The sequence below is a fragment of the Zingiber officinale genome, chromosome 8B (genome assembly GCF_018446385.1).
Source record: "Zingiber officinale cultivar Zhangliang chromosome 8B, Zo_v1.1, whole genome shotgun sequence".
Lineage (NCBI taxonomy): Eukaryota > Viridiplantae > Streptophyta > Magnoliopsida > Zingiberales > Zingiberaceae > Zingiber > Zingiber officinale.
In genome coordinates, this window is record NC_056001.1 from 27,378,969 (window position 1) to 27,523,147 (window position 144,179).

General features: G+C 37.0%; 8 protein-coding genes and 1 non-coding gene across 25 annotated transcripts; 4 read left to right on the top strand and 5 right to left on the bottom strand.

Moving 5' to 3' along the window:
* Positions 1–13,225: 13,225 nt before the first annotated feature.
* Positions 13,226–26,797, bottom strand: LOC122014937 (pentatricopeptide repeat-containing protein At4g31850, chloroplastic-like). Of its 9 annotated transcripts, none has more exons than XM_042571481.1 (7): positions 23,254–26,797; positions 16,293–16,372; positions 16,063–16,155; positions 15,916–15,991; positions 15,718–15,770; positions 14,593–14,781; positions 13,226–13,694 (listed from the first exon to the last, which is right to left on the bottom strand). In XM_042571481.1, exon 1 carries the CDS (start codon positions 26,544–26,546, stop codon positions 23,262–23,264), a length of 3,285 nt encoding a protein of 1,094 aa, XP_042427415.1. In that variant the 5' UTR covers positions 26,547–26,797; the 3' UTR covers positions 13,226–13,694; positions 14,593–14,781; positions 15,718–15,770; positions 15,916–15,991; positions 16,063–16,155; positions 16,293–16,372; positions 23,254–23,261. The 9 variants fall into 9 exon arrangements, with proteins under 9 accessions (XP_042427415.1, XP_042427413.1, XP_042427417.1 ...); XM_042571479.1 differs by having other exon boundaries at positions 16,063–16,186; XM_042571483.1 differs by having other exon boundaries at positions 14,593–14,772; positions 16,293–16,415.
* A 485-nt stretch (positions 26,798–27,282) lies between these two features.
* On the bottom strand, positions 27,283–39,247 carry LOC122014508 (probable protein phosphatase 2C 11). Of its 4 annotated transcripts, none has more exons than XM_042570745.1 (13): positions 39,097–39,247; positions 37,821–37,996; positions 37,656–37,691; positions 37,449–37,566; positions 36,786–36,849; positions 30,298–30,403; positions 30,015–30,168; positions 28,626–28,751; positions 28,396–28,519; positions 28,244–28,320; positions 28,094–28,146; positions 27,717–27,771; positions 27,283–27,612 (listed from the first exon to the last, which is right to left on the bottom strand). In XM_042570745.1, the coding sequence occupies exons 4-13, from the start codon at positions 37,563–37,565 to the stop codon at positions 27,469–27,471; spliced, it is 1,020 nt and encodes a 339-aa protein (XP_042426679.1). In that variant the 5' UTR covers position 37,566; positions 37,656–37,691; positions 37,821–37,996; positions 39,097–39,247; the 3' UTR covers positions 27,283–27,468. The 4 variants fall into 4 exon arrangements, with proteins under 4 accessions (XP_042426679.1, XP_042426677.1, XP_042426680.1 ...); XM_042570743.1 differs by having other exon boundaries at positions 39,024–39,215; XM_042570746.1 differs by lacking the exon at positions 37,821–37,996 and having other exon boundaries at positions 39,097–39,226.
* A 205-nt stretch (positions 39,248–39,452) lies between these two features.
* TRNAD-GUC lies at positions 39,453–39,524 on the bottom strand. Its single transcript has one exon. It is a non-coding gene; the product is annotated as a tRNA-Asp (tRNA).
* Positions 39,525–39,991: 467 nt separating this feature from the next.
* LOC122017729 (AUGMIN subunit 8-like) lies at positions 39,992–46,338 on the bottom strand. Of its 4 annotated transcripts, none has more exons than XM_042575407.1 (8): positions 46,117–46,338; positions 45,823–45,870; positions 43,910–45,315; positions 43,135–43,254; positions 42,429–42,545; positions 42,168–42,257; positions 41,419–41,526; positions 39,992–40,485 (listed from the first exon to the last, which is right to left on the bottom strand). In XM_042575407.1, exons 3-8 carry the CDS (start codon positions 45,254–45,256, stop codon positions 40,420–40,422), a joined length of 1,848 nt encoding a protein of 615 aa, XP_042431341.1. In that variant the 5' UTR covers positions 45,257–45,315; positions 45,823–45,870; positions 46,117–46,338; the 3' UTR covers positions 39,992–40,419. The 4 variants fall into 4 exon arrangements, with proteins under 4 accessions (XP_042431341.1, XP_042431338.1, XP_042431340.1 ...); XM_042575404.1 differs by having other exon boundaries at positions 45,823–45,894; XM_042575406.1 differs by lacking the exon at positions 45,823–45,870.
* Positions 46,339–47,669: 1,331 nt separating this feature from the next.
* LOC122013620 lies at positions 47,670–48,752 on the top strand. Its single transcript, XM_042569870.1, has 2 exons — positions 47,670–48,665; positions 48,729–48,752. Exons 1-2 carry the CDS (start codon positions 47,670–47,672, stop codon positions 48,750–48,752), a joined length of 1,020 nt encoding a protein of 339 aa, XP_042425804.1.
* A 555-nt stretch (positions 48,753–49,307) lies between these two features.
* Positions 49,308–50,355, top strand: LOC122017731 (UDP-glucuronate 4-epimerase 1-like). Its single transcript, XM_042575412.1, has one exon. It carries the CDS (start codon positions 49,615–49,617, stop codon positions 50,353–50,355), a length of 741 nt encoding a protein of 246 aa, XP_042431346.1. The 5' UTR covers positions 49,308–49,614.
* Positions 50,356–56,446: 6,091 nt separating this feature from the next.
* On the top strand, positions 56,447–77,759 carry LOC122017730 (diacylglycerol kinase 4-like). Of its 3 annotated transcripts, none has more exons than XM_042575409.1 (11): positions 56,447–56,617; positions 56,851–56,988; positions 57,071–57,156; positions 59,292–59,379; positions 60,845–60,920; positions 72,156–72,238; positions 74,135–74,205; positions 74,402–74,479; positions 75,472–75,559; positions 75,850–75,966; positions 77,193–77,759. In XM_042575409.1, exons 1-11 carry the CDS (start codon positions 56,462–56,464, stop codon positions 77,349–77,351), a joined length of 1,140 nt encoding a protein of 379 aa, XP_042431343.1. In that variant the 5' UTR covers positions 56,447–56,461; the 3' UTR covers positions 77,352–77,759. The 3 variants fall into 3 exon arrangements, with proteins under 3 accessions (XP_042431343.1, XP_042431344.1, XP_042431345.1); XM_042575410.1 differs by lacking the exons at positions 56,447–56,617; positions 56,851–56,988; positions 57,071–57,156 and adding exons at positions 57,172–58,923; positions 59,019–59,069; positions 59,175–59,192; XM_042575411.1 differs by lacking the exons at positions 56,447–56,617; positions 56,851–56,988; positions 57,071–57,156 and adding exons at positions 57,172–59,069; positions 59,175–59,192.
* Positions 77,760–83,656: 5,897 nt separating this feature from the next.
* Positions 83,657–86,393, bottom strand: LOC122017712 (ran-binding protein 1 homolog a-like). Its single transcript, XM_042575391.1, has 4 exons — positions 86,182–86,393; positions 85,942–86,093; positions 85,736–85,861; positions 83,657–84,028 (listed from the first exon to the last, which is right to left on the bottom strand). Exons 1-4 carry the CDS (start codon positions 86,328–86,330, stop codon positions 83,817–83,819), a joined length of 639 nt encoding a protein of 212 aa, XP_042431325.1. The 5' UTR covers positions 86,331–86,393; the 3' UTR covers positions 83,657–83,816.
* A 51,988-nt stretch (positions 86,394–138,381) lies between these two features.
* On the top strand, positions 138,382–140,073 carry LOC122013621 (3-ketoacyl-CoA synthase 11-like). Its single transcript, XM_042569871.1, has 2 exons — positions 138,382–139,109; positions 139,299–140,073. Exons 1-2 carry the CDS (start codon positions 138,382–138,384, stop codon positions 140,071–140,073), a joined length of 1,503 nt encoding a protein of 500 aa, XP_042425805.1.
* Positions 140,074–144,179: the final 4,106 nt, after the last annotated feature.

Here is a 144,179-nt window from a genome sequence, read left to right on the forward strand (position 1 = left end):
TCTTCACACTTTCCCAAGACGAGATCAGTCGACTCTGATTAACATTTTGAAGTAATTTGAAGAAGCAAAATCCAATTCAAACTACAAAATAATGATGGCAAAAATTCCTAAATACTTAAAAGATTTCCACAAGATTCTTCCTAAGGAAATAAGATAGACTTTGTTATCTTTCCTCTGTGCGATTGAAAGTAATGAAATTGCTTGTGTAACATACACATCATGATACATTAACTAAAGAACCAAACAGACTAATTAAAACCAAACTTTAATCTTGTTTGACATACTGTAGAATCTATTTTCTCAAAACAAGAAAAAAAGATTTACAAGCATGAGATCACAATCCAAACAATCTTTCTCACTTAGCAATTAATGACAGCAGTAGAAATACAATTTACTGGAGTAAAATTCTAACATTCTTTTTTTCATAGATTGTTCGCCGAGATTTTTCAACTTTTTAGTTCTACAATTTACAGTGAAGATACAAATTTACTGGACTTTTCAATTTTCTTTTTCTCAGATAATAAAATCAACTTTTTAAACACCAGCCACAAGTTGATCTTAACTGGAACAGTTTACGAAGTTATATTCCATAGTGAAAACATGCTTTACAAGCATCAAACTCATAATTCCTAATTCAGATATTGAACCCTTTTATTTTAAAAAAACAATATTTAACTTGATTAACTTTTTCAATCCCTACCTTAATCTCTTCATATGGAGCTGTAAATCCCTCTACATACTCTATTATTAATATTAACTATCTTTTGTAAATGTCCACTCTCTTCTTAACTTCTTGTTTGCATGTCTATTCAAAGAAATTTCATATTCTTGCTTATATCAAAGTTACAAGATTATAAATGCAAATGGTTCTTACCTTAAAACTTTGACTTATGTCATTTGTAACAAAAACTATCTAAAAAAGCCTCCATTTGTATCCATAAATAAGACTCAATATTTTATGTAGTGAAACTAAACGCAGTAAGTAATCCAAATATGGGCACAAACATTGTTTGTTACCCTTTCAAAGTGACTAAAACATAGAAAATTTTGTATTAATCATTGAAATCGATAGATCTAAGGATTCATGTGGGATCTGCATATGAAACAACAAGCATCTCAGTAAATATTCCATTTTTTTTAGTCAATAACTAGCTCTCTCAACAACAACAACAAGGCAAGATCCAGCCAGGACTCCTATATAGATAGATAGTGCAAAGAATGGATGAAAGACACATACACAATAGGAATACGACTGTAAATATGTGGAGCAAGCACCAAATTCATGAATAGAAACTGAACACTAAAAGAACATATATATTTTTTTCTCTTTTGAGAAAGAAAGAGAGATCATACCTTGACATGCTTTACAAGAACGTGAATCTTACAACTCAAGATCCAGCTTTATCAAAACCAACACAAGATCATAGAAAATGCATCTGTATGACAAATATAAGTAACTAGTTAATATAGGCTGGCTAGAAGAAAGACGAAGAAGAGAAGATAAATAAGGAAACGAAGGAGATGATCCAGAGTTAAAGAAAGAGGAGCAGTCAAACAGTGATTGCCGTTAAACATAAATTCATTGCCCCAAAAAATACATGCATCTCAAAAGTCACGCACCATCTCGATTCAATGGTCCTTCACCAGGCCAGACCAGACCCACCATGAGTGCCCTAGGAGATAATTACCCACGAAGAATACACTCACCTCGGAAAGCACCCTCTACATTTCTATCCATGGGCATTCGAGCCACGATGAGACGTCTCTCCTCTCCCTGACAGATGTAAGATGAACGCAGAAAGGCAGAAACAGATAAGTGTTAACAAAATAAAAAATAAAAATAAAGAGGGAAGCAAATGTACAGAGAAGAGATAAGAAAGAGAGCTGACAGAGAGAGAAGTGAGCACGCAACAGGTAAAGCATCCGCCATGATGCAATTGCCGCTGTGTGCTCACTCTCTTCTGTCAGCTCCTCGTTAACCATCGATGATGATGCAGCATGTCTTGATATTCAAATCTAAGAAAGAAGGGAAAAAATGGAAAAGAAAAAAAAAGGAAAGGAGATTATATATTGGGAGCTAGGAGGGTTTCAGATCTATTCTACCACTCCTCTCTTTGCTCGTCTTGATCTATTCTACTCCTTGCTGGTGTTTATATAATCCACAGCCCTTCTAGGGTTTCAACAGATCCAGCTCCAGCCTGACCATGCGGGCAGCACGTGTCGCATCGCGGCAATAATGAGCTAAAAAATTCAACACGTTAGAATGGCTGTTGTTCTATCCCTTCCAAAATATATAATTTTTAAAAGAAAAATCAATAGGTTTAATCGGATTTAGTTGTTTAGATAAAGGATATGTTATGAATTATTACAGATATTACATTTTTAAATATTTCTTACAGCCACATTAAACTCATATTCTCGAACTAATTCTCATTAACTAAAAACAAAAAAGACATATATACAAAGGGGAAAAATAATAATAATGGGAGTTTTTAAGTTCGAGAAAGCAATCGATGTGTGTGGGATTTTGGTCTTAATCATGCTGAATATTTGTTGCTACAATATCTAAAACATTTTTAATTTGGTAAAGCAAAATATCATTATTTTTTTTTCCCTTTTTCCTATTTTTTTTACGTACGTATTAAACTAATTGTTGGAGTGTAACAATTATAGTTTTTAAACCAATAGTGATCAAGAGATGCGTAGAAACCATTCATCACTCAATTATAGTTTTTAAACGTTGATTTCCTTCTATATATATATATATCCTTATTTAATTTATTGATTAGTAGATATCAACTTAAAAAATATAAAGTAACACTTCTGAAAATTTTAATTGTAAATATTGAAATGCATTAAATTGAAAAAGAAATTAACTGATATATTCAATCAGTTTTAACCATGCAAACTCACATATTTATGAAAATTAAATATCGGGAAACTCGGAGAAGCAGACACGTCATCATTATTGTTAATTTTTATTATTTTGGAAATTCTGCCTTTTACTAAAAGAAGGCCACAGTACACAAGTGGACTGTTCGTTGTCGTGCGTTGATTGGCTGGATTTGGTGGGCTACAGCGAAAACAGCGGTGCATTTATTATGGGCAGGAGGATATTATAACCCGCCGCTTGGATCGGCGGCCTCACTCAATATGGTCGTGTCCCACCAGATCCTCCACGAAGTCTTACTCCGGGGCGAAAGACACGGCACGCGGAGGACACGTCGGATGGGATTTTGTTGGGGGAGATCGGGAGGGTTTCTCGGGAGGCGGTGTAATCATTTATTGTACCAGCCAGGCAGGCAGCCAATCATGGACCACAATTCCAGGTGGGCAACACAGATCAAGGTTGCCTTCTTTAGGCAAAGAAATTAATGCTGGAATAAGTCCCATTAGGGTTTCCCGAATCCCATGTCATCACATGAATTCCATTCCATAATTGGAAATTTCACACAGATTTTCGTTATAGACCTCTTTTTCCTTTATTTTACTCTATGCAAGATTTTTGAAGGATAAACCCTTTTTGAAAGTTTTTTTTTTTGGTACAAAAAATAAAAGAGGATCTTCTTGCATTCTTTTATTTATTTTAATTAAAAATGACACCCCCACTTCGTTAACTCATGTAAAATGATACATTTATCTTCAAGTATTTAATAAGATAAATCCATATTGTGTAGTTGTATTGTAATAATTACGAAATTGTATGATTAATTTGTTCATCATTGTTAATTTGTTTATTATTATTATTATTATTATTATTATTATTATATTTTGCCCATGTGGCAGCGTCTCACATGTAGAGGTAAGTAAATGTTCGGTTAAACTGATCAAATCGATCGAATTTAAAAATTTGATTCGATTTATTAGGAATTTCATTATTTTTCTAAAAAATCGATTAATTCGGTTCGGGTTTGATTTTGAATTTTTTTTATTCAGTTAAACCGAATTGACCAAATAGATCGAATTTTTAACCAAATCGATTTTTTACACCATAAATTTTAGACTAAACCAAATTTTTATTAAGTCAAATCAAATTTTTAGAAAAAAAAATAGTTTATTCGGTTTGTTCAATTCGGTTTGTTCGGTTTTATTGAAAATTCGGTTCGGTTCGGTTCGGTTCGGTTTTTATCAAAAACCGGTTCGGTTTGTTTGAAAAATAATCGGTTCGGTTCGGTGCGGTTAATTCGGTTCCATTCGATTTTAACCAAATACTCACCCCTACTCACATGGGCAACTTATCTCAATCACTCACAGTATATTTCCTTGCATGACACACTTAAAAGTCCGAGCACCCAAATCATTTCCGGGTGTCACACACTCATTGAGCACCCGCGTCGAGTATAAGAGATGGGCACAGAGATTAGGAAGTGCATGTGTATATGTTGTTATGACCAAAAAAAAAAAGATATCTCCTAATGTATGATATTGTCCACTTTGGGTCTAAACCCTCATTATTTTATTTTTAGACTCATACTCAAAAAATCTCATGCCAATAAATAGATCTTTCCATTATAAGTTCATGATTCTTTTCCTGTATTTTCAATGTGAACTTTGTTTGCAACCATTATAATCCAACAATCCCCCGTTCAAATGAAGGACCACCCCCTCAAGTCTATCCGCTTGATGTCATTTAATCTTTGTCTGACCAAGATTTTCCTGTCCCTCGATCCAACTGACCTATTAGGACTTCCTCGTCTAGTCGCAACTAAAGCTTCTCTACTTGGTATCTGGTCGTAATGACCAGATTTTAAGAAAAAAAACTATCGATAGGCTTATACTTCTCCAGTTTCCGAGACAATTCATTTAATTAAATTAGTAGAATAAGAAATCTGTCATTTGTTGTTGATCAGGCGACACCCAAATTTAAACGGGAGATAAAGAATTTGTAGTCTCCTACCTTACCACTTGGCCATGTCACCAAATCTGATCCAAATCTCAATATATATATATATATATATATATATATATATATATATATATATATATATATATATATATATATATATACATATATAATAGGTTTAAAAAAAAAGAGTCGTCTTAATCTAGACATGGGAGCCTTCACTTTCTTTTCAATATTCCACCCATAAGAATTTGCCGTCTCTTGTGCGATTAATCCTTTTAGCAGTTCAAGTTCTGATACCAATTGTTATGACCAAAAGAATTAAGATATCTTCACAATGATATGATATTGTCTGCTTTAAGGCTAACTTTCATAGTGTTATTTTTAGACTCTACCCCAAAAGGCTCATACTAATGAAGATTTTTTTTCCTTGTATGTTCATGATTTTTTCTTATAGGTTTTCAATGTGGAATTTTATTTACAACCATTAAAACCTAACATATATATATATATATATATATATATATATATATATATATATATATATATATATATATATATATATATATATATATATATAACTCTGCACGTAACCGTGAGTGATTGAGTGTGATTTCAGGCGTTTGGATCACTTTGGGACATCTCGAGTCCTCGAAATTGATTCGAAGCATTCAGAATCACACTCAGTCACACATGTATCGTGCATAGATCTGGTGCGCAAGCTAACGTGTATATATATAACAAAAGCATTATTGTCAAAACGAAAATTGTGATTCTTTGAAGGGAAAAAAAATGGAGAAGTCGTACGGTCGTTCCACTTCATATGATCCGCATGAAAGAAATTTTCATTCATCATCAATCTAATTCTCATGTGCACCACGCAATTATTAGAGATTCCATTGCTAGGGACAATTAGACAACAACTATACAACATTGTCATTATATATACAATTAAGTATTTATGGTCAGACATATTTCATATTTTTGTCATTTGCTACTAATTGTGATTCTTAGAGAACATGTAACTTCATGTTTATTTTTTTTAATAATTTGGATATCCAGCTGTTCGAGTAAATTAATCTAGGAGATAACTAACATAGCCCCATAAAAATTTTCTATCAGAAATAACATGTCACTTTCACACGATTCCATAAAGGGAGGTTGCACTTAGCATCGAACATGAGAAGAGATTCCGCATTTCCACTCACGAAGCCAGCTAAACATTATATTCTTTGATGATTACTAGCACTACCCGTCGTTGAGACCTCTTACTACTTCCCCCTTCCACTCATGACGACGAAGGATTTTACATTCGATCCATAATCTTTTTTTTTTTGGACATCGAATACTCCATGAAAGACAAGAAGCAAAGAATTGCTTCTGTGTAGCGTTAAATTGATGCACCTTTAGCATCCACTTTTGCTTTCCAAATGTGGAGATAATCCATCAAGAGATGCAATGAAACATTACAATGATTTTCTTTTTTTTTCAAAAAAAAAAATATTACATGCACACTAACTTTCATAGTTGGGAATAAGAATTGATTGCATCGACAGAAAAGGTACACTGGTTTTGACTGTTTGTTGGATAAAATTCGCTCGTGGGACCGTTTACTTTGGTACACTTGTCGCCTTCTCATTGTTGCCTTTTTATTTACTTTTTTTCTCCATTGTCGTTAAAGTATGCTGCTACATATCAGATATCCTACTACACATTTTTTATTTCCTTGAAACAAACTTTTTTCACAACTTTTTTTAGTTGAAAATTATGTGAAATGATCCTTTGAACCAATGCAACCGCAAGTAAAAAAGGTTTTTGAGATTTACAAAAAAAAAATATTTTTTTTTAATCTTGATATTATTATCTAGATTATAGGATAGATCATGTTCATCCTAACCGATAAAAAAAATTTACATATATCTATAATAATATGACATTATCTATTTTAACCTAAGTTTTTATAGTTTTATTCTTGGATTCTAATAAAAAAAGTACTATATCAATGAAATGAAGATATTTTCTTCTTATAAACATATGATCTTTTCTATTTATTTTCAATAGAGAACTTTATTTGCAACCTTACAACCCAATAATCTCCCCCTCAAACGAAGGACCACAGACTTCCCATGTTCGATTCTCAACCCACCAGGTCTTCCTGCCCCTCGGTCCACTCAACCTACTAGGACTTTCTTGCCTAGCTGCAACTAGGACTTCCTGCCTAGTGTATGGTCCTCTTTATCCAGACACAGAAGCCCCAACTTCCTTTGTTCAAAGTCAATATTCTACTCACATGGATCAAGGAGACCATAGCTCTTATGCACAATTGACGGTTAGACCTTCTGGCAGTCTGGACTCTGATACTAATTGTTAGATCGGAAGAACGCTAGAGGGGGTGAATAGCGATCATTGCTTCTTAGAAATCGAAAGTATGCAGCGGAAAAGAAACATGAAAATTCAAACTTTAAGGCAAGTAATTTTTTACTTGGTTTGGAGCCGACGACTCTTACTCCAAGGCCCCACGTGAGAGTGCTTTCAATGGGCAATCACTATTAGTTCAAAAATGGTTTACAAATATTTAGTACAAGAACTGAAACATAAGAGTTACCGATAAATAGAAAGGAAATTTAAACTTCGGAGCAGTCTTTCGGTACCGTTGGAACCTTTTCAGAGCAGCGCCAAAGAATGAAAGTCGTAGTACTTGTTGTTCTAAAGATGCTAGTCGAAGACCTTTATATAAGCCCATTTCAGGTGCCTGGAACTCCTCTTAATGCTTGGACAGTTGATGATATAGTGATTTCTCGTTGAAACTTGATCCATCAAGTTTATCCATCTCTGGGCGCTTCGACCGTTATTAGCGTGAGTTCAGCCAGTCATCATGCTCCAACTCAGTTATGGATAACTTTTGTAGTCTGAGTGCTTGGACCAGGTCTGGGTGCCCGGACCGCCCAAGTGCCTGGCTAGGCCACCCGGGCGAAGTTGGTCCGAGCACCTGAACTTGCTTTGTGCGCCCAAAGTCCAGAGGCCTGGATCCCTTCCGGGTGTCAGACACTCTTTTTTCAATCTTTTCTTTTCTACAAAAAAGAGCTAGTCCAAACAATAAAAATATATTTATCCTGCAAAATAAAGATAGCACAACACAATAAGGTATGAGTAGTAATTAGATCTTGCCTCCTCAAGACCAACATCTAGTCAAGGTCTCAGTTTAGGCTTTCCAAATGGACTTAAGTTGAACCGATGCCTATTGTTCCCTCAATCGGGAACGCATTCTCACTGGATCTCTCCTCCAGTTGCTAACCTCCACTTACCAACTGTAGTCGCTTAACTTGTCTTTGACCCACCAAGTTTTCCCACCAATTGTTAGGTCCCGAGGACCCAATTGGACTTTCCGCCAGATATCGGACCCCATAGAACTATCTGGACTTCGCACCAGCTATCGGATCCTGCGAACCTAGCTAGATTTTGGCCTGATGTTAGGTCCTTCTGACCCATCAACTCCTGCACATTTGATAAAATAATTAGATCACAAATACGTTAATTTTAACTTCTTGTCATTCATCAAACCTGAGTTTGATCATTAGTACAAATTACACTGATAATCTCCTTCTTTTTTATGCAATGACAACCTGAATTAAAGTTAGAAAAAAATAGTACTGAAAGACAATATGCAAACTGCAAACAAATGATTTAAGTTAGTTTTCAATTTGATTTACTTGATTATGTTTGTTTGTTCTTTTTCTATATTAACTCTTACCCTCCCAATTTGACATTTATAAAAAAAATTAAGGTAAAAGAAATATAAACATAAATAGTGTCAGACATTACACAAAATATGACTAAAAATAAATACTTTATATTTAAGTACACTTTCTGAGTAATCTGTTTCTAAAATTTTTAAGTACACTTTTTAAAGATTTTTTGAGTGATCTTTTTTCAAATTTCTAAGTAAACGTTTCAAAATAAGACTTTTTATAGTAAGTAAAAATTTTCTAAATAAATATTTTTATAGTAATTTTAATGAAAATTTCTAAGAAAGATTTTCATATTAAAAAAAATTCAAAGTAATGAAAAATTTTCTAAGAAAGTTATGTTAAAAAAAATTAAAAAGAAGCTTTCAAAAAAAATTTAGGTAAGAAATTTTTTCAGGTTTTACAAAGGATCTGATTTTTTAAAAACTTTCAAAATTATGTATTTGTCAAAGCAAATTTTGAAAACATTTTAAAGTTGTCCAAGTAAATTCTCCCCCTTAACCTGATATCTTTATTAACAAATAATCATTCAATTATCAATATCCTTAATACATGTCTAACCGTTAGTTACTAACTATCTACCAGAAAATAGCAGTGTTCACTTTTTAGTCAAGTTAAGTAAAATTTAATCCAACTTATTGTTTATTAAGAAGGATTGCTTAACTTGATCATCGTATTTTGGTATTTTTCATCCAGACTTATGTTGATGCACTGATATAAGCATCTGAAGTCCAGACAAAAAGTCCACACATCTCACATAATTTTATATATATTTTTGAATATACAACTAAGGTAAACCTAGTGTGTTTGTGAGATGCTCATTCCCTAGATATATAGGATCATACTTTTTAAGGGTTTGATCTAGACTAAGGACAAAATAATTTTGTAACACTAGAGAAATGAAAATTTTAAAAAAATATAAGGAAAGAATTTTCCTAGAATTTTTAAATTATTTTATAAGAAGAATCCTAGTCTATCATTCCTATTTTTTCACATTAAGTTTAGGTTCAAGTAAGTATATTAAATAAGTTTATGTTTGGATTGATAATATTTAATTGAGATTTAAATTAAGTGATTGATAATTTGATTGATTTGAAATAGATTAGTTTAAAGTTTTAATTCGGTTGAATTAAGGTATTAACTTGAGTTTTCACTCAAGGTTATTCTAAATTACCAATTAAGATTAGATTAATTAAATTTAAGTTTATGTTAAGTTAACTTAATTTAAAAGCTTAAGTGGATTAATATTTAGGGTTTAATTTAAAAAGTTTTTTTAAATTTAATTTAATTTAATTTTAATCTAATTTTAATTTTAATTTGATGTAATGTAATGTAATTTAAATTTTAATTTTAATTTTAATTTTAATTTAATTTTAATTAATTTATTCTTATTTATCTCACCCAATCTAAGTTTTCAAACAGCGAGATCCTATGGTTTGTGAGATGAGTTAAGTTAAATTTCAGGGTTTGATTTAACTTGTGTTAGATTGAAGTTTAGCTTTGGGTTCAACAAAAAAGGTATTCTTTGGATAAACTTCTAAGCTGTGGTGAGTCACCTGAACATCATTAGAGTAACCACACATTCGAAATTTTTTAAATAGTCCTATCCATTGAATTTACTATAAAACTTTGGTCTAACCAACTAGGATTAATAAGAAGTAGCTTCAGTTAGTTTCACTAAGCTAAATGTACCAGATCGAAGTCATATCTTCCTAGACATGCATAGACAGAGTTTCCCTAACCTACTGTCATCCAAAACTTCTCTGGTTCTGTTTGTCTAGTTAAACTTTTATCCCTTTTTAACCTAGTCCTAATTACCCAACTAGGTGAACTATTATTTTTGGAGGTGCTAACTAATTTAGTATCTCCCCCTGAATTATTAAATTTGGATTTAAGTTTTAGGTTTATGTCGATTATTTTTATAGTTATAATAAACTTGATTGTAACTTGAATTTAAATTAACTTTATAGTTGTTTGATTTAAATTTAGTTTTTCAATTTAAGTTTGATTTCATTTTACATTAGATTTGGATTTGAATTAATCAGTTTGGTTGAATTTGGTTTTAGACAATGAACTTCAGTTTTAGATACATAGAATTGATTGAGCCCTACTTAATTAAACAAGCTTTAGTTTGTTTCTTGTTTTAGCTTATAAGTGATATAAAAGTTTTATTTATAGAGCTCGACTTATATCCGAGTCCAGACTTATTATATATAGTTTTTTGTATTTTAAGAATTAGATCTAGATTTTTTGATCTTGTGGTGAAAGTTTCTAATAATCCTTTGAGTTTATTAATTTCATCTTTTAAAATTACATTTTCCTCCTCAAGTTTTACAGCTTAATTTAGATTCTCATTGTCAATTTGATCCTTGAGGTATTGATTTTCCTTAAGAAGTGTTTTAGTTTGTTTTTCAGATCTAATTAATTTTTTATTCAAACATGCAATTATTTTTTAAAAAATAGTAGTTAAGATAGACGATACCTCGTTTGAACCTTCGAAAACAAGTGCAGACTCATGGCTTGATTCGTATTCAGACTCATCGTCTTGTTCCATCTCGCTTTCTGATTTCGATCCGGATGTTATCAATGCGAGGTAGTTGTGATGCTTCTCATCTTTGACGTCTGATTCTTCAGAAGATGCCTCATCCCAAGTCACCTTTACTTCTTCCTGCATTTTGATGTTACATAATTTATTCAAAAATGAATCATTTTTAGTTACCTTTGCTTGGTTTGTTCCTTCGTGTAACTCAATGAGTTTATCCCAAAGTTCCTTTGCAATTTCATGTAGGCATACGCAATTCAGTTCCTCCTTCGTGAGTCCGCACTAGATCGTATTCAATGCCTTAAAGTTGGTTTGTGCCTTCTTTTTCATTTTGGGATTCCAATTTTCTGGGTCCATTGGAATTCTGATATTGTTGTCGATCGGAGGCTTGTATGCTTTGCGGATGCTGAACCATTGGTCGAAGTCTGTCTTTAGGTACACCTCCATCTTAGCTTCTTCCAATATGGAAAGTCATCCTTTTTAAAGAGAGAGAGAGAGAGAGAGAGAGAGGGGGGGTGGAACCTTGTATACAAAAAAAAAAAAAAAAAAGAGGAAGAGGAAGAAAGAAATCCAAGACTATGTTTTGGATTAGAAGTGTGGGAGATAATAAAAGTATTAAAACTCGATTGGTATTATACCAATTCAGAGTATTTTGCAACGGTAAAAAATTGACCAAAGAGGTAATTATACTAATTTGAATTATATCAAAAAACTCAAAATCAAAAAAGAAAAATTAAGAAAAAGTTTAAAAGTCATCTCCTTATATGATTGGTTGTACCAATTGAAAGCCAACCTGACTCTAAATTCCTTTTGGTTTTAACACATCCTACCTCTTTTATAGTAAAAGATGATTAAGCTCCTCCTAAGTATTCTTCACAATCCATCGTCATAAGTTATATACAAGGAGTGAAATAAGGAGATCAGTTTATAGCTCAAGTGATTAAGAGTTGGAAAGAATTTTTTTTTTCAAAAATACATGTCAGTCAAAAATTGATCGCCCCATTATGTTTATCCTACATCTAGGAGCATATCTAAGCAAAACGAGTCAATTCTCAAGAAACATTTATCAAAGACAATATTTTCACTAAAAGGATTGTGTTCATCGAAAAGCAAACTTCTAAATAGGTTATTTTGGTATATTGGACATTTTTTAGAAAAAAAAATATTTTTATTAAATAACCTTATATTTAATTCACTTCTGTATGGAGGAGCATTAACTTTAAATCTAATAAAACTAAAATTTGAATGATATATTATAGAATATTTTTCTTTAATAGAATAATAAATCTAAGAACATTGATGATTTGGATGGACAATTATAAATACTTTCTAATTTCTAATTTATCCTAATGATTGATTAAAAAATTTTGTAACACTAAATAAATTATCTTTAATAATAATTAATAAAGCGGCATACCTAAATTATATATATATAAAAATAAGTGTAGATCAATCTAAAGTGTAATTTTTTTTAGCCTTTTTCCTCAAAACAATATGCAAATGCCAAACTTGTTAAACAAGATGCATCTTCTAGTAGGTGGATTACAACTCATTCATCCTCTATATAATAGATAATATATATTGATTTCCAAATGAAATAAAGGTAGACACAACATAGGCACATGATAACACTACCTGAAAGCAATTAAATGTTAAATTGTAATTAATAATTTTTGTATTGTACTTATGGCATGACATCTCTATTAAAATATGCATTTTATTAAAATATATTTTGCTTTAACATTATTATATTAAAACTCACCGATTTACATGACATAAATATTAGATATCGTACTACGTAGTACATATATAATGGTGATATCAACTAACTAATCCTCGATCGAGCTTGAGATCAAACAAAACAATTTTAAAGATCGCAGGAATAAAAGTGTTGTAGCACCTGCCGTACGGAGTAACATGTCTCTGTAAGACTGTAAGATCAAATGAGCTGAGAAAACTCATGCATTAAGATCACCGTAGAGATAGGCTTAATTGATAATAATAGTTTCAGCATGTTAATACTTCTTCAATTAAATAACAAGTGTCCTGGAGTATGCTTTAATGATAAGTATTTAGGATAAGATTATATAGTCGGATCAAAATTCAATAGAAAATTTCTTCATTTCTGTAGACTCCCGCTAATACACTTGCCATTTAGACTTTCCCGCTTTATTTCCCTCATAATAATAGACAGCCTGCGAGGGCCACTAACTTAGCGGTTTCATTTTTTTTTTTTCTAATTAAATAAAAAGCAGGTGATGTCTGGGAAAGCATCCACCTGAGTGGTGACGGTCCCCTCCCTCAGTGATTGGATAAGTTAGATCATGCTCAACCTTTTTGGGGGATGACGAAGAACCTAAAAAAGGGCTTGGCATGCAAACCAATCAGGCGTAGCACCCCGAGTCAAGATATTATTAAGACTTTCCTCAACAGCATGGGGAGAAAGGAGATAATGAGAAGATGAGGCCATCATGCATGCATGCATGCTGCAGCAACTTGTCCCAGTGTCGCCCTGCACTGCTGTGCTGAGTGGCTGTCATCGCGTGCCCCTCTGAATTAGCTTCTGCGTGTATCGTAATAGAAGGTGATTAAATTTATATGATTTTTATAATTCATTCCTAAATTATATAAAAATTAATAAATCATGAAATCAATCTATAATCGACCCTCAATTTAACTAAAGGATGAGAAAATTTTTTTTTTTATGAGAACATGCACCCGTTAAAAATTGATCCCTTATCTCCAATGGAACAAATCTACCGTACTCTAATCAACTGGGCATTCTATGGGAACAGCTTCTAGATGTATGCATGCCAGCAAGGTGAGTGAGATCAATTGATCATTAAAGTTTCCTAGTTGGATGCATATGCCACCATTTGCTTTGATCAAGAAGATTAAGTTGCACAGTGGTGTGGAAGTAAAAAAGCAGCAAAGGGAATTTTCAAACAGGAACTACAGGTCATATATGTATAACTTCTAAAGGTCCTGCCTGATCAGGAATCACTAAGAACTACTCCAGGTTAAGAAAATCACTGAATCACTGGAAATTGTTGTAGTTGACATCTAAAAAAGCCTTGATTAATTCACTGAATCACTGAAGCTTTTGCTTTTATGTGGATTTTGAGCTCAATAATGACCTCAACTTGATAGGGAGATCCTAAACTAAGTTGGTTATGCTTTTGATCAGTTGTATTGAAGAACACTACGTACTATTTGTGCTGTAAAATTTGAAAACTACCTGAATAACAGATATTAAATAAAAATTAAACCAAAGGATTTACCTGCAAGAAAATTCAGGAACGTCGGGTATCAAGGATGACAAACTCTGAGTATCATACGTTGCAAGTGGTACTTTTAAAAATAAATTTTTTTGATGTAACAGACAGATTTGCATATAAATGATTCCTAGCTCATATACACCATACAAAATTGCAAGCCAGAGAATAGAATATACAACTTACTCAGCACCATCAGGTTCATCAATGGTTTCACCTGCATTGCCTTCATTGACCACTGCTTTTTCATTGGAAGCCTTTTCCGGACCTGGTCCGGCAGATACATTAACCGCATTTGAAGGATTTATATAATTCCTGAAAGATGATGCCCTCTTCAAACTTTACTGATTCCTCACGCATCATTGCCTTGTGAAGCTTCAACCAAAAGTCAAAATCCAGCAAGGAAGAAAAATATAATAAATAAAAGTGAAGAGGATGAACAAAGAAAATTTAAAACATTAGAAAAATATAGTTTGTCTCATGTTTACACTTGATGTATCATTGTATATCAAACAAGACAATTTTAAAAAAAAAACAAAAAATGACATCAGTGGATATTAGTCTCAAGTGTATATAAATTTTTCTTTTTTACTTTTCCGGTTATTAGTAATGCAGTTAAAATTGTCTTGGGCAATTACATTCCCCAAAGATACTAAAAAACCTAATAAATAATTCAATTATTGACCTGCCACTAATAACCACACAACGTGCGCCACAGGTAGCCAGCACAAATGATTTTGTATAAGACGAAATCAATAATTCTATAATGGCTTTGTTGCATATGCATCCACTAAAATCACAAAGTTATTGAGTCTTGCATTTTTCACAAGAGATTATATTTTCGTTATATATATAAATATATATATACATATAGTTAAATAACTTGCACTTGCTTCAGTAAAGAAAAATTGCAGTTATCTACAATATATATAAATTTCAGATATACTTGCAAATAAATGTAAATCAAATTTTACTTTAGTGAAATAACAACCAAGCCTCATTCCATAGGTAAAGTCGGCTATATAGATCCTCTAAATATACTAACCAACCTGACTTTACTACTTGACCAACCCACCACCATAACTGAACAATCGAGTCAACCAATCTCACTATAGTATGAACAACTCAGTTCAATCTAACTACAACTATTTTTCCGTTGAGCTTCTTTAGTGAAGAGTGAAAATTTCACTGATGAGTATATTCAATTTGCATTTAGTATATATACAATTTACGTTGTTTATAAATTTACTGAGAACGAAAAGTGAAGCTATTGCCGGTCATCTTGAAACTAGAATTGCTGATCAGGCTTACCAGACTTCATCACATGCTATAACAATGAATTCATCTTCATGAGATGGCTCCACCTGCAAGCATATGTTTGATGTAAATATATAGACTGGTCTTCTTAACAAACCGAGCTTTTGATCTAAATGGTTAACTACAGATACGTAAAATATTTCAAATGGGCTTAAATCTGCCATAACCCAAATAGAACTGTGAAGCACTCACAATATTGATGTCGGGATTGCAAGTCAGAATTTGCTTTTCCGCGGGTAAAAATTTATTTTCCTTAAATCCATGTCACCTGGCACAAAGGGTTCTCTCAGAAGTGTCACACACTTCATTGAGCCATAAAAATTCAATTAACACTAATACCAATTGATCTTGCAAGGTTTAAGCTTCCGTTTACTGGTCCAGCATGGATAAATCCTCCTGCTTTTAGGATTATCTCTTTCTCATCTTCAAGACCTGGTTTGTGATAAATAGTTAAGCTGACAGCCTATCAAGGAACAAAAAGAGCAAACATACACATAACTATAATATCTTCCATTGATGTAGTAAAGCATATAATTGCACACATAAAATAGGATTCCTTGGGGGCAAACCTGACCCTTCCTTGACAACACAGCGAGAATCACCAGCATTTGCAACAAAAGTTGATCGTTCCTAATAACAGTCATGCAAGCTGTACAACCAGATGTTGTCCCAGAAAAATTAGAATGTGGTCCCTAAGAAAGAATTACAAGAACATATTTATTTCGCATGGGCATGGGCAAAAGGCATATAATCTCAAATAGGTGATCAATTATGAATTTTACAGGTAAGATGGATATATATTCTGTTTTTTTCTCCAATAATGAAGTAACGTGGTATATGCAAGTTTGGATATCTAACTTGCCGCCTGCAACCCTAAAGTAAGTTGATAAGAGCATGAATAATGATGTTCAAACTACTTCAACTCGACTGCTAGGCATCAAGGAGAGTTGGGAAAAGAGAGAGAAAGAAGAATTAGCAGGATAAACTACTTCATAGTACTGAAAGACAATCCTATCACCATCAGGTGAAGAACCTTATCTTAATCAAAGAAACCTTGCTCCATAATATGGACAATAATACCTGCATTTAGCTTTCCAATCTGGAAACACAAGTATAACAAAATTGATATTTAATATGAAATGTGAACAAAGATGCACCAACAACCTGGTACCGGCAGAAAATAAATGATTATTAAGTCGCATAATTTCAGTTTCAATGAAATTAAAACTAGAATCGCACACCTTGTATGTGTTAACTGTATCATAGTAAAAAAGTTTTCTTTTATGGGATATTGTGATCAACCAACATGTATGCGATGATTTTCCAACAAATATCATTTTGTAATGCAGCATCTATTCTGAAGATGTGAATGCAAGGCATATCAAGGAAAATAGCTTAATTACTTTATCATCTCTAAATTGATGTCTTGATATAAAAATAATTCAAAATAAAACCAATATTATCATGATTCATGAAAACTAAGCATCTTGGCCTTTAAGAAGATACTGTACATTGTAGATGAATATTCAACATTACCAATAGGAGTTGGAAAAGGGGAGCTTTGGCGCAACGGTAAAGTTGACCAATAGGAGTTGGAAACATTCCATTATTGATGGTTGTAAAATATTTACAAGGAATTTAGATGATTAAACTTTAGGCAATGCTCAGGCTGCCAACATAAGGGCATCTATTTTTGTTGCAATGTAGCATATCAAGAAGGATTGAAACAGGAAGATATATAAGTAACAGATATGGTTTTCTTCTTATGCATTGTCAAGATATGTGGATACTGACGTTGTAAACTGAAGTTCAGAAGTAGATTTGAAATCAATGTAAGGAAGCCTACTCTTAGCTATGTTGTTTATGTCAAAGGTAATATTTTTACTGAGCATGTTATAATTGAGCTGGAGGATGAATTGATGGTGTACTTTCTTGGTGGTTGTAGTTAGCAACATATGGATAAATTCCATTTCAGCTACAAATCTATGCTTCTTCTGAATTGCTGGCTACTAAGGAATGTTATGATTTTTTTCTGTTTAACAAACAAGTCAGCCTTCATGTATGATGAGATGGTGTTATGTCAGAAGGGGGTACAACAAAGAGGTTGATGTTGTGGCTAAGTATGTTTGGGAAGTGAGTGACCGTGTGCTTGTGGAAGGTCTATCAAGCTGCTGTATTTCCTGGGTGATCGAATGAAGTATTTATTTTTCTTTAGAAAAGGATAAATATGCAAAAGGTCCCTGTAAAATAATATATTTCCTACTAAATTAAAAGGAATCAAATAAATTGTCAACCATAACTTTGTATTCCAACCATAACAACTAAGCCTTATCCTACAAGGTGGAACTGGTTATATGGATCCTTTTACATCATTAGGTTCAATTTCCTACTATATCATCATTTATATTTAAATAAATTTTATCTTACTTTATTGTTGTTAATCAGGTCTTTTTTTTTTAAACCTCTTCCTCGTTTGATATGGACATTTGTCATAGTTTCATATCGCCCAACTAGAGTATTTATTAGTCGTTCAAGTACATGTCCGTACCATCTTAAACATCTCCCAGAGTTTTCCCTCAATAGGTGCAACCCGACTTTCTCTCTAATATTTTCATTTCTTATCCTGCCCATCCTCTCTCATAGTTGCAGAAATGAAGATGTTAAGGTGGATGTGTGGACATACAAGAATAGATAGAATAAGAAATGAAAACATTAGAGAGGAAGTCAGAGTTGTATCTATTGAGGGAAAACTCCGAAAGACACATTTAAGATGGTATAGACATGTGAATGCTCCAGTTATGCAATGTGAAATTATAACAAACACGCACATGAGGAAGACCAAAAAAACTTGGTTAAATAAGATAAAATTTATTTAAGTATAGATAATGATATAATAGAGGATAGAACCCAATGACATAAAAAGATCCATGTAGTCGACCCCACCTAGTAAGATAAAGCTTAGTTGTTGTTATTGTCATATCCTATCCATCCTTGTATGCTCGCACATCCACCTTAACATCATCATCTCTGCAACTCTCATCTTCTGCGCATGCGCTCACATCATAGCCCAACATTCAACTCCATACAACATAACAGGTTTAACTACTGTTTTGTAAAATTTTCCTTTAAGTCTTAGAGATACTTTACAATCACACAAAACACTTGACACTCTCCTCCATTTCAACTACTTGTATTTTATGTAAGACATCTTTTTCAATCCCTCCGTCCTTTTGTAAAAATGATCCTAAATACTTAAAAACTCTTATTTACAAACTCATCATCTTCTATCTTAACAATTAACAATTGTGTTATTACGTCTAATATTGTTAAACTTAAATTTTATATATTATGTCTTTACTCTACTAAGTCTAAAGCATTTCACTTCTAGTGTTTCCTGCCAAAATTCTAATTTAGCATTTACTCTACTAAATCAACATCATCTATAAACAACATGCATTGCAGTACTGTATCAGATGTGTTCAGTGAGTTCTAAAAATATAGAGATTTAGAGTTGATTCTTAATATAACCTTATCTTTACGGGAAATGATTCAGTTAATCCACTTGAAGTCTTCACTCTCGTCATTACATTCTCATACATATCCTTAATTAGTTCAATATACACTATGCTAACACCGCTCTTTTCTAGCGTTCTCCATATAATTTACCTTGGTCGTTTATCATAAACTTTTTCTAGGTCGACGAATATCATGTGTAAGTCTTGCTTCTATTACTTTTCAATTAGTTGTCTAAGAAGATGTATAACTTCTATTGTACCTCTCAAGCATAAATTTAAATTAATTTTCGATCACCATGGTCTCCTTAGTTTTTTTTTCTATTACTCTTTCTGACAGTTTCATGGTACGACTCATTAGGTTAATACCCCTATAGTTTGGACAATTTTGTACGTCTTCTTTATTCTTATATAAGGAAACTAAAGTACTTAACTTCCATTGATTAAGCATTTTTTAGTTTTCAGTATCAAGTTGAATAACTGTATGAGTCATTCAATACTTTATTTCCCAATGCACTTCCATACCTCTATTTGGTTCAATAGCTTTTCCATTTTACATTCCATTTAAAACTTGCTATACTTCTTAAGATTAAATTATACGATAAAAATTTAAATTTCTATACTCAATTGACCTACTTAAATTACCTAAATTAAGTTGATCATCTAAATCTTTATTAAAAAGTTAATGAAAATACTTATTTCATCGCTCTTTTATTTCTCATCATTTACTAAAACTCTATTGCATTTATCTTTAATACATCTTATTTGATAAGATCTCTTATCTTCCTCTCTCTCACTTTAGCTATTCTATAAATGTCTCTTTACCCTTCTTTTGTATTTAATTTTCAATATAAGTATATAAAAGTTTCATTCTTAGCTTCATTCACTGCTTTCTTGGCCTTTTTCTTGGTTACTGTATATATTTTTTAAGTTTTCCTTATTCTTAAAAGTATATAAGTCTTTATAAGCTATTCGTTTCTCCTGTACTTTGTCATTCCATCATCAAGATTTTTTACATGGAGGTGTATGCCCCTGATTTATTAAGTACACTCTTGGCTATTATTTTCAACTTTAATACCATCATATCCCATGTCGTATTCGAGCCGTCATATATTTCTCCTAATACTTGTAATCGTACCCTGTCCTTAAATATGTTTTGCTTCCCATCCTTTAACTTCCACCATTTAATTTTAGGAGTCATGCATATTTTTCTTCTATTGATACTATGCTTGAGGCGTATATTCAATACTACTAACCTATGTTGGGTAGTTAAATTTTCTCCAAAAATAACCTTGCAATCTTTACAAATCATTCTATCATTCTTCCTAACCATAAGAAAGTCAATTTATGAATTATTATTCCCACTTTTGAACGTGACGGAGTGTTCTTCTCTTTTCTTAAAAAACATATTAGTTAGTATAAGGTCATATACTGTCACTTCTTCATTGCTTATTTCAAGCTCATAACTCTCATGTATCTTATTTCTTATTTTTCACTCCTACATGTCTATTTAGATATCCTCCTATTAAGATCATTTCGGTTGGCAGAATATTTTGTAATACCTTATCTAGATCATTCCAAAATCTATATTTGGTATGTTCATCTAATTTTATTTGAGGTGTATATATGCTAATTACATTAATAGTTTCTTTCACCGCTACTATAATAGGAGATATAATCTTACTACTTTGTCCTTTAGCGAACTATCGACAATAATACCTCCTCCATTTCTTGTTTTACTCCTTCCTGTGTACTATAACTTACAACTCAAATTCTCTATCATCTTTGCCTTCTCCTACCCATTTTGTCTCTTGTAAATAAAATATTAATTCTTCTTCTAATCATCATATTGATTACCTCCATTGCTTTACCAGTGAGTGCTCCTATGTTCTATAGTTCAAATCTTAGACCATTGATTTTCTTATAATATTTGTTCTTATCCAATCTATAGTTTGAGAACTCTTGCATATTTAATACTACACCAAAGTTCTTATGAGAGATGTAGTGGTCTTTGCGTTATAGTCGGATCCTGCAACGCGAACTTTTGCATATTTAGCATTACACTCGAGTTCTCATGGAGATATAGCCGTCCTTGTCGAGACCTTATAGTCAGACCCTATAACACGTTCCTTTCGGAGAACATCCTATCATTAGCATAATAGTTTGATAAATTCATTCATTGAACATTTGCCTGAAAGTCCACGTTGGCCGGCAAACTAACGTGCAACCCTCGCCCTTTCTCAACTGGGCTTGGGACCGGCTATGGCCGGGTTTATAACTTCATATTACACCTCGAGAAAAATATGCTAAAAATAAAAGTTTGACCAATGAAGTTTGGCAAAAAAAAAAAAAAAAGTTCTTCTCAAGCAAGTCAAAATGATTGTGTCTTATCACCTAAATCACAAAAAGGAGCAAAAAGTCTACCTTTTTCACCGAATGCACATTTTGCATTTTATACCCATAGGCAGAGAGCACATTGAATAGCAAGCAAAAAGGCTAAATGGTAAGAGGGCACTCCCTTAGCTTTAAAGGCCAAGAGACCCTCTTCCTTGCAGAGAAGTACCAAAGGCTCCTTGGCACCCCTACAAGAGCCGAACATACTATTGACTTAGATAACCAATGAAAGCAAACAATCAAAACCCTAGAGATTGTTGTCATTAGCAAGCGAGCATAAGCCGTGAATTGGAGTGAGGAAAAGTAAGTGGCTCAGCAACTTAGTCGCAAGTGGACTATAGTTTAGTCAACAGGTTCAATGGAGAGACAAATGACTTTCCAATTTATGAAGTTATATCTCAATCAGTTGACTAAAAAGACAAGTTTGGCCAATATGTATGGTGATATCCCTGTTGCAAAGAGTTGAGTTATTCTCTCAGGCATAGTCAAGCGAAGTGTCCTTTAGTTAGTCAAAGTTAGACCTACAGAAAGCATAATTTATTTAGACTATGCTTCTTACTCTCAATTACTGATTAGTGATTACAAATCTTGTCTTTTACAATTATTGTTTTTAACCTATTGCAAGTTTTCATGCATTGGTTAGTTTGACCTATTTGTTTGATTCGCTAATCCACCCAGTTTGCTCATTCCAAGCAACAGTTACTGATTACAAATCTTGTCTTTTACAATTATATTTTTAACTGATTGTAAGTTTTCGTGCATTGGTGAGTTTGACCTATTTGACTAGTTCGCTCAATCCACCCAGTTTGGTTATTCCAAACAACTTGTGGTGCTTCTAAGCTAGGTTAGTCTATTTGGTGAATTGATCTAGCTAACCCTTTTCATTAACTTGATTCAGTTGGCATGCTCGATCAGTCGTAAATCTAACTATCCATTTTGTTCGTCCAATCTAACCAACCTGATATTTACTTAAGGTGGTAACCCCCGAGTCTTAAATTATGGGAAATTTCCCTTTTATAAAACAATAATAGCATAGATACAATATCTTATTCCCTAATTTTGACAGACCTGCTACTCACCAACTTGATTTTACTGCTTGACCAACTCACCTCCATAACTGAGTAATCGAGTCAACCAATCTGACTAGTATGAACAACTCAGTTAGTTCAATCCAACTATAATTATTTTTCCATTGAGCTTCTTTAGTGCAAGAGTGAATACTGATTATATTCAACACAAATAATATTCCCTTTACTTCATAGCTCCAACATTATTTACAGCAACTCAAGGTCTTCTACATTCTAACATTTCTACACAGAGTTCATTTTGCTTTCCTCATTCAGCTGTTGCAGTGGGTTTGTAACTATCTCTTAACATTAGAGGAAGCACATCTTTTGGATAGTCTCATACGTTACCAAAAAGATCAATCACTAGTTGTTTTGAGAAACTTCATAAGTGAAGTGCGAGATGCACTAAAATTGATATCTAAAGAGTTATCAAGAATTCATCATACTTAAATGTACCAAAATTCCATACTGAGTATGATACAGTTTGTTGTTAGTTGACATCAAATTCTATATCCAGAACAAGATACATAATGCAATTCATATAAATAAACTCTAACCTGTAATATCATGGATTAGGAAGCTGGATAAACGTTCCTGAATTAGGACTGCACCCTCCAATTAGCATTTTCTTATACATCGAATATGCATGGTCAGTATTACCTGACACACTGTAACCTCGAATAAGTGCATTATATGTGAAGACATTAGGTCGGAAACCTTTCAATTGGAGTTCTTCGTACATCTTTGCAGCTTCAGTAACCATCCCAGCTTTCCCAAAGGTCAGTATTAAAGAATTATAAGTATACAAGTCAGGAAATATTCCTCTATCTTGCATTTCGTTAAAGAGAGTCATGGCTTCTTGTACTCTCTGACATTTCCCAAGACCATTAATCATCAAATTGAAGATGATCAAATCGAGTTCCAGACCAGTTAACCTTACTTCCTTAAAGTAGCACCAAGCATCTTCAGCTCTACCAGCCATGCAAAGTGTGTCTATAAGAATTGTGTAAGACTTCACATCTGGCTTGATACCTTCTCTAATCATCTTTTCAAATGTCTGAAGAGCCTTTTCGACATCGCCAGATTTTCCATATCCATTTATAAGAATATTATATATGGCAGAGCTAGGTTTACATCCATACTCAAGCATCTCTCTGAACAAATGTTCTGCCTCAGGTACTCTCCCTGATTTCAAGAGTCCATCAAGAAGAGGACCATATGTGCATGGTGTAGCATAAAAGCCCTCGGACATAAGATCATAATACAAGTCAATTGCCTGATCCAGCAAGTTGGACTTGACAAGGCCTGATATGATTGTATTGTAGGTTATGTTGTTTGGTTGGCAGCCTCTAAAACGCATCTCTTCTTTCATCTTTAACAAATCTGCTATTCTTGATGAGTTACCATAAGCAACAAGGAAAGCATTGTAGGTGAAAACATCTGGACAGCATCCAGCTGTTTTCATCTCTGCAAAGATCCTTTCAGCTACTTCAACTAAATTGACTTCAAGGAGCCCAATAATAAGAGGGTTATATGTTTCAATGGTTAGTGAAATATGGTAGCCTTTGAACTTCTCAAAAACAGTACATGCATCCCATGCTCTCCTACACCCACAAAGAGACTTAATAAGAGGGCACAACAATGTGTCATTTTGGAACATACCATTTCTAGTGACCTTTTCAGCAAACTTAATTGATTGATCAATTCCAGTTTCATTTATTATGCCTTCTGTAAGAGATGCCCATGAAGACCTATCTGTTATAGCATCAGCCTGAAGAACATAAGCCTCAGTAACATAGATAGCATTTTCCAGCAACCCATTTCTAAGAAGCATAGGCAAGATGCTGCATAGAGTTACAAAATCAGGAAAAAGAACTTTTCTCATTTGATGAAAAAGCCATAATGCTTCATTAACTCTATCTTCCTTACCTAAGCCATGAATTACAGTATTATAAGATAGACAATCAGGTAGACATTCCTCTTCTGTCATCCCGTACAACATTTTCACTGCACGGTCAACCTCACCATTTCTACAGAGACAGTCTAACAAAGTATTGTATGTTATTGTATCCGGAGGAGAAACATGATTTCTCATATGCCGAAACAACTCCATGGCTTTCTCAACTTTTCCCTCTTTTCCTAATCCTGACAGTAACGTGTTGTATGTTACTACAGTGGGCTCAAGATTCATCGTCTTCATACCAAAATAGACTGTCCAAGCTTCATATCCTCTACCAGCCTTGTAGAGGGCATCAATCAACGAATTGACAGTAATCTCATCCGGGTTGCACCCACTTTGTCTCATTTCATTGAACAACCTCAGAGCTTCATCAACTTTTCCAACCCTGTTGCAACATTTAATCATTATGCTATATGTAATAGTATCAGGAGAAATACCAACATCCTTCAATTCCTGAAAAACTTCAATAGCCTGTCCAAGTCTCCCAGACTCTGCAAGACCATACAAGCATGCATTGCAAGCAACAATATCCGGAACAATTCCCTTTCTCTTCATAACCTCATATGTCTGAAATGATTTCTCAAAATCTCCAGATTTTGCATAGTGGTCAATGAAAAGGATATAGGTATAAGCTGTTGGCTTTGGACCATGAATATTCAAATGGTTAAAGAGCTCTTGAGCATCATCCAGCCTGTTCACTCTAAGAAGGCCACCAATTAACGTATTATAAGTATGCAAGTTTGGCAAAATCCCTTCCTCTTCCATGATTTCCAATGTTTTAGTAGCTTCTTCAGTCTTACCTTGTTTGTGCAAAGCATTTATCAGAATAGTATAAGCAACTACATCAGCACGATAACCATCCTTTTCCATTTCTTCCCAAAATCGTTGCACTGAATTAAAATCCCCGCCGTCACCAAATTTGTCCAACAATGTGATATAAGTCACCTTATCTGGCTTCTGCTCACTAGCCTTCATCTTCCAGAATATGTTCTCTGCTTCAGTGAGCCTCCCTGCTCTGCAAAGCACCTCTATTAGTACAGTGTAAGTTACTACGTCAGGTTGACACCCTTGTTCCTCCATTCTCCTAAGGAGACCATAAGCTTCATTGATTCTTCCTGCTTGGCCAAGAACCCGAATGCATATGGTGAAGGTGTATACATTTGGACTCAACCCTTGCACTTCCATCTCATCCAAAAGTTCCATCACAGCCACTGTCTCCCTCCTCCTGCCCAAATCTACCATGAGAGCAGAATAAGTTCTAATACTTGGCATTTTTCCTTCTGATATCATCTGCTTGTAAACCTCCAGTGCGGCTTTACTGAATTTAGCACGAAGAAGGAAATGTATCAGTCCATTGTAAGAGAAAGAATTCATCACGAATCCATCCTCCTGCATCCTTGAAAGTGCGAGCGGGGCATTCTGCAGCCCCCCACGGACGCCAAGGGCCTTGAAAATGATCAAAAAAGTGCTGGGGCTCCGCTTCACAATCTGCCTCTGCATTAAATCAAACACAAGGCGCATGTCGTCCACTCTGACACGAACCCTCAAGAAGTCAAGCATGTAGTCAAAGGATTCAGTCGTGTGGACGGCCACCGGCCGCTGGGCGACCTCCGTGAAGAACGAAAGGGCCTGAACCGGGTCGGAGATCGACTTGAGGGCATCAAGCACACCACCGGAACCGACGCTAACATCCAATTCAGTGCGTCCCATCTCCCCGAAACTCTGAGGACTGCCCAAACGGACATAAACCCGCTTCTTCTTGGGGTCTGAGAGTGGTTTGGGATTCCCAAATTTCCGCCTTTGGGGAGGGCAAGCTCTAGCGAAGGCGAGCGGTTTGGAGGTGCAAAAACTAGGGAGGTCGACGACGACTGAAGCCACTGAGATATCCATGGCGAATCAAAGCCAGACAATCTGGGAGAACAACCGCCAACTTAATCCGATTCGACTTTCGGAATCGTGCGACAATAAGGAGATCGAAGAGGCGTAAAGGATGGAGAAATCAGGGAGCTGGTAGTTGATTTCGGTTTCTTCGTTCCGGATGCCGAGAGAAGAAAAGGGATAGCTTGCGCGAGCCAGGCAGAAGGGATACACATACTATCATGAATGCTATGCTATGCGATGCGATGCGACTCCACTGGGATTTTTTGGGAGGTTCATCAACCGTGACGGCCCGGGTTAATCCTGGACCATGCCTAGTCTGGCTCTGTGTTAGATTAAAACCTCCTTGATATATTTATATTTTTATATTAAATTCGATACGTAAATGGAATCCAATAAATTTTTTATTTTTTGTTGAATAAATAGAATAAAAACTTAGAGATTGCTCTTAATTTAAATCATTACTATCACTTTACTTTATCAAATTTATATAAAAGAGCATAAATACATTAAAAGTTTTGATAATTTCATTGATTTTAATTTAAAATGATCCATAATTCTCTAGATCAATTTATAATAAAACTATAGAGGAAAAAATATGCATTGACGGACCTATAGAGAAGAAAAAGAATATTTCAGGAATATAATTCGTTATTTGAATAAAAAATTTCATTTATATTTATTTAATAACAAAAAAATATAAAAATGAATAAATTTAAATAACATTGAGCAAGCTCGACATTAGACGTGTTAAACTAGTTTTGGCTGCAGTGGGTCTCACACATTTATTGATATCCCCAAACAATTACAAAGTCAGGGAAAAAAAAAGACTACAATCTTGAAGAGGTCATTCATCGTATAATTCATGTACAATGCAGTTCCAATCTACAGAATGATACAACAAGAGACGCTAGTGCCAGATCAGAATCGGTCGTCAAGCAAGAGAAGCATTCGGCTCAATGGGCTTCTTCAACTGCACCAGTATCATGGTCATGTTATCGCATCCCTCGCCAGTGAGCGTGCTCGGAGCCAAGCACCTGTCCAGTACTCGCTCACATACTGCAGAGAGGCAGCTTTCCTGCGGTGAAGACATACCTTTGCGCCTTTAGCCACTTAAAACACACATGCTAAGAGTCACTGAAAAATTATCAGAGAAAAAAGAACATGGAGAATGGCACTCACAGTTCTAAGATGCTCATGGATAAAATCAACTAGCTGCTGATTCGACATGCAATCCCTGGTATGTGACAGAAGAAAAGATCAAACAAGTAATTTGGAAGCATGAGAGTGAGGGTTAAATTCAATTTCATATTTTAGGTAGACGGTTGTCTACATAACATCACATAGAAGACTGATTAACAATAAGTTTCCATCGGGATGTTTCTAGGGTTAAATACCATCCCAGCATTTATGGTGAGTCGATGTCTATAAAATCTCATTTCCAGCGGCAGGGAAACTTGCATTCAGTATATACAATTCACATTGTTTATAATTTCCTGAGTACGAAAAGCGATGCTATTCCAAGTCATCTTGAAACTAGAATCGCTGATAAGGCTTACCAGACTCCATCACATGCTATAACAATGAATTCGTCATCATCAGATAGCTCCACCTGCAAGCACATGTTAGATATAAATATATAGACTGGTCTTCTTAACAAACTGAGCTTTCGAACTAAATATTTCAAAATAGAACTGTGAAGTGCTCACAATATTGATGTCGGGATTGCAAGTCAAAATTTGCTTTTCCGCAGGTAAAAATTTATTTTGCTTAAATTCCATGTCACCTGACACGAAGGGTTCTTCTCAAAGGTGCCACACTTCATTGGGCCATAAAATTCAATTAACAACACTGAAAATACCAATTGCTCTTGCAAGGTTTAAGCTTCCGTTTACTCGTCCAGCATGGATAAATCCTCCTGCTTTTAGGATTCTCTCTTTCTCATCCTCAAGACCTGGTTTGTGATCAGTCGACAAGCTGACTGCCTATCAAAGAAGAAAAAGAACAAACATACACATAACTAGAATATTTTCCATTGATGTAGTAAAGCATATGATCGCACACATAAAATAGGATTCCTTGTGGACAAACCTGACCCTTCCTTGACAACACACAGCGAGAATCACCAGCATTTGCAACAAAAAGTTGATTGTTCCTAATAACAGCCACACAAGCTGTGCATCCAGATGTTGGCCCAGAAAAATCAGAATGTGGTCCCTAAGAAAGAATTGCAAGGGTTTTTTTTTAAGTTTTCCAATAGAATAGTAATTACAAGAACATGCTTATTTCACATTGGCTTGGGCATGTGGGCATGGGCAAGGGGCATATAATCTCAAACAGCTGATCTTTTTGTGGGGAAAATGAATTTTACAAATAAGATGGATATAGATTCTGTTTTTTTCTCCAAGAAATGAAGTAAAATGGTATATGCAAGTTAGGATGTCTAAATTGCTGCCTGCAACCCTAAAGTTGATAAGAGCATGGATAATGAAGTTCAAACTTCTTCAACTCGACTGCTAAGCATCAAGGAGAGTTGAGAAAAGACAGAAAGAAGAATTAGCAGGATAAACTACTTCATAGTACTGAAAGACAACCCTATCACCATCAGGTGAAGAACCTTAGCTTAATCAAAGAAACCTTGCTCCATAATATGGACAATACTACCTGTATTTAGTTTTCTAATCTGGAAGTATCCCAGAATTGATAGATAATACGAAATGTGAACCAAGATGTACCAACTACCTCGTACTGGTAGAAAATAAATAATTATTTAGTCACATAATTTCAGTTTCAATGAAACAAAACTAGAATCACACACCTTTATGTGTTAAATGTAGCATAGTAAAAAAGTTTTCATGGGATATTGTGATCAACCAACATGTCTGCGATGATTTTCCAACAAATGTCATTTTGTAATGCAGCATCTATTCTGAAGATGCAAATGCATGGCATATCTAGGAAAATAGATTAATTACTTTCTCATATCTTTCTCTGTATCTACTCCAATCCTTCTTTCCAACACTTGGCTCTTCCTTTGCTTTCACATTTTTTTTTTCTATTTCTGTCAATATTTCCACACTAAGACATTTTTCACTTCAGATGCATGAGCCTTAGAGCATCCTAATAGAACTGTAATTCTCCTGCAGATTTAATTGCTGAGGTGGCTTAATATCTCAGATACACACGCAAGGGAGAGGGAAAAAAAAGTAGCAATGGATTTTGATTTCCCCAAGAAACTCTTATCATCAGAAAGAGTAGGACAAAGACGATAACACAGAAACAAACTGCCTTCATTCATATGATAACAAATCTCATAGCTGTGACTGATTGAATGCCTCATTTATCTAGCAAATTCATAGTACAAATGAAATACAGATTCACACTCAAAAAATCATCCATCCTTACCAAAAAAAAAATTTTAAAAAAACATTTAAAAATAATGCATTTTAACGTATCAAAGAAACTAAATGGATAGGATACCTCCTCAAAGGTCCATTCATCTACGTGTTCATCTGAATGACCTCCCCTTGGGGACCATATCAAGCCCTCAATGTAGCCAGTGAATCTGTCCATCTTGTCTCCCAGAACAGCTAACTCTCGCCACCCTCTCTGGCCTCGCATCATCTCGTCCATTCTGCATTAAATTAGTTATCATATATATTGATGTACCAGTTCTCATTTATGGCACTACCCAATATAATCAATATGAATTTCTAAGCTCAAGATAGTTCTGGAAATAGCGAAGATAAATATAGAATGATACCTAAAATATGCTCTTCGAAGTGCAGCAGTTAAATCTCCAAGAAGATGATCAAACTTGAGAACTTGTGTATGTAGATATTTTGCACAGAATTTGGCAACCACTTTTCCTGAAAAGATATAACCTTGCTACTGGTTAAACTGTGATACAAAACATCTGACAGATATACTAAGGTAATAAGTGTTATAGAAGAGTGGTTTACTATATCAAATGAAAAAAGTTTTGCAATTGTAGCACACAAAAGTCCCTAAATTGAAACAAGTGGGAAAAAAAAGTACACAAAACTTAAGAACAGGGTACTGGAGGCGTTCTCCATAGAGAAACAAGTTTCATCTAACTCCTGCATAGAGGATTTCATGAATTGACCAAAATTTATTACAAGTTAAAGAATGAAATATCGCAAAATTTCATGCAGATTCCATACTCGGTTAGGAAAGATTTAGAAATCTGAGAATTATAAGGATAAAGTTATTGAAGATAAAGAGACAAGGGACGAAAATTACTATGAGAAAATTGATAACTAAAAAGATGTAAGGAAAATAGAAAGAGTCTAGGGTAAATGATCTATGCACCTATGAATAAAGAACTTACACTTGCAAGGGATTTAAATAGACCCGTAGGTAGAGCATACGAGAAATTTAAGTTGAAACTTGAAAATGGATAATGATGAGCAAAGAAAAAAAAGGAGGATAGTATTATTATGGATTTCACTACATCTTATAATATGGCAGAATAAGAATTGGATTATTTTTAACAGTGATAATAGTCATAACAGACATTTTTTACAAGAAAGATAGTCAACAATAATCAATCCTGACTAATATAATGGGACGTAATGAACAGGAAATAAATCATTCCCTCCATAATCTGCTCCAATGTTTAAAGGACAATTTGAAATGAAATAATTGATTCCAAGGAAAAACTCATTTCATTTCATAGTTGAAGAGGTCATCCACCTCTATTAACTATAATATTATTTACTTGAAATCTGAACAAAGATAAATAAAATGAGTGGACTAAGGCTACGTTTGGTGAGGGGTAATCTGGCTTGTAATGTAATCAAGATTACATTACAATATTGATTACTTTATTTAGTACAGTTCTAAAGCTGTAATGTAATGTAATATAATCTAGATTATAAAAAATAATAAAATTTTATAATCTGGATTACAAGGCCCATACCATGTAATCCAATTACATTCTAAGCTCAATGTTTAACTAAAATTTAAATGTCAAATATAACCCAAGTCCATTTCCTACACTAACCGGTCGTCGACATCACTGCCGCTGCCTCCACCACCGCCTCCAGGCACCGACGGCCGCCACCGGCAGAGGTCATAGGATATTTTTGTCATTTTATAATAATATGAATTACACTCCTTATAAAAAAATAATGGACACCAAACAAAAGAATGTAATCACCCTTGTAATCAAAGATTACATGTATAGTATACAACTCTTTCACCAAACGTAGTAATGTAATATTAATTACATTACACTACATTACAAATTTTATAACATTACCCCTAACCAAACGCAACCTAAATGGTTCAAACCTGTTGAACCAATCAAGCAAATCAGATGGGTCGGGTTGAAGTGACCAAACAAATTGGCCAATTGAATGGTTGTGCGGGATGGGTGGGTCGAGTGGGCAAACAACCAACGAAGCAAATGCAATTGAATGACCCTAACATACCACACAGACTAATTGAAACTAGTAGGCGTAACAAGCAGGGCACACCGAGTGAACTGATGTATGGAACAAATAGGTAAGAGAAGAAGGATGGAAGGAGTAGTCAAGCAGAATAGGCAAGTTGGGTGGATAGTGCTGGTATCCCAAGGTGGTTTTGATGTGATCAAACCAAGTTAGGTTAGGTCCTGTTGGTGTTTAACCCTGTGTCCAAGTGTGCAGGAGCTTAGGAGCACAAGAAGTCGAGCAAAAGACGCAGCTAGAGAGAAGAACGGCACGGGAGAGAGCCAACGGGCTCGGTGCGTTCGAGGGACAAGGTGCTGCGAAAAAGTACGCGGGCAAATGAGAAGAAGGCGCGCGGCGTTTCCGAGGGACAAGAAGCCGGAGCGGAAGCTTGCTTGAAGGCCGAAAGTTGGGTTCGGATAAGCCCTATTCTGGAAGGCCGAGATCACCCCAAATGGAGCCGGAGCGGAAAACCCGGACCTAAGCAAGCGGAGCCGGAGCAAGAACCCGGACCAAACAAGTTAACAAGGTGTTAACTTGGGTCCGGGTGCCTGGACCTTGAATCTTATCCGGATCGCGTCAAACGCGATCTGTTGTGGCGGGGATAAAATTTTATCCCCCTCTAGACACCTGAAACCCTTCCAGGCGCCCCGACCAGGACTATAAATACATCCCTAGTCCCATAAGCTAAAATACAAATGAAAAAGAGAGAAACAACACTTGTAATCATTTACTTGTCTATTTAGCTTCGTGATTGTGAGCTTTGATTGCTGTAAGAGGCTTCTCCGCCCGAAGGAGACAATATTGAGTTTTTCATTATCCTTGGATTAACAACCTCCCCAGTTAACAAGGTGTTAACTTGGATCCGGACGCCTGGATCTTGAATCTTATCCGAATCGCGTCAAACGCGATCTGTTGTGGCGGGGATAAAATTTTATCCCCCTCCAGACGCCTGAAACCCTTCCAGGCGCCCCGACCAGGACTATAAATACATCCCTAGTCCCATAAGCTAAAATACAAATGAAAAAGAGAGAAACAACACTTGTAATCATTTACTTGTCTATTTAGCTTCATGATTGTGAGCTTTGATTGTTGTAGGAGGCTTCTCCGCCCGAAGGAGACAATATTGAGCTTTTCATCATCCTTAGATTAACAACCTCCCCAGTTGTAGTGCCTCTTCTTTTCTCTATTTAGTTTTTATTTATTTTATACAAGTGTTAATATTGATAAAGCTATAAGTCGAGAAAGGATTTTTTGTTTTCTTATTGTGCAGACTATTCACCCCCCTCCCCCCTCTAGTTGGTCGCCAACGATCCAACAAGTGGTATCAGAACGAGTTTGTTTTAGAAGGACTAACCGCCGAACGAAACACACAAGATGGCCGAACCGAGCATCTACCCACCAAAATTCGAAGTGGAAATTCATGAGTTGGAAGAAAAGGATGGAGGTATTTTTTAAAACAGATTTTGATTTACTCTTGATAATGGAATTTAGTTTTGTAGCGCCCGAAGACAAAGAAAAACACCAATGGACCAAGAAAGAGCAAACCGACTTCGTGGCAAACGGCAAAGCAGAGTTCCATCTGCTAAGTGTCTTACTGCCACAGGCAAGAAGTCAACCGGATTAGAACCTACGAGTCTGCCAAGGAGCTCTGGGAGAAATTCCTGGAACTACACGAAGGAACCTTGGAGGCGAAACTCGCGAGACATGATTTGCTGAGAAACCAGTTCAGCAATATCAAACTAGAAGAAGGCGAAACAGTTGCACACCTTCACTCAAGGATCAAGGAGCTCATCACCGGACTCACGAATCTCAGAGAAAAGGTAAGCAATCGAAATTCGCTAAGGTACACGCTTAATGCATTCCCTAGAAATACTGAATGGGCATCATTAGTAGATGCCTATTATATATGTAAGGATCTTTCTATACTTTAGAAGCACAACATTGTCTTAAAGGCAAAGATGGATGAACAAGATTCAGAATCTTCTCTCGATGATGACGAAACAACATTAATGGTAAGTAGATTTAAAAAATTATTAAATCTAACAAATTTAATAAAGTGCAAGGTACAAGAAGAAAAAGAAAAATAAGATGCTACGACTACAATGAAGAAGGGCATGTCAAAGATAATTGCCCAAAATTAAAGGACAAGAGCAAGGACAAGAAAAAGAACAAGAAGTCAGCCCGACCTAAGTATAATCTAAAGGCGACGTGAGATGACACATCATCTGAATCAGAGATCGAAGCCATCACCGAATTTGCGTTAGTAGCAAGTCATCAAAAAGACGAAAACAAAGCAAGCTCGTCCGAAATGAGCATCGAGCGCATCGATGAAGGGGGAGCGATATCGGAAAAAAGCATAGCACTTCAAATATCATAAGGAACAAATTTGAAAATTTTCACAGACATATATTCCTAAGAAATTTTTAATTAACACAGTAGGAAGGAACCTATATTGGGTTTCAAAATCATATTCGAATTGAATGTCTTTAAAATTAGGGTTTTCATAGAGGAAATTAAATGTTTAATTTCTTTAAGAGACTTTGTCTAGAAAGTGGTTGTTGCTTTAATAACCAAGAAGGTCTAGTGTCTCGCCACAGCCTGGAAACTAATTACTAAAATGAATGTTTAATTGGCTAATTGTTAAGCATTTAATTATAATTAAATAATGCTTTTAATGTTTGTCAAAATTCCACAAGAAATTAGTTAGATTTTTTTCTTCTCACTCATCTATAATAATAATAATAATAATAATAAATTATGAATTGTTTATCTCACATGATGCTTTTAAATTTTTAGTAAACAGTTGGAAAATTTTCAAGTCCTTGTTAATTTATTTTTTTTTGTAAAACATTTCCAAGTTTTTTTTAAAACTCAATCTTTTTTCTTAAACTTTCATATTTTTTTAAATAACCCTTAGACTTTTTATCATTGTTAAGTAGAATTTTTTTTGGTACCCCATTTTTAATGTAATCAAAAGAGGGAATAATAAAGATTAAGTCTAGGGGAGGGCAGTATTTCAAATGATAATTTTTGCACTTAATTTTTATACTTACAAATCTTTTTTTAATTATTACTATTTGTTTACCCTAACTTAACTTGGATTTGATCACGTCAAAAATGAAGAGATTGTTGGTACCCAAGGTGATTTTGATGTGATCAAATCAAGTTAGGTTAGGTCCTGTTGGTATTTAACCCAGTGTCTAAGTATGCAATAGCTTAGGAGCATAGGAAGTCAAACAAAAGACACAGCTAGTAAGAAGGACGGCACGGGAGAGAGCTGATGGGCTCGGTGCATTCGAGGGACGAGTGCTGCGGAAGAGTACGCGGGCAGACGAGGAGGCGTGCAACGTTTTCGAGGGATGAGAAGCCAAAGCGGAAGCTTGCTTGAAGGCCGGAAGTTGGGTTCGGGTGAACCCTATTCCGGAAGGCCGAGATCACCCAAGTGGAGCCAGAGCCGGAGCCAATGCGGAAGACCCGACCTAAGAAAGCGGAGTCGGAGCAAGAAGGATTGCGTCAAACGTGATCCGTTGCGGAAGGATAAAGTTTTATCCCCCTCCAAACGCCCAGAACCCTTCCAGGCGCCCCGACCAGAGCTATAAATACAACCCTAGTCCCAGAAGCTAAAATACAACTGAAAAAGAGAGAAACAACACTTGTAATCATTTACCTGTCTATTTAGCTTCGTGATTGTGAGCTTTGATTGTTGTAAGAGGCTTTTCCGCCCGAAGGAGACAATATTGAGCTTTTCATCATCCTTGGATTAACAAACTCCCCGATTGTAACCAAGTAAATAGTTGTGCCTCTTTTTTTCTCTATTTAGTTTTTATTTGTTTTATACAAGTGTTAATATTGGTAAAGCTATAAGTCAAGAAAGGATTTTTTGTTTTTTTATTGTGTAGGCTATTCACCCTCCTCTGGCCGGTCACTAGTGATCCAACAAATAGTACATGTTGGACAAATCGAGCAATTCAGATTGATAGCAACTTAGATGGCAAGCAGGCTAGTCGTGGATGGACCAAATATAACAACCTAGTTATATTAACCAGATTAGACTAAATGAGAAACATAAAATGAATTACTCCGTTTGTCATATTGTACTATTAATGCAACCATATGAAGAAATGGAATGGATTCCACTTATCATTTCATTCCATTTCATTTCCTTCTACCAAACCTAGCCTAAATGGTGAAATTTTAGAGACAATAACATAGAAATTTTCATAGATAGAAAGGAGTTTGGAAAAAAAATTGTTATATCATGTGGACTTTGATGGCAAAAAGATGAGAAATGTGACAAGGTCAATTCTTGTAGGATCCAAAAGGTAGAATAACATATAATGAGAACTCAAAAAAAGTAGTAAGCATACAAAGTTTGAAGTATAAGAATGATACCTTACAGACTAGGAAGGAAGAAAATATTTAACAGATGGCTAAACTAGGACAAAACAAGCAGAGTTAAGTAATATTCAATACATAAATGACAAAAACTACAACATGAATACTAAAGAATAGCAACTTATTATAACATTAATAAATTGTAGGAAAGCCTGGTGTCTGGCACAAAGAGAAACTAGATGTAGAGATTTGTGTATGAAAGCTACTTGGTTGGTATATCCTAGTCCTGACATTATTCATCTAATTTTTTAAAATGCTAATGAATTACTTATCAAAATATACAGAAAAGACTAATCATTAAATGTCCAGAAGTTATATGGCCTATTAATAATTATAAAAAAAGCTTTGCATAAGATAATTAATTTCTATCCTTAGGAAGCACATTAAATTGAAAGTGTACCTCCATGGCCGTCATAAACACCAAAGAACGATGTGCAATCATCAAGATCTGGCACAGCAGCATGCTGGGAATTGCAATGTAAGATAAAAATTGGTACACATGGATCCTTAATTAATTAAACCAACTAGTGTGAATACACTAGAAAATAATTATGCAAGTCAATAATAAATGGAAGGTAATCACAACTAGTATAAGAAAAAGACAAATACAATTGATACAATAAGCCATTCCATTTTCTTTATTAAAAAAACAAGATTCAATATATTGTAAATAAACCACAAACCTGAGCTAGTACTGGACAGATTTCTTAAATTTGTTAACATACCTGCTTTTCAATAACTAAATACAATGGCATGCATATGTTTCAACTAGGGAATTACTAAAGAGTTCATTGTATAAAACATGCATGAGTATTACCAGAAGCAACAACTAAACTACTGTTAATGACCTCAGTTGCCAAGTGTGAAGGTGGATTGCCCCAACAAGAAAGCAGGAAAACAGCACTGAGTAAGATTCCTTCACATTAAAATGCATGTAAAAAGAAACAAAACTCCATAGGAACATAATGCAAGATCACATCTAGGATGAGCAGATGATGATGATGCAATCAATCTTATCTGATTTTTTTATTTTCAATTAAGATTAGACAGTTTTAGCATTTACCGCATCCTCCATATTTGCACGCCAACCTTGCATAGATGACAAACCAAACCTAACTTTAGCATTCCCACCATCTTCGGAAAATTTCTCAGTTTTTGGAGTGCTTAAGTAGATTCCCATACTGAGCAACAGGTATGACCATTAAAAGTTTGTCAAAATGTACAAGCATAAAGGACAATCAAAATATTCAAGACATATATGTACCATTACCTGTTATGGCACTGCCGAATCCCGTAATACAACTTGCTACCGTCGAGAGAAAAAAAAAAAGGAAAAAAAAAAGAAATCAGCAAACAAATAAATACAGTTAGCTCGAATAACAACTAATCAAAGGAAAAAAAAACCCAAATTCCATATGTAACCCAAATTCCACACCTATCGGAGTGATGGAGTATGAAAAAGCAAGTCTTTAGCCGTATTATTTGTAGGAAACAAAAGGAAATTTTAAATAATTCTTCAACTGTTTCTTCTGATGTAACGTCAATAACCACCAAGTCTGCATCTCCATGAACCCAAGGAAATGGTAAGTGTCATCCCAGTACGCGCTTGTTCTGTAGGAAGTTTTTATCATTACAGTGTCATCCTTTTCAGTATTCACTTTAGTTATAAATTAGTGCACTTAGATGGTTATATAGGAAAGATTAACTAGAACAGAAGGCCTCGAAGTGCGGTCAATCACAGAATACATGTATCACATGTTATTCAAGCATATTATTCAATACAAAATATAGATATAAAAAGATAATTAGCAGTTCCACATTGAATTGTATCATTACCTCACAGATAACAAACTAAAAACTACCAGAAATCTCCTTTTTCAATTTGATGGATCATGCATTGACAGCATACTACAGGACAGTGCAATGAACATGAGAAGTCATGCTGCTGTCAAGTCCTGGCTTTCAGTTCACTCGCATGTTTAAATCAGCAAGATATGTTATAAACTTAACAGCTTTATATCATTCCCTTAATAATTATAATATACAATTCATGACACGAAATTGAATGCTTTCTTGTACAGTAACCACGGAATTGATGATGGTCATTTGTGAGTTTGACTTTATTATGGGTGGATAATGCGGTCCTTCCTTAATTGTGATAATACAACAAAAGAGCACTAAATGTACATTCAGTATATCATCAACCATAACTTTCCTAAAAAATAAAGCATAATACAAGATGCCTGGCCAAAATGCACCGAGTCAACTAGGTTAACTAAAAGATAATCCCACAAGAGCAATTAGGTAATCATCACTTCTACAGCTCTATTTCAAATACAATCTTTGCTTCCATTCAAGAAATACATGTAAAAAGGAAACACACACACACACAACTTCGGCATAAATTCTTGAGCAGTAAATACACCACTATGATCGTCAGCATCCGCCGGCGCTGGGTCCAAAAAAGAAACAAATAAAAGGGTCTTGTACATATGGTCTAAGTACACTGACTAAGAGGTAAATGCAAATTCGATCTTAAAAAAATAAACGAAAGAGATGCATAAGGAACTTATAAACAAGAAAATTTCCCAATAGGTCAACAGTACACAGAGATCAAACGAGGAGGGGGAACGGAAACCTAAGCCACGAAGCAAAGGATCGATTCCGCGAAGAGGCGATCCAACTAGAAGAAGGATGCAATGGGGACTTACTCACGAAGGCACCTTGGATCTACGCCGTCGGCGGTGGATTGGAGCCGTTGGGGAGGGAAAATGGAAAAAGAATGGAGACGGCAGGAACGGAAGAATTTATTGGCGACGAAGAAAGGGCGATAATCTTTATGGATTTCTTTTTTTCTTTTTGGGGGCAATTTTATTGACTTTTCGAAGACTGCGTGGCAATCTGTAGATGCCACGTGCCGAGGATTAATGGTCAAACCAAATAAACGAAGGCATAGAACCGGCAGCGAGGAGAATTTAAAAGAAAATTTCAATTAAATGCTAATAAATGTAAGAAATCATTTTTTATGAACACAGATTGCAGGAAATGCCAAAAATAGTTAACAATTCGCCGTTGCCGGGGATCGAACCCGGGTCACCCGCGTGACAGGCGGGAATACTCACCACTATCCTACAACGACATTGCTATTCTTCGCATTTTTTTTTACTCAAATCAAGTTTTATTTTTCCTTTTTTGTTAATAATTATTTGCTACAAAACTATGTTTTAAAATTTATGCGAATTTGTAAAATATTCTCAATACTTACCATTGTAATAATATATATATATATATATAAGACGTTTAAAAATTTATGTTTGTTCACTTATGGATTTCTTAAGATTTATATTTGTTGGCAGTTCTTTCTATGATTACATCACTTTGTTTTGATTACGAGATCATGGAAATTTAGGCATCAAGAAGTGAGTTGGAGTTGCAACTGTTCATATTAACTTTTGCACAATGCCAAATGTGATGTTGAAGCCAGACAAGATCGATAGGAACACATACATTTTGGCTATTTCAACAGAAATCAGATAAAATCCTTGTTCGACCATAATATTCACACTGCATCGATCTAAACCAGATTCGACCACATTGAACCAGCCGTGGTGAACTTCAGTTTTCTCTTCTTTTTGAAAGAAAAATATACTAATTTGCAAGCTAATGAAACTGAGTGCTACGGAATGCCACTGTGATCTACATCAAATAAGTACACCAATTAGTAATCAAAAACTTTTAAAGATCAGACCTAATTATTCTGGGTGACATATCATCGATGAGTATGTGGTTAGTAAATTCGAGGACTGTCTCTTTTTACGAGTAGCAGTCCTGCATTCTTACTGCCACTATTCTTTGGCTTTCTATCCTTCAATGCTTTCTGTTTCAGTGGGCTATTTGCAGTATTGCACTGGGAAATGCATGTAGCTTGGCCCTCTGGAGAGGCAAAAAGTGAGTAGAAGAGGCAAAAAGTCTCTTCTAATCAATGACTGCTGCGCACGATAAGCATCGATCACATCATCTGGTAACTCGTTTTGCTAATTTAGCTTGCGAGCATCTTTGCTGAGATGCATCAAATGTGCCCTGAGACTGGACTCCTGCACCTGTTTGATAAAGCAGTGGAAAACCATAGTTGATTGTTGGCACACATCAGATGCGATTGACAGAATCCTACGAGTAAAATAATGTAAATTTCTGGAGTCCCAATTGCATTGAATAACTTTGTTACAGTATGGTTCCCTGTTGCTATATGAATCCTATATAATTTCAAACTGTTCCATCTCAAGATGGGCATAGATTAAGGCTTGAAAATCCTAAGACTAAGTTTATTAGTTCAAGAGTTTCTTGCTCGTCCTAATTCTAAGGGAAGCCTCACAAACTTTTTGTTATATAATACAATATGATAATTATTAGTTCAAGAGTTGTTTGCTGGTCCTAATTTTAAGGAAAATCTCAGAAACTTTTAGTTATATGATACAGTAGAAAACTGTTTGATATAACGGTGCATATATATTAATGGAAGGTTAAGATTCATAACCAACCTCACATAGTTGAGAAAAATCAACTTGATGACGATGAATATGACAGTATAATAAAACTTTAATAATAAAGCGAAAATCAGGATTATCATACTCTTTCAACTCTTTGATATTTAAAGGATTGGCCGTCATAAAGATAGACTTTTCTCAGCCTTGTCCCAACCAGATGCTTGGCAAACAGCTGTGCATCATTTCAGTTCGTAGTTAGCAATTTTCAATTTCATAATTTCAACTCTCGTTTCTTTTTGTTTGACATCAACATGGCAAATTCTATATTACTGCTTTCTAGGTTTAGATGCAGGTCGATACTGAACTAAGTAGGAGTTATGTTTTCCTTGCGATTTAATGTATATGTTTGTGTTAAAAAGTTGATTCCAGACAACTTATAATAATGATTGAAATGGTTCTTATAAATCAGCAGCAAATACACACCAAATGAAGTAAGAAGTTCAGTAGGAATGATTTGATTTTGTAAAGCCACAGTTCAGCATCACAAACCTGCTCAGCTGCAGCAAAAGCTAGTAACTTCATGCATTCATCAAGCATGGATTTTTCGTTTTCGGCAGCAGCTTTAATCTCAGAAATGAGAGACTTTGTAACTTCAACCTAGTAAACATAAAACCCAAATAAAGAAGTCATTATCAAACTCAAAAGCACTAAAACGATCAGCCTAAAATGAATGAAATTAATTCTATCAAAATTGAAAAAATATTCGTGTATGTGAAATGCAAAGATATTCAGATTCTTCTACTGTGTCATATCAAACTCAGACATAGAAAACTTCCTCTATAAAATTTAACCTTGGTATCCATTTTATCTTCTGAAGATTCTAAAACACAATTTACATTCTCAATGTGTTTAAAACTTTGGGCAAACAGATATGTCTTATGATATTTACAAACCAGGCCATGTGACAGAATGTGACCTTGGGCAAAACCTTGCAGTAGATAATTCCAATATTAAGCTTATTCTCCTACTCTAAATTTGATTGTTTCCTAAAGAAGCCAATGGGTCATGTATGCAACCAATTTCATCAAAAAGGTGTCCCACACAAACAACTCCAACACAATAGAGAAGCATATTGAGTTCCACGAGGAAAAATGTAGGATATGCCCAAAAAATTGCGCGAGAAAGAAAGTTACAAGATTAGCTCAGAGTGAATGCATGTCCATCAATCCTAAGTTCCTTAGTGACAAACATATGAATCAAATAAAATACTTTAGTGGTAAATAGTGATAAAATTTTACCCTAGACAATAAACGACAGACACAGGAGCCCATGGCTTGCAATATATCAACTGCTGAACTAACTGCATTCTTCATATCAGTTATATCTGCCTGTAAAATAGAGACAAAAAATATTTGGTTGATTAAAACATAGATATCTACCAAAAATTTCATATTCTAGTAGAAGTTGTTAAGAATATATATATATATATCCTTCGTCCAAGCAGTATTGGAATCCTTCATACTACATATGAAATGAAAACTAACTGTAGCATATAACACCTTTGCTCCTCCTGTAATAGGGAGCCGTAGAGTGCTTGAATTTAAAGCTTTGATTGCCCCAGACAAAGAGCTAAAGTGATCCTTTTCTAGTGTCGCCCATTGTTCAAGATATGTCATCTAGAAGATTTTCCAAACAAGATCTCTTTAGAAATTAATAAGAGTAACAATAAATGACTATCACATAGAAAAATGTTGGTAGAATATCTCCAAGCCTACATTAGAAGTAAAAAGATCTTTGGAAATATTGTGATCAGTACGGAAAATCAAATTGATAATTTTGATGTCATGTGAATTTAGATGATAAATAAAAATAAGGAATGTGCCAATGTTTTATAGATAGGAAGAATTGTAGAAATGAGGAGTATTTGAATTCCAAAATGATAAAACAGTGTTTGAAGCATAAGATAATTTCTACAGAACATGAGCTGAATATAGAGAGAAAATCACTTACTGGATTTTTAAATCTAGGAAAAGAAAAATATATAATAAGCTTATATTCTTTAATTGCATTGACTCAAAAATCTTATGATCTCGGGTCTAGTTGGTATTCCAAAGATTCATGGCACAATTAACTCTTATAAGAATGCTTAGACATAAAATTTCTTAAAGCTACAAATTGTACTGATCAGGATAAAATCAATTGAGTGTATACTGTGTACTATGAGGAATTTACGAGGGAAAAAGAACTAAATGAACCATTTCTTACCTGTTCTTTCAAACTAATACCCAACCTCAAGTCCCCCTGCAATTGATGCACACCAATCCTTTTCATGGTGACAGAATCACGCACCATTGACATATTATTCCAGACGTTCTGAAGAAGATTCTGTAAGAGAACCAAAAACAAAATAACCATGTTAACCAAGTTTGCCGAGCCAGATTGTACCTGTAGTAATCATGGTTTTTTGGGCACAGAAGTATAGACACAGTGATAGGGATGGCAATATAGGAAAACCAAGACTAAACTTAATGCGAGCAACAGAAGATTCAACTTATCAATCTGTCCCCTCACCACCACCCTACCCCCCACCCCTTCTCTAATATGTGGCTTATAATGAAAACTAGAAGAACAAAGGTAATCAAGTAAAGCATGTGAATAAAAGTTTGTTTTTGCGTCATCTCAGAAACATAGTGGACGGACGACGTAAGCTAATTACCAAATACCATCAGGCATGAAAACCTGTAAAAGAATGATGCCAGATATTGTATGCCAAAGATCTATGTGAGAACTTCTAACTAGACATTATTAGACAGGATGACAGAGATGAACTTACACATAATTAAAGTAAATGTCATACAAAATTAATGCGATCGTCATGATTAGTTAATATTTCATACTTATAGCAAAGTGAATAAACACTAACAAATTTAAATAATAATAATAATAATAATGGAGTCTAACAAAAGAAGAATCAAAGAACCTGCTAGAATTAAAAGTTTATAATGATTAAATGATGTAATCTGAGTAACCAAAACCCAACCTCTGTCCTCATTCTTTGAATTGACAATGTATTGTTTGTTTGGGCATTGACAAAGTGCCACTGCATAATTGCATTATACAGCAATTTCAGCTGATGAGCATCTTCTATCTCACTGGCAGTTAACTTTCCTCTTTGCACATCACCACTACACTTAAAGACAGAGGAAGCACCACCAGCTCTGCTAGTAACATTGGTTGACAATGACATTGGGGAAGATGGCCTTGTCCTCAAAGGACTCATCATCCCCTTAGATGTCAATGATGATGCTGATAAAACCTTACTTGGAGACGAAGGATGATGCAAACCTGGGATGACTGGTAACCGAGCACTAGGTGATGAAGGACGCAAACCTGGAGAGCCTGATGACTGATTACTACTTGGGCGTTTTGCAGATGAAGACCTCATAGTAGTTTGTGATGAACTTACAACAGGTTTCACATCTCGTTCTACTTTTCTACCTCCATGATTCAATGATTGTTCAGATTTATTACTTAGTGAGAACTTGGAATCTCTGGATGCACTATCAGTAGAGTGATTGATTCTATTAGGGGAGACTCCTCGTGAAGCAATTGTTCTAGTTGATTTGCTAATTTTATCAGATAGATCCAAACTTCTAGACATGACACTTGGAGGCAATCTCCCTCCCATCATAGCTGGCCACCGATGTTGATCTAAGATCTTTGCATTCAAGTTTCCTGGTGGTTTGGAATTCTCTGATTGGTCAGATGAGTTTCTTCCTCTCAAAGGAGTCCTCTTCCTCTCAGATACAGCATCAGCATCAGCTAAAGACTTAATTGATTTAACAGAGGAGGAATTTGCCACAAACTTTTCTCTCTTTTTTTCCTGAACTACAAGAGATTCTGACTGGAAAGAAGAAGATAGGCTCCGCATTGAAGGCCACAAACCATCTCGTGCCTTGTTGCTGAGCAAGTGTCGTGCGGTATTGTGAGTTACAATAGCATCTCGGACTGGAGTTGCTGATCTAGAAGATGGAGAAGGTGGAGTAGAAGGTCTAGATGGGGATGATGGTGCAGAAAACCTTGGTGAAGGCTTCGCTGGTCTCCTCTCAGCTGACTGGGATCGCTTAGGCATTGACATCCCAGGCACAGTGGACGTGTGACTGCAACTAGAAATTGGAGAGGAGCATCGTTTTGAGTTACTAGACGGTGAAACTGGAGTGGGTGAGATCCCATTCATGTATCTAGAAGCAACAGTGCGAGGCTTACGGGTGGCCAGAGTGGTATTGCTTTTCTCTGAAGGGAGCAATGGTGGACCAGAATTATCTTCTTCCTGAGTGGACTTCGACTGTGCTGTAGCACCAAGGGGCTCAATGTTACGTGCATCCATTAACTGCTGCCTTCACATGAAACTACATTGTCGATTACAACACTTCCACAACCACAAATCTGTCACAAAAGTCCCTCCATCAGTTAGGTGAATTCATAAATTAAGCAAACCAAAAACACCAGTCAAGCAGATTTCGTTTTTCTTTTTTGGAGGAAATTGTGGGGTTTTTATCACGCAAAATAAAAATTACGAAGGAAAAGCATGCATAATGGCAAACAAAAAAATTAAGATGAAAGAATCGTACAATGGAACTTTCAGATGAATCCTCACACCAAATTCTTAAGGAATAAAGCAGATCAAAGCAAAAAATATCACGATGCTACAGTTTACTGTAGAGGATGAGAGTGCTGAGGAGGAAGGAGAGTAAAGCAGTGCAGCTGGTGGAAAACTGAAAGATGACTATCAGATTTCATGGGAATAAGGGAAGAATCGCCAAGTCGAAGATGGATAATCGTTTGTATTCTAGCCAATTTTTCTTACTAGAGACGCAGAAATTAATACCGAAGAGAGAGATGAGTGGCAAAGGTAATGGAAACAAAGTAAGATCTAGGAAAACGAGAGTTCACCTGCAGACCGATGGCGATTCGAGGAGATCCTTCTCATACATGGAGATTCTAGGGATTTTAGAACAACAACTCCTGTCAGAAAATTTGAAAAATCAAATTGAAACAAACAAAAAAATTACAAAACATTTTCAATTTCTTAGCATCCACAATGTGCATCCAGAACTTTAAATCTTCAACTAAACCCATAGATTCCATCAATCCGAGACAAGAAAAAAAAAACTAGACGAAACCACGAAGACGAATTCCAAAAACATTATTTAAGAACTCTCCAACTAAAGACTTGGAGCATCTGACCTCTGAAATCCCGCCGATGCAGAATCCGACCCAACCCCGAAGAGCCGGCGAAAGAAATTGGGCGAGAAATATCAAAGAATCGGAGTGCAAGAACAAGAAAAAGAAGGGATTTTGATGGGCTGTCCTGCGGAATTCGTACGATGAAAAGGAGAAGGGAGGACGACCGGGAGGAGATGTTTCGGTTACGAAAGGCGTTGAAGGATCATGCGATGGTACTAATAAAATAGCAGAGAGAGCAGTAGATTAAGTATCTTTATTTTAAGATTTAACAATTTTTTTAAACAAAAATATATATTAAACAAACTTACCATATTTTAAAAAGAAAAAAAATATATTTATACCCTAAATCTCATTTCTAATATTTTTATTTTGATAATTCAGATATTTAAAATCTTACCATCCCCTAATTTGCTCACCGAGTACATTCGAAAAACAAGTGATTTATTTTAATTGGTATTCGAAGCTTATATCATTCTTTTTGGGTGTGCACTACATTTCATTATGAAAAAGTCAACTTTCACAATTACCGATATAAAGTCAACCGCCTCGTGCACGGTTGATATGGCTTTTAGAATTTAAGGATGCAAATATGTCCACGCATTGGATCCTCTTACAGCATTTGATTAATTTGCTGAAAAAAATTATTAATATTACAACATGTGTTTGTTTGATGTTTATAAAAATAAATTAGTTGCAATTAGCAAAATGTGCATTGCCAAACCAAACCATAATCTACTCTCGCTTTTTGTAAATATTATTTGAATTTTACATCCCCAAAACTCATCTAACATTTTTGAGAAAATGCTAAAGGATACTTTGATGATGAAGAAGAGTATTTCGATATAAGGGATGCATTTCATAAGTGAATACATTTTTTTACCTAATGGAAAGATAAAGAGAGGTGCACCGTTGCCAACGGAGGAAGAGGAGTACTTCCCTCTTTGAATCCCCCTATAAGATGGTTGATGCACTACCAATGAATCTCCTCTTCTTTCGAGAGGAGAGAAACTATCAATAGATAGATGAGCAACATCTTTTGAGCCCTTTATTGCTTGTCCCCCTTTTTTTTCCATTGCATCTCTTCATTGAAGGGCATAAAGCCAAGGAGGTTGGATTGTTTATCTATTGAGAGTTTCTTATCTTTTTTTTTTTTAATGAATATTGTTTGTTTATTAATCAATCATGTTTTTTCTTTACCAACCATGTGATGGATTTGTAAGCTCTGATTTACTATTGATTGATAATGTGTAAAATATTGCTTTTTGATGAGTAAAAGATGATAAATGTATGATACGAGTAAAATATGGTGACCCGAACTTGACATGATTATAATACAGGTAGCATAACACAACTCATTAGTGCATTGGTCATGTTGTGCTATGTAAAGAACTACTCTACAAAGCCATTTTCAATGTCCACCATGTGCATATTGAATGAACATTAATAATCTCTTAACTTGCTCACGAACATTTCATTCATTTGCAGCCCTAGTTAGGAGGAGTTGTCGACTTATCAGAATCACATATCAGAGCCTAGTCATATAGTTCAAAAAGATGGCACAAAGGGAGGTTGCAATTATGAAGGAAGTGCTTCACCAGTATATCCTCATAAAAAAGCTACACATGGAGATAGAGGAGGAGAGACAAGCTTCAGCAACCGCAGCAAGCGAAGCTTTGTCCATGATCCTAAGACTTCAAAAGGAAAAGGCAGAAGAAAAGATGGAAGCATGCCAATACAGGAGACTCACAGAGGAAAAACTGCACCATGCACAAGAATGCTCAGTAATTCTCGAAGAAGCCATGCAGGAGAAGGAAATGGAGATTTCAATGCTTAAGCAACAAATCCAGTTATGCAATAGCAAGTTACTGAGTGCAGGTATCAGTGATCTTGATTTTGCAGGCACTGAAACAGGTGATGACACTGCTCCAATTGTGAGTAGGAATATCTCTTTGCCTCCAATAAGAACAGATAGGCAATGGATACACCCTGAAGAAGCTGTGGATACACCAGATTCAGCTGCTAGTAGCAATTTTCCATATAGGAGCGAGCCTGAGAGAGATGCAATTCAAGTGGCTTGTGTTTATGACATATTTGAAGTCCCGGGGAGCGACAAATTCAATCGCTGTGCCAGTGAACTTGTAGAAACTGAGAATTGCCTTGGCAAAGAACACTTGACACCTGAAGAAACAAGAGAAGATGGTAATTCAGAGAAGATATCAAAACATGCATACCATAACAGAAGTGTTTCTATGCCAATGAGGCTGGTTTCCACTCCCACAAAGGGCGAAATGACTGAGTTCATATCGGCTTGTGTCGATTCTGTAGACGAAACCTGTGACATGAAAAATGATTTTGAAACTATAAAGTGCCAACTGAAGCAAATCAACTGCGAAAGGATGATGCAAATGGAAGATTCTGAGAGGAGCAAAGAACAGTTGAAGTTGCTGAGAGGCATTTATGAACAGCTTAGCACAATAGAAAGCCACATGAACATTTCTAAGCCCAAGTCTCACATTGACGACCAGCTCCATTTGGCCTCTGTCATGGAGGTGAGCTTTTTATCATATTTTCAGTTACTATTTTTTATTCTACTAATTCTTTTGTTTTTTCAGGCATTTCTATCATTTGCAATTTAAAGGATCGAAAGATAGTGGATAAAAACTTTGAAGCTTCCTAATGCAGAGAAGGAAATTACTTAGCATAAATACGAGAACATAATTGATCATTTGTACTACTTTAAAACATTATTTAGAGAATATTTATGAGATTATTCAAAGTACAAAAAATTCCTCGCATGATTCTCAATCTTTTATACGAAATATGGCAATGAGTCATTCAAATATCCAAAAAATTAAAGATAATTAGAAATATTTGTAATATTTTATATTTTATCTTCCATATCAGTTTATTTATTTGAATAATTATATTTGGAAGATAATTAGAAAAGAAGATAAGTTTTGAGTGGAATCTAGAATTTTTTCAAAGAAACAAGATAAGGGTAAAAAAAAAATCAACAATTGACGCGTACTTATTTCTCCCTCAACTCACCACCGTCTTCGTCATTTGAGTAAAAGGTGGGTCCTCCTCGAATTAAAGAAGTTACACGGAACCACCCTGTCTCGGACTGGCTTCACGCGGCGCGATCAGCGGGTGCGATTGTATGGTAACTTAGGCCCGTGGGATTAATAATCCATTCTGGACTTTATCCGCACCCCTCTGTTTCCCTATATAGGCACTCCACCGCCGGCCGTGCCCTCTTTAGCAGGTGCAGATTAAAGAAAAATAAATAAAAATCGGAGTCTTCTCTTCTACCCTGCTTTCGACTCTTTGATTCCTACGCGATCGATCTGTTGCTGAGATCGCTTTGTGAAAGAAAGAGTACGTCGATCGATAAACTGTTCTAGAGATTGATTGTGAAAGAAAGGTTGTCTGGATCGATCTTACTGTTCTAGAGATCGAATTGTGAAAGAAAGAGTACCTGGACTGATCGCAAGGGAGATGAAGCCGAGGGTTCTCGAGGACGATCTCTTTCCGTCGACGCCGGGGAAGGTGAAGATCGAGCGGACGCACGCGCTGAACCGGAAGCTTCACCGCTGCTTCGCCTCGACAAGCACGCTCTTCCTGTGGGCGCTCCTCCTCGTAGCTCTCACTGCCTCCTACCTCAGTTTCCGGAGCTTCGTCGCCACGTCCTCCCGGTACCTCACCGCTTCCTGGGGAGGCCACCACTGGGAGCGCCAGATCCGCGCTTCCGCCGCCGTGACACGACCAGATGGGATCACTGTCCTCGTCACCGGCGCCGCTGGGTTCGTCGGCTCGCACGTGTCGATCGCTCTCCGCCGCCGTGGCGACGGCGTCGTCGGTCTCGATAACTTAAACGCCTACTACGATCCCTCCCTGAAGAAGGCCCGCAAGGCGCTGCTCGACTCCCACGGAGTATTCGTTGTGGAGGGCGATGTCAACGATGCCCGTCTCCTCGCCAAGCTGTTCGACACCGTGCCCTTCACTCACTTGATGCACCTTGCCGCTCAGGCCGGCGTCCGCTACGCCATTGAGAATCCGGCCTCATACGTGCACAGCAACGTCGCCGGTCTCGTGACACTCCTGGAGGCCTGCAAGTCTGCCGATCCGCAGCCTGCCGTTGTCTGGGCTTCCTCCTCCTCCGTCTACGGCCTCAACGACAAGGTTCCCTTCTCCGAGTCTCACCGAACCGATCGACCGGCCTCCCTCTACGCCGCTTAATGTGCTGCTGCCCTTTAGCTATGATATGAAGGTTCAACAATGCCAACGAGAGCAACAATGCCAACGAGAGCAGATGACTATCATGAGTTTCCTCGCTAGCTTATCTCCTTACTTTGAGTCTGTTAAGTCACAAGTTCTCTCTAGTCTGAGGTCTCCTCTTTACAAGATGTATTTAGCTGTTTTCTTTGTACAGAAAGTACTACATATATTTCGCTTTGTGGTGCTTTGGTAAGTCATAATATTAATTATGTGCTTGGGAGATCAACTAGTCATAGTGGCTTAGTGGACTTTGAAACTCGAACGCTAAATTCGGGTGATATTGTGTGCAACTACTATCGTAAACTAGACCATATGAAGTTTGAGTGTAGAAAGCTTTAGTACAAAAAATTAGCAAAAACACTTGACCCATATTGCATCCACTAATGATGTCTCTATAAATCAATCCTTATCTTAGATGAACTTGCCAAGTTCTCACAATATAAGGAATCACTCAAGTCTTCATCTTCCTTTGTCACTACTATTGCTGATTCAGGTAAACACAACGCATGTCTTCTTTTCTCATCTTCTAAATGGGTCATTGATTCTGGTGCCACTACCATCAATGATATGATAGGTAATTCTAGTCTCTTTTCTACTTTTCAGTCCAAAGCTAGTAAAACATCACCGTCTTAATTCAAGTCTTAGAGTAAATAAAATTACTACTATTCCTTTTGCATTTTAATATTTGGGGTCCTTGTCATATTTTGTCTAAACTTGGATTTAGGTATTTTGTTATTTTTGTTGATGATTATTCTTGTATAACTTGATTATATTTAATGAAAAATCATTCTGAGTTATTTTCTTTGTTTTGTCCATTTTGTGCTGAGATTTAAACTCAGTTCAATTTGTCCATCCATACTTTGTGAAAGGATAATGTCAAAGAATATATGTCCGACTTATTTTAATCTTATATAGAGAATGACATGCTTCATGAAACCTCTTGTGTTGACACTTCAGCCCAAAATGGTGTAGTAAAACGTAAATCTTTTTGGGCTGATGTAGTTCTCATTAATCGCATGTTATCCTCTGTTCTTCATGGTGAGATCCTACAAAATCCTTTTTCCCAATAAGTCATTTCTTGTCAACCCTCGAATATTTGGTAGCACTTGTTTTTTGTTCAAGATGTTCGTCCGCATGTCACTAAATTAGATCCCAAATCTTTGAAGTGTATCTTTTGGTTATTCTTGTTTTCAAAAAGGTTATAGATGTTATTGTCCTAGTATTAGCAAATATCTTGTCTCTATTGATGTTACCTTTGTGGAAGACACCTTATTTCCTGTCCTCACCTATTCTGACTCGTCAAAAAGAGGATGATCATTTGTTGGTGTATTCTATCACATCCCCGCACCCGTCTCGGAACTAGCTCCTGTTAAGCCTCCTATTATTAAAGTTACTCAAAGCGTCAATCTCTTGATTCATGTCCTACACCTACTCCTTCGTCATCATATCTAGTCCTGAGTGATGATCTTCCTATTGCGTTACACAAAGATAAACGCTAGTGGTACTTATCCTACTTTTTTTTTGTTTCTTATAACAAGTTGTTGTCATCCTCTTATTCTTTTATTGCTTCACTTGACTCTATCTCTATTCCTAAAACTATCTGCGCGGCTATATCTCATCTTGGTTGGAAATATGCAATGATAGAGGAGATGAATGTCTTAGATGACAATGACACTTGGGACTTGGTCAATCTACGGGAAACGAGCTATAGGAGACAAATGAGTATTTGCAATTAATGTCAATCTGGATGAGTTAATTGCCAGATTGAGGTGGTGTTTGGTTTAGAGTGTAGGAATAGGAATGAGAATGAATTTGATAGTAGACTGGAATGAGAATGAGTTTAGTCATTCCAATATTGCTGTTTGGTTTATAAGCTTTGATTAGGTATGATTACCAATACTGCTGTTTGATTTACCAACGGTTTAGGAATACAAATACAATAAATATAATACTGTTGTCAGAAGTGTCATGGGCGAGGAGGTGGAAGGTAGCCGACTTCTTCTTATCAATAAACTTCTTCCCCATAATACTACTGTCAGAATTATTTTGAACTGGGAGATCAGTTAAGCTTCATCAAATTGAATCTATCACTTGAAGATACTGCAACAAATATGAGAGGACGAATAGTCAAACTACAAAATTTGTTCTTCACTGTGGAAGAAACAAAACCGAAACTCCTAACAACAAATCCAAATTTAGGGAGTGTGGAGTACATTCTTGAGAAAAGAAAAGCCAAGATTCAAGTGCTAATTGGTTCAAAAGCATGTAAGATATACCTAAGCGTTATGCCGTTTAGGACCTGGTCAAAGTAGGAGAGGGAGCAGCGCTAGTCCTCGAAGACGCTGGGGAGAGGAAATATGGAAAAACAGGTGAGAAAATCGGAAAGGGACAGTTCTCCGATCGAAGGCGAAGCCGCCTTGGTGGCACCGGCAAGCGAAACACACAAGGTGTGAAGAGAGATCGACGAGAGCATAAACGGGGGCAGCGGGAAGATCAAAAGTGATGGAGTTGTGTGTGTCATGGAAACAACTCGGGAAGGGAAAAGCAGCGCAGGTTGCTATTGGAATCTCGCGGAGAAGATGAGCTCGTAAGATGTAGGCGAGAGAGGTGGCTTAAAAAAATTATTGGGAACAAAAGCCATCCACGGGAATGAATTCTAAACCCACCTAGTTAATTGGGTTTTGTTCATTCCCAAATATTTAGGAATGATTCTCAAATTTTTATTCCCAAACCCATTAACCAAACACCATATATTTCTATTATTCCATTCCCTCATTCCCAAACCCCTAAACCAAACACCCCCTGAAAGTCCGTCTTATTGCTAAGGGCAATGCTCAGACCTATGGTGTGGACTATTCTGACACTTTTTCTCGAATTTCAAAATTGACATATGTTCGATTGTTTAATTCAATAGCCGTTATTCATCATTGGCCTTTATATCAACTTGATATCAAGAATACTTTTCTTCATGATGATTTTAAAAAGGAGGTGTATATGGAGTAACCTCAGAGTTTTGTTGCTCAAGAGGAGACAGGACAAGTTTGTCGTCTTCGAAAATCTTTATATGGTTTGAAACAGAGTCTTCATGCTTGGTTTGGAAAATTTAGTCAAGTTGTTGGAAAATTTAGTATGATGAAAAGTAAGTCTAACCATTCTGTGTTCTATAAGCAATCAAGAGCGGATATCATTCTGTTAGTTGTATATGTGGATGATATTCAATCATTGGAAGTTATACTACAGGAATCTCATCCCTTATCTTTCATTCATACTCAGTTTCACACGAAGGACTTGGGGGTGCTAAAGTATTTCTTGGGTATTGAAGTTAGGAGTAAAAAATGTATATTTGTATCTCAGAGAAAATATGTCCTCGACCTATTAACTGAGACACATGAAAATTGGGGACAAAGTCTTGTAATTCTCCAATGACTCAAAACATGCACTTCACAGGAGATGGGGAACTATTTGAACATTATGAGAGATCAAAAGTTAGTTGGGAAGTTGAATTACTTTACCGTGACTTATCCAGATATTGCATATTCGGTTAGTGTTGTCAGTTAGTTTATATCATCTCCAACAATTCATTATTAGGCAACGTTAGAACAAATTTTGTGTTACTTGAAAGGAGCACCCAATGGGGTATCGTATATATAAATTATGGGCATACTCATATTGAATGTTTTTCATATGTAGATTGAGCATGCTCCAAAATGGATAGAAGAAGATTTACTTCAGGTTATTATATCTTTGTTGGAAGAAATTTAGTCTCATGGAAGAGTAAGAAGCAAAACGTTATGTCACGATCCAGTGCAGAGTCAAAATATAGGGCTATGACACAGTCTGTGTATGAGATAATGTGGATATATCAACTCTTGATTGAAGTAGGATTTAAAATTTCAATACAAATAAAATGTGATAACGAAGTTTCTTTTCATATTGCATTGAATTCTGTGTTTTATGAGTGAACTAAGCATATTGGAATTGATTGTCATTTTATTCGTGAGAAAATTCAATAAAACTTGATTTCTACGGGATATGTGAAAACTGGAGAATAACTAGGGACATCTTCACAAAAGCTTTAAATGAGGTTCGAGTTGATTATCTTTGTAATAAGTTGGACATGATTAATATCTATGCTCCAACTTGAGGGGGAGTATTAGCTGTATATATATGTATATATTAGCTAATATAGTTGTCAATTACCTTAATTATAGTTTCCTAAGATAGATTCCTAATTTTGTATATAAATATGTCTCACTCTTCAATAAAAGAATGTATTCTTTTTATCTCAAATAAAGGAATGATACCATAACTTAAAATCTAAATTCTCTACCATCTTTGTCTTCTCTCCTATTCATTTTGTCTCTTGTACACAAAAATATTATTTCTTCTCCTAATTATTGTATCTACTACCTTCATTGCTTTACTGAACGTTCTTGTGTTCCATGTTTCAAACAATATAATAAAAAAATATTATTTTTTGTTGGTTTGTGGTCTTGATGAATGCTAAATTACAAGGAAATTCACTAAGATAGTATCATAGTTTGCAGAATTAGGATTGTTATCAGGATCAGCTTGTTCAAAAACAATAATGTTGGCTGTTTCAGTTCTAAACAGCTCAATAGAATCAGTAGAATCGGAATGAAAAAAATAAAGACTTTAAATAGAAAAGTAATCAATTATCACTACTATGGATAATATGAATACATATTAAAACCCCAAAATATTAGAATTATTAAATTATATAATCTCGAGTATTATGAAATTTAAATGTTTAATATATTATTACCGATTGTCTTCAGTGTGACATTTTAATACCTGTTCTATTCTATTAATAATTTAAAAATGTTGAATAATTTTGTCATATTAACTCATAATTTATTATATTCAATTATAAATCATATTTATCTGTTAAGGTTTTATAGTACACTATTACTTAGCTCTTTCAATAACCAACACACACACGGTAGTACATACACCGTGCAGTATATTTATGGCCTAAAGAATATCAAATGTCTCACTTATTGTCATAGCACATACACTAAAACACTTTAAAACAGATGTGTTACAGAACTTTCTTATTCAAAAGGAGAACATGTCACTCATTTGTCTCCTTTCTTTTTGTAGAACATTCTCCACTTTTGGATGGCAATTAATTTATTTTCCTTCTAATCTCATTGTGTCCTTCCTATTTTGATATTTTTATACGTTTTCAACTTTTGACTGGGAAAGACAAATCTGGTGCCTCTCAAAATAAAACAATACCTTTAAGAATCAGCAGATTTCTCTCTTAGTCAAATCATCCTCTTGTAATTGAGCAATTTGAAAGTGGCTTAACTTTGTTTTTTTTCTGCTTTAGTATATTTTCTTTTTAATCTATATGATTTCACTGAATAATCTCTTCATTATCAGTGATTTCTCAGATATTGGATCGGAAAAAGCAGATACCTATCCAACTCAGTTGATTCGGAATGGAATCAGCCAATCTAGAAAACTATGGATAGTACTCGCATGTAAGAAATCCATTAGATTCTAAACATTGGAAGTTGATTAGTTAGCTTGAACTTTAAAGGTGCGAGGGGTACAGGAAAGTTACTAGCATAAGTGAGACTTAACTGCCGGTTATATTACTATGGAATAGCAGAATTTGCTAGCCATATCGCTAGCTCTAGTCAGGGATTGTGACATTGTTGTATTATCCAAGTAAACACGCGCGCGCGCGCGCACACACACACACACACACAGACAAAAATCAAATTTCTCTATGTTTTCGTATGATTTTTTATACAATTTCGCATGAATATATGAGATTTTGTATACTCGTCATATTTGTGGTTGGGACTGGAAGTGAATGCCCAATATCCATCAATATCTCCAATAAGAGTTGCCACCCAGATTGGTTTGTGCTAGCAAAGTAGAGTTCTGGTATCTTGAAATCTATCCAATCCGACACACATTTTTTTTTTCAGGATGTTTGAATGATCATGTTGTGCTGTGACTGCATTTGGTTCTAGAATTTGTTTTTATAAATATCTTTTTGGGTCAGGAACATATCTAGGAGCATGAAATCATGTCACTTACTATTTCTTGTATGTTAACCCAGGTCTTTGATCTTTCAGAGACGTCACCTTCTCATTTTGTTCAGTATGCTTTAACTTGCTTAGAGAATTTGGCATCTCTTGGCGATGATTATGCAAAGACCATCCGTGAGAAGCTAAGAATTATGGTACGCTTTCCTGCAAGTTTATCTTGCTGATACCTTTTTATGAATATCTGATTCAATGATGCATGTTCGATCATTGCACATCCAAATTTGTTATGTTGTCGATATTAGTCAAATATTAAAATTATTTGTTTGTCGACTCCATTCTTGCTTTGATGCAATTTCACAAGATTTGTTTGATTGCTTCTTTCCTGTTACTGATCAAATGAATTTTGGTTTATTATTTTATTTTGCAGGTTGCAGGAGGTGATGGTACGGTAGGTTGGATTTTAGGGAGTCTTGGTGAACTTTTCGTGCAGAAAAGAGAGCCTGTTCCCCCAACTGGTATTATTCCACTTGGAACAGGGAATGATCTTTCCAGGAGTTTTGGTTGGGTAAAAGACTTGTACATCACTAACTTTGATTGTTCCAGCTTAATTGGAATAACATTTGTTTACTTATAGTACACCAATGCAGGGTGGCTCCTTCCCTTTTGCATGGAAGTCGGCAGTGAAACAATCTCTTCTTAAGGCAATTTCTAATCCTGTTCAAAACCTTGATAGGTGAACATTTTGTCTATTTCTATTATAAGATTGAGAGTGCAACTCCTTTAATTTCATGTTTACCATATTTAACTACCAGTCAAAATGGTTTGGACATGTTCAAAGACGACCAGTAACATCTTGAATCTATTAGAGTGAAAGATGAAAGAGGTAGAGGCTGACTAAGATAAATATTAGCCAATGATTTAAATATTGCTAGCGATATTTTCTTGAATAGAACTCAATGCAATAGATGATGATTCTTCAAATCATATATTTTTTCCTTGTGGCCTGACCACACAAAATCAATTGATTTCCTACAAATATCAAGTTACGTGATATAGTGGTCCCTTTTGTACACTAAGAATGCTAGTGGTTTTCACATATCATCCGTGATGGATTTATCAACTGTGATAGATTCAAGGTATTGGAAATGATTGCTAATACATTAAATAGTACCCATTCCTGAGGTGAGAAATGGGGGAAAAAATTATAGTTCTCATTTCAGCATGCAAAATGAACTCTTTCGTCTTGTTTGCCATAACGAGAATCTTTGCATAAAATTGTTCAAGAGCATGACTTGTTTTATAAACTAGGAACTTAACCTTTTCTTTCAATATCATGTCTTCTTAAATGATATCTAAAAGAGAACTCCGACTAGGATAATTGGAAATAGTTAAGAAATCTTAATATGACTGTTGAAATAGCCTTGCATAAGTAAGAATAAGATACATGTAGTCACACCAATTAATGGGATTATCATGACTTCGTGGCGATTAGTTTTTTGGTGATAAATTGATTTGATATCTTCATCATCATCAAACCATGTAGTTCCAACTATTTGAGGTTTGTTACATGATTCTTATCCCTCCATTGAATTTTATGCAAGATTTCACTAATAAATCAATTAAATAACCTTTTGTTACATTTATCACAATTTTTATCATTTCCCTCTGTTTGCAATACTTTTAATTCTAATTGAAAGCAGCTTTCTTCTTTTGTGCCATAAAAAGAATCTTTTGTTGCATGAAATTATATAATTGTTTTGTTTGCTAGGCACTTTTGATTCCAGTATCATGTCTTCTTCACATGATATCCAAAGAGAACAATTAACGTAATTGGAAGTAGTATAGCAGATCTGAATCATAGTTGTGAAATAGTATATAGAGTTCAATGGAGGATAAGATTTCATGTAGTTGATCCCATATCATGGATTAATACAACCTGATGTTGATTATATTTTTGATGATAAATTGATTTGATATTATGTGCATCATCAAGCTGTGTAGTTTAGGTTCCAAGTATTTGGTGTTGGTTTCACAACTCTTCTATTAGTTGAATTCTATAATAGATTTCGTTTAATTATATTTAGACAGATTATCTACAATTTCAGTGTCTCCCTCTAGTCCTTGTTCCTTTAGTATTAATTGGTTCAAACCTTTTGAACATGTCCCTGTAATTTCAATCCGCTTTCTCTCATCTTATTATTTATTAGAGCTACATCTAATTTTTGCAAGATAAGAATATCTTTTTTCTTCTTGAGTAGCCATATATCCATTTTAGCTCAGTATTAAAAAAAAAAAAATCTGTACTTGTTTCTAATTACCATTCTGTTCACTGAGTTTGCGTGTTAGAGCTGCCTCCACTCTCCTTTGACTTGGATTGTCGCCAGCAATGTGAAATATCTGACATGGTGCTTCCATCCCAACTTTTCCACATCTCAATCCCACCTTAGAATGATACAATCTCACTTGTATCATGCAAGATGGAATGATTTCTATAACCATGGTGCTTATTCTATGCTTATTCAGTGATATCCACATTAATATAACATCACTAAATCTTGTTAGTTCATGAATTGTGCATGGCTTGGTTTCCTGTAGCTCTTGTCAAAGGCCCTCCATCTTATGGAACATATCAAGTATGCTACATTGGTAATGACTAGAAATTCTCCTACATTGGTCTATCAGACTTGTTACTACCATGAGTTTTCTTAGCCTTGCACAACCTTTTAACATTTTATTTCCGTTCTAATCCAGTATGGGAAGCTGCACAAGGTAGCTTAACAGCGGTGTAGTAAATCTGGCAAATTTTACACAAGCAACTGATCCTTCTTGAGATAATTATCTTATGGAAATTTTTCCCCTATCATGCAGTTGGCACATTACAATCATAATGCAAGAAACACAAGGACTCCAATTGCCTTATTGTCTCAAGTCTGTAGGAGAGTATGATCTCAACGAGGTACAGTGCTAAGCTTGATCTCATTTCATCTACGATTCAGTTGTGGTTTCTTGTTTTGCAAATTTCCATTTGTCCACTTCCCATGATACATGCTGATTTTTATGCTCCTAAGGCTTTCTGGTAATTACTTGGCTCCGTGCGTTTTGAGTTAGTATATTATAGTTGCTGATATGCAGGTTCCAAGGTTAGGAAATGTTTATACTTATTTTATTGACATGAAACATCTATTATGGCATGCCATCCAACGGGCAGAAGGCGAGAACCATTTTCCTCAAGATTTTTTTATATGCTTGTTTTAGCTTTTATTTACCTTGCTATTATGACAGGAATTTGCCCCCAGTCTAAGTTAGATTTAACATTTCTATTTTCCAATGAACCTGTTGAGTTAAAACACTTTCTTGCATAATTAAGCAAGCAATTACCTTGTATAATTTCTAGAAAAGTCACAACAAATATTTTCAAATATCTCGAGAAGAGGAGATGGCTCTCTAGAATCTTCATAGGTGGGGGAGAGTGTCTATAAATAGAGGGTTAGTGTGGGCATTTATAACTAAAATGTCAAGAAACCCAGCTACAACTATAGCTCCATTCAAAAGCCCTCAACACTCCTAATTTCCAACTGTAAACTATTTGACGCTCTTGTAAACAAATTCTGATTAAAGAAAGGTTCCCATTTTATATTCTATCTTCTTCCTTTCAAACTAACAGTGGTATCAAAGCTTAGTTTGATAAAGTAATTGGGGGTCATCCATTTCCTCGTTCAACTATGACATCCTCCTCTTTCAACCAACCTTCTATCCTTCTTCCCATCTTTTCTGGTGAAAACTATGATTATTGGAGCATTATGAGGAAAACATTCTTCATGTCTCAAGGCTTGTGGAATGTTGTGATTAATGGCATAAATGTTCCACAAAATTCAACTACATCTCTTGCTTAGCAAAAGAAGGTAGAAGAGAATAGAAAAAAGATGCATAAACATTATTCATCCAACGAGCTCTAGTAGACACTATTTTTCTAAGGATCATAAAAGCTACAACTTGTTGCATTGTTAATCGTTGAATACCATTACAAACAACAATCACCTGCAAGTTGACTTATTCTAGTTAGCTACTTATTTTTCTTCACTTAGCCTATGTCAAACTACATTTTTGTCTCTCTTTTCAAGTATCCTCAACTTCCATTAAGGCCAAGTGTTACTACTTCTAGAGCTCTAGTCACTAGTCGTTTGACTATCTCTACTCAATTCATTTTTAGTATTCCAATTACTACCAAACACACTTTTGTTTTTGTTTTTTTTTTTAAATTTAAGGTTGTTTGCTATATTTAGCTTCAAAGTAGCAGCGTTTAGTATGTGTCTATTCAAATATGATTTCTCATTTGTCCTCTGCTTAGTTAAGGTAATTGCTCAAATGTGCTACCATTTAAGATATATGGTGATATTTTGGAAAAGTTACTGTCTCTACAGGATCTGGATATCCAAAGAGAATTGCCTGAAAGAATTTCTTGCTTTGAAGGAGTCTTCTACAACTACTTGAGCATTGGTATGATCAATTTTATTAATAATATTCATTTGCAATTCATTTCGTTGTGAAAAATTTTGGGGAAAATTGAAACTGATACCATCTTGGATCTGAATTAACATCTTTATTCTAATCCATATAGTATGGAAGGCTCTTAGAATAAATAATATACCATTTGGGTGATATCTTCCTTGTTTATATTCTGAATTTTCAGGCAGAATGATATGACCACAAAATGAGGATATTGTGGTTTATTTAACACTCTTGTATGTAGGATGACTATCATGTCATAACTGGTTTCTTTATGACGCCTATCAAAATTTGTCTATAGTGCTATTTTAGTCCGTTTCTCTAAACTTATTACTTTTCAGAATGTTTTCTTTCTTCTACTATCTTGTGAAGGTGTTGTCTAGCTCAACTGCTATCATATGGTGATATTGCTTCCGGTTTATATCAATAACCTTCCTTTTTCTTGTGCAATCTTGTCATACATTTGCATGCTTAACCTTTTATGTTGGTGCAATCGTCCTCGGGTCAAGTTTGACTAAGCTTGTGTTGGTCCGAGCTTGAGTTTCGAAGTTTGACAATGTAGTAAAGAGAAGTCAAGTAGGTCAAGGGCGGACAAGATACTTGACGGAGAAAGTCCTAACCAGAGGTTGGACAATGGAAAGTCCTAGCGGTGCAAGGTGGTGCAGACCTAGTTGGAAATTAGGCAATGAATGTCCTCGCGGGACTAGGCGATGGAAGACCTAGTTGAGAACTAGGCAATGGAAGTCCTAGCGGGGCTAGGCGGTGGAAGTTCAACGGGAAGGTTGACAAGGGAAAGTTCAAGTGGGTCAAGGAGGACTAGACACTTGGTGAGGAAGCCCTGACCGGCCAAGGTTGACCGGATACTAGGTAACGGAAAGTCCTAACAAATCACGGATGATTGGATGTTGGGCAGAGAAAGTCCTAGTAGGTTGAGATCAACCAAATACAGGCAAGACACGAATTCAACTTTGGAAAGGTTGAATTTAGGGTTATCAATCGATTAGGGTAATGTGTCCATCGATTCGCAAACTCTAAATCCGAAATTTCGAGTTTTGCTACTCGATCAATTGACCTAATCGATTGAAGCAGCGCCATCAATTGGTCATAAAGGTTGATTCAAGAAAATATAAGGGACTGGAATCGATTGAGGCAATCGATCCTAGCAATGCTAATCGATTAGGGCAATTGATTAGGTAGTGTTCTTTGCGCGAACAAAAAGACCTGGAATCAATTGGGGGCTTAAGCAATCGATTAGGTTAATCGATTGGAGGTATTTTCGCGTGAGAACAGAAAGCCTCGGAATCGATTGGGGCAATCGATTAGAGGCTAACCAATCGATTAGTCGGGCAAAAAAGAAGCGTTCTGTAGGTTTTGAATGGTCGATCTAACGTGACAATCAATTGAGGGTAAGACCAATCAATTGGGAGGCGTTTTCTAACCCGAAAGTAACCTTAGAAAAGGGGAGTTTGTGGACATTTGAAGCAGCCAGTTCTTGAGGGTTTGGGAGACAAGTGCTGCTGCATTTCCTACAACCAAGAGGCAATCCAAAATAAGTCTCATTGTTGTAAAGTCATTTTTGATTGAATTTGCATTCTCATTTTCTTGTTGTGTTCTTGTAAGAACAGCTTGTATGAGGCTTCTTCGCCTCCTGAAAGTTTCCGAGAAGGAGACATTCATAGTGGAATTGAGTATGAGGAGTGGATCCTTGGATTAATCACCTCAAGGAGGTAGATACTAAATTAAATCCAAGTGCTAGCATTGTGGAGTCTTCGTTTCAAGTTTTTCGCTACAACATCAAGTTTGAAAAAAGCAAAGTGAGCTATTCAACCCCCTCTAGCTCATACGTGTTCTAATAATAAATGGTATCATAGCGAGACCGCTCTTCATCAGCCTAACCGCCGGAAGAATCAAGAGCTAGAGGAAGAAGAAAATAGTGAAAGTTTGAGCCCTAATTATCAACAAATCAAGGAGGAGCTCAACTTCAAAATGGATCCCGAGATGGATTCAGATATGATATCCGAGCGTCTCCACCTTTCAGATTGGGAGGATTCACTAATGGAAGGCTAGAGTTGAGAGTTTCATGATGAACATAGAGCAATGGTTTGCTCTAATGGTGGGATTTGAAGCCCCAATAGATAGTAATGAAAAACTCCTCAAGAAGAAGTGGATCGAGGAACAACTCCAAAAATCCAAAATAAACGACAAGTTAATCAAAATTTTGGTTAGTTTAATTCCTAATAATATCTTGTGTAAGATAGGTAACTACAAGGATGCAAGCGAATTATGGAGTAAGTTGGTCAAGCTTCATGAAGATCCACCCTCAATGCAAAGTAATGAAAAAGGTAAAGAGGGAAACTCTTTATTTCAAGTACATGAGGATTCAGAGGTTGGGAGACATTCAACATCCGAGAATGAAATTGAAAAGACATCTACCTCAAGGATTGAGGGGGAAAGCTCATTGACACCGGAACGAGGTGTCTCAACTTTCGAAGCCAATAAAGACAATGAATGTTCCGCCTCTACAAGTCAAGAGAGCATAAATCATGAAGGTATAACTATTTCAATTTGTAAAAATAAAGATCATATAATGTGCTTTGAGTATAGGGAGAAATGACACTATAAGAGCAAGTGTCCCAATTTAATGAAGAAGAAGGTTCAAATGCCACCCAAGGTGAAGGAAAAATCTAAAGAGACCAAAACCTTGGTACAAAAGAGCAAAGAGCACATTGCGTGCTTCTTGTGCAATCAAAAAGGACATTATCAAAATCAATGTCCAAAAAGGAGACTTTCAAGCAAGGTTCTAAAATTCGCTAGGCGCTAATCGGGCGGCAGACCAGCACCTAGCGCCTAGGCCGCCTAGGCGGGGACTAGGCGCCGCTAGGCGGATTCCTCGGTATCCCTTGTTTCATGTGGACTGTGGACAATGTCATATGCAAATCTAAATGTTGTCTTAAACAATTTCATAGCAATGAAGATCTAACTATGTATGCTGAAATAAATACATACTTTCCAATACCAAAAAATGAAAAACTATAAAAGAAAACTAATAGTTTTGTGCAAAGGAAATATACTAGACTCAGTAAATATGAGTAAAAGAAACAGTTAAACAATAGAGCATGCAGTAAGTTATCATAATCATATAGTAAACAGTAGAAGTAGAACATTAGAAAATAGAAGCAATAGTTCAATTCAAGATTACAATGCATTGTGAACTAGTAACCACTAAGTAAAATATAATTGTTAAATAACATAAATCATGTCTTAACAAAATGAGTTCAAAATTACACAACTAATAATATCTCATAGACTCATATTTATTCTGCTTCTTCTTCTCCATAATTTTCAATAACTTGTTCTTCATCGGACACAAACTCAATATCATTATTGTGATCCTCGTCTTCTTCTTCGGATTCAAAATCATCTTCATGAAGTTCTCTCACTCTAGAGCTTCTTCGGGGTTGCAGATTTTCATCTGCTCCACTTGCTTCATCAACCATTTGCCAAGTGAGCCCGGAACCTAGTTCAACTTCATCATCTTCCCCACCATCCACAATCCAACCTAGTGCATTTGAAGCATCTTTTGCAAGAAGGACATCAACATTTCTTTCTTTTTCTCTTTTTTGTTTGTTCAACAATCTAGTATTAAATTGGACAAATACTAGATTGTTCAACCTGTTGGCATCCAACCTATTTCTTTTCTTTGTGTGAATCTAAAAAAAACAGAGAAAGTAAATACTATAGTCAGTACCTGAATATAAAGTATAGACGTTAAAAATTATAACTAATTTAATTAAAGAGTAGACTGAAAGTTTAAAACTTATTCCTTCAAATGTACTCCAATTTCTTTCACACCCAGATGAATTTGTAGTTAATGAAAGTATCCTCAATGCCACCCTTAGCAAGTTAGGTGTGTGAGCATCGTATGTACTCCACCATGCACATGGATCAAATGTATCATCATTTTTTTCACATGCTTTTGCTGCCAATGTTTTTCCAAATAACCCAGTCTTATTTCTATATTTTGGAAATTCCTTGTTAATAATTGTATCTTGTAGATCTAACTCATTGGCATGCAAAGTTTCCATGCATTCAAAAATCCCCATCGCGACCTCCTCATAAAGAGCAATAAAATCTGTAGTAAAAATAAGGATTCAACAAAAATGCAGTGGTATGCAATGATGTATCAAGTCTATCCTTCATTTTTGACTCAATAATGACTATGATAGGCTGATAATTTGATTCCACGTTATTCAGAGCCACCTTGATATCTTCTTTAGCTTGAAGAAGCTCCCCATATAGAAACCCCATCGATGGCTTTCTATCTCCATCTACCAATCGAAGAACTCTTATCAAAGGAGCAAATATTTTTAAACACAGTGTCACACCATTCCAAAAACTCATGCTCATCACTGTAGAATAAGCCAATTTTCCTTTGTTTGTTTTTGACCATTTACATTTCTCCCACATATCACTTGTAAACATGGCCCTTAAACTAGCTTTTTTTTCAATCAAACTTTGCAATGTGAGGAAATTTGATGCAAACCTGGTAACTCCTGGTCAAACTATGTCTCTCTTCTTCGTGAAACTTCTCATCAATGATAAAGTCTTATGGTGAGCATAGATGAAAATGGTAAAAGCCTTGGATTGCTCAATCACCTTTTTATATCGTGGAAGTTTGCCAATACTTTCAAGCATGAGATTAATAGTGTGAGTTGCACATGAACTCTAAAAGATCCCAGGTCGTTTTTCTCTCATCAATTTAGCGACAACTATATTGTTGGTGGCATTGCCTGTTATAATATGAACAATATTATGAGCTCCTACTTATTCAATACACTTGTCAACATACTCAAAAATAAGTTCAGCTGCCTCGTCTGAAAACTCCTTAGATTTTATAAATGTAGTACTCTCCTTGCAATTAACAGACAAATTTAAGATACTTCTTTTTTTTCTATCACTCCATGCATCTATCATGATCGAGCACCCATTCTTTGCCAATTCTTCTTCATGTTTCTTCAGCAGTTGTTTTGTTTTTTCAACTTCGACTTTCAATAATGGCTCCCTAAGTTGATATTTGAGTTGGAGGCTTGAATCTTGGTACAAATTGACCAATGTTCTAGCGCTAGGCGGTAGGCGGGTGATCACCCGCTACCCAACTCCTAGGTGGATTTTTTTTTTCACCTTCAACTTCAAATACACAAACTAATATGGAGCGAAATATTACTTCCACTGGAGCCTGCATTTTCTGGATCAATTGCCGATGCATATCTATCCATGGGGCCAAGTGGAAGAGGTTTTTTAATTCCATCCATCTCTTCAATTTCAAGACCTTCTTCATCTAGAGAAATAGCCACCTCTGCTCTACAACTTTGTTCTTCCATTATTTTGTTCTTCTTTCTGTTCCTCCCTTCTAAAATAGCCTGTTTGCACTTATTTTTGTCTTCTTGAGATGCTTTTCGACAACCAGATACATTTCCAGGTATATTTCCAATGTGCTACTTTATCCTATACACTCCCCCTGACATTGTTTTTCCACATAACTTACATTTAATTTTGTCGAGATTCTTAGGATCAATCAATATTCCAAACTCCCATCCGATGTCATTTGACTTTTTTCTAAGAATCCCGGATTCAGGTTGAGTGACAGATGCTGTCGAAGATGGATTGCTTGCCATTGATAACAGATATAATCTGAAAATATTATATATATTAACAAGTAACAACTAACAAGACATAACATGATAATAAAATTTAATTACACCATACGGGCATACAATACAAAATATTTCAATAACATTAAGTCACTAACAAGTCTGAGAATATTTTTTTATATATCTTAATCTAATTAATAAAATTTATTAGATATTTGTTTAAATAAATTAAATTTTAAATATATTTTTTTTATATTTTTAAATCTGTTTTATTACTTTATTTTTAAAATAAATTATAATATTTTATACTTTTATATATAAATTATAAAATAATAATATTTATTATTTATTGGAATTTTTAAAATTTTAATTTTATTTTCATATTTTTAAAACTGATTTATATAAATTAATAATATTTATTAGAATTTTTAAAATTTTAATTTTATTTTCATATTTTTAAAACTGATTTATATAATTTAATAATATTTATTAGGATTTTTAAAATTTTAATATAATTTTAATATTTATAAATTCGATTAATATAAATTAATAATATATAAAATTTATAAATATGATTTATATAAATTAATAATATGTATTATATTTTTTAAAATTTTAAATATTTTTTATATTTTAAATCTGATAAATGATAATATTTATTATAATTTTTAAATCTGTTAATATATAAATTAATATTTAATATTATTTATTTAAAAAATTAAATATATTATTTATATATTAAAATCTTATTATATAAATTATAAAATTAATAATGGAATTTTATATATTTAAATTTGTTTTATATAAATTAATAACATTTATTAAAAAAATAAATTTTAAATATATTTAATTGGATCCTAATTTTATTAGGCTTTACGAACCAACCATATTATTGAAATTATCCCTGTTAGGAATTGTTTGAATTTGTTAAATCTAAAAAAAATAAAAAAAAAACGTTGTCTTCTCTCTGTCGCGAGACTCGCGACTCGCGCGACGGCGGACGCCACCGGCGCCTTGTGGGAGGCCTCCGGCGCAGCCGGAAGCTCCGCCGGACGTGTCCGGCGCGTCCGGCGAAGTCCGACGTAGCTTCCGACGGCGCTGGAAGCGTCGCGGAACGCTTCCAGCGCCGCGGACGCGTCCGGCGTCGCCGGAGACGTGCCGCGACGATGAATCAACAGGAATAAAAAAACTTAACATAACGTAAGAAACAAAAAACGTAAAAACTTACCAAGCCCCGGAGCGACGAAGCCTTCGACGCAGGACGACGCAGTGACGATGAGAGAAACGAAGCGACGCTGAAAGACGACGAAGACGTAAACACGCAAACAGGAAATTTCGAACAAAACATTAAACCTAAATAACAGCGCGGAGGCCCGCCGAGGGCCACCTATGGCTGCCGAGAGCCGCCTAGGCGGCTGGGCCGCCTAGGTCACCCACCTGGGGGTTTTCCGGCGCGGCTTGCTGCCGCACAGCGACTAGGCGGCGCCTAGGCGGCCGCCTAGCCCGCATTTTAGAACATTGCTTTCAAGTAAAAAACAAAGGAGGAAGCTCAAATCAAGGGAAAACTTCTAAGAGCAAAACTAAGGTGTCATTAATTAATGTCATTTCCTCATTTCAATATAAAAAGCATGCTAGAAATAAATATTGTCATTTTAGTGTTGTTTATCATGAAAATAGAAAGCACGACAATCCTAAGGAAAATTACAAGTTATATTATGCTAAACTAACCTTACCTAATAATATAAAGGTAGAAAATGAGTTAGGTAAGAACCCTAAGAAAGTTAGATATATGCTAAGAAAGTTAGATATATGCCTAGAAAGAAAAACGCTCAAGGAAAAAAAAGGCAGCCGGTGCACGAAGCTCCAGTCATGTAGGGTCCTAGGGAAGGATCCATTGTACGCAGATTTACCCTGCTTTTTGCAAGAGGTTGTTTCTAGGATTCGAACCCATGACCTTTTGGTCACATGACAACAACTTTACCGTTGCGCCAAGGCTCCCGTTCAAGGAAAAATGCTCAAGGAAATCATGGAAAATCTAAGTTTAAGGATTTAAGGAATGAAAACCAAGTTTTGAGGTCAAGACTTGAAAAACTAGAGAAGATCATAGAGAAAATGACAAATAATGTCAAAGGATCCAAGAAACAAAACCTAAGTTTTGGTAGACAAGAGCTATCTAAGAGCAAGAAAGGTTTGGGATATAAACCTCATAGAGTTCCATATTATAAGGGAAGTTATCCCTAGTGTTGACCTTGAGGAAATTAGCATGACTAAAGCTTCTAAGAAGCCTAGGAAAGTTATTAAGGTTTCTAGGGAAGTTATCTCTAATGAGTACCTAGTACACCCGTACCAATAGGTATTGAGTTCCTAAGAATGTGATATCTTTATACTAAATAGGTTTAGAGTGTGTCAACTCTAATTGGAAGGGTAATTAACCCAACCATAATAAAGTTGGTATTTCAGGGCATTTTCAAGGTATTATGATATCTTGAAAATAGAAATTTAATTTTTACTCTTGAAGAGTTTAAAATGTGCTAATAAAATTTGAGGCATTGAGATTAATCAAATTGGCACAAATAGGATAAAAGTTAAAAGTGTGTTGAGTTGGGATTTGACACATTCAAGGGAGATAGGGCCGTATATGCCAAATCATGTTTTGGGTATAGTGATTAGTTATTAGAACTTAGATGAAAATCTAGGTATTTTCTTTGTGCTATAATTGTCATGTTTTGACATCATATTATTCATTCATCTTGACATGATATTATAGTGTTAGTATTTTGACACATGCCATATCTTACATGCATCATTTAAATATGATGAATTTTCTTTTGAAAAATTATGCATTTGATATATGATATATTCATTATCATGCATTGCTTTAATTTCTTGTAATTAAGGAAAATGATATTAATTTACATCTTAGGTAGGATGATCAAAGTTAAAATGTCTATCTAGAGATGCATGCTCCTTTGATTATGAAAAACCTAACTTTACATCTCGCAAGATCATAGGATGACTTGTATGTGTATTGAGACATATTAGATGTGAGATGTTAAGAGGATGAGCAAAACTCAAGATATTGATTTAATGCATCTATTTGAGTATAAGTTTTATCAAAATACATGGATTTTGTGAAGTCCAATCATGGGGAAAGCAAATGTGTAAGTCATGTGCATTTAGCCCAAAGATCGTGGTTGGAAATTTGTTTTGAAAATGATTTCAAAATGCTTTGGAAAACCTTGGTGAAGTTTATTTGTTGTTAGAAATCACTATATATTAATTAAATACAAAGTTAGAGTGAAACATTAAAATTTCCAATGGTTTTCAATTTTGGATCATTCTTTGAAAATGAGATATATTTTCATAGAAAACTATTTTTCCCTAATAGTATATGACATAAGTAATGTTTACACAAAATTTCATGACTTTTCAAATATCATAGAATTAATTATGAATTTCTGAATTTTGGGCAGAAATCATATTTGAGAAATTAGTAAGGGCATTGTTGTCAATCAATTAGCACATGCAGTAGTCAATTGACAACTCATGCCAATCGATTAACATGGGCCGAAATCGATTGGTGTCAGATATCAATCGATTAATAATTGTTGTTTTTGCTTAAATGAGTTTATTCCAGTGGATTAAGCTGTATTTAAGTATTTTAACTATTCCTATCCCCATGAAATGCTTGGATAAGTATTTAAGGGTAATTTTCTGGGTGAAAATGAGAATGGAATGGTTAAAGGGGACTAATTTGGACTTAAGGAGGAGGTTTAGATTCAAGGTTGAATTTTTAACCTTATGACTTCAATTTTGGGATTTTTTAAAGGTTTAGGAACTCCAAATCATTATTGGTGCAATGATAGAAGTTGGAGCATACTTTGAGGGGGAGTTTCACCTTAAAGGCATGATTTGAATAAGAAAAGAGAAAATTTGAAAAATGCTCAAGGTTTAGCATTTGAAAACAATGAAAGGTTGGGAACCTTCATTGTGATAATAGGAATTAATCTTGGAAGAAGATTTTTGATGCTTGTCAAAGGGGGAGAATGTAATGTTTAAGTTAGAAAACTCTCATTTATGCTTTGGCATGAGATGAAGAAGGAAGTTGGGCTAATATGAGTTAGCCTAACTTAATCATATTGTTAAACATTAAAAAGGGGGAAATTGTTAGTGCAATCATTCTCGGGTCAAGGTTGATAAGTTTGACTAAGCTCGGATTGGCCCAAGCTTGAGTTTCAATGTTTGACAATGTGATAGAGAGAAGTCAAGTAGGTCAACGGAGGATCAGATACTTGACTAGGAAAGTCCTAATAGGATATTAGACAACGGAAAGTTTTAGCGGAGCTAGGCGGTGACAGATCTAGTTAGGAACTAGAAAATGAAAGTCCTGGCGGGACTAGGTGGTAGAAGACTTAGTTGAGAACTAGGCAATGAAAGTTCTAACGTGGCTAGATGGTGGAAGTCCAACGGGAAGGTTGGCAAGGGAAAGTCTAAGTGGGTCAAGGAGGATCAGACACTTGGTGAGGAAGCCCTGGCAGATCAAGGATGACTAGATGCTAGGCAACAGGAAGTCTCAATTGGTCATGGATGACTCAATGTTGGGTAGAGGAAGTCTTAGTAGGTTGAGGTCAACCGGATATTAGACAAGACGCGAATTCAAAATTGGAAAGGTTGAATTTAGGGTTATCAATCGATTGGGGTGATGTGTCAATCGATTCGCAAACTCTAAACCCGAACTTTTGGATTTTGCTGCTCAGGTCGATTGACATAATCAATTGAAGCAACACCAATCTATTGGTGGTAATCGATTGGGAGGTTGATTCGCGATAACAGAAGGGGCTCGAATTGATTAAGGTAATCGATCCCAGCAATGCCCATCGATTAGGGCAATCGATTGGGCAGTGTTCTCTCTGCGAACAGAAAGGTTTGGAATCAATTAGGGGCTAAAGCAATCGATTGGAGGTATTTTCACGTGAGAATAGAAAGCCTTGGAATTAATTAGGCCAATCGATCGGTCAGGCGAAAAAAATCATTCTACAGGTTTTGAACGGTCGATCTGACATGACAATTGATTGGGGGTAAGGTCAATCGATTGGGAGGCGTTTTCTGTCCTGAAAGTAATCCTAGAAAAGGGGAGTTCGTGAACATTTGAAGCATTCAATTCTTGAGGGTTTGGGAGACATGTGTTGCTGTATTTTCTACCACCAAGGGACAATCCAAAGACAGAAAAGAGCAAGTCGTTTTCTTGTCGTGTTCTTGTAAGAACAGCTTGTATAAGACTTCTCTGTCTCCGGAAAGATTTCGAGAAGGTAACATTCATAGTGGAGTTGTGAGCGTGAGGAGTGAACCCTTTGATTAGTTGTCTCAAGGAGGTGGATACCAAGTAAAATCCCAGTGTTAGCATTGTGGAGTCTTCGCTTCAAGTTTTCCACTGCAACATCAAGTTTGCAGAAGCGAAGCAAGCTATTCACACCCCCCCTCTAGCTCATACAATGCCCTAACATGTTATGTAGTCATGTATTCCATCTATTAGATGCTTGCAGATCCTAATTCTTTTCAATTTGTTACAATACAGGAATGGATGCCCAAGTTGCCTATGGCTTTCACCATTTACGTAACACAAGGCCATACCTTGCACAAGGTCCAATTTCAAATAAAGTAGGTTCATATTTATGTCTTTATTACATTGCATTCGAATCAGATAGAACATATTTTGTTATGGATAAATAATTGTAATTGTGATGCGTTTAGTAAATTAATAGTGTCACTTTAAAACGAGAAATAGTGATTAAAAACTAGATAACAAGGCCTAATCCATATTCCAATTATTATCTGAGTTTTTTTCATACTGTATTTTTTTCATCATGCTAATTTTTGCTAAAGATTGGAAACTAAGTTGCACTAGTTGGAGTATCATAGTAGCAAAAGGAGTGATGTTAAAGTTGGAGAAACTAAGATGCATTCGTAATCTTGTACCTATACCCATTCTAGTTTTAATGTGCCAATTAAAGATCAGCTCTTGGTGGGTGGTTAACTGAGATATATTTATGGATATGTGGAGTAATCAATTCTAATATCTGATATCCTAGGAGTATTATTTAATAGGTCATAGAAAGTTACGAGATTAATTTTAATATGAAGTTATAAGAGCCAATGCTGTCGTCAGATTGACAATGTTCATTTTTTGGTATTTGGTAGGTGTAGCCATTAGTTGAGATACTTCTTAAATCTTGCTAACTTATTATTTTAAAATTATAATTCAATTGATTTTATAACTACCACTACTTTATATGTGGGGGTAAATGAGTTTAGTGGAAGTGAATTTTTGAATTTAAACTCATTTGAGTTGAACTCAGAACGCTCAGACAGCATGCCGAAGTGTTAACAAAACATCATATCGATACTATATACCATTTTGATTGAAGATTGAAACTCTTGTTCGAAATGATACTCGATATTTTGACTCATGATGATTTATCATTTTCCAGACATTGATTGTTGGAATGTTCAAGTAAAATTGACAAAGTGGGTAAAGGTAAGGAGGTGGTTGCCAGAATCAGCTAATACCTATATATCACTCTAGCTGATCAATCAGTATTTGCAAAGGTTGATTCAATTTTTTCCAAGAAATTGACATCTTGTTTGGATTGAGAGTTAGTTCATTATTTTCTATTTTCCATGTTATTTTTCATAATAAATCTTTCGTTTCTTTGGCAACCAGCATTTTTTGGTTTTAAAATTAATTTTATTCTACAATGGCGTGAAAAAGTTGTTTAACATTTTTCTAATTTTCTTCATATTCATTTTCAAATTTCATTTTTTTCTGAAAAAAATAGAAAAATGGAATTTTCCATGAATCATACATATCCCTAGTGAAATTGGCTAAAATTAGATAGTTCACTACCAATTGAAGAAAATAAATTGTGATTTGGTGAAACCGAGATCAGATTAGATGGAATCAGGTTAAAATCTGGTCATATTAGAATGCATTTGAAAATGTTGAACGAAGGCCTTTTCGACTATCCCAACTTGATTCCTAGTGAACTAGCATTGGAGGGATAGTCTTTATCATTTGCTTAAATTGTCCACCCTTGCCCCAACTCTAGATTTATCATGAACTTAGGATCATTGAGCCAACCTTGCTGTCATTTGACTCTAAATTTCATTTCTTCACTGTGGGTCAAGAGAGAAGTTAGCTACCTCTCTTGGTCAACAACCCAAAATTTCCCTTTCCTTTAGCTAAAACTCTACCTGCACGCAATTAGGGTCTGACTAAATCTTATAATATGGGAATAAAATCATTTTGTTTACAAACATATATTAATAATCTATTTTTGTTTAGTAATCTTTTTAATACACACACATACACACTATTTGTTATAACATACTTTAACATTTACTGATTCTATATCAACAATATGATTTGTTATTTATATGATGTATTAACAATAATTTGATATTAATGATACAGTTTAAGCATTATTCCTTCTCAATTATTAAAATGAATAATATTTTGACGGTAGTCAAATGTAACAAACAGCCTTTGTTTCGCAGTTGATTTATGGTGGATATAGCTGCACACAAGGTTGGTTCTTTACACCATGTGTGAAAACTCCAAATCTGAGGTCAGTTATAGCACATACTTTAAAAAAATGTTTGCTTGATTTTTTTTTCCTGTAACAAAAAGTGATTAATTTTCTAACTTGGAATGACTGATCTATATTCATATTGAAATGGGTCTTCTGTTTTGTTCTTGTTGTTCATGTGTGACAATATTTCTGCCCATAGAAATTCAATAAGTTGATATTGTTTCAAATGCAGGGGGCTTAAAAACATTTTATCCCTTTATATCAAAAAGGTTAGCAATAAAGAATGGGAGAAGATTCCAATACCTGCTAGGTGATTATACTTTGTTATTTTTATTGCCTATCTAATTTACTGTGGCAATGTTCAAGTGATCATGTTGTAATCTTTCTTCACTTATTAATATTGATGATCATGGAGTTTAATTTTAGTTTTTTGTGGGAATTGGAGCCTTTATTCATTTAAACATATTGAACCATATTTTTCTTTCATTAGAAATATGTCTTGTATTTGTGCATTAACTGAGCAATAATGGGTTATTATATTTTCTATTTTTTGCATAATTGGTTATTATGCATTCTAATTCTACTTGTCAAGCTAACCACCAGCTCAAAAATGCTTAAGATGAAGTTTACATTAGCTTGCTAATCAAAGCTTATAAATTGTCTTTATTAATCCACAATTTGCCATATGGGCTAAACTGGAGTGTCAAGTCTAACACATACACAGCCTATCTTTAATCATGTGTGTGAGGTATAACGGTGATTGTATGGTTACACAAACAACCTTTTGACTACCTCTCCTTGCGCACTGTTAGATTTGCTTTGATAATTAGAAAATTTTCCTATTAACTTGTCAGACCCAAGCACTAGTCCCTAAGTTAAAATTACTAGTAGCTTATTCATCTAAGCTCATAAGGGCCCTTTGGAAACCCACAACTCACCATGTATGACTAAATTCTGTCATACTTTAGTAAATGTACCATTTTATCAAGCTTTGTCTCGAACGGATATTGCCTGTTCACTACTGGATTTTCCTTGTGTACTATACAATGTGGAAATTTCAGAACTTGATTTAGCATGCTTTGCTGCATCTTTAGTTTCTAGATTCTATTGAGTTAAGAATTTTGAAAATGTCTTCTTTTGAACTCACATAGTAACCTTCTAATTGATACATTAGTTTTCTTGCTAAAAAAAAACTCAGCATGGAAGGATGCTGTTAGTGCAATTTCTCTCCTAGCTGACATGCAGAACTTATTTATTCAACTGGTCAAGGAGATAATTCTGCAATGGACACATTTGCTACAGTGTTAGGTCCCTTGTGCTTCTAAATCTGGACAGCTATGGAAGTGGAAGCCATCCATGGGGACATCCTACTCCTGAATATCTTGATCAGGTTGATATTACTCATCTATATGAAATTGTACTGTTTCGATGTTTTTTTTTTCTCTAGGAAATTTTCCTTACAATAGTAGTTCACATGTAGATGGAGTTGTGTTCTGTGTTGATAGTGGAAGTTCATAAATTAGATTCATTGCTCTCTTTAAAATTTATATAATTGAAATAAAAATGTAAATCTACAGTGTTTAAAAGACCACAAGACATAAATGATGTCTTACAATTTGCTCCTGAAATACTTTTATGCACTGAGTATTCACAGATATTTGCCATTATTTTCTTTCTCAGCGAAGGTTTTATGAGGCTCGAGCGGATGATGGGCTGCTCGAGATATTCGGAATGAAGCAAGGATGGCATGCTTCCATGGTTATGGTGGAAATTATCTCTGCTGTACACATTGCTCAAGTACCATTTCTGTCTCAACCATTTAAACTGTCACAACATAATGATATTGTTGCTATATATCTGGAATTTCTCATTCCCATTAGGGTTACTGGATCATGAAGCCTTTGCTGCTACTAGCATGTATTTAATTCAATTCTACTGGATGTGTATTTCCCTAGAAATAAATATCATTTGAGAGCACTGACTGGCACGAATTATTAATATAAAGTGCAACAAACTCTTAGCTATCAGTGTAGATTTAGCTAGGTTAGGTCAGTCTTGGAACTGGAAGATATTGATATCAGTTAATGCAAACTCTCAGAGTTCTTTGTAATTAAATATGTATTTTTATTTATTACTTAAATAAATTCAGGCTGGGCTGACAGGTTGCTTTCAGCTTTATATAAAAACCTGAACCCACCTGATTTGAAAAAGAAAAAAAATTCTTAACTAGCATGTTAGACAGAGTCAAGTTTCCATTTTATATTATATTTCTACCAACTTGTTCTATTGTCTTTTATCTGTGCGACATCTATAGCTGTTATTTCTTGTTTGCCAAAGGTAAGATCTTGGATAGTGTTAATTATTTAATTGTTGGAAAAATATTCAGGGTGTGACTTGAAATAATTGAGATTTATGTGTTATTTATTGCTGTCATAATAAGTGAAAGGGCCAATTGGAGTTGTGATACCAATCACTTTCTAAGTTGGAATATGTAGCTATTCCTTTTCTACCTAAAACACTTTACATCATGCAGCAGTCATATATTAGTTTTACAATTTCATTTTGGTCAGTCATGAGTGCATACAAAATGTTGTTGTACAATTATGATCCACGTAGGATGAGGAAACTGAGTGATATGGATGAAAATAAGATAGGTTCTTATCATGAAAGTAGGAAGTTGTGGACAAGTGTGATTCATAATTCACAATTTAAGTTTCATATACCAAACCAAGCACTTTATTACCAAGTTGAATTTACATGATCATCTCTCTGCCACCTGAAATTCTTGGGATGTTGTGTGGTAAACACTAAGCATTAGTGTTTTGTTTCTCTATTATGTTTGCCATTGGCTGTTAGTGACTCCCGAAGGATGATGAACGTGAAAAGTAATACAAGTGAAACCTCTATCAAGTTTTTGTTGAATTCATTATATATATATATGAGATTAAAAATTTATCTTGAAGAAAATTTGCACCTAATCATGGATATGATCTAGAACTCCATCTAACAAACCATTGTAACAGGCTGCTGCTGTCAAGTTGGAATTGCGAGGTGGTGACTGGAACAGAGCTTATTTGCAAACAGACGGAGAGCCATGGAAACATCCTTTAAACAGGGAGCACTCCACATTTCTCAAGATAAAGAGGGTTCCCTTTCAATCACGCATGATAAATGGAAAATAGTATCTCCTCCTGCTTCAGACTCCATGAGCCCCATCTCAATGGTGACCAGAAGCTCCATAGCATTAGTCACTCTAATCTTGTGATATTCTTTTTGATTTTTTTATCAGACTCCTTGAGGATGGAGGAAGTAGCTGATCTTATTGCATATAGGATTGTTCTAATTGATGTGCAGAACTCTGAAAGTGTGATGCAATTTAGCACTGAGGCTCAGTCCGGCCACTTTTCCCCCGGTCTTTTTGACATGTATCTATGTAAAATAGGTTATGATGCAAATAGTCGTGCCAAGTGCTGGATTGATGAAGAAGACCAGCTAATTTGCCTACGAACATTGTCCATGTTTGGTATTATTATTTGTTAGAGGATTGTTTTCTCTATTTTCTAATCAAGATGGTGAATTTGGTGTGTCCATATGTGATCTAAATTCCCTTTGGGTTTTCAGTATTTACTATGCTAATAAGAATTCGTCTGAAGAAAACAATGGCTAGCTACTGTAGGAATACACCTTTTTAACATCCATGATTATGCATGTAATCTATTTTATTATCCCATTTAGTTACAACGAGTCTTTGGAATGATGTGTGTAAAGCAGTAAATGGATCTGAAAAAGACAATACAACTTTGAAAAGAAAACTTAGATTGCTAACTCTGAATGTAAACTTATTTGCATTTTTGATACCAACTCAAAAATAGGGAAAATAGAGATTCTCTGGCAGTGATATGTACTTTCTGCATAACAAATAAGACCTTAGACATTTTAATACTCGGAAACAGTAAGTATTAGTTGTAAATATAGTTCAATTCGGATTATGGTGAATTAAACTAAACTTTTACAATTTCAGTTTAGTTTTATTTTATTCAGTTTAATTTATTTTATTTCAATTTATTTAATTTATCGATTCAATTTAAATTAAGTGAACACCTTAATAATTTCTCTTCACATCTAGATTCGTCCATGGGCAGAGTTCAAAACTTGCACCGAGTTGGTTACTCGTTAATCCGATTCAATAGATCGATTCAGAGTTGGACCCCAAATGAATTGGCAATTTAGGGTTTATGGTATTTATTTTTAAAAAATATTTTCTAATATATATATATATATATATTCCAATCATAGCCTTTTATTTAATAATATTAATAGTTTAATTTAATATAAATTAATTCATTTATTCTAAATTAAATTTTTTAATATGAGATTATTCTATCTTTAATTTTTTAATCTATGTGTGTTGAATTTTTAATACGAGACTATTTTCTTGCTAACTCATTAAATTTATTAATCTTATTTAACTATCTTAATAATAATAATAATTTACTATTTTTTCATCGATATACATCTTATTAATAATAATAATAATTGATATATAAAATTAATCAAAATATATAACTTATGTGGTATATACATCGAATCGTATTAAAATATAATAATATTAATATTATATAAAAAATTATTGGTATAAATTAAGCTTCTACTTTTTGGAAACTTAAAATTTTTAAAAATAAAAGGAATAGAACTTTCGAAGAACAAAATAGAAAATTTAATACTAAATAACCACGTACTAAGTGGCTTTAATTCTTTTATATCCTAAGTGGTTAGGTTTATGTCTTTTTTATATTTTTGATATTTGTTAATATTTTTTAAAGTTGAAGGAGCATAAATGTAGGATGATTCTAGCACCAATAATAAATTCACATTGCAAGCACCTTCCTTACGAAAGAGTCATCCTATTCATTTATTTGAATTATATTTATTTGACTGAGATTCTCATAGTTAAATAATTTGACTATGAGAATCCTTCTGGACTTTGATTTCCAGTTCGTGGGTGGATTAAGAAAATTGAAACATATAGGGGGCAAATGTGAAGTTGACCCTGAAGCGGTGGGGTTTTACGGTTTACTCGCCTACCTGGTCGGACGGCGCGATGCTTCGCTCACTGGTCCGCCTCCATGCTCTCCCTCCGTCGACGCGACTCCGTTGCGTCCTCTTCTCCACCGGCACTTCCGTATCCTCCTCAGGCGTCACCGCTTCTCCCGATCCCCACTTCATGGTCAAGTACCCGATGAATACATGCGGGTTCTCCGCCGACGTTGCTTCCAAGGTCTCTAAGTTGCTCCCTCGTATACTAGTATTCAGTCCACCGAGAAGGCCAACGCCGTTCTTGGATTCTTCAGATCTCAGGGCCTTGATGGTGCTAATCTGAGAAGGATAATAGCTTGGAAACCAGGATTGCTCGGCCGGGATGTGGAGACGAACCTCGCTCCAAAGTTTAAATTTTTGCGCGACATAGGATTATCTGAGTCCGACATCATCGTTATCGTTCGGCGGAACCCTATTGTTATTGCCTTCAACAGCGAGAACGCGCTTCTCCCCCGATTTAAGGTTTAGGAAAGTTCATTTGGATCTAAGGAGATCCTCCTCAAGAATCTCCGAAGGAGGAGTTGGTTTTTTAGCAACAACATTGACAATGTAGTGCGCCCTAACATTAACTTCTTACGGGATGAATGTGGTATTCCTGAAGACCGGGTTTCTCTTGTCATTAAAAGGGATCCCAGCTTCATCGCTCAGAACCCAGATACCCTCTGAGCTCTGGTAGATAGAACTGACGGGCTTGGAGTTCCCCGAGAATCTTTGATGTTCCTCTGGATCCTTGATGTGCTGCACAAGATCAGCAGGGAAAAATTTGAGGCCCATGTCAAGATCATGAACAGCTTTGGTTGGTCGGACTCAGATTTCTTTGCTGCAGTTGATAAATATCCAACTTTTTTATGGCTTTCCACAGAGGTGTTGCATCGAAAGATGGAGTTTTTAGTTAAGGATGTTGGAATGTCTGTCACCTTTAGACATTGCTAAGCAGGCAGTGTTTTTACTATTAAGTTTGGAAAAGAGGTTAATTCCTAGATTTCATGTGATGGAGATTTTAAAATCTGAAGGGTTATGGACTACACATAAGAAGTTATGTGCTCTTTTACAAAGATAAATTACCCAAACCGCATGAAGTCTTGTGACTGTCTGAGCTGTAGTTGAGTTTGAGAGGAATATCCAACTGAGGTTTATTTGGGTATGAGTTTCTTTTCTGGATAAGCAAAGATATTGAACCAATCTTGTTCTAGTTTCTGATATGGTTTACTTGTTACTCTCCTGGTCAGCCTACTATGAATGTAATTGCTAATATAGACATGAGGATGCTAGTTTTTTCCAAATTTCTTTTCTAGTAACTGATTGACTTGCAAAGCACTTATTTTAGGAAGTTGTCAGTTGAACTCCTCGCAATGTAAAAGACATTGTGTATTTTAAAATGTAAAAAAAAAAAATTCCCTTTTTTTTTCTTCCAGCAATCTTTGGTTCATGTTGTGTGATGCAGTGATATCTGCAAAGGTTAGTGAGAAATCACGTTCCTTATATTCTAGTTAGAAGCTTCTTTGTTCGAGTTTCATTGAAAGTTTCACTCTTTTTATGTGAAGAGCCTGTCACCTACTTAAATTTTCTTGTTTGTTAACACAAAAATTGCAAAGTCTATTTCTGAATGTGGTCAATTATAATTTTTTTTGATAATCCAAATATCCTCTTCGAAGGTCGATTACAAATTCTTACATATATGTGAAGTATTGTTTGCCTGTGATTCTTCTTGTATAGTAATTTGAATTGTAAAGTGATCATAAAGGTCTTATACTACTATATATATGGTTGTTCTTAAAAGTAGCCGGGGCAACCGCCAAGGTAGCTTTGGTAGGTGACTACATCTCATACTTGTTTTACCTCTTATTGTTTAAATTCTCAAAAGTATCTCGTTTTACCTCTTATTTATAAGTTAGTCTCAGAAAGATAATATCTTGGAGGCCAGGAATGCTCGGCTGTGATGTGGAGACAAACCTTGCTCCAAAGTTCAATTTTTTGCATGACATGGGGTTATCTGAGTTTAATGCAGTCAATGTCGTTATGCGGCACCGCATCATTCTTTCCCTCAACGTCCAGAACACGTTTCTCCCCAAGTTGAAGGTTTGGGAAAGTCTTTGGATCCAGGGAGATCCTCCTCAAGAATCTCTGGAGCTGTAATAGGTTTATGAGCAACAGCATTGAGAATGTGGCATTTCCTAACTTGAACTTCTTACAGGATGAATGTGGTATTCCTGAAGAGCGGATTTCTCTGGTTCTTAAAAGGCAACCCAGCTTCTTCTTGCAGAAACCAGATTCCCTCCGGGCTTTGGTAGATGGAGTTGAGTGGATCGGAATTGCTCGGGGATCTGGGATGTTCCTCTCGACCTTTGATGTGTTGCACTAAGGCCAGCAGGGAAAAATTCGAGGCCCATGTCAAGCTCATGAATAGTTTTGGTTGGTCGTACTCAGATTTGGTTGATGCAATAAAAAAATATCCACTTTTTTTTATGGCTTTCCACATGGATATTGCAGAGAAAGATAGAATTTTTAGTCAAGGATGTTGGAATGACGACATTGCTAAGAAGTCAGTGTTTTTACAATAAGTTTGGAAAAGAGGTTAATTCCTGGATTTCATGTGAAGGTGGTATTAAAATCTGAAGCGTTGTGGACTTCACAGACAAGCTACATACATTTTTCTCATCACCAGGACCAAAATTTTGCAGAAGAATGTGCTCCCTTACAGAGATAAATTACCCAAACTGCTTGAAATGTTGTGAATTGTACTTGAGTTCAAAGGGAGTTAGTAATCCAGACTGCTAATCAATTTTTGGGTATGATTTTATGACTGGATGAGCAACAATACTGAACCAATCTCGTCCTAGTTTTCATATAGTTTACTTGGTATTTTCATATTCTATATCATGAATGTAACTGTTTTTGTAGACATGTAGATGTTACTTGTCTGAGTTTCATTTAGCAACCTGATTTAACTGAAAAGGATTTGTTTTAGCAACTTGTCAGTTGAACTCCTTCCAGATTTTACCATCAATTGGTTAATGTTTTTGAAAGTTGAAGGAACATAAATTCACATTAAATGGTATTCTTATTATGATGAAAGAGTCATCCTCTTATTCATGTATTTGAAGTATATTTGGTTGAGATTTTGATAGTTAAATAATTTGATTTACACAGTGATTATAAATAAGATTAGTTGAATCAATCAGACTGAAGGTATTAGATCAAAAGAAACTCTATTTGTAATAATTCTTAGTTACTAATTTATAGTTTTGCACACTGTTCATTGTTGGAAAAGTATTCATCTAGTTAACTCTAAATGGCTGGGACATATATCTTAATGTTGTTGTGGTGGTGGTCTATGGATGCTAATAAATCTTTGGTGTTCTATCTTATTTTGATGTGCAAATAAATCCCTCTTTCTTTTGATTGTACTAATTTTTATATGGAGATGATATTGTGGATTAGTTTCACTATTGGTGTGCATGTGTCTATCGAAATTATTTCCTAGGTCTCTGATGAGATTCGTCAAGTGATATGTACTTGTATTACAAATAAGACCTTGAGGAATTAAACTAAACTCTGACAATTTCAGTTTAGTTTTATTTTATTCAGTTTGATTCATTTTTTTTAAAAATGATATAAAAATTCAGTTTATTTAATTGTTCGATTCAATGTAAATTAAGCCAACACCCCTAATAATTTCTCTCTGCACCACGATTCATTTCTCAATCCTTTCCATTTTCACACATTTAAAGAAAAATAATTAAATATCTAAAGGAAAGGTGTCCGAGCATCTAAAAAAAAACAAATATCGATGAAAGAAAATTCAACTCCTGTATAATTATTCATACTGTTAAAATTCATAATTATATCAACACATGTTTATAATGTGTTTGCTTTCTGTAGGTAAAGAGACTATTTAGAATCAGCTTTTTATTTTAAATTTTACACGAGAAGAAAAAATAGTTTATTTTTTTGAAATATCTTAGACTCTTTTTTATTATCATTATAAAGCTCTTAAATTTTTATTTTATATTATTTTAAAATGTAATTGGTTCAATTGACACCAGATCTATCAAACGAAGATTTAAAATTAATAATTATGAGAATATGAACATTTAACTTTAACAGTCCAAAATGATTATAATTTAATTCACGATTCCCAATGATTCAAACATGTTATTAATATTTTATTTTTTAAAAAATTATAAATGTGTAAAATTATTTTTAAAAAATATTTTACATTTATTTAAATTGTCTATCTATTCATTTAGAATATAATAAAATTAAAATCCCATAACTTATTAGTTATTTTGATATTAAAATCTTCTATTTATTTTTTTAAATATACTTTTTTATTATTTTTATAATTTTCATTCAATCATCGTATTTGAGTTTTCAAAAAGTTGGGAGATAAGTAGATCCGAATAATAGTAAGGCATCAAGAGGAACAATTTTAACAAAGAGACTCGAACCTTAGGGAGTCCTTCAACACATGAACACACTGCAGGACTAAGATTTTCAACTACACCAATGATCTGCACAAGAGCATAAGTTTAGAGAAAGAAGATAGCTTAAGTTGCGGAAGATGATTGCTCAGATTCTACTTGCTTCTCTTCATCTTCTTTCACTCTCTCTTTTGTGTCAGCTTTGTTTTCAGGTTCAGTCATGCTTAACTTTTCTATGAGGTGGGAAGCAGATAAGGCATCCTTGCTGTATTCGTCTTCAGTTTTACCGAAACAATCAGCGATGATTTCTTCAATCATCTCCATGAATTTCTTGCAATCTGATGCATGTAATGGTTGAGAAAGAGTAACCACAAATCTAGAAGTTTGTAGGTGCATATGCTGATGGATAATAGTTGCAAGAAAGGCTTCAAAGTCCAGCTAGTGAACAGAAAAATTGGACCAGAAAAGATGAATTCACTTATAGCTTAATGCTGGCGATGTGCTAGGCTTTCAATGAATACACTTGCCTATCATTTAAGGATGCTAAAATAGTTAGGTAGCTAACAACTTCTCTGAACTTTCACCATTTTGGCATTTTCTATCAAGCATCGACACACCATTCACCAAAGGCTTTCTAAAGATAAGATATCATAAAAAACGACAGTTCCCTACAAAAATAACTTGTATTTACAAAAAGAAATCCCTAAATACAAACCTGGATTTACAAAAAGAAATCCCTGAACTTGATTTTTTCAGTTTGGTTTTTTGATCTTCCAGGTTTTTCAGATTGATGTGTATCAAACTTTTCTAAATTTAATATAAACAACTTTAAAATTTTAAAACAACTCCTAAAATTAAACAAGATTGCAGAAATTTAAAATACAAAATTTTAAAGGAAGCTTAAATTTATTCCTAAATATCATATTGTTAAGGTTTAGAGGTATCAATTGGTCATGTTCGGGTACACGGTTTAGGGCCCACCTCGGCCCAACAAGCGCCTTGTCATGCCTAGTGTCATATCATGTCAGACACGATGTGGAACCATGCCATGCTTGGCCTAACCCACGCAAGTGCTACTTGGCTCAAACCCATTAATGGCATCGAGCCGGGCACAACACAATTCATCCAGAGATGGGTCGGGCACAACACAACCCATTTAGTGTCATGCCACAAGTGGCTTGGTCCATTTGACATCTCTAGATAGATTGGGGGGTTTATATAAAATCCAAATCCTAAATCCTCCTCCAAAAAGAAAATTGGAAACAAGATATCTTAAACTACATGAGACAACTTCAACTTTTTAAGGTCAGTTCAATTTAGTTTTTGGATCGAAACAATTTGTTTTTCAGACTGAAACATATATATCAATCTTTTTTTTTTGGCCTAGACAAATGAGGTAGAGATGAACTCAAGCTTGAAACTGAAGTGGCTCTTAATAACTTGAAACTCAGGTTGAAGTAGGCTAGTTTAAAAAATAGTCGGCCTTAAAGATATGTGGCATCACTTAGTTTTGCCAATCTTTTAGATTGCACTAGTAGTTGGACCATTAAGTAGATTTGGAAAGGGGTCTCACTCTTACTGCAACTCCTGCTCTAGACAACAAGACTGGGACAAAAAATCTACAGAGACAGAACCTTTGTTTATGATGATCATGCACTCCTCCTTGTTGTCAATCTCATTCATTCACACAAAAAAACAAAAATGACTACCATAAACTGTAATTATTTTACAATAAGAAGCAGTTACCTAAGTATGAATGAGATGATCCACAGAGAGGAATGCCCATAGATGAGAGCTCTATAGAGGGGCTTTCGATAGAACTTTTGTTTGCATTACCCTTTTCAAATATGCGCCAAACCATCAACTAATGTGTACAATTCAATTAACTTTAATCCTGAGTCAGTTTTGTGAGGATTCTAAGTTCAGCATTGAGTCTTAATAATTTTGGAAGAATTGCTCAAGAAAAACGAAAGACAAATGGAGATAAAGAACAATAAATATGCAAAGCATAGGAACTAAGCAGAGGTAGAAAAAGAAAATCTCACTTTCGACTGATCCAAATCGAATCGCAAACAGCTCCTCCTTCAGCACCCCGTCCGAAAAATCCATCGCATGCCACACGCACGACTTATCATTCCCGGCGTGTTCCTGCATACTGGTCGAGGGCAAAACTGCAATCCACAAATCAACCGCGTGAAGCAAAATCCAAAACTTAGGGTGAAAAGGGGAACGATGACGGTGAAGAAGAAACCAAGGTGATTGGCGCAGATCTTGTGGGTTTTAGCCTGCCGCATGACGAGCCGAACCCTTCCGGTCTCCTTATGCTTCAGAAGCTTCACGCTCCCATTACCCCGCTCCTTCCACTGCTTCCCCTCCTTGTCGAATCGGTAAAGCTTCGCCTTCCTAAATCATCCGTAGATCGTGAAAAAGCTTCGATCTCAGAGATAGAAGACGAAGAAGAAACAGAAAGGAGAGAAGGGAATAGGGCTACAGGTCGATGAGGGCGTCCTCGTCCTCCTCGCCGGTGGTGACTGCGACCTCCTCGAGGCGTACGATGGGGGCGACATGGGCGCCAGTGTCCTCTTCGTCGCCGGCAGCCGCAACCTCCTCCTCCTGGCGATCGGACTCGGCGCTGGCCATGGCGGGGAAAGGCTTCACCGCTTCAATCGATCGACGTAGGAAATGAGAGCGACAAGAGGAGTTTAAAGCCTCATTTATTTATTTAATAATAATGTTTTAATTAGCGCAATTTATCCACTTATCTTTAAAAATTAATCAAAAATCCAACTTTAATATTTATTAAAAAGCACATTTATTATTATTATTATTATTATTATTATTATTTTCTAGATAATGATGCTGCTTTTCTAATTTTTCATCTAATGATTTGATAAATTAATAATTAAATTTTACTTAATAGGACTAATATATTATTCATTATTAACCCATTGAAACTTTAAGGATCGAGTTAGTTATTGTAGAATTAAGAATACACGTGCAATTAAAAAAATATTTATTTTATTTTCTTATAATTCAAGTGTCCAAGTTCACTTAATTATTCTTGAAAATAGAATATATATATATATATATATCATTTTTATTTTAACTGTTGCACCATGTAAATTGTAGTAAAATTAGACAATAGAATTTTTTTTTTGAAAACTATTTTTTTTCTCAAAATTGAAAATGTAGGGAGGACCCACAAAAAATTAAATAAAAACTATACATAAAAATATTAAACAAAATAATAATAAATAAAAAAATATGATTTGATAACGTAGGATATCTACACAAGTTATAGAAATTTTTTTTACCATTAAGAAAATAGTAAATTTTTATATATTTAATACCAAAAGGCTAAAAAAAATTATTTAAAATTCTAACGATGGAAAATATCCTTAATAGCTGTGAACTTATGGACGATTTACCATAATTTTGAGATCATTTGGTTATACTTTTATAGTTATCTAATTTTAGAGTGCTCATGATCTATAGTCTTTTTAGGATGATGAGATAATTAAGATATAAAATATTATTTAAGTATATCTTTTCTTATGTTTTGTCATTTATATTAATGATTAGTAGTTGTTTATAATTTATTTATTTTTATGTTAATTTAAGGACGAATTGATAAGAATATTAGAATAGAACGAATTTAACCATGTGATTAGATAGTTGTGATTTTATTTCCCTCCTTCCTATGAAAAACCAATCTAGACAGCTCGTACGATTTAGTAGCCAAACTGTAAGCTTTTAGGATTGCCTAGCCAAACCTTTATAGCCGCCTAGCTACATGTCACCACCAACCTAGCCACGATTTTGTGGCCGTAAATATTCACGGTCTAGACAGTGATGAGTTTTTTGAAGCACCTCGAAAATGATTATTTAGAAAATAAGTACATCATTTGATAAATATTAAAGTTAGTGGTTTTTAAAGTTGAGTGTGTAAATAGTAAATTGCCCCCTCTTAATCACTTTTAAGTCTTAATCCCTAAATCCTTTAATAATTATTATTATTAATGGATAGTGGGAATAATAATGGAGAGCATGTGGGATGGAGCATGGGCTGCTTCACTAGCAAAGGTAGAAAGTCGCCCACAATCATCTTTGATGCCAACTCTTCAAGTTGTGCGGCCCTATTCGTCCGTTTACTTGGAGGGACAGATTTCGAATACTCCAAGAGAAACAAGAATGTGACAGTGGACAATGATTTTTGGGCCTTACCTTGGTTCTCGGCCCGGACCAGCCCAAATAAACAGCTTGCAAAACAGAACAAGAGAGAAAACCCCAAGACGAAGAATTATGTTGAACCATAGACCGCTCTTGCAACAAGAACAACAACAAATCTGACAAAATTGACTACAATCGCAGTAGAGCGCTTCTCGGGGATGACTCTGTTTTAATGCTTTGGTTTTCCAAGAACGGATGCCTTAGTTGTTATATTTGAGATGTCTACTAAGACAATCTCCTATGATTTATACTTATTTATTAAATAAATAAAATTTTACTAATTGAGTGCATGTTCTCTATGTGTATGATTTGATTTTAAATTTATTTATTGAATATCCGTAATATGATTCATAGCAATGAAAAAACTTGTGATTGAATCATAACTTATGAGCATCTCTATATGTGTAATTATGAATGTATTGAAATAATTTCTAGTCGATGAATTTATGAGTTGGGATATTATCGATTTTATGAGACTAGTACGAGTTATACTCCTTGGTCTAACCAATCAGTTGTTCAACACTGCTGGAGATATTGGGATGTTAAGAGTTAAATGTGGATGTTGTAGGTTCCCGGGCGGCCAACAAGAGGGGGTGAATTGTTTGAAATTAAAAGAATACTATTTCTCGATCTTTGGAGTAAATTAGGCAAACACTTATTAAAAAAACAGAAAGTCAAATGTATAAAAATAAAGAAAGAAACAAGAATATTTACTTAGTTTGTAATCAGTACAAGGCAAACGTAACTTACTAAAATTTCCTTCTCCCAAAGACGGAGTAGCCTTTTACAACTTTGAAAGCTTAGAAAAGTAAAGAACAGAACTAGAAGTTGAAGTACAGAATTCGTTTACAAGTGTTGTTCTAAACTACTGAGACCAGGACTCTATTTATAGTCTACTAGTCGAATCTGACAGTTTGCTGACGTGACAGCTTTGGGCACTTGGAAGGGCTCCGAGCGCTTGGGTATGGATAAAAGTTTATCCTCGTCGCAACAGTTCACAATGGATTAGGCTTATCTGGTCCGGGCGCTTAGAGCAGTTCCAAGCGCCTGGATCGTGCTGACTAGCCCTTTTTAAGCCTTGCCAAAGGAGGCCCCCTGGGGGTGCCCATGGGGTCTAAGCGCCCGGATAGTCAGCATAGTATTGACTGTCCAATTTCTCCTATATCTCGGCTCCATTCGTTTGGGTGATTTTGGCCATTCAGAATAGGGCTCACCCAAACTCATTTTCAGGCATTCTCCTCGAGCAAGCTTATGCTCCGGCTTCTCATCCCTCAAAAATGTCGTGCGCTTTCTTCTCATCCACCAGTGCATTCTTCCACAATACCTCGTCTTTCGGACGCATCTAGCCCGTCGACTTTTTTCGTGTCATCCTTCTCGCTAGGTGCGTCTTTCGCTCGACTTTCTGTGCTCATAAGTTCCTGCACACTTAGATATAAGATATCAAACATACACAGGACCTAACTTGACTTGGTTGATCACATCAAAACCACTACAGAGTACTTACAATCCCTCCTTTTTGATGTGGATCAACCCATTTTAAGTTAGAGTAAAATAAAATATTAAAATAAATGAATATGAAAATTAAAATTTACCTCCCCTATACTTAATCTACAATTCTTTCTCTTTAATCACATTAAAAATAGGGGTTAAAAAAAATAAGGATAACACCACTAGTGACTAACACTTAGAAATTTTTTTTGTAACATTTAAGTATACTTATACACAATATAGATAAAATTTTCATAAAAAATAATAATAATTAGGGCAGTAATTAATTATTCTATATAGAAAGGTATATTTGAAAAAAAAATCTTAAAAATAGTTTCTTCACTCGAAAAATATTGAAAAAGTTTCTAAGAATGTAAAATAGTAAGTATTTTTGTAAAAAAATAAATTTTAGAGAATAGAATGTTTAAGAATTTTTAATATTAAAAATTAATATTTGGATAAATAATCTATAGAAAATCAAATAACAATTGAAAATTTTTGACAAAATTTCTGTTGACAGAGAATATAATGTCATATTACAAAAAAATAAAATTTTTCAAAAATAACTCCACTAAATAATTTTAAATTTAAAGATATAAATTTTTTAAAAGAATTTATAAAAAATAATATATTAGTCAAAAAAAAAAAAATTTCAAAATTGTTCTTACAGATAGATAATAACATCCTTTGTCATGATAAAAAAAATTAAAAATTAATTTCAAGTAGAACATATACAAAATAATTTATTTAAAAAATTTGGCAAATTCAGACATACAAAAAAAAATTAAAGTAAATTAAAATTAGAAACATGCATAAAGAATTTAGTCTAAACCTAATTTAGATTTCTTCCTATTGAATTGATTGTTGGATATTGGGGTCTTAAATGGACTAAAACGATTTAGAGGAAGGAAGCCATCAATTGTTGAAAGTCGTAATTGACTTCAAAATTGAAATCTACGATTCGCGTAGATAGATTTAGACTATTAATTTGCTCAAAACCGATTAAGGGCGAATGAGAAATTAATGTTTAAAGTCAGCCCAAAATAACATTTATTATTCATTAATAAATTGCATAGGAGAATAGTCCCACATCGGAAATTCTCGATGTGTATTCTCTAATTATTAATGAAGATGTGTTAATGGAGTTAACACAAAAATAAAAGGACAGGTGACCCCTTAGCCCAGGGCGAGCAGGTGCTCGCACCTGTGAGCCCGCCACCCGCCACGTGCGCAATGGGCGCTTTGTAGGCGCAGTTTGCACTTCGCATCGTAGAGTCCAAGAAGTCTACTAAAAGGTTCGCTGGTCTCGGAAGTCGGAGTACTACGATTCCGAGACGTTCGTCGTTGTATCTTGGGAACGAATTGCAACAATCCGTTAAGCACCGTAGCGGAACAATATCGTTTACGGAGATAGTGTCGAACACTAGCCTCGACGATCAGTTTGCATACTCCAGAAGCTACCCGGAATCAACATTGATCAAGTACATTCTAGGAATATATCTTTTTGTTACTTTTCTAATTTGACCTTTATAAAATCTATAATAATAATTTAGTCCTTGATAATTTTTAAAATTTGAAGTAGTAAAATTTAAACATACAGAATTTTTAAAATTTTCTATTTGTTCTTTCAAATTAGCATTTTTATTTTAATTTTTAATTTATCAAAATCCACTATTAAATATGATTTTGGTAAGATTATTTTTATTTCTAAATTAATTTTTTAATTTTATTTTTAGTTTTCAATTTACACATTGATTTAAACATCGATTTATACCAAAATACAATTGATCAAGAGGTAAGAGACATTCCTCACTTACCATGTCGGATCTGAAGATAGTTTCTCCCCATATTCGCTGCATTCATTTAATGTCGTTCCCCCTTTATCGATGCTAGCTTCTGAGTTGCTTGGATCTTCGTGACTAGCCATCAGTGTTAGTCCATCATATGCTTCTATCTCGGACTCGAATGCCAAATTTTCATCCCAAGTGGCCTTGAGATTTTTGTGCTTGTTTCACTTTAGCCCTTTGTCTTTCTCGTTCTTGATCTCTAGACAATCTTCTTTTATATGTACTTCTTTTTGGCAATGGTACCATCAAATCTTTCTCTTATTTCTTGGATTTTTTCTAATATGCATTTCTTAAATTTGTTAGATTTAAAAAACTTTTAAAATTTCCTTGCTATATAAGCTTCTTCGTTTGCATCAATATTTGAGTCTGACTCGGGTTCATCCTGTTAGTGTTGCAAGGTTGCAAACATAGTCCCACATTAAAAATACATAGGAAAGATCATGGGGGCCTAGGCCCAAAGTGGACAATATTATACCATTGTGAAGATATCTAAATTCTTTTCGATCTTACAATTGGTATTAGAGCCCGGACTGCAAGAAGGTTTAACTACCGACTGTGCACAAGAACTATGATCTGATTGAGCCATGTGAGTACAATATTGACCTCGAACAAAGAAAGTGGTATTGGAGTTGCAAGGTTGCAAACATAGTCCCATATTGGAAACACATGGGAAAGATCATGGGTTTATAAGAGAAAAGATATCTCCATTGGCATGAGGCCTTTTGGGGAGAGCCCAAGAGTAAAGTCATGAGGGTCTAGGCCCAAAGTGGACAATATCATGCTATTGTGGAGATATCTAAATTCTTTTCGATCCTACAATTGGTATCAGAGCCCGGACTGTCAGAAGGTTTAACCATCGACTGTGCACAAGAGCTATGGTCTGATTGAATCATGTGAGTACAATATTGACCTCGAACAAAGAAAGTGGAGGCTCCTATGTTCGGATCAAGAGGACCAGACACCAGGCAGGAAGTCCTAGTTGGGCAGGAAGTCCTAGTAGGTCGGGTAGACCGAGGGGCAGGAAGACCTGGTGGGTCGAGGATCGGACGTGGGAAGCCTATGGTCCTTTGTTTGAGGGGAGGATTGTTGGAGTTGCAAGGTTGCAAACATAGTCCCATATTGGAAACACATGGGAAAGATCATGGGTTTATAAGAGAAAAGATATCTCCATTGGCATGAGGCCTTTTAGGGAGAGCCCAAGAGCAAAGTCATGAGGGTCTAGGCCCAAAGTGGACAATATCATGCTATTGTGGAGATATCTAAATTCTTTTCGATCCTACAAGTGGAGGCTCCTATGTTCAGATCAAGAGGACCAGACACCAGGTAGGAAGTCCTAGTAGGTCAGGTGGATCGAAGGGCAGGAAGACCTGGTGGGTCGAGGATCGGGTCGAGGATCGGACATGGAAAGCTTGTGGTCCTTTGTTTGAGGGGGGGATTATTAGTGTTGCAAGGTTGCAAACATAGTCCCACATTGAAAACACATGGGAAAGATCATGGGTTTATAAAGAGAAAGATATCTCCATTGGCATGAGGCCTTGTGGGAGAGCCCAAGAGCAAAGCCATGAGGGTCTAGGCCCAAAGTGGGCAATATCATATCATTGTGGAGATATCTAAATTCTTTTCGATCCTACACATCCTTCTTGGTGGTTCTTAGTGCCAAGTTCTGGCTTGACTCTTTACTTGTCCCTACACATCTGGATTTATGCAATTCTAAGGTCGAAAAAAGTTCTTCTAAGGTACTTACCTCCAAGTTCTTAGAGATATAGTAGGCGTCTATGATCGACATTCATTCTGGAGTTCTGGGAAAGGCATTAAGCATGTAGCGTATCGAGTCCCGGTTGATTACTGTTTTACCTAGGTTGACTAGTCCGGTGATCAGCTTCTTAATTTTCGTGTGTAGTTAGGCTACCTTCTCACCTTTTTCCATATGGATGTTTGTTAGTTGATTACAAAGAATGTCTCTTCGTGCAAGCTTCGCCTCGGATGTGCCTTCATGGAGCTCCAGGAATTTTTTTCAGAGTTCTTTGACTAAGGAGTGGCTTCCGATGTGGTTGACTTTTTGAGGCAGGAATACACTTAGCAAGTGGTATTCCACTCTGCTGTTGGCTACGACATCACTTTGTTTCTTCTTTGTCCATTGATTTTCTTCTTTCTCTTCTCCTTGTTGATCCTTAGGAAATACAAAACCATATTTTATTACTAAAAGAATTTTGAAATCAGTTGATAGGAATACCTCCATTCGACGTTTCTAGTGTGCGAACTTTCCCTCAAACTTTGGTGGGTTGAGGCTTGGTCTGGCCATTGATTTCTTTGCTTCGATCGACGATTAGTCCTTTTGAAGCATCCTCGCTTTGATACTAATTGCAGGTCTCCGAGCGACCGACAAGAGGGGATAAATTGCTTGAAACTAAAAGAATACCCTTTCTCGATTTTTGGACTAAGTTAGGCAAACACTTGTTAAAAAATAGAAAGTCAAATGTATAAAAATAAAGAAAGCAGCAAGAATATTTAGTTGGTTTGCAATCAGTAGATTGTTAATACAAGGCAAATGTAACTCACTAAAATCTCCTTCTTCTAAAGGCGGAGTGACCTCTTACAACATTTAAAGCTTAGAAAAGTAAGAATAGAACTAGAAGTTGAAGTACAAAATTTGTTTATAAGTGTTGTTCTGAACTACTGAGATCAGAGCTCTATTTATAACCTACTAGTCGAATATGACCATTTGCTGACATGGTAGCTCCAGGCACCTGGAAGGGCTCCGGGTTCCTGGGCTTGGATAAAATTTTATCCTTGTTGTAATGATTTACAGCAGATCAAGCTTATCTAGTCCGAGCGCCTAGAGCAGCTTCGGGCGCTCGACTATGCTGACTAGCCTTTTCGAAGCCTGCCAAGGGAGGCGCCCTGGGGGTTTGGGCACCCGGATAGTTAACATAGTGTTGACTATTCGGTTTCTTCTTCGTTCCGGCTCCGTTTGCTTGGGTGATTTTGGCCATCTGAAATAGGGCTCATCCGAACTCATTTTTCGGCCTTCTCCTCGAGTAAGATTCCGTTCTGGCTTCTCATCCTTCGGAAATGCTGCGTGCTTCCTTCTCGTCCACCAGCGTACTCTTCCACAATACCTCATCCCTCGGACACACCGAGCCTATTGACTCTCTCCCATACCGTTCTTTTCACTAGCTGTGTCTTTCGCTCAACTGTTAGTGTGGGAAGTATCCGACGATCGAACCTAAGTTTTGATAATGGCAAAGGGTTCAAAGTTAAGGTTATTTGTGATCTAATGGTTTGAATGAGCTTGCAGGAAAGTCCTAAGTGTACTTAGGCAAAAGTCCTAGCTGCGGTTAGGGAAGTGGAAAACCCTAGGGGGAGGTAACCCTAGGTCCTAGGGGGTGGTAACCCTAGGCGGGAAGTCTTGGCGGATCAAGGGTTTTGGGCAAAAGTCCTAGAGTCGAGGACTCTAGGTGGAAAGTCCTGGTGTCGCGAACCGGGTGAAAAACTAGGTGGGTCATGGAGCGGGCGCCCAACAGAAAGTCCTGGAGCCCCGAACACTGAGCAAAAGTCCAGTTGGTCTGGAGGATCAACTGGCAATAGGTAATCTCTCCTGAGTGGAGTAGGTGAGGATGCACTCCCCGGTGAGGGAACAATAGACGTCAGTGTGACCTAGGATTTCCGGTCGAAAATTCGAAGTCAGGACTGGACAGTCCGATGACTATCAAATTCTATGTCTTATTATGTTTTAACCTTGTTTTGTAGGGTATGTTGTACTAACATATTTTGTAGGAAGTGATTTGGAGTGTGTGTGCCTCAAGAGACTGGTTGAAGACCTCTACGCCGCAGGGCAGAGGACACCCTCATGGAGCTTGAGGGCGCTCTGGACGCCGAGCAAAGGGCTCCCTCATGGAGCTTGAGGATGCCTTAGACGCTGAGCAGAGGGCGCCCTCATGGAGTTTGAGGGCGCCCTGGACGCAGGTGGAGGGTGCCCTCCATGCAGTTGGAGGCACCCTCACGAGGATAAGCCGCGAAAAGTCAAGGCTTATCGACACTGCATTTTTGGCGAGGTTGAGGGCGCCCTCCATGGTGTTGGAGGTGCCCTCCATAGGTTATAAAAGGCAGTCTCGAGCAACAACAAGGAACAACAACGAAAACGTGATCCATCTTCCCTTCACTGCTCGAAGAACCACCCGATAAAGCTGTAGCAAGACACCAACAACCTAAAGCCTCGAATTTCCTATTCTTAAAGTTGTTGGTATATTTTCTTACTGCACATAATTGTTGTACTCTAAAATTGTACTCTTGCGAACTTATACTGATTGCCCAAAGTAAACGCTCAACGAGCGTGTACCTTGGAGTAGGAGTTGCCCCAGGCTCCGAACCAAGTAAAAAATCCTTGGTGTTTGAGTTTGTGTTGTTTACTTTTCCACTGCATTTACTCTTAGTTTTCCGAAATGAAAGTGAAAGCCACGAACACTATTCACCCCCCTCTAGCGCTTTCGATCCAACAATTGGTATCAGAGCGGGGTCGCTTCGAATTGGTGCAACCACCATTCAAACAATATTTTTGTGGTAGTTTTTAATTTTTTGGAGTCAATCGGAATCGGTATAATTGCCGCCTTCTGATTCATTTTTTTCCGTGATGGAAATTTTTGCTTGAAGTTGGTGCAACACCACTTGAGTTCGCGTATTTATTTTTATTAATCCCGCACTACTAATCCAAGACTAAGTCTTGGAACAAGTTTTTTATTTTTCCTTGTGTTCAAGATCTCCTTTGCTATAATGGTCCATCAAGAAGGCTACAGCACAGCCCGACCTCCGCTCTTCACCGGTGAGGACTTCGGCTACTGGAAGGGTCAAATGGAGTTATATCTCCAAACTCAGTTTGAAATGTGGATGATTATCAAGACTAGGATCGCACTTCCACTCGATGACTCGGGAAAACCTGTACTATGCGAAAACTAGGACGTAAGCATAATCAAGAAAGTCGAGGCCAACACCAAAGTAATCTGCACCCTCCAATGCGGCCTTACAAAGGAGGAGCTGAATCGAGTCGGCTCATGCTCAAGCGCGAAAGAACTGTGGGAAAAATTGATCGAGTTGCACGAGGGCACGTCTAACACAAAAGTAAGTAAGCACGACCTACTCTTTAATAAATATATAACATTAAAATGCAAGAAGGAGAGACAGCAAGCCAGCTTCATGCGTGAATTCAAGACCTGCTGAACGGACTCCATGCCATCCGACAAAAAGTGAAAAACCGCGACATTATAAGATACACACTTAATGTCTTTTTGAGGAACACCTTGTGGGCATCCATGGTTGATGCCTACAAAGTGTCCAAGGATCTTTCTCAAATTAAATTAGACAAACTTTTTTCTGAATTTGAATTGCACGAACAGATTAATGCACGTCTGACTGAGAAAGGTGTTGCATTATTTGCAGGTACAAGCAAGATGAAGGAGGCAAGAAAGAAGCATCAGATCGAACCCGAGTCCGAAGAGGAACCAGACTCAGATAATGATGACGACGAGGTAGAAGCTGAACTCATCAACCTACTATGTAAGCTCTACATAAAGAAGAAGGGGCTCACAAAGAAGGATATCAAGAAGGTGGTTCAGTCCAAAAAGGTAAAGTTTAAAGTAACCTGCTACGGGTATAATCAAAAGGGGTACGTCAAGGCCAATTGTCCCAACCTAAAAGAAGCAAAGAAGTAGAGAAATAAGAAAGCACTACAAGCCACATGGGACAAGTCCTCTTCAGAAGATTTCGACGAAGAGCTCGAGCAGACGAGCTTCCTTGCACTGACGACCCGGGAACACATCGATGAATCAGAGACCGAGAGCGAATCGGAAGCTGAGTTTAAGCGAAGCCACGAATTCGTATCCGTTTCTGAAGGGTCTAAACCCACTGTAAGTGCTTATCAAATAGATAAATTATACAATTTAGTTAATTATTTGTTACGTAAGATAGCTAAATCGAATGTCCGGGTCAAGTCACTTCAAAAGGAAGTAACATTCCTTAAAGAAGTGACTAACCCTAGCTCCTTGTCTGATCTTGATCAGATTGGAACCTCAACTCAAGTCCAAAAGCTTGAGGAAGAGAATTCTAGCTTGAAAAATCAAGTCAAGGAACTAAAGGACACATTGAAACGGTTTACTCTAGGTTCCAAGAATCTTGATATGATTCTTGGAAAACAGCGAGCCATTTACAACCGATCTGGACTTGGATCCAAGGCTAAAAGAAAATACAAGTCGTATTTATCTATGGTAAATAGAAATAATAGAAAAGTAGTCCAAGCATGGGTCCCCAAGTCCAACTTGGTTAATCAAATTGGACTTGGACAATATTGGGTCCCCAATAATCAAATCCATTACCTTGATAGATCATATCGATGCTATGATCAAGGGGGAGCCAATAGGAAGATTATTTTTAGAATTGTTTGATGATTGCTCTTATTGCTTTTATTATACATGCTTAGATTAGGATAGATAAGAACCTAGGCGTAATTTACACTTGACTAGTTAGACCTAGGGATTTCAAAAAGAAAATTAAATATCTAATTTCTTTGAGAGGCTTTGTCTAGAAGTGATGGATGATCCCATACCCAAGAAGACCTAGTGCCTCACCACAGCCTGGAAGCTAATATTTGAAATGTGTATTTAATTGATCAATTGAAAAACTTGAGTCTAAATCAAATGTAAATTAATCCTTGGACATAATTTAAATCAAAAGATAAAATTAACCATCACACAAAATCCATAAGGTTCCCTGATTGATAATTTAGAAATGGGTGAGATGGGCCTAGGTATAATTTAAAATTAAATAAAATCAATTAATCAAGTTTAATCAATTTCAACTTATCAATATTAACAATTTCAAATAAAATCAACTAACCTAATTGATAAATAATTTTAATTTAATTAATAAATCAACTAACCTAATTGATAAATAATTTTAACTTAATTAATAAATAATTTTAACTTAATTAATTAATCAATATTAACAATTTTAAATAAAATCAATTAATCAATCGTAACTTAACAATCAATTTAACTTAAATTAAAACTTAATTAATAAATCGAAGTATTTTTTAAAAAAAAATATTTTTGACTTGGGTGTAAAATAAAATTATTTTTTAACTTGGATTTGAAATGGAAAATATTTTTGACTTATTTATGCTTAAGGTTGGATTAAATTGGAGTCTAAATTAAAATTAAAAGTCTAATCCTAGTATTTTTCAAAGTTTTTAACTGTGTTCAATTCTAGTCTAATCCTAGTATTAAAATCAAAAGTTTGTAAGTACTCACTTCAATTTAAATTAGCTTGGTTTTAAAACCTAAATTTAATTTATTAACCTAACTTGCAAATATATTATTTTGACTAGATAATACTTGCTAAGTTGTTACTTTAAGTCTTAAATTTTCTATACTTTAACTTAGCTTGGTTACAACTACTAGTTTCAAGTAACAAAGCTTCCTTTCAGGGGGAGCAAATTATCATTTCTTTCCTTTCTATACTTTATATATTTTTTGATATATAGCAAAGGGGAGAGGAAAGTGGAAATTAAGAAAGAGAAAGTTAAAGTAAAAATGAATAAAATAAAAGTGAATAAAACTAGAGCATTTTGCTCAATTTCATTTTGTTCAATTTGCTACAATCACTTAAAGTGTTCTAGTTTACTTGATTCTTAATATTTTTTGTGTACTTTTGTTTTACTTAACTTTGAATTTTGTTGCCATAATAAAAAATGAGGAGATTGTTGGTGTAAGAAGCATCCGACGATCGAACCTAAGTTTTTATAATGGCAAAGGGTTCAAAGTTAAGGTTATTTGTGATCTAATGAGTTTGAATGAACTTGCAGGAAAGTCCTATGTGTACTTAGGCAAAAGTCCTAGCTGCGGTTAGGCAAGTGGAAAATCCTAGGGGGAGGTAACCCTAGGTCCTAAGGGGTGGTAACCCTACGTCTTAGGGGGTGGTAACCCTAGGCGGGAAATCTTGGCAGGTCAAGGGCTTCGGGCAAAAGTCCTAGAGTCGAGGACTCTAGGTGGAAAGTCCTGGTGTCGCGAACCAGGTGAAAAATTGGACTGGTCGTGGGGCAGATGTCCAGCGGAAAGTCCTGGAGCCTCGAGCGCTGAGCAAAAGTCTAATTGGTCTGGAGGATTAACTAGCAACAGGTAATCTCTCCTGAGTAGAGTAGGTGAGGATGCGTTCCCCGGTGAGGGAACAATAGGCGTCGGTTCGACCTAGGATTTCCGGTCGAAAATTCGAAATCAGAACCAGACAACCCAATAACTGTCAAATTCTATGTCTTATTATGTTTTAACCTTGTTCTGCAGGGTATGTTATGTTGGAACTCCAAGGTTGTTTTGGTGTGATCAACAAGTTAAGGTAGGTCATGTTTGTTTTAACCTTGTGTCTAAGTGTGCAGGAGCTTAGGAACACAGGTAGTCAAGCGGAAGACGCAGCTAGCGAGAAGGACGGCAGTCCGAGGGACGAGGTGCTGCGGAAGAGTACACCGGCGGACGAGAAGGAAGCGTGCGGTGGTTCTGAGGGACGAAAGATGGAGCGGAAGATTGCTCGGGGAGCAAGAGACGCAGCTAGCGAGAAGGACGGCACGCGGTGCGTCCGAGGGACGAAGACTGCGGATGAGTATGCCGGCGGACGAGAAGGAAACACGCAGCGATTCCGAGGGACGAGAAGCCGGAGGAAAGCTCGCTCGAGAAGACCAGAAGTTGGGTTCGGGTGAGCCCTTTTCCGGATGGCAGAGATCACCCAAGCGAGCGGATCCGAAGGAGAAGAACCGGACCGAGGAGGGACTGAACCAGAGAAGAGGTCCCGGCGAAAAAGTCAACGTTGTTGACTTTGGGCTCCGGGGCGCCCGGAACAGTCCGGGGCTCCCGGAGCCATCCGGGGCGCCCGGAACCCTTCCGGGCGCCCGGACCTTGATTTTGACCAGGATCACGATTTACGCGATCTGAACGTTGGGGGATAAAGTTTATCCCCCCAGGGCGCCCGGAACCCTTCCAGGCGCCCCGACCAATGCTATAAATATAGCCTTGGTCCAGAAGCTTTTTCATCAACTCAGTAATTAGCATTCCAAACACTTGCGCGCTCACTGTTCTAGTTTAACTTCTGTTTTTGTGCTTTCATCGGTGTAAGAGGCTTCTCCGCCCGAAGGAGTTTTTAGTGCGATCACTTTCCTTGGATTAACAACCTCCCCGGTTGTAACCAAGTCAAACACGGTGCCTCGTTTCTTTCTTGTATTTCTGCTTAGCTAATTTTATACAAGTGTTAGTTTAAGAGTTCGAGAAGGGTTGTTTTTATTTTTTTTACAGGGCTATTCAACCCCCCTTCTAGCCGGCCCAACGGTCCTACAAGTGGTATCAGAGCCGAGGCGCTTCAGGAGGACTAACCGCCGAACGAAGCAACGCAATGGCCGGACCAAGCATCCACCCACCAAAATATGAAGGGGACTTCGCTACCTGGAAAAAACTGATGCAGGTATTTCTTACAACAGATATTGAATTATTTTTAACAATGAAATTTGGCTTTGATGCTCCAGAGGACAAGGAAATAGATAAATGGACAAAAAAGAAGCAGGCCGACTTCGTGGCAAACGGCAAAGCAGAGTACCATCTGCTAAGCGTTCTTCCGCCTCAAGAAGTCAACAGGATCGGTAAATACAACTCCGCAAAGGAACTTTGGGAGAAGTTCCTCGAGCTGCATGAAGGTACATCCGAAGCCAAGCTCGCTAGACGAGATCTGCTTCGCAATCAGCTCACCAGCCTGCGACTTGGGGAAGAAGAGACAGTCGCACATCTGCACTCCAGAATAAAAGAAATCATCACCGGACTCACAAATCTCGGAGAAAAGGTAAGTAACCGAGATTCACTCAGGTACGCGTTAAGTTCATTTCCGAGAAATTCAAAATGGGCATCACTAGTAGATGCTTTTTACATTTCTAAGGACTTAGAAAAAATTTCATTAGAAGAATTTTTTTTCAACATTTGAAGTCCATGAGTCAAGATGTGCAGGAATGAAGGAGCCCAAGAACAACGTCGCCCTCAAAGCTTCGAGAGACGAACCTGAGTCGGAATCCTCTCTCGACGACGAGGAAATGGTAATGATGGTAAGAAGATTCAAGAAACTTTGTAAATCTAGATCTACTAACCATCTGCAGGGGAAAAAGAAAAGGACAATCCGCTGCTACCACTACGACGAAGAAGGGCATGTCAAGGACAACTGCCCCAAGCTGAATAACAAAGACAAGGATAAGGGTAAGAAGCCTATCCAGAAACGAAAGGCCCTGAAGGCGACGTGGGACGATACTTCGTCCGAATCGGAAGTCGAAGCATTCTCCGGACTCGCACTAATGGCGAGTCATCAAGACGACGACTGCGATTCAAGCTCTTCCGAAATGAGCATCGAGAGCATCGATGAAGGGGGAGATACGTCAGAAGAAAGCAGCAGCTCAGGGGGAGAAATGGACAACGAGATCGACAAGGTAAGTCAGATACGATCTCTTTTTCCCGATAAAATGTTTAAGTTTGTTAAACTTTTAACAAAAGACTGCTGTAAATTAGAAAGTGAATAAAAATTTAAAAGTAATTCTAGCTAAGTCTTGTCCCTTAGAAGAATTAGATAAATTAAAATTAAAAAATGAGAAATTGGAATTAAAAAATCAAAATTTGAAAATTCAAATAGATAACTTAAACAATTATGCATGTTCATCTAAAACCAATGTTAGAAGATTTAATAATTTAAATTGGTACTTTAAATATCACCCGGGACAAATTAGGAACATTTCAAGAAAATATGTCCCTAAAAACTTTTTAGTTAATCCAGTAGGTTGGAACCTATATTGGGTTCCTAAATCATGCTTAAATTAATTTTAAAAGTAAAATTAGCGCTTTAAGTGAGAAAATTAAACAAAGAATTTCTTTATGAGGCTTTGTCTAAGAAAGTGGTTGTTGCTCCAATAACCAAGAAGGCCTAGTGTCTCACCATGACCTGGAAGCCAAAATATTGAAATAAATGTTTAATTAACTTACTAATGAAGCATTAATACAAGAATTAATTAGTGCTTGAAAAAGGTTATTCAAAACATTTTATTTCAAATTAGAAATTTACCTACTTAGAAATTTTTTTTGCCTAAGTCATTTAAAAAAAAAATACTTAAAAATGTAAGTTAGGATTTTTTTTATATACTTAGAAATATTCTCAAAAATTATTTTTTACTAAGTTAAGAACTTTTTTCTTGAAACTAGAAATCTCAGCTTTAATTACTTAGAAATTTTTTCTAAATTTCTTAAAAACTTAGATTTTTTTTAGAAATACTTTTTCTAAGTCTTTAACCCTTAGATTATTTTTCTTGGAACCCCATTTTTTTGTGATCAAAGGGGGAGAAGGGAAAGTATAAGTCTAGGGGGAGGTAGATAGATTTAATTTTTTTCTATCTTTTTGCACTTAAATTACAATTTAAGTTAATTTACTTAATTCAATTTTATGTCTATTTTAACCCTAGCTTAACTTGGGTTGATCACACCAAAAAGGGGGAGATTGTTGGAACCCCAAGGTTGTTTTGGTGTGATCAACAAGTTAAGGTAGGTCCTGTTTGTTTTAACCTTGTGTCTAAGTGTACAGGAGCTTAGGAACACAGGTAGTTGAGCGGAAGACGCAGCTAGCGAGAAGGGCGACAGTCCGAGGGACGAGGTGCTGCGAAAGAGTACACCGGCGGACGAGAAGGAAGCGTGCGGTGGTTCCGAGGGACGAAAGCTGGAGCGGAAGATTGCTCGAGGAGCAAGAGACGCAGCTAGCGAGAAGGACGGCACGCGGTGCGTCCGAGGGACGAAGACTGCGGATGAGTATGCCGGCGGACGAGAAGGAAACACGCAGCGATTTCGAGGGACGAGAAGCCGGAGGGAAGCTCGCTCGAGAAGACCGGAAGTTGGGTTCGGGTGAGCCCTTTTCCGGATGGCAGAGATCACCCAAGCGAGCGGATCCGGAGGAGAAGAACCGGACCGAGGAGGGACTGAACCAGAGAAGAGGTCCCGGGCGAAAAAGTCAACGCTATTGACTTTGGGCTCCGGGGCGCCCGGAACAGTCCGGGGCGCCCGGAACCCTTCTGGGCGCCCGGAACCCTTCCGGGCGCCCGGACCTTGATTTTGACCAGGATCACGATTTACGCGATCTAAACGTTGGGGGATAAAGTTTTATCCCCCCAGGGCGCCCGGAACCCTTCCAGGCGCCCCGACCAAGGCTATAAATATAGCCTTGGTCCAGAAGCTTTTTCATCAACTCAGTAATTAGCATTCCAAACACTTGCGCGCTCACTATTCTAGTTTAGCTTCTGTTTTTGTGCTTTCATCGGTGTAAGAGGCTTCTTCGCCCGAAGGAGTTTTTAGTGCGATCACTTTCCTTGGATTAACAACCTCCCCGGTTGTAACCAAGTCAAACACGGTGCCTCGTTTCTTTCTTGTATTTCTGCTTAGCTAATTTTATACAAGTGTTAGTTTAAGAGTTCGAGAAGGGTTGCTTTTGTTTTTTTTTACAGGGCTATTCAACCCCCCCTTCTAGCCAGCCCAACGGTCCTACATGTTGTACTAATGTATTTTGCAGGAAGTGATTTGGAGTGTGTGCCTCAAGAGACTGGTTGAAGACCTCTACGTAGCAGGGCAGAGGGCGCCCTCATGGAGCTTGAGGGCGCCCTGGACGCTGAGCAAAGGGCACCCTCCATGCAGTTGGAGGCGCCCTTAGGAGGATAAGCCGCGAAGAAGTCAATGTTTATCGACGCTATGTTTTTGGCGGGGTTGAGGGCGCCCTCCATGGTGTCGGAGGCGCCCTCCACAGCCTATAAAAGGCAGTCTCGAGTAGCAACAAGGAACAACAACGAAAACATGATCTATTTTCCGTGCACTGCTCGAAAAATCACCCGATAAAGCTGTAGTAAGACACCGACAACCTGAAGCCTCAAATTTTCTATTCTTAAAGTTGTTGGTATATTTTCTTACTGCACATAATTGCTGTACTCTAAAATTGTACTCTTGTAAACTTATAGTGATTGCCCAAAGTAAACGTTCAATGAGCGTGGGCCTTGGAGTAGGAGTCACCCCAGGCTCCGAATCAAGTAAAAAATCCTTGGTGTTTGCGTTTGTATTGCTTACTTTTCCGCTGCATTTACTCTTAGTTTTTCGAAACGAAAGTGAAAGTCATGAACGCTATTCACCCCCCCCCTCCCCTTAGCGCTTTCGATCCAACATCAACTTCCTGTGCTTCTAAGTTCCTACACATTTAGACACAAGACATCAAATATATATAGGACCTAACTTAACTTGGTTGATTACATCAAAACCATCACGAGGTACTTACAGATGCTAGTTATGGTAACTAGTTTATTAGAGTGACTTGCTATGAGACTTCATATGGTTCTCTACATATATAGATATGTCAATAAAGATCTCATGCAGCTCGAATGTAAGTTTCCTTTAACTTAAGGTATTTAAGTCACCTTGATCATAGAGACTTATACTTTGATATCTTAAGCAAATATCTCCGTAGAGGTGTGGACCCAGGATGACTGAGTATAAGTTACAGTGTCTCAAGGTGTTTGGATAGCTCACAGAGGATTCATCACTCCTAGCGAGAAGATGTATACCCTATGACCACTTGTCAGGATTATTACTCAAAATCTTTAATCAAAACATCACATGTTAAGAGTATTGTACTCTTAGACACATATACAAGTAATTTGTATCCCAGGGTCAGAAAGTATTTTTTAGACTAGGTGTGACGTAGTTAGTCTAGTGGAGACTAATATATAGATCATATATTGAATAAAGTGGGTATAAGACGAGTGAAGGAATGAGGCACGACTTACTGTAACTGATGAAAGGTTCAGAAGTGGTTCTTGAATCAACTGTTTGATTTTTTTAGTCAATTGGGGATCATGATGTGCTATTAGGTGCCACTTATGATAGATCCATAATTAATGGTTAATTAAAGACGACCAACATAATCAGGAAGCTATTGGGTCACATGCACTACTAATTTATCTAGAGGATCTAAAACAAGTTTGAGAATTAGATTCTCAAATCGATAGAGAGATAGAGTTTGGTTGGACCACACGACAAGAACAAATGTAGAAAGATATTTGTCGAAATGGAAGCACGATGTGCCATGATTATTATAGGAGATATGAATTCATTATGATTTGATAATAAACCAAAAGGGGTTTGTTTTAGTTATAAAATAACTTGGTTTAATAATAAATCAAAAGGGTTTAGTTTAATTATGAATCAAGTTAGTTTGATTTTGAAACAAACTTAATCTTAATGGTAATAGATCGGGTTGGCTTTGCTTATTAGATTTGGGAGATAACTTGCTTCTGTCATTTAGAGGTGTATAAATACCCCTATATGAGGAGAAAAGAGTAGTGATTTTATTCTTTGAAAGAAAACCCTAATTTAATTAGGGCTTCTCATCCTCTACTCCCTCTCTCTAGTCGCCGCCCAATCTCCCACCGTCTCCAAGAGTTACCGTTGGCCATCTCTAGCCACTGAATTCGATGTCGACAATTCAATGTCGATGAATTCAGTGCCAATGAATTTGGTGCTGATGATTTTGGTGTCAACAATTTCAATGTCGTCGAATTCAGTACCAATGATTTCAGTGCTGATGATTTTGGTGTCAACAATTTCAATGTCGTCGAATTCAATACCAATGATTTCAGTGCTGATGAATTCGGTGCCGATGATTTCGTTGTTATGCCAGCCACCAAATCGTGTCGTGGGAGATATCTCAGATTGCTTCGTCTTCATACTTGGCTAGTACCGATCAAAGATGAATGACTCATGGCTTCATGAAGTCGTCTCAATGACAACTCAGCGTGGATATGAGTAGAGGCAAACTCCATTGGGCTTGCTAGTTGATGCCCTTTCCACTTCGCATCATCCGTCATGTATACCTAGATTAAATATACTTTTCGTAAAATTTTATATTGTGATTATGTCTACATGAGATATATCCTTATATGCGTGTGGTGCATGTGCTATAATAATTATGAATTATTATTTTATTTTTGCTGTGTATGTTTACGAAACGTGTTTTAGCATGCAACCACATTGGACATTATCTAACATTAGTAACTGCTCTACCGTCGAGCATTCGCTTGTGTCACTTGTCAAACACCTGGCGATGAAGTCCCAGTTAACTTCCGACAATTCTGTCGGAAGCTCTGGTGTCCCTAAACATAGATGATGTCGAGAATAGCTTTGAGAGCTTCTTTGTTGGAAATGTTAGACCATGGGTGTTGAAAAAGGAACCCGTCGTAGATCTAAAATAATTCTTATTAAACGTTTGTTAGGAAAGCTTACCTTTGATGAGCGAATCCTTTGTGAATCTAGAAAGTCAAGTTAAACTCAGCGCAATCAACATGTTCGTGCCTTTATGGTATCCACACGAGCACATCGACGTTGTTCGTCTCAAGAGAATTTGCTCACCACCATAAACACCTTCGGGCACTTCGACTTATACCCAATCATCCCGAGTCCACACCTTTATGGAGATATTTGCTTAAGATGTCAAAATCTAAGTCTCCATAACCAAGATGACTTGAATATCTTAAGTCGAAGGAAACTTGCACTCGAGCTGCAATGAGATCTTCATTGACATATCTATCTATATATATAGAGAACTATATGAAATCTCATAGCAGTTCACTCCAATAACTAGTTACCATAACTAGCATCTATGTTTAACTCTTGACATTCTAATGTCTCCAACCAGTGAAGAACAACTGTTTGGTTAGACCAAGGAGTATAACACGTGCTAGTCTCACTGAATCAATGATGTCCAACCTCATCAATTCAACAACTAGGTATTATTTCAATACATTCACTACAATAAAACTACATAAAGACAACGGTGAAAAACTGTTGTTAAAGGCCCCAAAATTTCGTTGTTATTCGACATGTTGAGAAAGATTAAACCCTCAAAAGACAATGGTTTTTAACCATTGTCGTTTTAAGAAAAAGACAACGGTTTTTAACTATTGTCTTTTAAGGGCTCTATCTTTCTTAGCACGTCAATTTACAATAGATTTTTAGGCCTTTTACAATAGTTTTTCACCATTGTGTTTCAAGTGAAATGACAACGACTTATAACCATTGTCTTTGAGCGCCCTATCTTTCTCCACACGTCGATTTACAACGATTTTTCACCATTGTGTTTTAAGTGATAAGACAACAGTTTATAATAGTTGTCTTTGAATGACCTATCTTTCTCAACACCTCGATTTACCATGAATTTTTTTTTGGGTCTTACACAACGGTTTTTAACCATTGTCATTCGTATTAAAATATTATCATTTTAACAATTTAACCGTTGTTTCTCAACACACACTATTAGATAATAAACTGTTATCTAAAAATATATATAAACAATAAACCATTATATATATATATATATATATATATCATCTCATTTTAAATGATCACTTCTTACAAATATATATATACAAACTTGTAACAAAATATATATACACAATACTTCTTACAAAGAGTCTGTATTGAAAGATGTTAGGCCTTCTCGGCGAGACATTTATTGGTTATTTCGTTAATTTCAACTCTTTATTTACTTTTTCTAATTTACAACAATCTGTACTTAATAATTTAATAAATTTAAATAACTTATCAGATGGAAGTGATCGTACCTAACTTAACGAACAGCATGCCAAAAAATCAACAAATAATGAAACAGCATGCTAAAAAAAATTTCCAAAAAAAAATCATAATCAATATTAGTGATGGTTGAACTACTGATAATTTGAAAGAGAGCGGGAAGAACCGGTCAATAGCCAGTGTCCTTACGTCCTTTCAAGAATAAACAAAGAAGATAATAGCCATAATAAAAATACTCTTTTGAAGCATCCCTTTGTCAAAGAAAAGAAAGTAATTGGTAGAAAAACTAAAATAAAGAATGGTCTCAGCCTATGATCACTCCAACCGCAGCTAAAGAAACAACCATTGCACGCTTCTGAAGAAGAAAAAGAGTTGATTGATGAAAGAGTAAACGCATACATGGAGAAGCTACTAGGAAGAAAACCTACAAAGAAGTAATTAACATAATGAGAGAAGCTAACATAGAGATAAGAAACAATGAAATTAAACAAATTTAGTTGTCACCAAATAAGAATATAAAGCCAGCAATTATGGTTAACCCAAGGTGAGCACTCAAGAATGAACAAAATATAGAAAAGAATGGAACAGTTACCAGATAACAACAAAGGAGAAGAACCTCACTTGTACTTGCAAAGAAACAACCACTGGTTAGACATAGCAGGGCAAATGTATACCAAGCAATCCTCTTGATATATTTTCTTGAAAGGGTGACCATGAGTCTCTTCAGAATGGTCTAGTAGTTAGCACATGAGGTGTTGTTATCATGAGGTTTAGGATTCGAATCTTGATAAAGTCGAGGTAAATACCTCTTTTATGTGCTAGTCACTATTCCAAAGGTTAGTAGTCGCTCGTGATTTATCTCCTTCGTATATATTGGCTTTAGGATGGATTGACGAAGATAATGAAGACGAACATATTCACTTTTTACCATCTTGAAAGGGCGACCATAAGTAAATGTGTCAATGATAGTTAAGATAAGACTAAGAAAGAGTCTCACAGAGTAAAAGGCTCGAACCTGAAAATTTATTACAAAAAGTGAACAAAGTTGGTGAACAAAAGCTACGTCATCTTTTGAGATAAGCAATAGAACTACAAATTCTACCAATCAACTGTGCTGACATTCACCTTCTCATCAATGTAGATTAAAGAAGTCGACCCATCCACCAATGCATAAGATATATAGATATGACCGTAAGGCAAACTCAGAGCTGCACAACAAAGAAACTATATAATAATACCATAACAGATTTTCAGTTAGAACATAGTAACCTCAAGAGTTGGGGAATTAATATAGGAAAATAGTAGGTAAAGCTCGAACAAATAATAAAATGAGAAAATATGTTCAGATGGTATGACCATGTTCAAAAGTTATGAAAAGATTTATAATTAGAATTCAACTTAGAGGAGAAGGCGCAAGGAGTAGAGAGTAACCAAAGAAAGTGATAGCCTATATCATAAAGAATGATTTCAATGATCTAAATTAGTATTACTAGTGATATTGCATTAGATAGAGATCAATGGAAGAATAAGAAGAATCATGTAACAAATCATAAATGGTTCGGATGACCATAGTTAGATGATCCTCAACAATCATGAGACAGTGTAGACAAACTTTGATTTGACTAGTGATGCTAAGAAGCTAAAATTTAACATAGAAGTAGACTTGACCCTTTGCCTACCATCTGCTCAAGAAGACAACTCTGAAGCACATACTCCAATAATCCTAGTCAAGTTCTTAGGATCAAAATGTGTGTCACTTTTAATGAATAAGCAGATACTAACCAACCTTATAGGAAAAAATGAAACAATAATAATAATCAAAAATAAGTTTCTTCCTTACAATCCATGTTTTTTAAAAAGTTTCTCTACCAAATCCAACCTAACAACGAAAACCATGAGACACATTGTAACGCCCGAAAATTCTCAAAATTATTTTAGAAATATTCTATGATTTTTTTGGAATTTTAGGATATTTTTATGGAATTTTTAGAGTAGCGGAAGTAGCAAAAATAAATAGAATCGTAAAATAGCCTACGCGGGTATTGAACCTGAGACCTATTGGGTTCTATGACTTAAGGTGAACTCTAGTAACCAAGTGAACCCAGCAGGGCCGTGCTGAAAAGAAAGGGAATCAATTATATTTATATTTGAGTTGGGACGAATTACCCACTTAATATAAATAGGGAAGAATTAAGTGAAGAGTTATTTTTTTAACGTAACTCTCCTCTCCCTCAAAACCCTTACACGCCGCCCCTCTCCCTACTCTTCTCCTCTCGGCGCACCAAGCCCCAAGGGCTAGGGTTCCGTCCCAAGGGTTCCAAGAGCACCTTCCGGTGACAACTTCGGCACGAGGACGCTCCTCTCCGCGAGAAGAGCACGTAGACGCGAGGAGATCGACGAAGGGATCTTCTCCACCGGAAATCTAGTGATCAGATCGTAAGGAAATCTAGCGCAGGATGTAAGAAACCTCTCACCTATAGTATAAGTAGCTTTCGTGTGATTGCATGCTTTAGTTTAGTAGTTTATGGATTTTTGACGCATAGGGTGTGCAATAGCGCACGCCAAGTGCTCAATAGTATGTTTAGCACAATTAAAATGCGACTTAGGTATTTTAATAGTTTAGCTAAATGCGATAGAAGCATTTTTACAGCATGTTCAGTTTTATTACAGCTTATATGGGACTACGGTCCAAAAGGTGTGGGCTCCCATAGTCGCCTCTAGGTTCAGATAACCTAGCTATAGGTTCAGATAACCTAGAATCAGCAAGATAAACTAATTAGCTTATGATCTAGTATTTTATTTTCAGCAGTGGCACTGTACTGGACTAGATGTCCATTGGCTCCCATAGTCGTCCCTAGGTTCAGATAACCTAGTAAACCCTACTAGATTCAGAATTTGCAACCCCGGGTTTAGTTAGGGATGCGCACATAGTACGTACATTTGCCGGGCCCATCAGCAGCATGATTACTACTTTAATCTACTTATGAATATAGTTTTCAAAACTTCACAACATAGTTATGTGAACTCAGTACAGCTTTAACATCAGTTTGGTATTAGCTTAGCTCAGCTTTTGTATCAGATTAGTTCTATTGATACAACATGATATTTTATGATTAGCACTTATTGCCATGATCAGTTTCTCATTTCTGTGTTTGTCTGTCATGCCATGCTTTAGCATATTCAGTGCATATTTCAAATAGCATGTTTTCAAAGCATAAATCGTATCGTATGCATGTTTTATGAGGTAGATGGTTTCTTACTAAGCTCTCAAGCTTACAGATACTCTTTTCCTTATACTGCAGATAAAGGTAAAGGAAAGATGGACTAGTGGAGGCTGGAGGTCAATGCAAGGAAGATGTGTGTGGATGGAACTTGGAATAAAGACCTTGGAAGAACTAGAATATTCAAGAACTTAGTGCTTCTTATTATGCTACTCTTTGCCTATTTAGTTATCTAAATGCATGAAATTATAGAAAATCTGCTTAGCTTGTTAGTAACCATGTTTAGAATGTTAGTTGTTTGCTATTAGAATGTTTCCAGTTATTTTAGAACTTGTGTATGTGAGTTTGGCACGAAACAGTGCTGAAATCAGAGTTTGTTGCGAAATCAGAAACCTCAATCGATCAGTGGATCGATTGGGGGCCCTCAATCGATCAGTGGATCGATTGGGAGCCTGATTCCACGAACAGTAAGCTTCTGGATCGATCAACCGATCGATCCAGACGCATTCTGTCGCAAACAGAGGGTTCCGGGATCGATCGTTCGATCGATCGGGAAATCGCTCCTGCGAACAGAGAGCGCTGGAATCGATCGCTGGATCGATTGGCCAGTCTGGATCGATCAGCCAATCGATCCAGAATATTACCCCGAGCACAGTAGCAATCTGAATCGATCCATGGATCGATTCAACAGCTTGCAATCGATTGAGTTCAATCTGGATCGATTGGGAAGCAAGGTTTCGACCAGGAACCCTTGTAATTCAGTTCCTTGACCATAGGGGATGTAGGATATGCCATGTATACCTTAGATTGCATCCCTCAGTACATGTAGGAACAAGAATTTGTATTAGCTTGGCAAAGTTTTAAATTGGTACAGTTTTCCGCATCTAGGCTTAGTAATGGTCATGGATATAGCTTAGCACAGCATATTGTGACGGTCCGGCCTTACAGCCTAGTTAGTAGAAGGCGGGGCGTTACACACATACCTGAGACGAGGGAAGATAACCAGTCGATGACCTCCCTCCTTGAGCGCCACTTGAACGAGACTGCCTCCGGCGGCAAGTTCAGTGATGACGACGACGACGATGAAGAGGGTGAGGGCTGTAGGAAATAGGGTCTGGTAATGAGAGATCTAACAAACTAATTTGGGACGATGTAGGGCATGTGTCGCGAGCTCTTTTCCCGGTCCACCACCGACAACGCCCTTGAGGTAGGAGTGCACCACCTGATGTCCCTTTCCATTTGACACCACCATCTCCTGCTAGCTCAAGTACCTCGCCACCTCCATCTCACTGAATCCTTCGTCAAAACCCTAGAAAATCGCTGCCCTCTTTGTCTCTTCCACCCTCCGCAACCAGAACTGTTGGGATTTTCGAGCCGCAAAAACCGCTTTTTGCGTTGCGGAAACCTCGAAATCCCATGCCACCGGATCTGTGCGAAGTTATAAAAACAAAATTTTTGTGTACATGTTTTCTAAACCTAGATCTACTCTAGATCTAGATGGTAGAGAGATTATCCTTGATGCGAAGCCCTTCGCTTATCCCGCTCGTCCAAGTTTGCCGGATCTCGAGAATGTTCAAGTGGACACTCCTCTATACGTATCCACACGAACGATTAGGTGGAGAAAAATCAAACAAAAGGTGTGCTAGCTGTTAGGACCTTTGGATGCGGCTAGAGAGGGGGGGTGTGAATAGCCGACCCCAATTTTTCTTTTCTTCCTACGAATTAGGTTAGCGCAGCGGAAATAAAATAATAGAAACGAGAACGAGAAGATCAAACCTTAGACGCAGCGATGTAACAAGGTTCGGAGATGATACTCCTACTCCTCAGCGTGTCCGTAACGTGGACGAAGCCTATCAATCCGTCGGTGGATGAAACCCCGGATAACCGGCTAATATGAACTCCTTCTGGGTGGAGAAACCTCACCACAAAGTCTTTGCAACAGCAAAACAGAGGAGTACAACAATAGAGGAAACAAACAAGAACAATAGAAATTGTAAACACACTTGCTTGCCTTCTCGTCAGTCCGTTGATGAAGCACTTCACCCCTCTCCCAGAAACCACGACGAAGCTCACGCGAAGCTTCAAAGAAACCGAGCTCAAGAAAGCTCAAGAGGAAGAAGAAGAATTAGCAGATGCTCTTTCGGTGTTGTCTTTCGTTCTTCACCAGAGGCCTTATATCATCGGTATCTCCCGCAACTGCGAAGAAGAATGAAACAGACGAAGCGAGATAGTTGTGTCGCAACGGCCAGCTCGACGATCGGCACACTCGATCGGTCCAGAGGTTCTGATCGGTCTTGGGACCGATCGGGCCTTAGGCGATCGGTCCCCAGATCGATCAGCCAACTCTCGTGAGAGTTGGCCTCGTCTCGATCGGCGGACCGATCAGAGTGGATCGGTCCACGCACCGATCCCCTCTTCTTCTCCGGATCTTCTTTCGATCGGTCACCGACCGATCGTAATTCATAGAAACACCTTGTTTGGTTACCGATCGGTCACCAGACCGATCCGACACTCTGGATCGGTCACGGACCGATCCAGGTAAGTGTCCCAGCCCTAAACCCTACCTAGTCCGGAGAACGAGCTACCGAGCCCTCTCCGACTTCGTCCGGTCCAGAGAACGAGCTACCGAGCCCTCTCTGACCTAGTCCGGAGAACGAGCTACCGAGCCCTCTCCGACTCCATCCGGTCCAGAGAACGAGCTACCGAGCCCTCTCCGACTCCATCCGGTCCAGAGAACGAGCTACCGAGCCCTCTCTGACCTAGTCCGAAGAACGAGTTGTCGAGCCCTCTCCGACTTCGCATGCCAAGCTTCCATACTTGGACTTTTCCCGTGCCAAGCTCCCTGCTTGGACTTTTCCGTGCCAAGCTCCCTGCTTGGACTTTTCCGTGCCAAGTCTCCATACTTGGACTTTACTCGTGCCAAGCTTCCTGCTTGGACTTTTCACCAGATGTCTGGTCAACCTTGACCTATCTGGATTTTCCTTGCCTGGCTTCACTCACCAGGACTTTTCAACTGCCTGGCTTCACTCACCAGGACTTTCCCTTGCCTGACTTCACTCACCAGGACTTTCCCTTGCCTGGCTTCACTCACCAGGACTTTCCAACTGCCTGGCTTCACTCACCAGGACTTTCCCTTGCCTGGCTTCACTCACCAGGACTTTCACCTGACTTCACTCACCAGGATTTTCCCTTGCCTGGCTTCACTCACCAGGACTTTCCAACTGCCTGGCTTCACTCACCAGGACTTTCCCTTGCCTGGCTTCACTCACCAGGACTTTCCAACTGCCTGGCTTCACTCACCAGGACTTTCCCGAATCAGGTCGACTCACCTCGGGTCAACCAGGTTAACCTTGACCAAAGATTGCACCCACAATCTCCCAAGTTTGTATTCTGTTAAACATCAGAATACAACTTTTCTATTCTCGTCAAACATCAGAATAGAACTTTCCTATTCTCGTCAAACATCAGAATACAACTTTTCTATTCTCGTCAAACATCAAAATACAACTCGAGTCAGGTCAACTCGAGTCAGGTCAACCAGGTCAACCTTGACCTAAGGTTGCACCAACAATCTCCCCCTTTTTGATGTTTGACAAAAACCATAATCAAGTTAGGTTAACCCGATAACCTAACTTAGGTTTTCCAATATTCTTCCTTGAACATTCTCCCCAAACTCTAATGTTCTTCCTTGAACATTCTTTGGACATTCTCCCATTCTCCCCCTTTTTGACACACATCAAAAAAAGTGAATCAAGGTCAAGAGTTTCTTCCTAATAAAAGTCTCATACCTTTCATTGAAACCCTTAAATTCCCCCTTGATACTAAAGTCAACAATCAACTTAGTGATAATCCCATATCACTCAAGTCTTTAGAGTAAAAACTCCCCCTTGACTAATAGGTAAAACTCCCCCTAAAAGTCAACTCCCCCTTGACCATTGCACCAACAATGTCTTGGAGAGTTTCAAACCTTTAGAAATCCAAAACACAAACTGTGTTTTAACTTTCAGCTGAAATTTCAGACAACACAGTCGAAAATCAGCATTTTGACACGCTCTGATCGGTCACCAGACCGATCAGGAGCTCCCTGGATCGGTCCAGTGATCGATCCAGCATCCCTTGGACCGATCAGGAAACCTCCTGATCGGTCACACATCTGATTTCCGAATTTCTTCCTCCCGAAATTCAGAAACCCCTACAAAATTACAGAAAATTCCAAAAATTATAAAATTTTGAGAATACATTCCTCATAACATATACTATCATGGAAAAATAGTTTTCTATGAAAATAACTTCCATTTTCAAATCTTGATACAAAGTTTAAAAACTTTGAAATAGTTCAAGTTTACCTCAACTTTGTATCAACTTGCTCAATGATGAATGCTATCACTAGAAAAGCTTCATCAAGATTTTTCAAATCAATTTTGAAATGATTTTAAACCATTCAATTTAGGACCACAATCTTAGGGCTAAGTGTACATGACTTGTACACAAGCTTTCCCTATGATCCTCCATTTTGAATTAGGCTCATCTAGGTACAAGAACTATGCACCTTGATCCTAACTCATGATCCTAATATCTCACACACATCTAAGGTGTATCAAACACATCCAAGTCAATTTTTGATGTGAGATATGGTTTAGGTCATCTTAATCTAAGTTCTCATGCATTTTCTAAACAATAATTTGATTTCCATATCAAATTATGTTTTTGTCCTTAAATCAAATTAATTGATTATAAATGCAAAAGATGATGACATGGCATATAATGATATCATAAGTAAAAAATATGTGTCAATGTCATGATGTCATGGCATAAAATATGAAACTTAAATAAGGCATGACATATAACTAACCTAAGCATTATCATGACATTTCAAATGATAGTAAATTAGATATGATGTCATGATATGGCATATGGCAAACAATATATGGCAAATAACATATAAAGGTATAGAAAATACCTAATTCTAGCCTTAGTTGCCATTTTTGATAGTTTTGATCATTTTGCCATAAATTCTATATTCCTAAGTGTAATAGACCTAAAAACATATACTCAAGATTTTTAGATCACTATGTGCCAATTAGATTGACCCTAGAAAACTCCTCAAATGTGGTTGGCACATCCTAATCACCTTAGGAATAATTTTTAATTTCATTTTCAAGGCTTGATTACACCTTGAAAATTCCTAAAGTACCACCTTTTGTCATGAATAGATTAACTACCTATTCAATTAAGGTTGGCACACTCTAATCCATCTAGCGTGATGGAATCATGCTCTTAGGAACCCAATACCTATTTGAGCTCATTGGGTTCACTAAATATTCACTAGGGATAACTTCCCTAGCAACCCTCCTAATGACCCTCTTAGGCTTTAAAGCCTTGGCCATTTGGGACTCATCAAGATCAACTCTAGAGGTGACTCCCCTTGTGACCTTGGTGATGGTCTTCCTAGCCCTAGATCTTGTTCCATAATCGAATGGAACATTATGATAAGTGGGCTTGACCACTTGAGACTTAGGTTTATGACTCAAACCTCTCATGTCCTTGGGCTTTTGCTTTTGACCCTTAGGCCCTAAAGATGATTTCCCCAAATTCTTAAGGGTCTTTTCTAAAGTGTCAAGTCTTGACCTCAAGACTTGATTTTCCTTTTCTAATACCTCAAGTTTTAATTTGTCATTTTTCTTTGAGGTATTCCTAGTCATATGTCTAGTTGTTTTGGGATTCCTACCTAGGTTTTCCTTAACCTTAGATGAGTTAGTCCTAGGGTTGGCATTTCTAGTATTGTTCTTGTCTAGGCTAACATGTTTTGCACCTAAGCACATGTATCAGTTTCTAAGATTATCATGCTTATCATTATTGACAATTGCAATAAAATTACTAGCATGTGTCTTATAAGGATTGCAAGAATGTGCCTTAAAGGATACCTTAGGGTTTGCCTTAGCTCCCCCTATAGATGTGCTTGGTCTCTTGTCCTTGTGAGGTTGCCTCCCCCTCGGACATTGACTTCTATAATGTCCCCTTCGCTTGCATTAGAAACACACCACGTGCTCCTTGCTCTTGCGTTTCGGGACTCCGGCTTCCTTGACCTTTGGTGCCGGTGGAGTCTTCCTAATCCTCTTTGGACATTTACTCTTGTAATGCCCATATTCCCTACACTCAAAGCACATTATATGTAATTTACTTGAAATTAAATCGCTTGAGTTACCTAGGGTTGAGGATGGATGTAAGCTCTCTTCTTCATCCCTTCCGGAGGTAGAAGCTTCTTCTTGCACCAATCTTGAAGAAGAACTCTCCTCCTCTTCTTCCATAGATGTTGAGTAGCCCTCAACTTCTAATTCCTTACCTCCATGATGTGAGCTACTTGGCTCACTTGACTCCTCTTCATGACTTGAATTGGAGCTCTCCTCATGGAACTTACCCAAGTTGTTCCACAACTCCTTGGCATTGTTGTATCCACCTATCTTACACAAGATATCACTAGGTAATGAAAATTCAAGGATTTTCGTTACCTCGTCGTTGATTGTGGATTGGTGGATTTGTTCTTTCGTCCACTTCTTTTTCTTGAGAAGTTCTCCCTTTCTATCCACCGGATGAATAAAACCTACTTGTACACAATTCCAATTTACTAGGTTAGTCATAAGAAAATACTTCATTCTTACCTTCCAATGCGCGAAGTCGTAGCACTCGTAGAAGGGTGGAATCGTGATGTCTTCTCCGAGTCGATCCATTCTCTAGCTTGTGCTCCCCCGGGTGTTAATCTGACGAAGAGCAACCTTGCTCTGATACCACTTGTTAGGACCTTCGGATGCGGCTAGAGAGGGGGGGTGTGAATAGCCGACCCCAATTTTTCTTTTCTTCCTACGAATTAGGTTAGCGCAGCGGAAATAAAATAATAGAAACGAGAACGAGAAGATCAAACCTTAGACGCAGCGATGTAACGAGGTTCGGAGATGATACTCCTACTCCTCAGCGTGTCCGTAAGGTGGACGAAGCCTATCAATCCGTCGGTGGATGAAACCCCGGATAACCAGCTAATATGAACTCCTTCTGGGTAGAGAAACCTCACCACAAAGTCTTTGCAACAGCAAAACAGAGGAGTACAACAATAGAGGAAACAAACAAGAACAATAGAAATTGTAAACACACTTGCTTGCCTTCTCGTCGGAGTCCGTTGATGAAGCAGCAGCTTCACGGCTCCAGCAGCTAGAAAACCAGCACGAAGCTCACGCGAAGCTTCAGCAAACCGAGAGCTCAGCAAAGCTCAAGAGGAAGAAGAAGAATTAGCAGAAGCAGCTCTGGACCGATCAGGCACACTCCTGATCGGTCCAGGAGTGTTCTGATCGGTCTTGGGACCGATCAGGCCTTAGGCTGATCGGTCCCCAGACCGATCAGCCAACTCTCTGTGAGAGTTGGCCTCGTCTCTGATCGGTCTATGGACCGATCAGGACTCAGGTGGATCGGTCCACGGACCGATCCCTCCTCTTTCTTCTCCAGATCTTCTTCGCTTCTGATCGGTCACCAGACCGATCAGGTAATTCATAGAAACACACTGTTTGGTTACTGATCGGTCACCAGACCGATCATTCAATCAGCGTATCACTGGATCGGTCACCAGACCGATCCAGGTTTAGAGCTCCCAGCCCTAAACCCTACCTAGTCCGGAGAACGAGCTACCGAGCCCTCTCCGACTTCGTCCGGTCCAGAGAACGAGCTACCGAGCCCTCTCTGACCTAGTCCGGAGAACGAGCTACCGAGCCCTCTCTGACTCCATCCGGTCCAGAGAACGAGCTACCGAGCCCTCTCTGACCTAATCCGGAGAACGAGCTACCGAGCCCTCTCCGACTCCATCCGGTCCAGAGAACGAGCTACCGAGCCCTCTCTGACCTAGTCCGGAGAACGAGCTGCCGAGCCCTCTCCGACTTCGCATGCCAAGCTTCCATACTTGGACTTTTCCCGTGTCAAGCTCCCTGCTTGGACTTTTCCGTGCCAAGTCTCCATACTTGGACTTTACTCGTGCCAAGCTCCCTGCTTGGACTTTTCACCAGATGTCTGGTCAACCTTGACCTATCTGGATTTCCCTTGCCTGGCTTCACTCACCAGGACTTTCCAACTGCCTGGCTTCACTCACCAGGACTTTCTCTTGCCTGACTGCACTCACCAGGACTTTCCCTTGCCTGGCTTCACTCACCAGGACTTTCCAACTGCCTGGCTTCACTCACCAGGACTTTCCCTTGCCTGGCTTCACTCACCAGGACTTTCCAACTGTCTGGCTTCACTCACCAGGACTTTCCCTTGCTTGACTTCACTCACCAGGATTTTCCCTTGCCTAGCTACACTCACCAGGACTTTCCAACTGCCTGGCTTCACTCACCAGGACTTTCCCTTGCCTGGCTTCACTCACCAGGACTTTCCCGAATCAGGTCGACTCACCTCAGGTCAACCAGGTCAACCTTGACCAAAGATTGCACCCACAATCTCCCAAGTTTGTATTCTGTTAAACATCAGAATACAACTTTTCTATTCTCGTCAAACATCAGAATAGAACTTTCCTATTCTCGTCAAACATCATAATAGAACTTTTCTATTCTCGTCAAACATCAAAATACAACTCGAGTCAGGTCAACTCGAGTCAGGTCAACCTTAACCTAAGGTTGCACCAACACTAGCACCTTTGAAGGTTCGGCCAAGGTGGAGGAGACGGAGAAGAAGATGAGAGGAGGAAGAAGAAGGAGGTTACTAAACCAAAATGAAACTCACACAAGAACATTAAGTGGTCGGCCACTTCAAAAAACTTTTAAACCTCCATGGGATATCAAGAGTCGAGGCTCTTGATCCCCCTCATAAGGTGGCACACACATGTGCTAGCCTTGATGATGTGGCACATCATCATTAGTCCACTTAATGCCGACTCACAAATGAGGTGGCAATGGTCAAGTCAAACTTGACCTTTCATCTTCCTTTCAAGTCAAGTCAAACTTGACCACTTCTCTCCCATGGTTGATCAAATCTAACCATTGGTTCAAGTCAATTTTAATTTAATGAATCTCTATTCATTGAATTAAATTGGCTCAATGAGTCTAAGTCCAAATTAGATTCATTTAACACATGAACCAAATTGAGTCCAACTCAATTAGTTTACTTTGGATTACTCTTAATCCAATTTGGTTCATCATATGAACCTAATCCTCTTGGTTCATCAAATGAACCTAATCTCCATCTAATTGCCCTTTGTGTGTGACCCTATAGGTTCTTGTAACGTTGGCAATGCTCCTAAACCCATTTAGAAGCATAAGTAATGAGCGGTATCTAGCAACACATCATTACTACCCAAGTTACAAGAATGTTGAGATCCAACATCACCTTGTGACTACTAATTGTGACTCTTCACAATATGTGACAATGCCCTTCTATCATAGACATTTAGATTGATCAATGTGAGGCATAGACCGTGTCATCCTCTAATCAATCTAAATCTTGAATTTCAAGTAGACTTACTCAATCAAATGAGCTCAACATCTCATATTAACTCATTTGGGCATGGTCATGCACTTAGTGATCTCACCCTATCAAGAATAATGATGTCACTCCAGTCATATAGGAGGGATAGATCTCATCTACATCACTCACATCCCTCCGCATAATTTGTTACATACCTAGTAATCGCCTTTATAGTCCACCCAGTTACAGGTGACGTTTGATGAAGCCAAAGTATGCAACTCCTTATGTTGGGAACCATGGTGACTTCAGGTCCAAGGACTAATAGTCATACTAATAGCCACATGAGAAAGTATATGACACTCATATAACGATCCATGATACTTTCTCATGGCGGGTCATTCAGTATACATTCTCCAATGCATACTCATGTGTCAACTTGATATCTCTATATCCATGACTTGTGAGATCAAGTCATCGAGTTGACCTACATGCTAGTCTCGTCGCATTAACATTGTCCCTGAATGTTAATACTTGACTAGGAATGATTAAGAGTAGTGTTCTCTAAATCATCTCACTATCGATTCAACCAATCGATTGACATAGATAGGAACCTTCTACTCAATGACGCTATTATACTTAGTTATTTGACACCAATACAAGTAAGTATAATAACCAAAAATCAATGCCTTTATATATATAGGAAATATGATACAATTAGTCCATACAACAATCATCAAATGATTGGCTCTAGGGCTCTAACTAACAATCGCCCACTAGCACTAGTGTCAATCAGTGTAGGCTCAAAGACATAATGACCTAGTGTGACCATCATGCTTTCTCTCTGTCAAAGCCTTGGTCAAGGGATCTGCGATGTTAGCCTCTGTGGGTACTCTGCAAATCTTCACATCTCCTCTATCGATAATCTCTCGAATGCGATGGAAGCGCCGTAGTATGTGTTTGGTCCGCTGGTGTGAGCGAGGTTCCTTAGCCTGTGCAATTGCTCCGTTGTTGTCACAAGAGAACTCAATCAGATCAGCTATGCTAGGAACCACCCCAAGCTCAGTAATGAACTTGCGGATCCAAACTGCCTCCTTTGCTGCTTCTGATGCAGCAATATACTCGGCTTCTGTTGTAGAATCAGCAACTGTGTCCTGCTTCAAACTCTTCCAGCTCACAGCACCACCATCTATGCAAAACACAAACCCTGACTGCGATCGATAATCATCCTGGTCAGTTTGGAAGCTGATATCACTGTAACCCTTTACAGTTAGCTCATCATCGCCTCCATATATCAAGAAATATTCTTTAGTCCTTCTCAAGTACTTAAGAATATTTTTGACCGTAATCCAGTGACTTTCACCTGGATCTGACTGGTATCTGCTCGTCATACTCAAAGCATACGAGACATCAGGACGAGTACATAGCATGGCGTACATGATAGATCCTATGGCTGAAGCATAAGGGATCTGATTCATGCGGTCTCTCTCCTCTCTAGAAGAGAGACCTTGAGTTTTCGAAAGACTCACACAATGTGACATCGGCAGAAATCCCTTCTTGGAGTTCTGCATGGCAAACCGTAGTAATACCTTGTCAATGTATGTACTCTGACTTAGGCCAAGCAATCTCTTAGATCTATCTCTATAGATCTTTATGCCTAGAATGCGGGCTGCTTCACCTAAGTCCTTCATTGAGAAACAATTCCCCAGCCAAGTCTTTACAGACTGCAGCAAAGGGATGTCATTCCCAATGAGTAGTATGTCATTCACATACAATACTAGGAAGACAACTGTGTTCCCTACAACCTTCTTGTAGACACTGTTGGTCCCTTTGGAGGCCGACAAGAGGGGAGGGGTGAATTACCCTACAAAATAAAACCAAAAGCCCTTCTCGGATATTCAACTAACTTAAAAGAACTTGTAATTAAAAAGGCAGAGACTAATTAAAACAGAAAATAGACACAGAGGAATTACTTGGTTTGCAATCAGAGGATTGCTAATCCAAGGCAAAGAAGGCGCACTAATTGATTCTCCTCTGGGCGGAGTAGCCTCTTACAGCGTTGAAAGCACAGAAAGAAATAACACAAATGAAAGCACTGGATTACAAGTAGTTCGTTCTTGATTTATGATTGCTTCTGGACCAAGGCTATATTTATAGTCTTGGTCCGGGCGCCTGGAAGGGTTCCGGGCGCCCTGGGAGGGATAAATTTTATCCCCCAACGGTCGGATCGAGTCAAAACTCGATCCTGTTGAAAAGTCGATTCCGGGCGCCTGGAAGGGTTCCGGGCGCCCGGAATGGTTCCGGGCGCCCGGAGCCCTAAGGTCAACTTAAATTGACTTTTCGACTCCGGTTCAGCTCGTCTCGATCCAGCTCATCTCGGTCCGGGTCTGTTCGCTCCGGCTCCGTTTGCTTGGGTGATCTCGGCCTTCCGGAATAGGGCTCACCCGAACCCATGTTCCGGCCTTCTCCTCGAGCAGCCTTCCTTCCCGGTTTCTCATCCCTCGAACGCCGCGCACGTTCTTCTCGTTCGTCGGTGTACTCTTCCGCGGTCACCTCGTCCCTCGGACGCACCGAACCCGTCGGCTCTCTCCCCGTGCCGTCCTTCTCGGTAGCCGCGTTTTCCTCTCGACTTCCTGTGTTTCTAAGCTCCTGCACACTTAGACACAAGGGTTAAACAACGCAGGACCTAGCTTAACTTGTTTGATCACATCAAAACACCTCGGGGTTCCAACAATCTCCCCCTTTTTGATGTGAGCAACCCAAGTTAAGCTAGGGAAAAACAGATGCAATAAAAACAATTTATTTGCAATTAAGTCCAAAGATATTTCATAAAAACATTTATATACCTCCCCCTAGACTTAACATTCTTCTCCCCCTTTGATCACATTAAAAATAGGGGTTCTTTAAACAAGTCTAAGGTAAACAAAATTTTAAGTGAATTTTCATAAAAAATTTCTAAGGCAATTAATATTAATTTGTAAGGCAATGTTTCAAAAGAGAATATCTAGTTTTTTAAAAAAATTCTAAGTCAATATTCAGAAAAAATTTTAAGTTATTTTTTTTTATAAAAGATTTCTAAGGCGATTTTTAAAAAATGTATAAGACAATATTCATAGAAAAATTTCTAAGTTAATTAAAAAATATCTAAGTCAATAATTTTCAGAAATTTTCTAAAAAAAAATTATTTTCCAAAAAAAAAATTATTATATAAATTAATTTTAAGTATTTTCTAACACAAATTGAATAACTCTTTTAAAGCATTAGGTAAATTAAATTAATACTTTTTCAGTTAGTCAATTAAACTTTTCATTTCGATACTTGGCTTCCAGGTCGTGGCGAGGCACTAGGCCTTCTTGGTTATTGGAGCAACAACCACTTCCTTAGACAAAGCCTCATAATGAAATTAGTCGTTTAATTTCCTTGCTGAAAATGCTAAGTCTAATTTTAAATTAAACAGGTTTTTGGAACCCAGTAGAGGTTCCTTCCTACAGGGTTAACCAAGTATTTCCTAGGTACATAGATTTTTGATATATTTCTAATTTGACTTTGATGAAATCTATAATACCAATTTAAACCTCTATAATTTCTAAAAGTAGAAATATTTGAACAATTGGATTTTTTCAATCTTTCTATTTCTTCTTTTAGTTTTTCATTTTCAATTTTTCAAAATCTTCTATAAGACATGATTTTGCCAAAGTTCTCTTTGTTTCTAAGATTTCATTTTCTAATTTAGCATTTTTATTTTCTAATTTATACATGGATTTAGTCATAGCTTTGATACCAAAGTAAAGTTCATCAGGGGGTAAGAGGCATACCTCACTTACCATATCAGACTTGAAGCCTGAATCTCCCCCTGCTTCGCTACTTCCATCTGAGGTCGCTCCCCCTTCATCGATGCTGGGTTCTGATGTACTTTGTCCTTCGTGGCTTGCCATCAGTGCAATCCCCACATATTCTTGAGCTTCTGATTCAGATGAAGAAGTGTCATCCAAAGTTGCTTTTAGGTTGTGTTTCTTGGGTGTCTTCATTTTAGCCTTCTTGAGTTCTGGGCAGTCTTCCCTTAGGTGTCCCTCCTTCTGACACTGGTAGCACCGTACCTTTCTTCTACCTTGATTCTTTTTATTCTGCATTTTAAATTTATTCGATCTAAAAAACTTTTTAAAATTTCTTACCATGTATGCTTCTTGATCGTCTTCGGAGTCTGACTCGGTTGCGTTCAGCGCCATAGTCTGGGCTGTATCCTTTGTCGTTCCTGCACACCTGGTTTCATGCAATTCAAGAGTAGAAAACAACTCTTCTAAAGTACTTACCTCCAGGTCTTTTGAGATGTAGTAGGCGTCGACGATTGATGTCCACTCCGGAGTTCTTGGAAACGCGTTGAGCGCGTAGCGTATAGTGTCCCGGTTTGTTACCGTTTCACCAAGGTTTTCGAGACAAGTAACTAGTTCTTTTACCTTCGCATGTAGACCAGCTACTTTCTCACCTTTCTCCATACGGATGTTCATCAGTTTGTTGCGGAGGATGTCCCTTCTAGCGAGCTTTGCTTCAGACGTTCCTTCGTGGAGTTCCAAGAACTTCTCCCAAAGTTCTTTAGCAGATACATAGTTTCCGACGCGGTTGACCTCTTGAGGCGGTAACACGCTCAGCAGGTGATGTTCCGCACGGCTGTTTGCTACCGACTCATTCTACTCCTTCTTTGTCCAATCGCTCTCTTCTTTTTCTTTTCCATCTTTATCTATTGGAGCTACAAAACCATATTTCATAATAAACCGAATTTCAAAATCTGTTTTTAGGAATACCTCCATACGTCGCTTCCAGTCTGCGAAGTTCCCCTCAAATTTTGGTGGAACGATGCTTGGTCCGGCCATCTTGTTGCTTCGATCGGCGGTTAGTCCTCCTGAAGCGTGTCTTGCTCTGATACCACTTGTTGGTCCCTTTGGAGGCCGGCAAGAGGGGAGGGGTGAATTGCCCTACAAAATAAAACCAAAAGCCCTTCTCGGATATTCAACTAACTTAAAAGAACTTGTAATTAAAAAGGCAGAGACTAATTAAAACAGAAAATAGACACAGAGGAATTACTTGGTTTGCAATCAGAGGATTGCTAATCCAAGGCAAAGAAGGCGCACTAATTGATTCTCCTCTGGGCGGAGTAGCCTCTTACAGCGTTGAAAGCACAAAAAGAAATAACACAAATGAAAGCACTGGATTACAAGTAGTTCGTTCTTGATTTATGATTGCTTCTGGACCAAGGCTATATTTATAGTCTTGGTCTGGGCGCCTGGAAGGGTTCCGGGCGCCCTGGGGGGGGATAAATTTTATCCCCCAACGGTCGGATCGAGTCAAAACTCGATCCTGTTGAAAAGTCGATTCCGGGCGCCTGGAAGGGTTTCGGGCGCCTCGGTCGGTTCCGGGCGCCTGGAATGGTTCCGGGCGCCCAGAGCCCTAAGGTCAACTTAAATTGACTTTTCGACTCCGGTTCAGCTCGTCTCGATCCAGCTCATCTCGGTCCGGGTCTGTTCGCTCTGACTCCGTTTGCTTGGGTGATCTCGGCATTCCGGAATAGGGCTCACCCGAACCCATATTCCGGCCTTCTCCTCGAGCAGTCTTCCTTCCCGGTTTCTCATCCCTCGAACGCCGCGCACGTTCTTCTCGTCCGCCGGTGTACTCTTCCGCGGTCACCTCGTCCCTCGGACGCACCGAGCCCGTCGGGTCTCTCCCTGTGCCGTCCTTCTCGTTAGCCGCGTCTTCCGCTCGACTTCCTGTGTTTCTAAGCTCCTGCACACTTAGACACAAGGGTTAAACAACGCAGGACCTAGCTTAACTTGTTTGATCACATCAAAACACCTCGGGGTTCCAACAGACACAAGGTTCATCTTCATTCTTGATGAAACCAAACTGTTTGATTGCATCATCGAATCGAAGATTTCAGCTCTGAGAAGCTTGCTTTAGTTCATAAATGGACCTATGCAGCTTGCATACTCTGCCAGTATGCTGTGGATCTACAAAACCCTCAGGTTGTGTCATGTACACATCCTCAAGCAGGTTTCCATTCAGAAACGCGGTTTTGACATACATCTGCCAGATCTCATAATCGTGGTATTCTGCAATAGCAAGCATGATCTGAATGGACTTAAACATCGCTACTGGAGAAAAGGTTTCATCATAGTCAATACCATGAATTTGCTTGAAACCTTTAGCTACCAAGCGACCCTTATAAATAAGTCCATCCATGTTAGTCTTTCACTTAAAGACCCATTTACACCCAATGGGTTTAACCCCTTCAGATGGATCAACCAAAGTCCATACTTGGTTGGTGTACATGGATTCCATCTCGGATCTCATGGCCTCTAGCCATTTCTCAGAATCTGGTCTCATCATAGCTTCCTGATAGGAGGTAGGCTCATCCTCAATTAGCACAACGTCATCATGGTCAGACAAGAGAAATGAGTATCTCTTAGGCTGACGACGTACCCTATCAGACTTGCGAAGAGGTAGGTCTACTTGAACTGGTTGTGGTTCCTTAACTCCTTGTGGAACAACATCATCCACAACACTTTGTGGTTCCAGTTCAACTTCCATCGAGGCTTCAGTGCTATGGTCCACATCTTGAACTTCTTCAAGATTGAATGTACTCCCACTAGTTTTTCTATAAACAAAGTCTCTTTCTAGAAATACCAAAGTCTTAGCCACAACTACTTTGTGCTGACTGGGAATGTAGAAGTAATATCCCTTCGTTTCCTTGGGATATCCAATAAAATAGCACTTATCAGATTTAGGTCCCAGTTTGTCCGAGACTTGACGTCGAACGTAAGCCTCACAACCCCAAATCCTCATAAAAGACACTTGGACATCTCTCCCAGTCCATATACTATATGGTGTTTTTATCACAGCCTTGGATGGAACACGGTTGAGTATGAAGGCTGCTGTGTCCAGAGCATAGCCCCAAAGAGATATAGGAAGATCTGTGTGACTCATCATAGACCGTACCATATCTAATAGGGTACGATTCCTCCTTTCGGATACACCATTCCACTGTGGTGTTCCAGGAGGAGTAAGCTGGGATAGAATCCCACACTTAGCTAGATAGTCACGAAACTCATGGCTAAGGTATTCTCCACCTCGATCTGATCGAAGTATCTTAATACTCTTGCCAAGCTGGTTTTGTACTTCATTCTTGAATTCTTTGAACTTTTCAAAGGATTCTGACTTATGTGTCATCAAATACACATAACCATATCTACTGAAGTCATCAGTAAATGTAATGAAGTACCTATAACCACCTCTGGCAGCGACATTGAAAGGACCACATACATCACTATGTATGAGTCCTAACAAGTCAGTCGCTCTCTCGCTGTGTCCACTAAAGGGAGTCTTGGTCATCTTGCCTAGTAGGCATGACTCGTATGTCTCATAAGATTCAAAATCAAATGAGTCCAGCAAACCATCTTTATGGAGCTGGGATAAACGTTTGTCATTTATATGACCTAAGCGACAGTGCCAGATATAGGTTTGGTTCATGTCATTTGACTTGAACCTCTTGGTACTTATGTTATAGATAGGGTTCTTAAGGTCTAGAATATAAAGTCCGTTCATCAGAGGTGCACTATAATAAAACATATCATTTAAATAAACTGAACAACATTTGTTCTTTATTATAAATGAAAAGCCTTTCTTGTCTAAATAAGAAACTGATATAATATTCTTAGTCAGAGCAGACACATAACAACAATCATCCAATTCTAGTACAAGCCCAGAGGGCAAAGATAGAGAATAAGTTCCTACAGTAACAGCAACAGCAGTAACCCGTGCTCCATTGCCTACGCGTAGGTCCACCTCGCCCTTCGTCAATGCTCTACTATTTCTCAACGCCTGTACATTAGTACAAATGTGAGAAGCACATCCGGTATCTAATACTCATGATGAAGAAATAGATAGATTGACTTCTATAACATATATACCTGAAGTGGAAGTCTCACTTCTCTTCTTCTTAAGATCTTCCAAGTACACTTTGCAGTTCCTCTTCCAGTGCCCGGTCTGATCGCAGTGGAAGCAGGTAGCATCCTTGGCAACCCCTCCTTTGTGTTTCAATGCCTTGCCTTTACCCTTGGCTTGGGAATTTCCCTTACCTTTGGGCTTGCCCTTGCCCTTGTGTTTCTGAACCATCAGAATAGAGTTGGGCTTAACCTTCTTAAGGTTGAGCTCAGCAGTTCTTAACATGCTAAGCAGCTCGGGCTGTGGCTTGTCAATTTCGTTCATGTTGTAATTTAGAACAAATTGACTATAGCTATCTGGCAAGGATTACAAGATCAGGTCAGTGGCCAGCTCTTGGCCAAGTGGGAATCCCAACCTCTGTAGGTTTTCTATGTACCCAATCATCTTGAGTACATATGGGCCTACGGGAGTCCCGTCTTGCATCTTGCACTGAAACAGTGCCTTAGAGATCTCGAATCTCTCGTGTCTCGCTTGTCCTTGATATAGTTGACGAAGATGTTCAACCATATCATAAGCACCCATCAACTCATGTTGCTTCTGAAGCTCAGAGTTCATGGTCGCGAGCATTAGACATGACATATCTAATGCATCATCTTGATGCTTCTTGTAAGCATCTCGGTCAGCTCGTGTGGCAGTGGCAGGAGGTGCCTCGGGAATGAGCTGCTCTAGGACGTACAGTTTTCGTTCTTATGTGAGAACGATTCTCAGATTCCTGTACCAGTCCAGGAAGTTAGCTTCATTGAGCTTGTCCTTATCAAGGACAGAACGTAGGGAGAAGGAGTTCGTGTTTGACGACATGACAATCTACAACAGAAAAATACAGAAAATAAATATCATATTCTATTAATAATTTAATTAGGCCTTTAATTAAACGATACTCCCACTGAATTATAGAACTTTTGTAGAATCAAGTCAGTGATGTGGTCAAACCACACTTACTAGATTCTAACCAACTGGCTATAATTTGTGTGGGACAAGATCCACATCATGCTACGCCTTGAGTTAGCTTTGGCTAGATCGCCCAAGACTTAGTGTGATCGGTAGGTAACTAATTACTAATTACATCTCTATGTAACTCTTATTTAAAGGATCAAGATCCGCATTTATATTATAACTTGAGTTAGCTTTGGCTAAATCGCCCAAGAGTTAATATAAATGTGATTTCGACCTATCTACCAACCATTGAAAAATGCCTATAGTTAAACTCAATCCAATTGAGTTAACTAGTTACTCAATCTAATTGAGTTGTACTCACCCATGCATTGATAGGCGGGACCAAGATTGTCCCTCCGCACCTTACCAAGATAATATGTGTTGCTCTGCTTTGGCATATTCAACAACAACATGTGATCGAGGTAGTGATGGGTATCACGGCATGGTAGGCATTTCGAGTTGATGCGATTGAGATATAATCTAATCGACGATGTGTATCATATACGCGATTTAGATCTAATCTAATCGTTAAGGTGCAGCATGTACGCGATTTAGATCTAATCTAATCGTTAAGACACTAATTAATTACTCTACTAGCATGCATCACATATACACACACAAGCAATTAATTAATTGTGATTAGTCATAGCCCTACTACGATCTTCTCAAGCCAATGAGAAGATCGGATGGTCAACCTAGGGTCAACAGCTTCTTCAAGCTCCTCCCTTTGACCGTCATGTGTTGCTCGCACCCTCCTCGTAACTCCGTCTCGAGTGGACCTTCCACCGCTCCAATTTTGTACATTACAAATTTGAAACTCGAGTTACATTCGAGATTAAACTATTTACAACAGGAATATAAAATAAAGAAAGGCACGACGCGCAGGTTGCGAATCAAGTACAACACACACAAACACACAAAATGACACGCAGGCCATATTATGAATTACAACACATATTTCCAATCAAATTGGGTTCTTTGGGCCATGACCATCACAAAATGATACATAATTCTAAATTATGTAATTTCCATAAAATTCTGCAATTTTTCTAATATTTTTACGATTTTATGAGTCGTAACTTCCCGGCGATCCCGATTAGCGATTTTCGGGTGCGATCGCTCGACAATGCCCCTTGCGGGGTTAGGGGCAGCACGCCTTCTCACGAAATGAATCTTATGAGTGTCCTACGATGATCTTACAGCGCCTTATCCCGCTGTCCCAAAATATTTTGGGCGAGACCTTGCCGATTCGGAAGCTGTTTCTCGGTAGTCGAAGCCTACAAGTGTCCAAACACTTGTTGTTTCGCTTCTACGAGAAAAATACCCATAAAATACATAAAAATCATAAAATCACATAAACTTACAGATCCTTAATTTTTCATAAAAATTAAAATAAAACATGTTCACGCTTCGCACGTGACTCTGATACCACTGTTGGGATTTTCGAGCCGTAAAAACCGCTTTTTGCGTTGCGGAAACCTCGAAATCCCATGCCACCGGATCCGTGCGAAGTTATAAAAACAAAATTTTCGCGTACATGTTTTCTAAACCTAGATCTATTCTAGATCTACATGGTAGAGAGATTACCCTTGATGCGAAGCCCTTCGCTTATCCCGCTCGTCCAAATTTGTCGGATCTCGAGAGTGTTCAAGTGGACACTCCTCTATACGTATCCACACGAACGATTAGGTGGAGAAAAACCAAACAAAAGGTGTGCTAGCACCTTTGAAGGTTCGGACAAGGTGGAGGAGAGGGAGAAGAAGATGAGAGGAGGAAGAAGAAGGAGGTTACTAAACCAAAATGAAACTCACACAAGAACATTAAGTGGCCGGCCACTTCAAAAAGCTTTTAAACCTCCATGGGATATCAAGAGTCAAGGCTCTTGATCTCCCTCATGAGGTGACACACACATGTGCTAGCCTTGATGATGTGGCACATCATCATTAGTCCACTTAATGCCGACTCACAAATGAGGTGGCAATGGTCAAGTCAAACTTGACCTTTCATCTTCCTCTCAAGTCAAGTCAAACTTGACCACTTCTCTCCCATGGTTGATCAAATCTAACCATTGGTTCAAGTCAATTTTAATTTAATGAATCTCTATTCATTGAATTAAATTGGCTCAATGAGTCTAAGTCCAAATTAGACTCATTTAACACATGAACCAAATTGAGTCCAACTCAATTAGTTTACTTTGGATTACTCTTAATCCAATTTGATTCATCACATGAACCTAATCCTCTTGGTTCATCAAATGAACCTAATCTCCATCTAATTACCCTTTGTGTGTGACCCTATAGGTTCTTGTAACGTTGGCAATGCTCCTAAACTCATTTAGAAGCATAAGTAATGAGCGGTATCTAGCAACACATCATTACTACCCAAGTTACAAGAATGTTGAGATCCAACATCACTTCGTGACTACTAATTGTGACTCTTCACAATATGTGACAATATCTTTCTATCCTAGACATCTAGATTGATCAATGTGAGGCATAGACCGTGTCATCCTCTAATCAATCTAAATCTTGAACTCCAAGTAGACTCACTCAATCAAATGAGCTCAACATCTCATATTGACTCATTTGGGCATGGCCATGCACTTAGTGGTCTCACTCTATCAAGAATAATGATGGCACTCCCGTCATATAGGAGGAATAGATCTCATCTACATCACTCACATCCCTCCGCATAATTTGTTACATACCTAGTAATCGCCTTTATAGTCCACCCAGTTACGGGTGACGTTTGACGAAGCCAAAGTATGTAACTCCTTATGTAGGGAACCATGGTGACTTCAGGTCCAAGGATTAATAGTCATACTAATAGCCACATGAGAAAGTATATGACACTCATATAACGATCCATGATACTTTCTCATGGCGGGTCATTCAGTATACATTCTCCAATGTATACCCATGTGTCAACTTGATATCTCTATATCCATGACTTGTGAGAACAAGTCATCTAGTTGACCTACATGTTAGTCTTGTCGCATTAACATTGTCCCTGAATGTTAATCGCATTAACATTGTCCCTGAATGTTAATACTTGACTAGGAATGATTAAGAGTAGTGTTCTCTATATCATCTTACTATCGATTCAACCAATCGATTGACATAGATAGGAACCTTCTACTCAAGGACGCTATTATACTTAGTTATTTGGCACAAATACAAGTAAGTATAATAACCAAAAACCAATTATCTTTATATATATAGGAAATATGATACAATGAGTCCATACAACAATCATCAAATGATTGGCTCTAGGGCTCTAACTAACAAGAACAAGATCAAGATGCATTTTTAATTTGGTGATCTCTCCTTGTCTTTTCCTTCTTCCGTCGTTGATCCAACAAAGCGAGATGGGGTCAGGAGAGAAAGAAACCAAGGGAGGTGGACGATAATCGTTGTGCACAAAAAGTTAAATAGATGCAGGGTACAGGTTTTTTTGTGTGTGTGTGTGTTCCCGATGCATGAGTTTTAAGGTGGGAAAAAATACAACATTAATAATTTCATTGACAACTATTTTTACCATTGTCTTATTATCACAACGACAATGGTTTATGCACTATTGTGTCAAGCATTGTGAAAATATATTTTTTACAATGATTCATTTAACCGTTTTCCCAACTGTTGTTACAATAGTTCTTTTGGGATAACTGTTGCATCAAAGACAATGATTTTATCAAAAATCATTGTCTTTTGCCAAATTTACAATGATTTTTCCTAAAACCGTTGTCTTTATGATGTTGTCTTTGTGCAGTTTTGTTGTAGTGATTTATAATTGCACATGTAAAGACGCTTACTAGTTATGATACAATCACAAGTTCTCTCATGCTATGAATCATATAACGGACATTCAATAAATGAGTTTAAGATCCAATCATACACATAATAAATGTGCACTCAAATAGTAAATTTTATTTATCTAATAATTAATACAATATCTAAGGCGATTGCCTTGGAACATCTTTCAAATATAACATACTCTCACTTGGCCTAATGTCAATCTCTACGGTATCCAATACCACCGGTCTCTACATAACTTTCAAATTTAGTTTTGAGGTAGAGGTTTCTTTAAAGGATTTGCTAGGTTCCTTTCGGTAAGAATTTTCTTAATTTGTATTTCACTCCTACTTATGATCTTTTTGATTAAATGATAACGATGAATTATACGTTTAGATCGTTGATGAGACCTGAGTTTCTTAGTCTGGTCAATAACCTCATTGTTGTTGCAGTAAACTGATACCGCTTTAACAATTCTCAGAATCTCATCTAAGTTTAGTGATGAACTTCTCGATCTAAACCACTTCTATTGCTGCTTCAGAAGTTGCAATTTATTCTGTCTCAGTAGTAGATCTGCAACAGTTTCTTTTCTTGGAACCTTTCTAACTTATTGTACTTCCATTTTAAGGTGAATACGTATCCAGACTTGAACTTGAAATCATCCTTGTCCATCTGAAAATTAGTATCAGTATACTCAAGTATAATCATATCACTCTTTCCATATATTAAGAACAAATCCTTAGTAATTAAGGATTACCTTAACAACCACCCAACGATCTATACCTGGATCCGATTGATATCTGCTCGCGATACTCAGAGCGTACGATATACTAGATCTTGTACATAACATATTATACATGATTGATCTATAGCTAATGCATGTGAGATCTAAATCATGTGATTCCTCTTGTCTTGTATGCTCGGGCACATAGACTTCAAAAGGTAAATCCCATGTCACATGGGAAGACAACATTTCTTTGCTTCTTTCATGTTAAACCATTTTAGTATTTTATCAATGCATGTAGACTATGAAAGACTAACAACTTTTTTGATCTATATCTATAATCTTAATCCTAGATATAGGTTACTTCTCTCATGTCTTTTATGGAAAATATTTTAGTCGACCAAACTTTAACTAACTTTAAAATAGGCACATAGTTTCCTATAAGTAATATATCATTAACATATTACATAAAAAATACGACTGCACTCCCACTAATCTTCATGTACACAAAGGGATTGTCTGGATATTGTGAGAAATCAAACTCCTATGTATGTTAGTTTTCTTTTTGAAAATCTATTTGCACCCAATAGCTACTATACTAATAGAGTTCGTTTAGATATTGTAAAAAATATACACTCAACTAGTGAATTTTATTTATTTAATAAATGATACAATATATAGGATGATCGTCCTATGACACCTCTTAAATATAATACCTTCCTTTTTTTCTATGATATTTTTCATATCAACATACGCTGCGCTCCATAGGAGTCACTCGCCGACATTATACATATCAAATATAAAATTTTACAGCTTTTCTTAAAATCATAATCATCACAAATTCACGGCTAAAGAAATAATGAACATGAAAGGAAGAAGAGTGCCATGGTGTTTTGGTTCGACGAACAAAATTATTTTTTTAGAAAGATTTTATAATTTTAATTATCAAAATCAATGGTGATTTCCATGAAGTTTAATCTTTAAAATCATATGATTCGGAAAAAGACCTAGCTATATATCATTATTTATAATTACTTTTATATCTTGAAATAAAAATATGTAATATCTTTATAAAGTTAAATTGATTCGGATTGTTTTCATCATCTATTTACACTTCTGTTAAAAAGCATTAAAATGATTTAGTCAACTTTCATGTTAATTAGTCAACTATATAAGAAGCAGCTGTGATAAAAAAACATATAAAAAGACCTATCATTATTTATAATTACTTTTATATCTTAAAATAAAAATATCTAATATCTTCACAATTACACTTCTATTATTAAAATGAATTAGTCAACTTTGGAAAGTTAATTAATAAACTATGTAAAAGAACGTACCCCCGCAAGTGTGATCCAATTGAAAAGTACTCAGGAAAACATATAAAAGGACCAGTAATTGACTTTTAGCTGGGGAGACAGATGCACTGAAGCAGTTGAGTCGATGGACGGCTGGACTGCACGCCGACTTCAAGCCTTTCTTATGTTTGGAAAGTTGAAGGGGGATCGATTTCTGGTAAAATCGGAAAAAAAAAATACCTTCACTGTTAGTTATGTCTGGCTAGTGTTATAAGATTTGGGATTCGAATTTTAATAAAATTAAGATAAATATTTTTCTTGTGTTCTAATTATTATTTCAAAAATTAATAGTCATTCATTATTTATCTCTTTTATATTGATCCTGAGACGAATTAATAAGAACATTGGAACAAACACATTCACTTTTTATCACTATATCTGATTAACTATATAAAGTATTCTATGAAAACAAAATATAATTATATATATATAATTTTGATATTCTATACATTTTATCTTGTACATTTCATCAGCACTATTTTTTTCTAATTTAAAAGTTTTTTATATTTAATATTATAATTCAATCTTTAAATACTAGTCACTCATCAAAATTATACATATCAAATATAAAATTGTACAGCTTTATTAAAATCATAATCATCACAAATCACGGCTAAAGAAATAATGAACATGAAAGCAAGAAGAGTGCCGTGGTGTTTTGGTTCGACAAATAAAATTATTTTTTTAAAAGATTTTATAATTTTAATTATCAAAATATGATTTTACCCTCCATTAACAAATGGCAATGAGGAATACTATACGTTTAATATAAAAACAATGATTGATTTTCTTAGTCAAACCGGCCGATTGGTCCAATATGTTTGCATGCACTTGAAAAATGTTTTAAGTTTTATTAATTGTTCTTCAACTACGTACTTTGAAAATTCAAAAGGAGCACATATTCACTATTGCAATTCATCTCATATTTAATAGGATCGATTGATGACCTTGACTTTGAATATCCATTTGATTAGTTCTTCGATGGATATATGGACTAAGGCGGTAAATGAATCGAGTCGATTTGTGAGTTTTTCGAGTTGGTTCGAAAAATATTCGATTCTTATTCAAATTTATCGAATTCGAGCTGAACTCGAACATGTTCGAATTTTTTTCGAGTCGAACTCGAGCTCAAAATATATCGTTCGAGCCGCTCGCGAGTCTTAATATTTATTAATATAAGTTAAATATATATTAAATAAATAAATTTCCAGCCTTTCGAACCTATTTTCGAGTAATAATTTGAATAGTTCACGAACATGTTCGAATATTTCAAACCGAACTCGAACTCGAGTCCTAATTTGAACCGAACTCGAACCAAATATTTTGAATTTTTTTGAGTTTCGAATCGAGCTCGAACTCGAATATGCCTATTTCCAGCTGAATTCGAGCCTTAAATTTTTCTACATATTCGGCTCGATTCGGTTCATTTACACCCCTAATATGGACGATGCCATGTGAATCTTATTGGTGTGGTTTGTATTAACAATTTAATCCGGATTTTAATAAATGATAAACAAGTTAAGTTAGATTGTGTTGTGATTTAATTACTTAATTAAGTGTGCAGGAAATTCAGCTAGGTCAACGGACCGATTGGATAGCTTGTATGAAATCCAGCTAGGTAGACAGACCGATCGAATAGCTGGTACGAAATCTAGCTAGGTCGACGGACTGACTGGATAGTTGGTACAAAATCCAGCTAGGTCGACGGACCGACCGGATAGCTGGTACGAAATCCAGTTAGGCCGACCAGATAGCTGACACGGAGCCCAGACAGGTTCACGGGCTGACTGGATGTCTGATAAACTGGTAAGTAAAGATTTGTCACTGGAGGAGAGTGATCAAGTGAGGATGTGTCCTGGTTGAAGGGACAGTAGGCGTCGGTCCAATTTAGGTCTATTTGAGATCCCTACGCTGAAATCTTCTTGAGAGAACATAAACTAATTAATAATACTCTTTATTATTATTAAATTATCTTAATACTAGTTTTGCAAGGTACTTTGGACTAACATTATTTTGCAGGGTAAAAGGAAGAAAATTGTCTTATGATGAACAGTGTCCGAAGACATCTTCAAGTAGTGAAGGTGTCTTCATATTGTTCATAGAAGATGCCTTCTATGGTTATGGAAAGCGTCTTCTACAGGATAAATGTTGGTCAAAGTCATGGATAAGCACCGGATTGATCGGGATCGATCTTGCCTCATTGAAGGCGCCTTCCATGCCTTTTATAAGACTATCTCGAGGAGTTATTGATACACAACGACTAAACAAGCTACTACGCGTTGTTTTGAGATTCTGACTACTCCAAACTCCTGCTACGACTTTGCTGCGAAGTTACTGCGCCCGACAACTATTCCCAAGAGTTTCGATCGCAACCGGCAGACCGACGTCGACACGAGCACTTCAACATCAATCTCTAAGTGTCGGTAAAATTTTATTTTGTGTATTTAATTACTACAAAATGATAAGTGCAGAGTGTTGCACTTGTTCTAAACTTTCTTGTATTCGATTCCTTCTTCTGGAGATATCGGAAGGGGTTTTTAGTGGATTACTTGACAATAGATCTGTAGGACCTAAGTGTTGGAGTAGGAATCACCGAAGACTCTGAATCAAATAAAATTATTTATATTTTCTTATGCTACTTCCTTTATAATTTTTACTGTACATACTCGTATTTTAAAAATATTAAAATAAATTTATAGAACTACGTGATTCATGCTATTCTAATATGCGTCATCGATCCAACAAAACTTACGTACTGTATATAATAAATAAGGACCTAATTATCGACCCGTTCCATCATTGACTATCTAGGAAAATCCAGATGCTGTTGGTGCTTGATTTTATTTTTTTATACGGCTCCATCGTTCCCCATCACATGACATGACGTGACTTGACATCACATGACATGACGTGATCAATTCTCGATGTGGACGCGTCTATAAATTCTCCATCGTCGCTACCAATCAGAATTAACTTAGATAACTCTGTAATTTAGCTTAGGCAACATGGTTAAAGAAACAGAGCACTTCGCGAAGCTCGCCGTCGACTACTTCTTTGCCCATGGCGTCTACATCCTCCTCTCCATCTTCCTCTCCTTCTTCCTTATCCAGGCGCCAGCGTCCGTCTCGTTGGATGATTTCCGCCGCCAGCTCGACTCGACCGCCGCCGTGCTCGGCGGATGCCTGCTCCTCTGCCTCCTCATCATCTACCTCCTCGTGCGGCCGCGGCCCGTGTATCTGATGGAGATCGCGTGCTACAAACCGAAGAAGTCGACCCAGGTGTCCATATCGGTGTCGGACTTCACCGGCGTGTTCTCGCCGGAGAATCTGGAGTTCCAGCGCAGGATCTTGGAGCGCTCCGGCCTCGGCCACGAGACGTACCTGCCGGAGACGGTAGTGCGCGCGCCGTCGTACAACCATCCGGTGGAGGCGCGGAAGGAGGCCAGCGCGGTGATGTTCGAGCCGGTGGAGGCGCTGCTGAAGAAGACGGGGCTGCGGCCGGAGGACGTCGACATTTTGATCGTCAACTGCGGGCTGTTCAACCCGGCGCCCTCGCTGTCGGCGATGGTGGCGAACCGGTTCAAGCTCCGGCACGACGTGATCACGTTCAACCTTGGCGGGATGGGGTGCAGCGCGAGTCCGATTGCGATAGCGCTCGCTAGGGATCTTCTCCAGCTCAACCGGAATTCGTATGCCATCGTCATCAGCATTGAGAATACTGCCATGGGCGGCAGGTAATAAATAATTATCCTAAGCAGAAGCCCGTCACCAGGAGATTTTACATGTTTAAATTAAAATTAAAATAAATAAAAAAAACGTTTCAATTTTTTATAAACCCTCGAGATTTTTAAAAAATATATTATTTTCCTTATAATTTAATTTATTAATAATATTTTACCGGATAAAACACTGAAAAATTGTAGGTACGATGGCAAAGACCGGTCGATGCTGGTGTCCAACTGCTTGTTCAGGGTGGGCGGCGCCGCCGTGCTGCTGACCAACAAGCGCAGCGAGCGGCGGCGATCCAAGTACCAGCTTATGCACGTGGTGCGCACGCACACGGGCGCCGAGGACCAGAGCTTCATGGCGGCCGCTCAGGCGGTGGACGCCGACGGCAAGCTGGGCGTCTCCCTCTCCAAGAACCTCATGGCGGTGGCCGCCGACGCGCTCCGCATCAACCTCACCACCCTCGGCCCCCTCATCCTCCCCACCTCCGAGAAGCTCCTCTACGTCGCCAAGTGGCTGGCGGGGAGGGTGATGAGTAACAAGGGCGGCGTGACGAACGCATACGTGCCGGACTTCACGCGGGCGGTGGAGCACGTGTGCATCCACACGGGAGGCCGCGCCGTAGTGGAGGAGATGGGGCGGTGCCTGAGGCTGACGGAGTGGCACCTGGAGCCGTCGCGGATGACGCTGTACCGATTCGGCAACACGTCGAGCAGCTCGGTGTGGTACGTGCTGGCGTACACGGAGGCGAAGGGGCGGGTCCGCAAGGGCGACCGCGTGTGGCAGATCGCGCTGGGAGGCGGCTTCAAGTGCAACAGCGCCGTGTGGAGGGCTCTCCGGACCGTGGAGGCGGCGGCGGAGGACCCCAGCCTCAACCCGTGGGTGGACGAGATCCGCAAGTTCCCGGTGCAAGTGGTCGCCACGCCCAACGCCGACACCATGGGAATTCGACTTGTTAAATTTGATTATTAATGAATGATGTCTGTCGCAAATTAAATAAATGCGTGCTTGCTCTTTGATGAATTTAATTATTAAGGTAATTTACTATTAGAGTGTTTATCCTGAAGATTATCCTTGATAATCATTATCAATAAAAATTCTATTTAATTTAATTAATTAATGATTTAAGTAATGATTGACACGTCACATACAATTTAAAATCAGAAAATCTCAAAAAAAAAATTACTTGATTCTGGAATTAATAAAAAGGTTTTAATAAAAATACTCTTAACATTTTTGATAACAAAATTTTTAATTTAAATTAAAAAAATTAAATATAAATAAAAATATATGATATTTTATTTTGCAAACGTAAAAAAATATTAGACAACAAGGAAAACGTAACAAAACAAATAAAAAAACGTAGAAAAGAAACGTAACAAAACAAATAAAAAAACGTAGAAAAGAAAAAGGAAAAAGAAAGAGGGAAAAAGTAAAGTTGAAAAAATAATAATAAAAGTATAGTTAATTTTGGAACGGATGATCATATAATAAAATATTAAATTATATTATACATTAAAAATTTTAAATAAATAAATTTTCATTATTTTATTTAAATTGACAAAATAATACTGGGGTTATGTTTTATTTCCCGTAATTTTAGTTATATGATTATCAAGTTATCATGTATAACTTTGATTATGTGATTACTAAGTAATCATATAACTAAAATTATGAGAAATAAAACATAATCAAATATTATTTAGTTTAATCTAATTAATGCAACAAAAACTTATTTATTTAAAAATTTTAATAAATAATTTACTTTAATATTTTACTATATTACTCTTAGTTACCAAATCAATCATATATTATTATTATTATTATTATTTAAATTATACATTTTTTATTTTTTATTTTTTATTTTTCACATTTTTTCTTTATTTTTAGGTGTATTTTTTGTTTTTTAAATTTTTTTTACGTTTTTTAAAAATTTTTACGCTTTTTTAAATTTTTTATTTTTTCCTATTTTTTATTTTTAATATATATTTTAATTTTTTTTTACATTTTAATTATTTTTTATGGTTTTTTTTTCTATTTTCCTATTTTTTATTCCTTTTTTATAAATTTTTTAATGGTTTTTACATTTTTTTTTATTTTTTAAAAGTTTTTTATTTTATTTTTTATTTTTTTATTTTTCCTTTATATTTTTCTTTTTTTATCACATTTTTCTCTTATTCGAGGATATTTTAGGTAAAAAATTTCGTTAACCCCGGAATAAAAAAAAATCTCAGTTTTTTGAGGTTTTTCGATTCCGGGTTGCATGTCTCTTTTGCTGACGTGTCGGGTATCAAACATTACTTGAGAATCATCGATTACCTAAACCAAACAGGGTTTTCGTTGTTAACGTTGGATGGATAACCAAGGTTATCAAGGATAACCCTCAACCAAACGCACCCTAAAGGTTATAAATGATAACTTAAACCAAACGTACTTTAATTGAAGGTGGTTATCCAGACAGTTCGATCTCCAACTATGACGTATTTGTAGGAATTTTTTCTCCAAATGAGGGGTGCAATCAAAGGATGTTGGATTTCTAGACTGGCCGCAGCGTGTGCTTTATGATTTACCCTGATGGCCGATGGGAAACTTCCGTGGGGCCGGACCGATCACCCAAAGGGATAGTTAATGAGGTTAACTAGGATTATCATTTTTTTTTAATTGAAGAAATTATGTCCCGGGAGTATGGTGTCGCGATAGGATATCCAGGTTGTCATCTAGGTATTCGCGGTTTGATCTCTAATTATGGCGTATTTGCAGAAATTTTTCTTCTAAATGGGGTGAGCAACGAACGGATGCTAGGCTTCTAGGCTGTCCGCTGCCCGCGCTTCCCGATTTACCTTGATGATTGGTGGAATAATTTTATGGAGTCAAGCCGGTCACCCTAGGACTAGTCAATGAGGCTACCTGAGCTTATTTATTTTTTAATTGAAGAAATTATGAGATCTTGGAGTTGAAACTTGGCGTATCCGAGCATGCCTTCTCCTATGCCTTGACTACCTGCACTAATGGCTAGAGACATCTGTGATTTAACTCCTCTATATGGGCCTAGGGACGGGTTAGCGGGGCTAGCAAATTGCCTTTTGCCACATTTAATTGAATGAATTAGTCCTCGGGGCTATGTTGTCTCGATAAAATATCACATAGACACCCGCAGTTCGATTCTTAGTTATGCCATATTTACAGAAAATTTTCCTCCAAATGGGGCGCACAACCAAAAGACACTAGGCTTCTGGACTGGCCTCCGTGTGTGCTTTCTAATTTACCCTGGTGGTCGATGGAAAAATTTTGTGCGCCGGACCGGTCACCATAAAGCTAGTCAATGATGTTAACTGAGTTATTATTTTATTTTACCTTCAGGGCTATGGTTCAGTGACAGAGCATTCAGGTTGTCACCTACGCATCCACGATTCGATCGTCAACTATGGTGAATTTGTAGGAATTTTCCCACCAAATAGGGCACGTAACCAAAGAATGTTAAGTTTCTTGGCTACTCGCCATGAGCACTTCCTGATTTACCCTGGTGGCTAGTGAAAAAATTCAGTAGGGCCGGACCTGTCATCCCAGGGCTAGCCAATTTTTTTTAATTGAAGAAATTATCTCAGGCTCAGCGTTACTCGTTAATTATTTTTTTATTGAAAAAATTACTTTTTTCCTCTAAATGAGACTAAGAGATGCTGGACTTCAACATCTTCTATGTCGTCCATCGTATGTACTTTTCGATTTATTTAGGTGGCCGGTGGGAAATTTTTCATGGGGCTGGGACGGTCATCCCAGATTTAACGTTATCCAACATGATTAATTATTTTTATTAATTGAAGAAATTATTGGTCACGGGATCGAAATTCGGCATGTCAAAGCATGACTTCCCCATGCTTTGACCACCACACTAATGTCTAATAACCACTTATGATTTACCTCCTCCTTATTGTCCTAGGGAAGGGTTGACGGGGGCACCGATGACAAGCGAATTGCCTTTTGCTACATTTAATTGAAGAAATTACTCCAATTTATCTTACTGATCGGTCGAAAATTTTTATAGGGTTAGACCGATTATCCATACTCGACATTACCCTATTTGATTAATTATTATATATATATATATATATATATATATATATATATATATATATATATATATATATATATATATATATATATATATATATTCACACCAATCGATTGAGATTCAAAATGGTATAATCTCAAATGTTGATATAGAGTCAGTGACCATTCCATGGATATTCAAATGGTTAGCAATCAATTGGGGTGTTTCTGCCAATCTATTGGCGGCGACAAAAAAAATGAAAGAAAAATAGCATGATTCTGAGGTGTTTAAAAAGGGGTTTAAGCCACAAGAAGATGTTACAGTTCCATTGTTATTCTTTTGCTATCTTTAGTGTCGAGCTCACATATGCAAGATCTTCAAGCAACCAAGAGAAGGAGAACTAAGCCAAAACCTATAATCTCTTCTAATCCTGTCCGAAAACGGGAGGGTGGAAAGTTGGGGATGTGGTTGCTGCACTGACTTGCTGTAGAACGTACTCCGCTCTGTAAAATAAGTAACGTTAGTGCCGAGCCAGGGAAGAAGTCCCCGTCATTGACCCTTTGATCCTCAAGTCAGTCACTTGAAATATAGAGAAAAGCGGAGCAACAGTAATATAAGCATAAACAGTAATAACTTGTACCTCCGCCGGCGATGGACCCCCTTTATATAGAGCCCTAGTGGGCGATGTGCACGCTCCTCAAGACATGGACTCATATTCCAATATATCCTATGAAGGGACATGTCAGGAAAGTACCTCTGACATAATATCTTAACAGGGCATGTATATCCCTAATAAGATAGTAGAAGCTTCCGCCATATGATCTGCCTGTTGACCATGCCTCGTGTTAGCGATACTATCTCCCAGAAGGATATCGAGAGATACGACAATGGTCTCATTACTTGGCCGAGTAGGGTAGCAGCTTGGTCAGGACTCCTTCACTCCGTTAATGGCCAAGTCCTGCTGCTTTTCCGAGCAAGGTAGCCGCTCGGTCGGGACTCCTCCTCTCTATCGACCTCAGCTGCTCTTCCC

Excerpts from the sequence above, each read along its gene's own strand:
- LOC122013621 (XM_042569871.1), top strand. The coding sequence starts at position 138,382 with ATGGTTAAAGAAACAGAGCACTTCGCGAAGCTCGCCGTCGACTACTTC. Across the intron at positions 139,110-139,298 it reads AATACTGCCATGGGCGGCAG|GTACGATGGCAAAGACCGGT; the intron begins GTAATAAATAAT and ends GAAAAATTGTAG.
- LOC122017712 (XM_042575391.1), bottom strand. The coding sequence starts at position 86,330 with ATGGCCAGCGCCGAGTCCGATCGCCAGGAGGAGGAGGTTGCGGCTGCC. Across the intron at positions 86,094-86,181 it reads GAGGACGCCCTCATCGACCT|GAAGGCGAAGCTTTACCGAT; the intron begins GTAGCCCTATTC and ends CGGATGATTTAG. Across the intron at positions 84,029-85,735 it reads TCGATTTGGATCAGTCGAAA|ATTGCAAGAAATTCATGGAG; the intron begins GTGAGATTTTCT and ends TACATGCATCAG.
- LOC122014508 (XM_042570745.1), bottom strand. The coding sequence starts at position 37,565 with ATGGGAATCTACTTAAGCACTCCAAAAACTGAGAAATTTTCCGAAGAT. Across the intron at positions 30,169-30,297 it reads CTTCGAAGAGCATATTTTAG|AATGGACGAGATGATGCGAG; the intron begins GTATCATTCTAT and ends AATTTAATGCAG. Across the intron at positions 28,321-28,395 it reads AAACCTTGCAAGAGCAATTG|GTGACATGGAATTTAAGCAA; the intron begins GTATTTTCAGTG and ends CCTTCGTGTCAG.
- LOC122017730 (XM_042575409.1), top strand. The coding sequence starts at position 56,462 with ATGTCACTTACTATTTCTTGTATGTTAACCCAGGTCTTTGATCTTTCA. Across the intron at positions 74,206-74,401 it reads GTGAAAACTCCAAATCTGAG|GGGGCTTAAAAACATTTTAT; the intron begins GTCAGTTATAGC and ends TTTCAAATGCAG. Across the intron at positions 75,560-75,849 it reads CTCCTGAATATCTTGATCAG|CGAAGGTTTTATGAGGCTCG; the intron begins GTTGATATTACT and ends TTTCTTTCTCAG.
- LOC122014937 (XM_042571476.1), bottom strand. The coding sequence starts at position 26,546 with ATGGATATCTCAGTGGCTTCAGTCGTCGTCGACCTCCCTAGTTTTTGC.
- LOC122017729 (XM_042575406.1), bottom strand. The coding sequence starts at position 45,256 with ATGGATGCACGTAACATTGAGCCCCTTGGTGCTACAGCACAGTCGAAG. Across the intron at positions 42,258-42,428 it reads CTATTACAGGAGGAGCAAAG|GCAGATATAACTGATATGAA; the intron begins GTGTTATATGCT and ends TCTATTTTACAG. Across the intron at positions 40,486-41,418 it reads CTTTTGCTGCAGCTGAGCAG|GTGCAGGAGTCCAGTCTCAG; the intron begins GTTTGTGATGCT and ends TTTATCAAACAG.
- LOC122013620 (XM_042569870.1), top strand. The coding sequence starts at position 47,670 with ATGGCACAAAGGGAGGTTGCAATTATGAAGGAAGTGCTTCACCAGTAT. Across the intron at positions 48,666-48,728 it reads ATTTGGCCTCTGTCATGGAG|GCATTTCTATCATTTGCAAT; the intron begins GTGAGCTTTTTA and ends TTGTTTTTTCAG.
- LOC122017731 (XM_042575412.1), top strand. The coding sequence starts at position 49,615 with ATGAAGCCGAGGGTTCTCGAGGACGATCTCTTTCCGTCGACGCCGGGG.